The sequence below is a fragment of the Lissotriton helveticus genome, chromosome 5_1, assembly GCF_964261635.1.
Source record: "Lissotriton helveticus chromosome 5_1, aLisHel1.1, whole genome shotgun sequence".
Classification (NCBI taxonomy): Eukaryota; Metazoa; Chordata; class Amphibia; order Caudata; family Salamandridae; genus Lissotriton; species Lissotriton helveticus.
Window position 1 is genome coordinate 222,947,524 of NC_136065.1, and position 144,179 is coordinate 223,091,702.

A 144,179-nucleotide genomic window follows, 5' to 3' on the forward strand; every position below is an offset into this window, starting at 1 on the left:
CCACTTAAAGATCTTGCGGAGCATTCAGAGGGTGTTGAAGCAGGATGAGGAGACGGCGTTGACCTGATTAGTTGTGGAGAGGGTGGAGTCGAGGATGATCCCCAGGTTGCGTGCTTGGTCATTGGGTGTCGGGCTGTTCCTAGGGTTGTCAGCCACCAGGAGTCGTCCCAGGCTGAGGGGGTGGAGCCGAGGATGAGGACCTCCGTTTTGTCCGAGTTCAGCTTCAGCCGGCTGTTCCTCATCCATTCGGTAGCGGCCTTCATTCCTTCGTGGAGGTTGGTTTTGGCGGTGTGAGGGTCTTTGGTGAGGGAAATGATCAGCTGGGAGTCATCGACGTAGGAGATGATGTTGAGGTTGTGCTGTCGGGCGACGCGGGGGAGCGGTGCCATGTAGATGTTGAACAGCGTCGGACTGAGGGAGGAGCTCTGGGGTACGCGGCAGATGATTTCAGTGGAAGTGGAGTGGAAGGGGGGTAGGCGGACGCTCTGAGTTCTGCTGGAGAGGAAGGATGTGGTCCAGTCCAGGGCCTTCTCTTGGATCCTGACGTCGTGTAGGCGTGTTCGTAGTGTGCGGTGGCAGACTGTGTCGAAGGGGGCTGATAGGTCCAGGAGGATGAGGGCCGCTGTTTCTCTGTTGTCAAGCAGGGTCCTGATATCATCGGTGGTGGCGAGGAGAGCGGTTTTGGTGCTGTGGTTGCTGCGGAACCCAGACTGGGACTGGTCCAGGATGCTGTTCTTCTCAAGGAAGCGGGTCAGCTGTTTGTTGACGATTTTCTCGGTGACCTTCGCCGGGAAAGGGAGCAGGGAGATGGGTCGGACGTTCTTGAGGTCCTTGGGGTCCACGTTGGGTTTCTTGAGTAAGGCTTTGATCTCGGCGTGATTCCAGCTTTCTGGGAAGGTTGCTGTCTCTAAGGGGATGTTGATTACTTTCCGGAGATGGGGTGCGATGGCTGTGCTGGCTTTGTTGAAGATGGGGTGAGGGCATGGGTCTAGCGGTGATCCGGGGTGGATGGTGTTCTTGATCTCGCTGGTGTCCTCGTCGTTGACGCTGGTCCATGAGAGCAGGCAGTTGGTGCAGGTGGTGGTCGTGGGGGCGATGGTTGTTGGGGCGGTTGTGGCGTTGAAGCTGTCGTGGTTCTCGGCAATCTTTCGGTGGAAGAAGGTGGCCAGTGCATCATACAGGTCTTGCAAAGGCGGAATGTTGTTGGCACTGGAGAATTCCTTCACGATGTTGAAGAGCTCTTTGCTGTTGTGTGTGTTGTTTTCCAGGCGGTCTATAAAATGAGGCCCTCTTGGCGGTTCTGATGAGTTGGTGGTGTCTGCGGGTGGCGTTCTTGTGGGCTGTGTAGCTGTCCGGTATTCGTTCACGGAGCCAGTTCTTCTCCAGATTTCGGCATGTTCGTTTGGAGGCCTGGAGGTCTTCGGTGAACCAGGTGGCTTTCTTGTTGGTATGGCTGTTGGAGGGAGTCTTGAGCGGGGCGAGGGTGCTGGCGCAGTCGGTAATCCATTCTCTGAGGTTGTGGGCGGTGGTGTCGGGGTCGCAGGGGTCGGTGGGTGGGCCCTGGGCAAGGGTGGTGGTTAGCTGGTCTTCTGTGACCTTGTGCCAGCAGCGTCGAGGCATCTGATGGGTGCGTTGGTGCGTGTTGGGCTTCCTGAAGGTGAAGTGGATGCAGTGGTGTAGGGGCCAGTGGGGTTCGGTGGTGTGCTTGAAGAAGACGTGGGGGCTTGCGGTGAAGATGAGGTCCAGTGTGTGGCAGGCGGCGTGGATTGGTGTTGTCACGAGCTGTCTGAGTCCAAGGTTGGCGAGGTTGTCTATCAGGGTGGTGGAGTTGGTGTCCTTGTTGTTCTCGAGGTGTAAGTTCAGGTCTCCGAGGAGGATGTAGTCCGTGCAGGTGAGGGCGTGTGTGCTGATGAAGTCGACGATGGAGTCGCTGAACTGTGGTTGGGGTCCGGGGGGTCTGTAGATGAGGGTTCCTCTGAGGGTTGTTTTGGGGTCAGTGTGGATCTGGAAGTGCATGTGTTCGGCGGTGCTGAGGGTGTCGTCGGTGTTGGTCGAGACTCTGATGGTGTTCTTGTGGACGATGGCGATTCCTCCTCCTACGCCGTTGGTGTGGTCCCTGTGGGTGATCTTGTAGCCTTCAGGAATGGCTATGGCGATGTCGGGAGCTGAGGTGGGGTTCAGCCAGGTCTCCGTCAGGAAGGCAATGTTTGGGGAGGTAGAATCGAGGAGGTCCCATAGTTCGACGGCGTGTTTGCGGGCGGAGCGGGTGTTGAGGAGTATGCATCTGAGGTAGTTGGGTCCTTCGGTAGGTGGTTTTGCGGGCCGAGTGCTGGTGAAGCTGCAGTTCCGGCAGGTGAAGGGTCCTTGGGTGCGCTTCAGGATGGCCTGGTAGCAGGTGTGTTCTCGTCCGGGGTTGAGTGCGTGGAGGGTGCTGGCATCGTAGCGCAGTCAGTCGTTGTGGTGTTGGCAGGGGCCAGGTGTTCTGGCGCTGGGCGCAGTCCAGGCACGGACGGGCGCTGCCGGGCTTGCCTTAGGCTCACCCATTGTGCACGGCCGCGCAGCGGCCTCCATATAGGGTAGGAGGGAGGGAGGAGTAGCTGTGAGGTGGGAGCCGGGTGTCCTATGAGCGAGCGAGGGAGCGAGCCGCAGGAAAGCAGCCGTGGGAACAGGGGCAGAGCTGGGGTGCAAGCGGGAAAAAGGGGGGGTCAGGGACACACAGTAAACTAAGGCAGTGAGGAGAAAACAATTTACAGTAAGGAAAAAAGAATCAAATCACAATACCAGGGGGCACAGAAAAAAAAGTGGGCAGCATTGATGAGAAATCAAACAGGCACTGAACGAAGGGGAGGAGCGGTGAACTCACGGCAGCAGCTGGGTAGAGGCACTGACATAGCGGAGGTGCTGTGCGGCGTGTGGAGCGGCCTGACCTGCAAGCAGGGTCAAGGGTCGCTCTCACTGCCGCTCAGCGGCCTCCATATAAGGGTAGGTGGGAGGGAGGAGCAGCTGGGAGGCGGGATCGGGGTTTCCTATGGGTGAGAGAGGGGGCGGGCCGCAGGGAAGCAGCGGCGGGAACGAGGGCAGAGCGGGGGTGCTGGCGGCAAAAAAGAGGGGTCAGGGATACACAGTAAACGAAGGCAGTGAGGAGAAAACAATTTACAGTAAGGAAAAAAGAATAAAATCACAATAGCAGGGGGGCACAGAAGAAAAAATGGGCAGCAGTGATGAGAAATCAAACAGGCATTGAACGAAGGGGAGGAGCAGCAAACTCATGGCGGCAGCGGGGGAGAAGCACTGACACAGCGGAGGTGCTGTGCGGCGTGTGGAGCGGCCTGACCTGCAAGCAGGGTCTGGTTCGGTAGGGGAAATAATTTGCCAGTCTTTGAATCACCAGGCCTATTACTACTTGTGGTTCTCAATTTGCAGGCCATTTCCATAAGCATTTCCTACCTGCTATTAGGTTTTAGAGGGCGCATTTTCACACATGGTAAAACCCATACTTGTGGTAGGTGGTAATTCAATTAAAAAAAAACATGCAGCGTTACCAGTCCACATAACTCAGAATGAGGGACATAGAGTTTGGAGTCAGTCAGCCCCTTCCAGCCATTGGCATTGGTAGGAGTGCCAGCTTCCAGACCAGCCGTTCGATGTGTGGCGGGCCACTGATGTCGAGTGCCAGCAATCTGCCTGTGCATGGCAGCCTGGCATCGGGGTGGGCATGAATTGTGTTTGTTCTGGCAGTGCCAGACTATTTTACTTGTGCTCTGTTTTACCACCCTTTCAAAGGAGATATTCTTAATGCCGGTGGGTGCATGCCAGGAGTGTTGTCTAATTGTGTGCACTCTGCTCCATTGACAAGCAGTTGGTTGTCATTTCGGCTATGTTGGTTTGTGTTACTGGGCTGGCATCCCTTTAGTTTCCAGGTCCGGAATGTTCATGTTTCTCATCTTACTCCGAGCTCTGTGTGAAAGTATTTTAATGACCGAGAGCTAACAGGACTGCAGGAATGTACATTTTATAAGGATGACTTCAGTCTTGTCAGATAAACCTATTTACGATTTAAAGTCAAGGACTGTGCCTTCTGATTCCATTTGTATGAGTCTGAGTTTGTACGGAGTGTTCTCATTAGGGAGGCTGCCTTCTTTAGATTAGCATTGAACATGCCTTGTGTTCCAGGTTGGGGTTCACTGGTGAGTAGGTAATGCGGTTTGTACTTGTTTTCATGGCATCTGGAATTGTGGTTCAACTTGGAGATATTTGCATGTTTAAGGCCAATGCCTTCTTTTGATCTTTCTCTGCCTCTTTCTAGTTCTCTTATCTATCTTTAGTTATCCTTCTCTCTAGCCTCTCTATCTCTCGTTCTCTCTCTCTCGCTAGCTGATTGTTTCTTTGTAGTACTTTGTCTCAAGTTCTCTAGCTCTAGTTAGTTTGCTTTCTCTCCCAGTCTGTGAAGAAAGTCAACAGCCAAGACAGAGACTGAAGTGCAACCATTTTACATTAATGTCACGTTTGCACCAACCTGACAAGTCTGGATCAAGCAGGAACTATGCTATTTTCCTCACTTTCTTCTACTCACTGACAACCATACAAAGGATACTTTGAATGTCAGCCGGCGACGAGTGGAAAGAGGCGTGGGACAACAGGAAAAAAAATGAAACACTGGATATGTTCACTCTGTTGGTCTTAACATGCTATGGATCTATCTGATATCTAAAACAAGAGAGAACTAGTTTAGTGTGATATCATTGAAATTCCAAGTCACTATTCTTGATAGAACATTGGAAATACATTTTGACAATCTCTGCATTTCCGGCTTTCAATACCTGAAGTAAAATAATAATTTCTTCTTTAATAATTATCTTCAGTAATTCGTAAATTATGTATGTGCTTGGAATGATCCTTAATGTAACAATTTCATCAGCTGTAACATAATAAATGCGCTTCACTATTGAACTTTCCCCCTCGGCAATAATCACTTTCCCACCACTATCAGTATCTTACCATTGTACGAATTGAAAAAAAAGTATAGACAAGTCTGCACCAGTTTAAGAACTTGTTGTTCCTCTTGTAGCTTATAATAAGTGCAATTAGAGTTTATAATACTTAAACAGATGACTCCACTAGTAATATGATAATATAAAAAGCCTAAATTCTTGTTCTGAAATATCATCTAGAATACTTCTCTTTAACAAACAATCCTTTGAAAACGTCAGGCATAGTGCTAACTCTGGCAACAATGCTCGAGCTCCAGCAACTAGGTATCTTGATTGCCTAGCAAACAATGCTCTGAAACACAAGGAACTTATACTCATAAGTTCAAGATGGCCGCCACCATCGCAAGTCTTGCAAGAGTCATGTGGCGCCCGGGTTTTATAGTCTGTCTTGACTTCATCTGTGTGATTCGAATAGTGCACGCATTGTACATGTGAATCCTCACACGAAAGAGGCACACACACTCTGCACGTACTGCTGACCTTTTCTGCTGGAAAAGACCTCCATACCCAGAAAGTTCGGAGGAGAGCACCTCCTTGCGTGACCAATATATACAAATGAAGGGGGGTCCACAGATCATGACTGTGCCTCCCCAAAGGACCATCATCCCAGCCGTAGTGCTTCAGACTGATCCAGATGCCACTAGGGCCTACTGGGACCTAAAAAGGCCCTGGCAAACTCCTCGGCCGACCCCCCTGTGTGGCAGGCGGGATGCGCCCGAGTTGTTTGCTAGGGACGGTTTCATCTGCTTTTGTTACAGGGGGCGATGTTGCTGGCCTCCATAACAAAAACAGCCGCCCAAAGGCCCAAAACCGGCCCCCACCCTGGCGGCCCACCGGGAAAACGCCAGGTGCCTGCTATGGCCAGTCCTGCCCTGGATGCCTCCTATAGACTTCTTTAAGTAAGCGTTGTGAGAAGTTTGCCTGGTATATGCTGTCCACTATTCTAGTGGGCACCTTGCACCAGTCTAAACGACCCTTATTGATGGTAGGTTTAAAATACAACCTATATAAAAAGCTATCCTAGTGGTAGCTGTGGAGAGCAGCCTTCAGGCTAAGTCTTGAAGGGATGTAAATCAGCTTGTTTTACCAGTCTATAATCTCATGAATGACCAAATGAAAGGAGAACCACACCAGGTATATATATATATATATATATATATATATATATATATATATATATATATATATAACATATATGTATTTATTCTAAACACACTCATCTAGTCTCTTTATGAGGCTAGAGGCAAAAGTATATTCAGTAAACTTATTTAGCACACAGTAAATTAGCACAATATACGTTGAGCCCTAGGGGCGTACCAAACCATATATTAAGGAAGTGGTATAAGAACCGCAACTGACATAGATACAAGGCCTAGAGCCTTTAGAACTGCTGGGGCCACCAAAACCACATAAGGTAGTGACACAGGGGATCCACTGGGGATGTGTGCAGTGTCTAAACACAGCAGCGAATCACCATTAAATTCTATGGGGAAAGTTGCGGTTAGAATTTTAAAGACAAAGGACACTTAGAAGAATACTTGGAGCAAACCCCTTTAGAACTAGGAGGTTCTAGAGTCATCACCCAAGGGAGCACCGGAGTACTCGAATTACCTCACCTGTGGATGCCGGATGCATAGGTGTATTTTCGTGTCAGGTTTCGTTGTCGATTTCAATGGCGATCTGCTGCAAAGTGCTGCTGGCGTCCAAGTGGAAAGTGTCCGGGTGGATCCTAGGGTGGTTCGGAGATCTGAAGAACCTGAAAGCAGAGGGGACAGAGTCTGGGTCACTTGCCAGTGACCAGGAAGGCGATGAGCGGATGCCCACTGATGTCGGTTGATTTCAGTTGAAGAAGGTGAAGCTTGACTCTTCAGCCACGAGGACCAGGAGGCATCAACGACAACCAGGTGCTGGATTTGAGCTGTCCCACAAAGGATGTCGAGTGCTAAGGTGTCGGTTTCCAGATTGGACCCAACAAGCCTTGGCAACAGCAATCCACGCAGAAAGCAGAGATTGGCTTTGGTGCAGACCAGCAAGGTCTGAGGGACTCACCACTCAGTGGGGGGTCAGGGCAAGTCAGGAGCAACCAGGAACACCCAAGAAACAGAAGAGTTACCTTCGTGGGACCCACAAGTTGACGGAACAGGGATCGCAAAGGGGCCTCAAGCAGAAATGCTAGAAGCAGGCTCACGCAACACACGTGGAGTGTAGGCCCACAATTTTTGATGCAGATGGTGCTCCGGGCTTGGACTACAAGTAGCCTAATGCACAACTTCGGAAAAGTTCGGGAAGTTGATGCACTAGCAAATATGCATGGTGTCCAGGAGTTCCAGTTCCACATCACTCGTGAGGGCTGCGGGTCGCAGCTTTGCTGGGATCTCGTGTCAGCCTCTGCGAAGTCTGGAAGTCCATGTCCTGAGTCACAAATACTTCGGAGTCCAGTGGGAGCTTCGGAAATGCAGACTGGCAAGATGCTTCTTTGGTGCCTGTTTGAACAGGGGAGTCACTCCTTGACCCTAAGGGAGATTCTTCCGCCTTCTAGTCGAGTAGAATGTCAAAGTTCCAGGATATATGTTGCAGAATTTCGTCCAGGTGTAATCTGAAGTCCTAAGGACCGAGGTCCCAAACTTATACTAAGATAGAGGGTTGGATATACTCTGGGGACCCACCTATGGGAGGGTCTGGGGAGAGGGGTGGTTACACCCCTTTCCCTTTGTCCAGTTTCGCGCCAGAGCAGGGGCTGAGTGTCCCTGCAACCGGTTTGAACTGGGGTATGCACAGGGACACCAAGTGTGCCCCCAGCACTGTCTGAAAAGCATTCTCTGAATGCACCCACCCAGCCCCAATACACTAAAGCCTGTCTTGGAGATGGTTACACCTCCAGAAAACCTATTGTCCAGGCCTCCCCTGCCGGAGTTTTGTCCAGCATGCACCACCTTACCCAGGCTGCAGTAGCAGACCTGTGGTGCCATTTTGGAATACTTCCCAGGGGTGGCATAATACATGCTTCAGCCCCTGGTAGGCCTCTGGGGTACCTATGCCCTTAGTACCTAAGGTACCATATACTAGGGACTCACAAGGGTGACCCAGTAACCAATCTGGAGTGTACCTAAAGTACATGCAATCATTTTAGAGAAGAAGCAGCTAGGTTGGGGACCTGAATAGCAGGGCCCCAGCCAGACTAAAGTCGAGAAACAGTGAAACACCAGCAAAAAGTGGGGGTAACCGTAGTAAGCAGATCCTACTCTCCTACAAGCGTGGCGTATGAGGATTAGAGGTCGGTTCTGACATAGGCTCCTCAGAGATCCAAGTCCGGCGCCTGTTCAGGTGAACGCAGAAAATGAATTTGAAATACACAAGAATTTAGATGTATGTTTTGTTCAAAGACAATTACAATATTTGGTGGACTGGAAGTGGTACCACTTCCTTGTGCATTTCAAATTCATTTTCTGCAATCACCTGAACAGGCGCCGGACTTGAAGCAAGATCTGCATGTGCAGACACGGTTTTAACAAGAATGCATGAAACATAGGACATGAATATTCTGTCCCTTGGGGACACAAATAAAGTATCTTGTGAGTCCACCAAGAGCTAGTTTTAGCGCAGATACCTTCACTCTGGCACTCTGCACCTCTCAATGACACCTACAAGCTCACGTAGGGTCTCCACTCCTGACTATTCCATCAAGCGCTCTTTCCTCATATGGGGGAGTTGTAGCCCGCACCACTGACCTCAATGAGTGGTGTGAGGAAGAACCCTATGATGAAGCATGCCACCTTATGCATCATGAGGGCTCTCGTCCTTAACAAAAGAATGTGTTGCTACTAGGAAGAAGACACTGGGAACACGTATTCAATGTGGTGGTGAATGTTGGCTGTGAAGGAGACCCGCCCCCGAACTGCTGTATCCGCTGTGATCTGTGAGCGGTGAGGCAGGACGCTGCTGGTCGCAGGGGCGTAACACAAGCCCCCGCATCCCCCGCAGTGTGGAGGCCCACGAGCTGCAGAGGGCCCCCTCAGCACTGTACTCACGCTGGAAAGCTCCAGATTAAATCCAGAGAGGGGGCCGCTCTGTGTACCTTGCAGGGGGGCCCCTTCAACTTTCGTTATGCCACTGGCTGGTCGGCGTTCACGCTTGAAGTTTGACGCCATTTATCGACTGCTGCACCTACTGCCGCTGATGGTGTCGTAGGCCCTCAACCCCTGCCCCCCTCGCGGAAGAGGCTGGGTTGTTCTGAGACCAGGTGCACTACCAGTGCTACCTGTGCACTACCTGTGCTACCTGTGCACTGCCTGGGCACTGTTGGGCGAAATTTGGAGCTCAAGCAGCAGGAGGGCTGTCTCTTGCCATGGCACAGGGCGCACAACAGCAGGCCTAACGACACTATGGACCCGCGGGTTGCGGATTAGAGTGATGGTCCTTGTTATTCTAGAGAGCCCCAGAACTTCACAGCTGAGTGAGACAGGAGGTTTGGAGTCGAGTTGCCCCTTTTTCCTCCCCAAAGAGCATTTCCGGCTAACCCGGGGCCTGGGGTAGCCCAGCAGGGGTCCTCCATATTACACCCGGAGTCTGCTTCTTAAGAGGAAGCAGATGCCCTCCAGGAGCTTGCGTTCAGGGCGATCAGGGCAACCTACTGCTTTCTCCGGATCTCCTGTAGGATCCTTAAGGTCTCAACAAGGGCCAGCCAGTCGCCCCTCTGGTTACAGTAGTCCCCTAAAGTTACTTATGACCATCAGACGAAGGAAGACTCGCGGTCATCACTCACACCTGAAATCTTACCCTTCTGTGATGTCGATGTTTACAAAGGGTGTGAGGATTTCACTAAGGAGGGCAGCGGCAAATGAGAAGACCCTGGGAGCCCCTCCGTCCTTATGTATAGTTAGTGAAGACAAGGCAGGTGCTCCATTACTCCCGATGTTTTCTCATCAGAACACTGGTGCAACTATAATTTCCCCGTTAACCCACGTCAACGATGGAAGTGCTCTCCCACTAGTGGTGAAAGACATTGAGATGGGGATGGTCATGCCTGTGGACAACGGTGAGGTTCAACTCCCTGTGAGTGGTTTGTCCTTGCCGGCAGAGTTGGTGCCCTCTGATGGTAAACGTAACCTTTTGAGTAACACCGAGTGTTGCCTTGGTCATCTTTCCTCCAAAATGAAAATGACTCAGCAAATGCCACAGTCCGTAGACTGTAGCCTTAAATTTGGGGACTTGGAGGACTGTACCTTGCCTGATATTGCCATTGCATTAGAAAAAAACAACGTTTCGGCAACCAATTTGAAAACACCAGATTCCAGGGAGCAGGAGCTGAGACTCCATCAGTCATCCAATCTAGTTGTCCCCGTATGCCAATACTGTACAGTAGCACCCCCTCTAGCGTGTCTTGTGTGCATTCTCTATATTTCTCTAATCTGGAGGCACCAGATGCGCCGCAAGATAAAGAGGTTCATGAAGCTATACAAGAATTAAATGTTGCAGATAACGGACTGGTGGGGAGGGGGTATCTTGAGATATGTTATGGGTTAGAGAGGATTCTTTTGTTGATACTATCTTTGATGGAGAAAACCACTATGAACTCTGATCCTATACTGGATATCCTCTCACCAATCCTAATAGGGGTCCCAAAGCTTAATGCTGTTGAGTTTAGCTTAAGTAAGCTTGGAAAGGGCATGGAAGCAAAATCTCAGGCATGCCAGACACACTCAGAGGTATCTAGCGTGGGAGCTCAGAATGAGGTTCAGGGAGATTGGGGGGTTCCCAATGATCCTCCGATTAGAGGTAGTCCCCCGATATGGAAGGTTCCTGAAAAACTAAGCATAGGGGACCCGTTGTTTACTAGTCCTAGAGATAACACAAATGTAACTGTGCCTTTGATTCAATTACATGTGCATCCCATTTTCATAAAAGGGAAAAATAACATACCACGGACTCCTGAACCATTGTCCAATTTTCCTCTCATTAATCGGCCCATGGATAGCTCAGTTGCTGTTCCCACTGGGGAGGTCGCCCCTCCTAAAGAAGATAACGGACCAAAAGGTCGGAGGGGGAAAAAGACTAGGATTTGACGTATTACAAAATGGAAGCTAAAAAGATTGGGATTTCCCACGGCACTTGAGGAGCCAAGTACCTCAAACATTCCCTAAAGTGTCAAGGATACCAAGTTTCCATCTTTTAATGATGGCCAAAACCTGGGGTGTATATATATATAAATCCTCCCACCCCTTGCCCCATAGTAGTTGACCCCACTGGAAGGAATTGGGGATACAAGGTCAGGAAGATAGAGGGACTCTTAAATCTAAAGAGGGGGAAGTAGAAAATGTGTGGGAGAATTTTAAAATTCATACTGATTCGGTCACGGCATACCAAGGTACTGGGAAAGATTATAACCGAAGTAATTCAAAAGTACAAACTCATGCTGCGGTGCCAGACATAGAACAGCCCAAAGATTATGTCCCCTCCTTCTCTCCTGGCCTGGGTACTTTCCCGGTACATTTTGATGCCGGCCAAGGGATACTTTCGGGGGGGTTTCCAACCTTGCTCCTTGTACTAGGCTGGTTTCCGCAGCAAGTGCTAAGTCAAATGTTAGACATAGGATTGAGCAAGTAACCGAGATTTTGACCTTTTCCTCCCTGTTTGATACTGACTTAGCACCAGTCACCAGAAGCTCTTTGCTGCATCTGTTGGCAGAAATAGATGTCTTAAGATTAGTTATAAGTAAAGACATCTAGTTGGTCTATTTAGCTCTTAGCAGCAATAGCCCACATACTACAGTCACATTCAGTTCAGGGGTAATTGCAATGCTAGTATTGGCCAATGATGAGGAAACGAGGGATAGATTTGTTTCCTTTTGCAGACCCTCTGGTGTACCAACTTAAATCCAATAGGACAAAACATCAGGAACAAGGTAGTAGGTTTCACAACACAAAGGGTGCCAGAAATCCGAAAGACATCAAGATATTGGTGAAGGATGTATGACGTTACAACGCACACTTTTACAACGCATACCTTTTCAACGCATTTTTTACACCGCAACATCCATTACAACGCACACCATTACAACGCATACTATTACAACGAATTCTTAAAAAATACCTTTACAACGCATTCCACTACAACGCATACTACATTTACAACGCATACCATTACAACGCATTACATTACATTGCATATAAGGTAAGTGTTGGATAGTGTAGGGGTTAAAATTACTTTTCTAACTCCAGGGGGTGCAACAGTAGGGAAAGTTTTGGATAGTGTAGGGGTTAAAATTACTATTCTAACTCCAGGGGGTGCAACAGTAGGGTAAGTGTTGGATGGTAAGTTTTGCGTTGTAATAGTATGCGTTGTAATGACTGCGTTGTAATGGTATGCGTTGTAGTGGTGTGCGTTGTAGTGTCATGCGTTGTAATGACTGCGTTATAAATGTATGCGTTGTAATGGATGTTGCGTTGTAAAAGTTTTGTTGTAATGGTAGTGCGTTGTAAAAATTGCGTTGTAAACGTTGCATACCATTGGTGAATGGTACCTTAGGAAAACAGGAGATTAATATTAAAGGACCAGAGGTTATAAGTTCCATTAAACCCATAGGGGCCGATGATACGGTGCAGTGGAGTTGGGTTGCTGGCTCTCTGAATGGATCAAAGAAAAAGGCAGATTTTCCAATGCTGCGTAGGTAACCCACTCGGTACAATTCTGCCCTGGAACGTAGCGGGTGTAGGAAATTCTAGTCTTAAGCTAAAGTCTCTATTAGCACATGACTCTAAAATAATTTTTGTCCAGGAAACATGGAGCTGTGTGGACTTCCACTTTGAAAACTTCTTTGTATTTTGTGGCGCCGCAAAGCCTTCAGTTAAAGGTCACGCTAGTGGTGGCTTTGCCATCTTACTAAATTGCACTGTAAACTGGAACCCTGTGCTTTTTATCTATTCCTCTAAGCTCTGTATGGGTGTAAAACTCAGGTTAGGTAAAGGTATAAGAGGTCAGACCGTATCATTACTCTTGGCTAACGTATACATTCCTCCTTTCAAGGTCACTCATTGATCGATTAAAGGGCAGCCTCCTACCAAACTTTTGGGGCATGCACGCAATTTAATGTATTGTCTACAAATCTGGGTGATCATGGAGTTCTATTAGTAGATGTTAACGTGGAACTTGAGCTACTGGAACCCTGGAATCAAAGTGGGGATAGTGTACTAAATAATCAATCTAATGAGCGCACCTTTTGGTCTAATAAAAACCTCCCATGTTTTAGGAGAATTTTTGAAAGTGCGCATCCAGGCTTTGGCCACGAAGACCCCATCTCCAAATTCGAGAGGTTATTGGGCCAAATTAGATTGTGCAGAAGTAAAAAGCAGCCCTGCAGCATTAAACTTTTAGCGCAGATACCCTGGAAGATAAAAAAAACTGAACTGTGAGATTGATGCCCTGATATGGGAACAATTTAAGCAGTCGTTAATGGCTAGACAAAGGGAATCACTAGGCTAAAACAGGTAAAAAAAAGAAAACTGATATCCGAGCGTAGAGGGGTTGAAGATGCTAACTGGATAAAACTAAGGAAGGTTGCACAGACAGGAGATACACGCAAGTATTGGGCATTAGTAGCCAAGTTCTGTGATGGCAGAACTAAAGCAAACCCAATCTCGATTGCAGATGAAGAATGGACTACATATATCTCCCAGTTATATGCTAAAAAACCCTCGGTTGGGTGGAGTTTAGACTTGGTCATTGACTTCTCGGTGGGGAGTGAATATGGCGCCCCCTCATGGAAGAACTTGATGGTTACATTAAAGGGGCAAGGTACACAGGCACGATGGGTCCTGGCGATGTACCAATAGCCATAATTAAACAGGACAGTGCCACATGGGCACAATTTTTGTGTCTGTTTTTTTCTTATTGTTATACTTATGGGACCATTCCATTGACTTGCCTAGTGGTCTAGCCTAGTGGTCCCAATATAAAAAAATTGCCCAGCAAGTTTTAGGCAAATCGCATTGCTGGATGCGACTGGAAAATTGTTCGCTAAGAGCATACTCATCCATTTTTAAGATTGGGATTTTGGAAACGGCTTTGTCCCAGTAGAGCAAGCCGGGTTCCACAAGCACAGCGGTACCCTTGACAATATTACAGCTCTGCAAATGTTAATAGAAAAATATCCTATGAAGAAGGGTAAGTCCTTATTTGCAGCCTTCATAGATTTCTCCACTGCTTTCGACCGGGTTGACCGGGGGACACTATGTAGAAAATTGACCATTATGGGAATACCAGTGAATCTCCTTAGATTAATTATCGCATTATATTCCTCTACTTGTACCCAGGTCCTAATGGGTGGAACCCAGGGTTTGTCAAGAAAAATAGAGACCCAGAATGGGCTAAAGCAAGTGTGCTTATTGGCCCCTCTTCTATTTTCCCTGTACATCAATGATTCGCCGAACAGGGTAGGGTCTTGTAAAGGGGATCCCCCAAAGCAAGAACCATGAAGCTGAGTTGGCTGCTATATGCAGATGCCATTCTATTAGATCTAACTCCTATTGGACTCAAAAGACGTCTCACTGAGCTTGCACATTATTCAGAAGAACATTTTTTTTTAAATAAATATTTAAAAAAGTAAAATTATGGTTTTTTGATACCGGGGATGCCGAGTCAGGAATCAAATGCAGTGGTTTTTGGGGAAGGATAAACTAGCTGTGGTTAAGTTGTATCCATACTTAGGGAGAATTTTCTCAAGCACGTGTTCTAGTAGTGATCATGTTGATCAATGCAGAAGCAAGGCAATTTCACAGGCCTCAGCAATCAGTAGACTTTATAAGCATTGCGGGGAAAGACACTTTGTGCATTTTCTATCTGTTTACAAAATCAAAATACCTCCAGCGTTGACTTATGCCTGTGAAATAATAGACGAACAGTACTAGGGAAACTTGGAGAAAGATGAGGGGCGTATTTGGCACCAAATATGTAATTTAAATCATGCAGCACCTATAGCAGCAATTCGGCTTGATTTTGGGTTACTCTCCACTTACGTGTTCTCAATGGCTGCGTACCTAAGATGGGGGGGTAATACATTATAGAACAGTCTTGAGAACCATCTACGGGTAGCAATGTGTGAAGAAATGTTTAATAACTTGGAGGAAAAGAGCATCCTTTTTAGGAATTACCATAAAGCTGTAAAGTTATTTGAACTTGAAAGTATCTGTTCGGGTGCTCTCCCCAAACAAATCTTGAAAATCAGAATTAAGAAAACAGGCTATGGTGTATCCCAAAAAAGAGATTCAGCATTGTGTGCACAGCGTCCAAATAACGATCTCATAGTGGGGAGCAGTATTTATAAAAAACCACAACCCTACGTCTTATGGAATCCTTAACACAAAGTACGTCGAGTAATTTTGTAACTCCAATTGAATTTACTCCCTTTAAGAATTGTAACAGGCGCTTGGGAGGGTCTCCCAAGGCAGGAAAGACTTTGTCACTTATGTGGCACACGCGTACAGGACTTAAATCAGGTTTTATTTGTCTGTCCTGTATTACAACTAGTACGACGTAGATATATGAGTCCTTTTTTTCTAAAGTACAATATCGTCACAGCTGAGGAGGCCCGTAAGTGTCTTCTGGCCCCTCCCTCTGAAATTGTTTGTTTTAAAATCTTTAGCTTTTTAAACAATTCTTGAATATATTTTAGAGGAGTGCTCGGTTGCCTTGTTTATTTTCAATAGCCAGGATGGGCACCATTAGTATTGTACTTAATGAATTTTTAATAAATATTCTTGGGTAGCATTATTGGCAGGCTGTTACCACAAAAATGTTATGGTACTGTTTATGTTTGTTTCTATCTACGCTATGGTCGCATTCTAACAAGGACCTTTGATGTTGATGCTATAGCTCTGTATTTGAACTTTCGTCCCCTCACATGCTGCTACGAATGCTGTTTGCACAATCATTTAATATCCTAAGATTTTGATACTTGAGCATATATACTACGTTTTTTTAGAATTTGATAGCAATCTCTTTATAAACGTATTTTAGGGAATTGACAGTTGAAGTTGTCTAAAAACCTAAGTGCTCAATCTGATTTGTCTAGCCCTGAAATCTTTGTATTCGAGCGGATCTTGAAAGGAATTTTGTGTTCATACTGTTCCACTCTGTATAGTTTGTCGATCTGTCCTTTATATGAAATTAGAATTTTCCCCTTTTAAGTGATGGGTAAATTGATAAATTGGATACATGTTTTTTATGTGGAGCTCTTCAGAGTTCCAAATCATAATAAATAAATTGATTGATTGTATTCAATGTGAGTGGGTTTTAGCCAGGGCGACACTCATAACGCGATGATGCAAGGCAGGCAAGCTGGCTCTTGGGCCATAAACTTTTAATATAGAGTCAGGGAAGTGGCAGATGAGAGTGGAGCAAGGAGGGGTGTTTCTGGAGGGAAAACATTCATTCTGATGCACAGCAAAGCATGCTCTGACAGCAGTGAAAGGATACATGCCTTCCAGTCTAAACATAGCCAGTATGAAAAGGACCCGGGCATGACACACAGTAGAGCAGGGATGAAAGCCATTGAATAAGGAACATGTAAGTAAGATCGCCTAGGAAATGCTCTAACATCCCCCCAATCATGAGTAAGGGGCTCACCCAAAGCCCACTCCATGCAATGTATTGTTCACTATCAGGGCCGGACTGGGAACTGAAAGCAGCCCTGGCAAATTTTCCAAGACCAGCCCCCATTCGGCGCGATAGCGAGCGAGCCCAACCACCACTGCGTGACAAGCAGGTAATGTCCAACAGAAGGGGGCGCAAATAGTCACAGAATCTCGGGCCAGATGTACCACCATTGATGTTTGCGATTCACAAATTGAATTAAATTGCGAGTCGCAATTTGCGAGTCGCAAACATCAATGTACAACAGTGTATGAGACACTGTTTGCGATTCCCAATGGCGCCACAAATTGCATGCCTCATGCATATTATAGAGGCTGTTGCAATTTGCAATCCCATTGGGAATGGCTGGCACTCTCAGGGATGGTGGCCTGGTGAGGTCAGCAGACCTCCACGTCTAGCACTGCTTTTAAATAAAGCAGTTTTTCTTTTTGAAATGCAGCCCGTTTTCCTTAAAGGACAACAGGATGCATTTAAAAAATAAAAATGTAACATTTCGTTTTTTAAGAGCAGGCAGTGGCCAGCCCTTAAAAAATATTTGTGCATGCTTTCCCAAAGGGGAATGGGTCCCCTTGGGACCCGTTCCCGTTTGCGAGTGCTCTACCAACCTTCTGAGAAGGGTGGTAAACTGCAAATTTTTTGCGACCGCACAAAATGACCTAAACCCCCTTTATGGCCGCAAAAACTGGTCGTACATCTGGCCCGTCGGCAGTAAAACAAAACGTAAAACTAAACAAATACAAAAGAAGAAAGGTCACAATAATAAGATACAGACCTAAAAGAGACAAAGAGGTAGTTAAATAAAAACGTTGCTCAAAACTGGAAACAAAATACAATTGACGCTTTGTAAAAGGCATTTGATGTTTGTAAATAATACAGATATTTTCTGCATGAGGTCAGGTGGAACAAGAGTAAGCATACGTCCAATAAGTCGTTTAGAATCACTTGTTAAAGGTATTAATGATATTTGCATCCGTTTTATCGTTTAATAGATTTTCAATACAAATTGCGCCCCAGCTCCTGGGATTGAGGGTTCAGGTACCAATACATTCTTACTGGAGTGAATGAACAGTGGTAAACGGGCATAAATACCTCGGTGCTCGTGATTGACCATTTTTAGCTGCTAGTTGTAAATCAGGTTTTAAAAAGCCAAGAGCAGGCAGGGCAAATGCAGCTTGTGTTGTTCCCTCACACCACCGCAATTTTATGTCAGACAGTGGCAGAGGATGTCGGAAGTCACCTGAACGGTGCCTCAGAGAAAAGCTTGGTGAACACCATGTGAAACCACTCACGGTCACCGGAAGGAAGGCGCCATGGACACCTTGCTGGCAGGCTGATAGGAAGGTGATCTATCACGGAAAAGCGCTTCGACAATTGTCAGGGGTAGTAAGCGCTATATAAATGCAATTAGAATTACAATTGTAATCAGGGTGAATGTGACATAAGTGAAGTGGGGGCACCCTGGGAGGGCTTGCATTCAAGGCATTTGCAATCACGAGAGAAAATATGTTACCATGATCTGAGAAATGCAACGTTCAAAACGTCTCTAACACTGAAATGATCCTTCCCTGGCACTGCAACCAACCTGTGGAGCTCGTTTCTTCCTCGGCTAAGAGAATACAGTGGCACGAAAGACTGGCACATGACGGAGAGTGCAAGCGGGGTGGGGAGGGAGGGGGGAGTCACCAGTGCCGGGGGACTACAGACACATCAGGCTAAAGGTTGCAGATTCCAATTCAGGGCCAGTACGCAGCAATACACGTGTAGAAGCAATGTGGCAACCAAAGGGGGCCTCCCAGGATTTGTGAGACCAGCACTTACCTTACCAGTCGGCAGAAGGGTGCGAGGCCCGGCCAGGCACACAAAACACGAGGCCTATTCCGGCCCGGTCGTGACGCACCCGCACCCAGACAGATCAGGCAAGGTCATAGGATCAGGACTGCATGCAAATTAAACGACTGGATGGACAATAAGACTCACCTGCGGGCAGCACACATGGGGGCTAGAAATAAATACATTATGGGGTCAGGGTGCCTCTCTTTCTCAGTCACCTCTCTGGCCTCTAAGATGCCTGCCTCCTCTACCTTTGCCTCGCTCTCACCCTCAGTCACGCGCACATTTTATTGCGCGGCCGTGACCCACCCTGGCCCCAGCAAATAGCAATGTCCATGACATCACCAGGCAGACCCAGGCCTGGGCAGACCCCGCCCTAAGGTTTAACTGTAAAACTGCGCGCAGACGCGGCGGCGCCCCGGCGGAGATATCTGCGTGCCTGCTGCGCACAGCATGGAGGTACTGGTGCAGGTAGATTTAAAAAAAAAAAAACAATTATAATAATCATAGTAGCCTCACTAGCCTGCCTGCCTGAAGGGAATTGAAATCGGGTCACAAAATAAATCACGGACAATATTTGGACGATTATTATAGTATGATGCAGCACCAGCATTATGCACGGTCAGGGTCCAAACAGGCCCCCTGTCACAAAACCGGCCCCCGTCACAAAACCGGCCCCCATATGAATCAGCCGACCGGGGAATTGCCCGGTGCCCGGAATTGCCAGTCCGGGCCTGTTCACTATAGATCTATGGCAGCAGTTGCTTGCATTTTCTGTTGGCTGCACCCAGTGCTTTAAATGGAACTATAGAAGTGAAGGTACTCACTATTTAGAGTACCTGCTTTCTCCTGACAAGTGCTGATACTCCACCATTAAATGTATTGCAGCCCTGCTAAGAAGTGCTGGTCCTCTCCCTTTCAAATTAAAGAAGCGAGGGTACTCAGTACTGGACAGTACCTGCCCATTTAAAGCTCTAGCTAGACTAAAAAAAAAGTGCCACATGTGACGCTGCTTCCTGGCCATCTTTTGCAAATGTTAAATTACCATCTTCTAGTTGCTGATTGCTGTATTTCAGGCTGAAAGTGGTACTAATGCGACAAAAGTTGTGCGCAAAATTTACATACTTTGAGTTTTCTTGCCTCAAAATTTAGTTAGCCCAGTTGCAAAATGTGGTTGTCCACTGTGGCATAACAGCAGTGGTTATATATTTGCCTTAAATCATCCACTTCCACACAGACAGGGAGGCTCCTCTGCAACGGCCGAGGAGCGTCGCCCTACTGGTTCAGAACGGGCAGGTGAAAAGTAAAACAATATTTTACTATCATTTTATTTTTCATTTGCCGGCTCTGAGCCAACATGCTTAGGGAGGGTCGGGGCTGGGGCATGGGAGAGGGGAGGAGGAGTGCTATGTGCACTTCTAAGTGCGCATGTGTGTTTGGCCAGCCATCTCAGGCCGGCCAAACATAGATGCGCACTTAGGTTTCTCCAACCTGTCTGTACTGAACTTCCGGGCTAGAGAAATAGCACAGACTCCCTCTCCTGAGCAGAGCTTCTTTTCAACCCGCTCAGGCCAATCTCTGCGCTGCTCTCATAGCATGAGATCAGCGCGGGGATTGCACAGAGAGTCTGATACTGCCTTAGTGCCTGCTGGAACAAGGAAGACCGAGGTGTGACACGAAAATCAGCCAGTAGCTCCAGGTAAGTGTTTGTTTTTTGTTCAACCTCCCCTCCCCGCGCTCCCTTCACCCTTTCCACCACCTCTTCATTGTGCCGCCACTGCATTCAGAGTCCTCCTGCCTTGATATTTCATGTCTGTGGGTGAGGCCGATGGTAGAGCAGTTGTTCTCATTTGTGCAGTCCTAGCCTGGACACAGAGTGTGGAGTGGGGGACTCACTAATGCAGCAGTTATTAACCATTTGACTTCAGTGGACCACCACCGAATCACTTTAGGAAGCCAGAGGCCCCCGCAATAGCAATATCTACGAATCGAACATGAAAATAAGATACAAAAAAAACAGAGCCAAGAATACATCAGAAAAGGCACAAAATATAAAAATGTTATATTTAATTCACAAACCAAAATGGGCAAGACTCGAAATTTTAATTTTAATGAAAGGGTGGCGCTTTAAAAAAATGTAGTCTTATTTCTATTTTTTTACATTTTTATTGGGTTTTTTGACAGACATATATAACAATTAACATTTAGACATTTCGCTTTGTCCATCCAGGGTGATTTAATTAGGCTTGGGTGCTGGTAGCATGGGTTATACCTGTTTGAGCTCCCTGTTAAACCTATTCTCAAACATATAACATAAAACATATACCCAGTGGCGTTTTGTACTCGGGGTGTTCGAAGGGTCGGTCTGGTTGCAGTGGACCCTAGCTAAAGGAAGAAGTGATATGTAAGACACTAACATACCACTTTGTCTCTTTCAGACCTGCCAACCTTGAACAAAATCACACCGGGGCAGGGCAATGGACCAGGATTGAGCTCATTGCCTCTGTGGTCATAAAAACAGTGCTTCGGAGGGGGCGTGGCCATTTACAGGGGGCGGGGCTTTGTGCATGTCAGTGTCCCTGACCCACTCTTACACCTCCCTCAAAAAACATTGCATGTGCTTAGCCTTCCACACAATGCGAGTTGTCCACACTACATTCCATTTGCTGTATTAGTGATGCTCCTACAAGTTAAGATAAGAGACACTACTTAATTTTTAGCCTCCAAGTTCAAATTCGTTCACATTTACATAACATTTTTTATGATTTTCAGTTTTTCATGTATATATAATGTATTAATCTGCTAATATCATTTAATTTTCTAACAGTTATTAACCATCGGTTAAGAACCGCTGCACGAAAGCTGCACGAAAGCATTAAATGAATAGTCCCCCCCCCCCCTTTTAAGAAGCTGTACAGAGGTAAGAGAGATTTCCAGTCTTTAACGTGTGTCAAAGGCAAGTAAACAGTGCGTTGAACATAGAATATTGGTGAGCGTGGTGCCCTAATTTAGTTTCTGATCTGCAGGTATATTCTCGCTTCGGAATCGAAAATCAAATTGGTGAATGCAGGACTTTAAACCAATCACAGAGAACGGGGCTGGTGACTCGAACCAATCAGTGGAAGACGTGGCTCTAACCAGTGACGCAACAATCTTATAGGGTAATTCGAAGGATAAACAGAGTTTCATGTGCTGAGAAAGTTGCCCCGGGGTGCAGGTTCTTCATCTTCCTGCAGCGGCGCCTCCTCTCCCCTGCCTGCTCCAGGCTCAGGCGGCTTCTCCAGGGTCGGGAGGTCGGAAGGGGTCGAGTCCCCTGCCCGGGGCTCCATGGCCGCCGCTCTGAGCTCGGACCCGCGCCGGCCGCTGCACCTGGGGCCCCCGGAGGGCACGGAGGGGCTGCCCCGCGCCTTCCTGCAGAGCCTGCGGACGCTCTTCGATATCCTGGACGACGGGCGGCGGGGCGCGGTGCACATCGCCGAGATCGAGTCCCGCTGGCAGGGGGCGGACGCCCTGGAGCTGCCCCGCGGGGTGCTGGAGTGCCTGCGCCGGGCGGCGCCCCCCAGCGGCCTGCTCACCTTCGAGCGCTTCGTGCACGGGCTTCGAAGCTCGCTCTCCAGGGCCGAGCTGGGGCAAGTCCGCGCTTCCAACGCCGGGGGTGGCGATGAGAATAGAGGGCGGCCGGTCCTGCTGCGGGTCAAGCAGGGCAAGGAGAAGCACTGGGGGGTCATCCAGCAGCTGTCCGAGGAGCCCAAGGGGGGCGCGAAGAAGCCCCCGCCCCTGGGGGTGCGCTACATGAACGGCGGCTCTGACGGCCTGCACCGGGTGGTAGACAAGCCTCCAAGCCCGCAGGAGCTGGGGCCCCTGCAGCATCGACCCCTCCCGGACCGAAAGGGCCCGCAGTGGAGCCAGAACGGAGCCACAGGTAACCACAGAGACCCTTGCTTGAGCCTCAAGCACAGTGTGGCGTTCCCCACCACCGCCCCCTGCACACACTATTCTTATATTTATAACCCATGTAGTAACAATGTACATTTCGACCCCCGCACACAAATTCACACCGTTCTACTGTTTCATTCTTGTTTTAGGAGGATGTTACGGCTTTACAATGTGTCAGTATTCACTTTAAAACAAGTGAATGTTTCCTCTGCTTTATCGTGAAACGAGTGGTCCCTCTGTGCAGTGCATGTAAAAGACCACCCATACCGGGAGCTCTGGGCTGCCCCCCTGTGTCGAGTGGACAGTTCCATTCTCAAGAATTGGAATTCAACTTGGTGCTTCATGGACAGTTTCCCCCTGTTGGGTATACAACTGCATGTACTCTAGATCTTATAGTAGCGCCTAACTGTCAATAAGGGTTTCACAGCGCTCCATAGGACGAACGGCTACACTCCTTCATAACGATACACGGTGGGCCCAACAAAGCCAAATACACAGGACCAAGGAGTCAATTAAAGAGAAAAGTAAGGCTTAGAACTGGGCTAGCCACCTTACGAGGTTTTAGGGTAATTGTATTATAATATTTTCCTGTACTTCCAAGCGTATGACCGCCAATTTGGGCTATTCTTCTCAATCCAAATAACTGATTAATCCACCACTCAAATTACTTTCAGTGTAGCCTGCTACTCGCCGAAAAAGCTCTTCGACGCCTCGTCAGGGGTAGTAAGCGCTATATAAATGCAATTACAATACAATATCAGTCACTTTTACGGGCTTAGAATTGTGTATGGAACTAGAAAGATCTTGGAGTAAACTACGGAGCCCCTTGTTGAGACTCTGGATGATGCTGAAAACACAAAAGTTTATGGTGATTTTTGATTGATATAGTCACTGAGCAAGTGGTCACTCAGAGCGCCATTTAGTGACATAGGCTTGAAGCCTTTCCATTGTGGTCTGCTAAGGGTGTGCATAGGGCTGGTGGGAAGTTTACCGGATGAAGCCTGGGAAAGGTTGTAGGACTCCGAATTAAGAAGGGGTGGTGGCCTACTTTGGCAACTAGATGCTTCTGTTGACTCTAATACAGCCAGGCTGAGTGGGGCAGAAGTGGCAGCTCTGAGTGGGAGGATCCTAGGAGCACTTAGACCTCTCCTTGCTGGAAGTAGGGACATCCTTAAAGCACTGAGGCATCCCCTCCTCGGTCTGCTCTTTCGATGCATCAGTTTATCATCTGAGCTTTGAGTTTGAGACCTCTACAGCAAGGACCTAAGTGGATGTGGAAGGGTGCTCACACATCTAACACGCTTTCTTCCTTCCCTAGTTTCTCTGAGGGGCAGCATTCTAGTTTGGCTGTCAAGGGTGCCCTGTGTTTGACATGTCTCAGTTCTTACTTGGCCTGTGTGGGTTTGGGGTCGAAATGTTGCAGGCAGATCCAGCCTGCATCAGCTTTGCTTTATGGAGACCTTGATCAGGGATTGTTTACTGGGACATGGCCTTGTCTATCCGGAGGGGGAAGAAAGCCCCTGCCATTTGAGCAGTGCTTTCCGAAGTATGCTTAGTATGGGGTGAGCATGGAGGTAGCAGTAGAATTGCTGAGAGGTTCCACCTGAAAGGGCTGTTGAGACCAGGAGGCTTGTAGCACGCTGCTGTAATGGGTGTGGTGAGGCACCTCTATGCAGCGCCTGTGACTTGAATTCCTTGCTAGGGTGTGTGCGAGTTGTAGGTTGAAGACTATAAGCTTGCCTTTTGTATCTTGTAACCAAGGTTGGATTGGGATTAAAAATCAGCCCTGGCACGCATAAACAAATCGGCCCACATTAGCATAATGCCTTCTCTCAAATGCTTCAGCATAATTTTACATAAAAGGGGGGGGGGTGCATACATCAGTTTACACTAGTGAAACACACCTGAAAACAAGTGAGGCCACTTCTGCTCAGGCCCCCTGCCCCGTTCAGTATGCCTACATTATTGGGAGGCCCAGCGAGAGAAAAGTGGTGACACCTCTACCTGTTGCTGATATACGGGAGGTAATGAGCGCCCATCTCCCTCCAGAAAGGCCACTCAGACACCCACTGGGCCGCTGGCGGTATAGTCTAACAACAGAGACACTGCTCAAATCGGCCCCCAGGCTGCACAAAAGCAGCCCTCAGCTGGAATTTGCACCCCGGCCCCTCGGGCATTGCCCGAATGCCCCCGTTACCAATCCGACGCTGCTTGTAACACCCAGCCCCTATTCATTTCACCTGTCTGCACTGGTTATTCTGCATGTATGGGATACAGTATGTGTTAAACGCAGGTCTGTGGCTGCCTGCGGCTGCTCACTGTTTGATGTGCATTCCATAGTCCCTCGAAGTGCTCTCCTACCTTTGGTAAAGGAACGCTCTTAGTGATGGTGACCTGTCCTGCATTGCCTGGTCGGCGACAGGCGCTGCTCCAAGGGAGGCATGGTCCTTTTTCAACCTTCTAGGGCAGTGGTTCTTAACCAGGGTTGGATTGGGTTAAAAAATCGGCCCGGGCACGCTAAAAAAAAAGTGGCCCACATTTGGTATTGCCTTTCGGTCAAAACACTGCTTTGGCGAAATTTTATAATAAAAAAAAAAAGGGTATTGGGGTTTAAAAAAATGCACGGATTAGTTTACACTGGTGACTGAAAACAAGTGAGGGCATTTCTGCTCAGGCACCCTGCCCAGCTCTATATACATATGTTAATGGACCGGCCCTTCCAGAGAACGGGAGTGACACCTCTGCCCGTTGATAAAGGGGAGGTAATGGACGCCCAGAAAGGCCACTCAGACACCCGCATCGAACAAGGCAGCAACCGCCCAAATCGGCCGCCAGACTGCTAAAAAAAGCAGCCCACAGCTGGATTATGGATACCGGCCAATCGGGCATTGGAATTCTGCGGACCCCTACTTAATCATTACTGGAACCTGGGGACCATTCTGAATGGTTATCGGAATCAAGTTATTTCTGGGAAGCTTGTGAACCTGGCCTAAGCATTTTCAATGATTTAGAATACAAAACAATACAGAAACAAGCATTCATCAAACAAATACACAAATGATTAAATCGTTTTTTAACTTCACAAATATAACAAATCAAAATAGCAATTTTAATAGGCGAATTCGAGCGTTTCTGTAAATTCAATTGAGACTAGGTATCATCCATACTCTATTCTGTCTTTTTTTAAATTAATTTTTTTATTTGCAGAGTTTTATATAGCGCGAACTAGAACCGAACCGAATCAGTTATCAGAGCGCTTTACATAGCACCAGTTACGTTACATGAGGACACACTTTCATTTTAGGCACGGGGAGATTAAGTGATTTGCCCAGAATCACAGGGGTTTTTTGGCGTCGTTACTGAGACTCGAACCCAGATCCCCAGGTCCGAGGTCGAGCGCCTTAGCCGTTAGGCCAACCCCTCTCTGATGCACTTGCACTGCCCCCACAAGTCACTCTGAGGATACTGGCTTAATTTGTACCCTCCACTTTCAAGTTCCTTCACATTAGCAGAACGTTTTAAAATTTTAAATCGTATATTTAAGCTTCTTTATTTATACACACTTTATTAATCTGTTAATTTTGTCATCTGAGTTGGATTCACAGCCCCCAGCTAAGAACCACTGTTCTAGGGTGATGTTGACAACCATTTCTTTTTATTTAGGTTATCCAAACGATGTAAAAAGGACGCCTCCTTTGTATTATGAATATCAAACAATACGTTCACTCGGCAGTGACCCTATTGTTTGATATGTTTATACTACCTGGTTCCGAGAGTTATAGGGTTACCCCATTTGTTGTTACTCCTTTGTATTATTTACACAGGTGAATCTCACAATGTAAAGTTATCAGTGTGTTTATATATGTGTACTTCACATTTTAATGGCACTGGTGGTGTTGGTAGGTTTAGTGATAGGTTGACCCACTGAGTGGAATATTCTTCTGCTGATTGTGTCTATTAACACATTATCTCAGCATACGTGTGGGTGTACACTTAATTGTGTAGTGTGACTCGTGCTAGCTTCATTTCTTCTTGCTATTGTTTAGTCCTCATATCTTAGTGTTTTTGCTCTCCTTTCACACAGTCTTGCCCCCTGGATTGCTGACACCTGCAGGCCTCCAGCAATTGTAAAACTTTTACCAGACCTGCAAGTCTAGTGACTTGAATATTCCACTTGACTCAACTGTAACATGCTTGACCCATAAACCGGTCTCAAATTGTGTGATCCTAGACAAAAATGTTATTTCACCATGTATACATTTTCTTCATCAGCAATTATGAGAGAACCTTCAAACTTGTGTGTACAAAAAATTCTTTTGTTTGATGTGATACACTGAACTTATGCTTCCTGTGTACTAAAAACCTAGCCCATATATAGGGTACGCATACAACTGGACTTGCCTCTTAACCGCATGCGCGCTAGCGGTTTTCCTGCTGTGCGCGGCGGTTTTTTAAAACGCGCATTACATGACGAGCTGAGCTCGTCATGAGCGTACGAGAGGCGTAACCCATGACGAGCTCAGCTCGTCATCAGCGTCGAAGGGGTTAATTCACTAATAGTATTGTCATCAGGGCGGGGGGCAGGGATGTTTCTCTGGTCATGTTCAGAAACTCTCACTTTGAATAAATATACTACTAATACATGCTTTTGTGGCACACTGTCACAGACAGCCCATATCCATTTTAATGGCCACAAACTTTTCACTGACCTACAGTGTTACTAATAATATTAAATAGCGTACAAACAATATGTGGAAATCTGGTTTCAGCAAATATTTTTCATTTGCACATCACCAAGTATGGTTTACTGATTTGCTTTGATACTAATAACCTCTTGTTTGCCATCACACTTCAGCATTACATAAAAGTACTTTTCTAACTGCTGAAATATATTATGAATGACTTTTGCTGTTCATTTTCTAGCCATTTAAATGTTGTTAGAAAATAATCGACAGCTTTTCGTGTCACACTGTCTGTACCCTAGCACAGTTGTCTGACAGTGCGCTCTACTTTTTTTCCTCTGACAGCAAAGTTAAAGGAAATTGTAAGCATCAATCTCCAGGATAAAATATACAGCCATTTATTTGTAAGACATAAGTTGACATTTGGTGTCTGTCTATGTGACAAGATAAAAGCAAGATTTAAAGGGTTCTTTATTGCTCATTCGCTTCCTGAATGAACAGAACACCTGTTCTTTGCCAGCTCCAGCTCTCTCACCAGACTGGGCCAGTAGGCCCTAAAAGTAGCTCGCCCTGATAAAATCTGACTCGCCAATGAGAGTGAGTGAGTAGACTTCTGGAGGCTTGCTCTGGCATTAGGTTGCTGTGAAAAACGTTTGCGGTGTGGGTCTTTGTGGCTAGTCTTGTGACTTGCGACCAAGCTGCATACGTACAGTGTTCAGTGATGCACATGGTGCCAGTGGTCTTGTCATTGGGGGAGTAGGGTGTTCATGTGTTTGCATGCTTTAATGGCACTCTTGCTGTTGTTGAAGTTGGGTACATGTGCCTTCTTAGGTTGAGCCTGCAACAGCGCATGCACTTTCGCTTTCGAGATGTATTGTTTACAGTAAAGGGCTAACGGGCACATGCATCATTGTAAATTGCATTCGCAAACGGTGCGAATCGCAAAATTCGGCCGTTTGCGAATGCAATTTACAATTTTGGGATACATCATGTTTTTTTAATTTTTCGCAATTCATGAAATCGCAATTATGTTGCGATTTCTTAAATTGTGATTGCATTTAAGAAATCTCAATTTGCGATTTCTTGAATGCAATGCATGACACTTTAAAAATTGCGAATTCGCAAATAGGGAGAGGTAAATTATCATGAAGTTGACCTTCATGGTAATTTGCAAAAACTTTGAAAAATGCACAAAAGTGCATTTTTCAAAGTTTCATTTTACACACACACATGCCCTTGGGGCATGTGAGTGTGAAAAATGTACTTAAAGTCAAATTTCAGGGGTGCAGCAGGGTGTCCTTTGGACCCCCCCTGCACCCTTGAAATTGCATTCTCATTTTGCGAATCGCAAATTGCGATTCGCAAAATGAGAATGACTTCCCATTCATTCCTATGGGCCTCTAGGCCCATAGGAATGAATGTAAAGGGATTCCTTATTTGCGATTCGCAAATTGTGAATCGCAAATAAGGAATTTTAAGAAATCGCAAAAATATTTGCGATTTTTTTTTTTTTTTTTTATGCATTGCTTTTTGCGAATTCTTAATTGCGATTCTTTATTTTTTGCAAATAAGAATATGCAAAAAGCAATATTGATGCATGTGGCCGTTGGAGTCTGCCTATTGCATACCATTTGTTGCCGTCTGTGTCACTCTTTGCTGCTTCCTTATTGACCTGCACATTCCAAGCGTCACTCTAGTTTCTTTCTGTAAAGCATGGACCAATCACAGATTGATTTAACTTAATCAGTGCCCTTCCGCTGCCTGCACTATGATTGAGGTACTATTTCTTCTTTCCCCTCTCACCCATCCTTTCTCTGTGTTGCTGCCCTGGTCTGTTTTCTGTGGCAACTCCCCTTGTACAGCGCACAGACCCTGTACTAAGGTTGCAATACTACACTCTGTGTTTAAAAGGGCTATCCTAGGCATGGCACACAACACCCTAGGGCTGTTAATGTTTAAATGATGTTTACACTCAGAATCACAAGTTGTCTGCCCCGGATAGTGAGCACTATGTATAATGTTTTTCTCCCCAGCCTACATTCTCCGACTGCTTGCTGGCTCAGAAAGCCTCTTCCCACTGTACTCTTAAAACCCTGCATGAAAAATTGTCCTTGACGTACTTTCTTTAGTGACCCGCTTCCCGCCTTCTATCTTCTGCACACCGTCTTCTACTGTTGAGCATAGCTTCCTCTCAGTCTGATGCCTGCCTGCCTCAATCCTTCTTATTGTAATTCTGCATTGGCTGATACCTCATTTCAAAGATCACAATCTCTATTCTTTAAAACACTATCCCTGTAATCTAACATTGCCTTATCTCTGCCAGCCTATAAATCTGACCACCCATTCACCGGACATCACATAGCCCCACTACTGATCACACTTACGTGGTATTAATAAATAATAATGTAATTGAAATAAATGCATGCAATTTTTTGTCTTGAGAGCTCATGACTAACCACATAAACCATTAGATTAGTCACTAACTTTGAGTTTCGGATGTAGCATGCTACTCGCCGTAAAGCACTTCAACGGATAGTGAGTGCTATATAAATCCAGTTACAATCTAGTTCGGGTATTAGAAATGTCCATGCTTCAGTCCTGCCCCACCAGCTTATGTGTTTGGGCGACCACAGGTCCAGTCTTTCCTTTATCCTTTTCAGGGCTTGTTCTTCATTATGTTCTAGGGTCGACTTTAGATCTCTCCCAAACAGTAGGCCTAGGTATTTGACGGGTTTTGTTTGCCAAGCCAGACCGGAGTTCCCTAGTACTTCTTTTGTGGTGTGTATGTTCATTGGCTTGCACTCCGATTTGTCCTTGTTGAGTTTGTACCCTGAGGCTGCTGCATACTCTCCTATTGTGTCCATTAGGGCTGTGATTGATGTTGTTGGTGTGGTGGTTGTGATGAGGATGTCATCTGCATATGCTGCGAGTTTTACAGTTTTGTCTTTAATTTTGACGCCTGTTATTCCGTTGTTGTCTCTTATTCTGGCTAGTAGTGGTTCTAACGCAAGTAGAAAGAGTCCCGGAGAGAGGGGGCATCCTTGCCTCGTGCCCCTTTCCAGCATTAGTGTTTCCGATGTGCCCCCGTTTACAACCACTTTCGCTCTTCTTTTGTTGTACAGGGCCATCACCATTGTTCTATATTTGGCGCCTAGTCCAAACTTGTCCATGCAGTTGTTCAGGAATGGCCAGGAGACTCTGTCGAATGCTTTCTCTGCATCCAGTGCTATCATCACTGCCTGGTCTTCGCTGTGTGTTGTGTGGTTGATGAGGTGGCATAGTAGTCGTGTGTTATCTTGCGATAGCCTGTTCTTGATGTAGCCTACCTGTGAGTTGTGGATGAGGATTGGTAGGACCCTGTTTAGTCTGTTGGCTAGGATCTTCGCGTAGATCTTGCAGTCTACATTTTGATGGTCACGCCAGCCATCAACTATACACTCAGCATGCTACCCCTGGCAATGACAGAGACATTCCACAAGAGACTAGACAAACTCATAAACAGCTTCATCTGGAGAGACAAGAGGCCAAGAATCAATCTACAAAAGCTGAGACTAACAAAAAACCTGGGAGGCCTCAACATAATGAACTTCAAAAATTTTCAAACTGCGTGTTTAGCGAAGCAAGGTATCTTCTGGCTCTCCAATAACCAAGGCTACGAACCAGAATGGCTGGAAGTAGAAAGGAACATCCTGGGGGGAATAAACCCCATAGCGCTACTCACGGCAAACAAACACCCCCATAGACTAAACCCAATCCTCAGACACACCAAAGAGGCACTAATGAAAATAGACAAACAGATGGGACTGAGAGTGAGTGGAACAACCTGGGAATCAATTTGGTTTAACACAAGGATAACATACCAAGGGAAGACACTGAACAACGAAACATGGATGGAGAAAGGAATCACCCTACCAAACCAACTACAAACGAAACACTCACCAATAACATTCCAGACTCTGAAACAACTCCACGCGATCCCAGAAAGCGAGCTATACACATTCCTGAAGATCAAAACCGCCATAACGAAAGCAAACTTAAATAAGAACGAACCGATGATCATCAAATACATGCAAAGCCTTAACGCAACAGGCCATCAAACAGCAAAGATCTACAAGCTCCTCAACCCCACCACATCCACACTAAACGGGAAAGTCACGACCACATGGGAAACGCTCCTGGGGAGGCAGCTAAATGAAGACGAAAAGGGCAAACTGTGGAGGTCGGCGTCAACGAATAAGGTCACACCACAACTAGCACAGACAAAATTCTGGCTCCTCCACAGAGTATATTGGACCCCGGCAAGGCTCCACAAAGCAGGCATAAGAGACACCGAGAGTTGCTGGAACTGCGGGAAAGAAAAGGGCACCATAGAGCACCTTATTTTCGAATGCCCCAAGGTCAGGAAGTTCTGGTCAAAAGTGAACAACTTCATTAATGACATCATCAACAAGGACATAACGATCAGCTTCGTGAGTCTCGCCGCGGGCTTCATGATGGAAGACCTTAACCGCTTCCGCGCTAATGACAAAGCCAGCTCGTCATGGGCGTTACCTGCGCTACGCGGATGACGAGCTGACTTTGTCCTAAACAAGCCATTTTTGAAATTCCAGCGCACAGCGGGAATTCACGGAAGCGGTTAACAGCAAAGAGGAAAGAGACCTAGTGGACATACTACTAACGGCAGCCCTAAAAAGAATCCTGACAAACTGGAAAAATACTGCCAATGCGAACTTTAAGACTTTGATGAACTGGGTGACATTCCTCAGGGGACGGACAATATCACCAGCAAATTCTCAAAAGAGCACAATGCTAAGGATGGAATGTGGGAACTCCTCGACACACACCTGGAAGCCCCGGTCACAGATTAATCCCCCCCCCCACCACCCCCCTCTCTTTCTTCTTTCCTCTTCTCTTAAGTCAACGGCGCCGCATTACTATGTACTGTATATATAACCTCTGACTTGCACATTTTTATATTTTAATAAAAACACTTGGAAAAAAAAAAAAAAAGAAATGTCCATGCTTAACAGACCTGTTCAGACCAATCTTCGTTTCACTTGATGTTTCGTGTTTGCAAAGGGTTCTGAAAGATGCTTTCCTGGGGCTACTTTTGAGACAGACAGATCCTTTGCAGAGTACTTACCTGTAATATTTTGACATATTTTTGAGACCGTTTGACTGTTTTACTCATGGCTTTTATACTGAACATTTGCCTTTTGGTGGTAAAACTCCCATGTCTAAGAACCTTTACAGCGTGGGTGCAGATAGACAGCGTTTGAGGACTTGGGCTTTGCTGGCAGGTAGATACCTGGGGCTGTTTTGCTATTTCTGTGAAGACAAATACTCCATTGGGCCTCCGCGGTGTCACGCAGCCTGGGATCCCAGACAAGTGTTAGATCATCCACCATCTCCTTCCTGGTGTATTGTTTTCAGAATGTGTAAATGCGTTTGTGGCCTCAGGATAATACAAGAGCAGAGGGTGAGGTCCTCTATGATGTAAACTCATTTTACTAGAGTGTAATGGTGTTGGCATAGTCTTGTTTACTGTGAAAACATAGTACCGTGCCTACGCCTTGGAATGCGTGACTGTGCTGTGCTTCTGCACCTTTTATAAGGAAAGACCTATCTGTTATTGGGTTCTGTGATGGCTGCTTTTCCCTTCTGTGGATGTCCGCATGTCTCTGTCGGAACCGGTATCCTGGGGATGCATCACGCACAATAGATATGTGCTCTTTATTCCATAGAGTGGTATACATTGCCTTGCTGCTGCTACAGCGTAATAGCAACAAGGGGTTTGGCCCTAGGCGGCTGGACGGGGCCGTAATAAACTAAGAGAAAAGGTGTCCTAACCGTCACATTCAAATGCTGCTAAAGCAATTTAACAAACTAAAGGCCATCAATTCAGTTGATATAGGCTTGAAGCATTTATTTGCTACTTTGTTCTTTGCACTTTACTCCACATATAATCATAGTTCAGGTAAGTAGTAATGTTTTTTGAATGGTATCACTACTGGGTCTAATGTTTCTTTTCCCCGTGGGTAGCAGCTTCTTAAATTGGTTACACAATGTGGATGGTAAAGGATGTCCATGTAGCTGCTCCTTTTGTGAACTAAGACTGGTGATATAATGTTTAGCTAATTGTTGTTCTGTATCACTCTTCATGTATTGTTTGTTACATCACATTACCTCATCACACAATCTGTATTTTTTTGTTGTTTATTTGTTGCCTTAATATGCATAATTTGTTCTTGACTAAAACCTATCCGCACTTACCTGACCTATGATTATTTGTGGAGTAAAGTGCAAAGAACGAAGTAGCAAATAAATGCTTCAAGCCTATATCAATTGAATTGATGGCCTTTAGTCTGTTAAATTGGTTTAGCAGCATTTGAATGTGACGGTTAGGACACCTTTTCTCTTAGTTTGCTGCTGCTACAGAGCACTAAGGTTGCATCAGAAAAAGAACCCTTGGCAAAAGGTGATCAGAGGCCGGGTGTAATTCTGACATTCTTCATCACAACTCCCTTAGGGGGTCAAGTTCAAATATGGATGAGTTGGAAAGTTTGTGTTTGTAGATTATTCTTGATGTGCACTTGCTTTGGATCTGACCTCTGCTTTGGATTAAGGGGTTTCCACAGCCTTGGGCCCTGGAGGCTTGTCTTCCTGTTTCAGCCATTTGAAGACTCTTTGAGTGACTAGGTGTGCAGCAGTTAATTGAAAGGTCCTAGTTTCTGTAGGTAGACACTGTTGCCCCAGTGGGTTTGTGTCCAGTGTAGAAAACCTTTCTTAGGTCCTTGCCTTTTCTTGACGTCAATGGCACATTTTCAGCACAAAGACACACAAATGATGGATGGAATGTGGAACAAATCAAACATTCACCCCCAGTCTAGAGATCTGGGTTAAATCCATCGTTCCTTTGCTCACCATGCCACCCCACTTTAGACCCAGAAACTGGAGTGGCATGGTGAGCAAAAAAATAATGGGTTTAACCCAGACCTCTTGACTGGGGTGAATGTTCGATTTGTTCCACATTACGCCCATCATTTGAGTATCTTTTGCTTTCTCGCCCTTAGTGTGCCGGGTTTGCCCAGGCGAGGGCCTTGGGCTCACTGTGCCATTGGATTCAAGCTATTCTGGCTGATGAGGGGTGATCCCTCGAAACCGGTCCTAGGATGCTTGTTTCTGGTTCAGAGAGGATCTGGCTTGGCAGTTTGGGGTCTTGACCCTGCCCCATGAGGAGCAGGGTCTAGACTGATTTGCATTTGGCTGTGTCTCAACAGGGGTGGCATGGTGAGCAAAATTACAATGTATTTAACCCAGCTTTCTTAACTGGGGGTTATGTTTGATTAATTCCACATTCCGTCCGTCATTTGCGTCTTTTGCACATTCAGACCAGGCTTCTTGTGGTCAGCCGTCCAAAGATTCAACACATTCTGCAAGCTCATTTTTGGAACCGTCGCAGGCTATCAATAAGGTTACTTTGGGGCTCTGAGTAAATAATGCTGAAATATTCGAAGCGATCATAAAAATGACCCTCCTCTGCTGAACTCGGTCTGTGGTCCTTTGGGAGGAGGGGTAGAAGTTTCTGGAGCTGGTAAAGTTGAAGTTGGTGCACTTGGCCAGCACATTAATTTGTAGAACAAAAGAGAACTTGGAGTGACAAATGGATTTCCAGTTCCTCATGTCAATATGGTACAGGGAGACCAACCTCGTTTGAGGTAGGTGAAAGGTAATTGGCAAGCACTAAAATCTTGCAACAACTGAGTTCCAGTTGACTTATTCTTCGGGAACACAGGCCCGATGCTCTTGAGTCAATATGACTACCCTGCAGAGATGCTGGGTCATGTAGTGGCAACCTGAGGTCTTATGGAAACGAGCCTTTTTATGGTTTAAGGCTTTGGGGTATTATGGTGTGATTCAGTGCCACTCCCCTTCTACATTTCCCTTAACCCCTGGACAGCTACCACCCCTACAGAATATTCCTAGTAGTAAACTGTTTTCTTGCCAGAGCTTCTTGTGAAGCTTTCGTGATCCCTCAGTTTGGTAGGTGAAGTCTAGAGCATCAATGATCAATAAAAATGCTGCTTCCTTTGCTCCTGAGGTTTCGCAGGAAGCCCGCCGCATTCTTTGATCCCTGGACACCTTGGAGACGTGGACACAAAGTTCCCTGCCACACACAGATTCCATGATATTTTTACAATACAACAAATTGTATTGACTTTTTATCACATACATGTCAAACTGTGTTTTCTGTAACTAATAGAGTAGCTGGTGGTCTAGTCGTGAAACCCTGTGTTACTATTTTATCACCCTTGAGAAGAGGTTGTGTAGCACCGGCCATACTTCGAACAAGTGATCTGAAGGTCTTTGTCAAGGCTCTCAGTCCATTAATTCTTCTGACTTCACGCTCATCCTTTCGTTCTCCTGAAAGAAGAAGCCTTGATTCAGAGGCCCATCTTACTTTAGTAAAACAAAAATCGTACAAGTTTAATACTGGAATTATCTCGGCCAGTGGTAATTATAGCCAGTGGTAATTACTCTTGCTATATTCCAATCCATCATTTTTTTCCATATTATGCCATTTGGACTGAGATCCGTTCAATTCCAGTAGGAACAGTCCATCCCAAAATGCGGAATGCTTCCTCTCTGCTCTAGACAGGCACACAAGCAACTATTATTATTTTTTTTTGTTGAAAAATATGTTTATTGCGGAAAACATGGAAGACATGATCAGGTAGAACCTCTCGGAAGCACTGAGAGGTGAAATTAGCCACATGCAACATTCAGGATAGTACACAGCCACGTGGCCCACATCCCGGAGGCCGGGCGGCGTAAAGTCGGTAAATGCCACAAATATAATCATAGTCGTTTGCATACAGTACACGTGCATCTCCAGTATCCGCTGGTTTTCATGTATTTCCCCTCCTACGTCCTCCATGGAGCCCTACTCCCATCCTTCTGGATAGATACATTTTTCAATAGAAACACAGTCTAACACAGAACAATAAACGAACCCCCCCATACGTGGCATCAGTAATAGAGTACGTGCAAAAATCAGGTTATCTACTCAAGGCCCGATAAGGTGCGGACATCACATTTAGAAGCAATCCTCTGGGAATCAAGACAAATCACAGGGTTATATGATAGGGAACATTAGTGCGCGCCCAACAGGGCATTACTCCGAAACAGGGCCCTCCATCTCGCCTCTCACCACATCCTCCTCGGATCCAGACCCCTCGGGGGTGAACAATTCGGCACTAGTGGCATCCGAGTCATCATCGGGCAACCCCTCTGCACACATCATCCTCCAAGCTAGTAAGTCTTCCTGAAGCCTTTCATCGCGGTGCGTACGCTGCATATGAGTCTCCTCAGCCAGGGACCACTCTCTAACATCCCTAAGCCACAGGGATACCTCGGGGGCCCTCTGCCCCATCCAAGTAATGGCCACACGCCGCCTTGCCAACACCAGTAACAACTGTAGAAACTTGTAAGACAAATTCCTCTTTTTGGGCTTGGGTACCAGGGCCAAGAGACAATGAAGCGGAACCAGGGCAATCCGGAGGCTCCAAAAGCTACCGACCTGCGGGCACTCCCAAGCCAAATGGAAGAATCCAGCTCTCTCCGCCCCGCACCTAGGACAGTTGTCCCGCCTATCCACCGAGATGCGATTCAGGGAGACCGGGGTCATGTAGGTGCGATGCACAAAATTAAAGTGGATCAACTTGAACCGTGCATTACACAAGACTTTCCGGGTCAGGAGCCCAATACGTTTGCGCTGTCCCGGCTCCAGACCCATCCCCAGGTCCGCCGCCTAGGTCGGCGCGATCGGCGGGGCCGAATCCCGTCACATTGCTGAGTACAATAAAGAGATCAGCCGTTTTCCTCTACCACACGAAAGGAGGATGTTGAGGGTGTGAGTCAGTGGAGGCGCCTCTGGGAACTGAGGCCAGGTCGTCCTTGCCACCTCCCGGAGTCCCCTGTAGTGCAGGTATTGTCCCCTGCTCAGGTCAAAGGCTTCCGTGGCCCGCTCAAAAGACACGAAGGAGTCATCTGGATAGAGGTCTGCCGGAGTCTCACATCCGCCGTCCCGCCATTCCCGGAAGGACACATTCTCCTCCATCCGCAGCACCGGGGCCAAGATCCACACCGGCAGCTCACTATGAAAGGGGGCCCGCCGCAAAACTTTCTCCACAAATCGTTGCCAGACTCCGCTGCGTGACGCACCACATAGGGCAGGACCTCGTCTGCTCCCCTTCCCTGCATCAAAGCCACTCGTAAAGCCTTCTCGTCAGCTCTGCCCGCCAGTAGCTGCAGCTCCCAGTTATCTGTATCCGTGAACCACCTCGTGGCTGGCAGGAGCTGTGCCGCATAATAATAGAGGTTAAACCTCGGGGCCTCCAAGCCTCCCTCCTCCCAACTCCGGACCACAGTATGCAGGGCAACTCTACTACGCCCGCCCGCCCAGAGTAGAGATGTGAGCAGCGAGTTGAGCGTGCAGGACGTACAACATTCTAGGCCACATCATCATCTTAGCAACCGCTAACCGCCCCATAAGGGAGAGAGGAAGCGTATTCCAGAAGGACACAGACTGGTGCAGAGAGCGGAGCACACGTTCAGCGTTGCGGGCCAGCAGGTGTCCGTCCGACGAAGCCACTTGAATGCCCAGATAGCGGAATGCCTCCAGCTCCCATCTCGGCCCCAGGCACGGGAGGCTCACGCCCAGATCTGCAGCACATCCCGCCAGCGGGAAAATCAAGGACTTCCCAGGGTTAATGCGCAGCCCAGAGGCCGCGCCAAAGCGGTCCAGCAACCGCATGAAAGCGGGAAGCGAGTCGCTCGGGGAGGTCAAATAGAACAGAGCGTCATCCGCATAGAGGGAGATTACGTTCACGGTATCACCCACCCTAATGCCCCATTGCGCCATCTCAGCTCGAATGGAGACCGCCAAGGGTTCTATTGCCTGGGCAAATAGGAGCGGCGACAGGGGGCACCCCTGACGAGTGCCCCTCCCCAAGGACCACTCCTCGGAGCGGGCCGAACCAAGCCGAACTCTAGCCCGGGGCACCCCGTAGAGCACTCGGATCCAATTGCAGAACACTGGCCCTAGCCCTGCCATCTGGAGCACCTCCAAGAGATACCCCCAGCTGACCGTGTCAAAGGCCTTGGCCAGGTCAATTGACACCAGTATGTGGGGATGCCCCGTCCCATACAGCTCGTGGAGGATATGGGTCAGACGCCGCAAGTTCATCGCAGTGTTACGACCAGGGATAAACCCACACTGGTCCTGATGGACCAAGTGTGCCATGTGTGGGGCTAGGCGAGTGGCCAATAGTCTGGTGAGGATCTTAACGTCTGTATTGATCAGAGTGATAGGCCGGAACGCCGCGGGATCGCAACTATCTCCACCCGGTTTCAAGATCATACAGACCTCCCCCTGATTCATGGAGGGCGGAAGAACGCCAGACCCCAGGGCCTCATTATAAACCTGTAAGAGGAGGGGGGCCAGGACATCGCCAAACGAATGGTAGAATTCAAGCGGGAAACCGTCTCCGCCCGGCGCCTTAGCCCGCAGCAGGGCGGCCAACGCCACATTGACCTTCCGGAGCGTTAACGCCGCATCTATTTCCTCGGCCGCCTCCTCCGAGAGGGCCTGGAAAGACAATCCCTGGAGGAAAGGCCGATAGGAGGCCTCCGTGATCGAGGGGTCAGCCGCATACGCCGTCTGCAGGTGGGAGCGGAGGATCTCAAGAATATCAGACTCCGAGTGCACCATACCACCAGCTGGAGCCCTTAGGGCAACTATCTGCTCTGGTGCGAATTCACGCCGAAGAATCCAGGCCAGCAGTCGACCAGACTTGTCCCCCTTGCGGTGGAGACGCTGTCTATATTGGCCCAAAGTATATTTATCGAGACGGGTAAGTATGTCGTGAACAGACACCTGGGCCGCCCTTTCCGCCGCCTGGTCCGAGACGCCGGGATCCGGTAGAGTCTGACAGCGCCGAAGTATATCCTCTGCATCCCGTAAGTCACAGAGCAATTGCTTCCGGACCCCATATGTAAGGCCCATACAGGCACCGCGTACCACCGCTTTCAGGGCCTCCCAACAAGCAACAATTATTGATAACTTTCATAGAGATATTAGTGAAGAGGCACAGTGGTAGTAATGCATCTGTGATTTAAAGTTGGTGCAGAGAAACTATTCATGAAAAGTCATTGGCAAGATACTTGTCTAGCGGGGACCTAGTGAAAGTGCAATAACAAAGTTTCTTAATTTGTTTCCTTTGCTTACCTTACTCAAACTTTTTTTTTCTCAGGCTTGTTTTTCATTTTCTGTTTGAGGCGGGTAAGATCTACACTTTATACACCTCTACACATTAATTCGCTGTTCGTGTTCCATCTTACAGTTATACTGGCTTTTTTAAAATAATATGGCCTTTAGTTGCACTTTATACCCCCTTAAGAATGTCATTGTTCTTATTATGTGGCTTCCAAAGCATTTATCAGCATGGTGCCCTTCACAAGTCCTTACAAATGATGCATCCTGTTGACTATCTCTGCAATCAGAAACCTTATTGGCACAATCGCGGATATGTAATTTCCAGCTTAATGACCTGGATGAGCTAAACGCAACATCCTCTTAATCTTTTGGCGCATCTGGGAATTCTAGGTAACTTTCACCACAACACAAACCCCTCTCCTTTTTAACTTTTAATTTTTTCAATGGTGTAGTGCACCTTTTAGCATTGCAGAAGTCAGCCAAATTCATGCCCCCCCACCAGCATTTGAATGTGGCCCTAGATTTTGTAATCTGTTCACTTCAGGACTACATTGTCTGGGTTGGGTCATACCGGTCAGACTTAAAAGTGTCATAACGTGTTCTGTAAAAACTATCCATGCTAACACAACCACTTATTTATAACTCTAAAACATGGAAATATCAGGGTCCGGGTACTGTGGTGTAGTTCCTAAAAATACATACGATTTGTAGGTTTAGACAACATAAACTGAGGGATTGGTGTCTAGACGGATTTCAGATACCCCCAAAGGATATGTTAGCCTTTAGACCAGCTAACTCCTAGTGCCACCATAAGTCCCCTAACCTTACCAAGAACCAAATAGTTTTTGGCAACTATCTAACATGACCACCCATGATCCTTCATGGATTGTGTAAACCGTGCAGTACTTTTAGCTCAGTCAATCGTGTTCACTCAGTTTCACAGAGATGCATAGAATAAACAATGGGGATGTTTTTCAATAAGGAGTTATTGAACCAGCGTCATTCTAGAATAAAACACGTTTGCTGCGACAATCATTAGACCAAAACAAATGTATAAGATTCCAAGCACCAACAGAGTAAATAAAAGGTAGAATTCTATTATGGTGCTAAAACAGTGAATATATGCAGGCATACAGATACATGACTTTAATCAAGCATTCTCCTACGATGCAAATCCTACTTAAGTATACCTAGCATGAATGTGTGTGTAAAGCCAAGAATCCCCTAGGAAAGAGCCAACCCCATTACCTGATAGGAGAGAACAAAGGGCACCGTCTTGGTTTAGAGTTTGACACCTTGCAAGAGATGTCCGACCACTGCATGCGTGAGCTTCTGCATGCAGGGACCTATGCGTCTTGTGTCAGCGTGAAAGATTCTCCTCTGCCTATCTAGTGTTGGTATGGTCATTTTATACCATAAAGTTAGCCTTGGTGTTCCTTACACGATAAATATGTTGAGTACGATTATGTAAATGAGCCTAAATCCATACCTGCAATGATGCAAAGTAGTTCTTTCACCCTAGAATGAAGAGGTCAATGACGTATTTACAGAGTATGTTAGTCCTGTTATGTATGTCACATGCAGGGACTTTTCTAAAAATCCTCATGCATAATAAATGAGGCTAGTTTGGAGGAAACCGATCGACATTTATTCTGCACATAACTGGGTAAAAGGTCCGTGCTAGAACCATTATGCAGAGCAAGTTAGGCCAAATGTAGGTAAACGGTCATGTAGCTACCTAGACTTAGATTGGGGTCCATTAGGGTACATAACAGTACTTTTTCAATTTTTGTTTTCATCTTTTCCTTGGGAATGTTTCAATAAAACATAACGGTTCCACTTGGAATGTTTCATGTCACAGCTGAATAGGTGTTAGAATTGGGGGTCTCTGGTTGGCGCAGTGCAGCACTGGCGGCAAGCAGGGACCCTCTCCTCTAAGTCAGGGCAAAGGATTACTCCCAGAAATAACCCCTGCTCACCCTCTAGGTAGTGTGGCGCGAGCAGTCTAGGCTAAACTCTGGAGTACATAGGGTTAAACATTTGCAGTATCACAACAATCACCACTAACCCACCACACAATGACACCAAACTGTATTTTAGCAAAAATATATCTTTATATATATATTCAAAGTAGGCTTGTAAATACAGTCTTATGCACGAAAATGGTTCCACTTTTAATAGGCCACAGTTCTTATTCTGCTTCTTCTAGTTTTTCAAGGGTGTTCTTTGGGGCCTTTTGCCCAGTTCTTGCCAAGTATAGTGCCCCTTAGCGCTTCTGTGCGCTTCCCCACGCCTCCGTTCGCTTCTGGTGAGGAAATCGGGCCCGGCCTGCCAAAGCTCACGCTTCTCGCGTGAGCGGCGAAAGGCACGGCCGGGTCTGCTCTCAGAATGAGTCACCCTTCTGTGCGCGACTCGAGGCAGAGGGGGCGCCGGCCACAGGGAGTGTTAGGGGGGGGCCTCGGGGGGCCAGGAGCGGTGCGAGCCTCTGTGACAGGGGCGGCTCGTACCGCAGGGCAGGCTGCAACTGCGGGGCTCCCGGGGTGGCCGAAGATCACACGGAGCGGTGCGAGCTCGGATGGCAGGACGCTTGCACCGCGAGCGGGGGCAAAACACAGTACCTTAGCGTTGTTCTTTGGTAATTCTTGAAGCGGCCGGCTGGAAGGCTGTCCCACGTCGCGTTGCTTTCTTTAAGGGTGCGGCGAGCTGCGGCTCGAGGCGGCGCAGGTCACGGGTCACCCAGGGCGGCGGTGCTCGGTGGGGGCGAGGTCCTTCCTTCGGTATCCGCTTCAGCCCTGTAGGAGGCGGCTGTGTGGGGCGACGATGGCAGTACGGTCCCCAAGTGCGGGACGTACCCAGCCAAAGTGCCGATCGCAGGGGTGCCCTCTCAGCGGGGCTGTCTGGCAGGACGCCGATCAGAGGGGGGATGACACAGGGCGGTAGTCCGTCTTTGCTGGGGAATCTACGGCGCGGGGCTCAGTAGATTTCGGTGCTTGGACCGGACGGGTCCTCCTTCGCTTTGTTCTCTTGGGCTCAAATGCAGGTGCAGTCACGGTGCTCGGGCCAGCGGCGGCTGGGCTTCACGTTGTTAGTGCGATCTGCTTAGTCCCCGGTCACGGTGCTCGGGGGATACAGATGTCCTGGGTCACGAGGAGCGCGGCAGGGAGGCACGACGCTCTCGGTCTCCTTGATCAGCGCTGCAGCGATAAGCAGCACACACAGCAGTTCCTTGATCAGGGGGGTTAGCGCCCACTGTTCCTGGGGCGCAGTTCAGGGGGCAAGTTCCACAGCAAGCCCTTGGAGATCTTTGTAGGAGTTTGGCACAAATTAAAAAATAAAGCAAAGTCTTTTCAGTCTTTCTCTTCTGCTCTCCCTCAGCAGCAAGGCACCCACCACAGGCCAGTCTCTTGGGGTCAGAGGCAGTACTTCTCCATGCAGCTTCCAGGGTCCTTCTCTTCAGGCAGAGCTTCTTCTTTGTTGCGCAAACAGGATCTAATTTACAAGGAGCAGGGCTCCTACTTTTATACAGAGTTTCTTTTGTTCTTACAGGCCAGGGGGGCCTTTGCATAACTGCTTTCAGTCCCTGAGCACTTGTTGGGTGTACTCTGGCTGTTGCTTTCAGTGTGAGAGCAGGCACATCAGACGCTCCCCAGGAGGGCGGAGCCAGCATTGTGTGGACAGGGGCTGCCAGGAGTACCTTGTTGACAGTGCTTCGCCCTTCCTGGGCCAGGTGCAGGCTGAGTCATCAGTCGCTCCCCAGGGGGGCGGAGCCAGCATTGTGGTGGCAGAGCACAGCCTGATGAAGAGTCCAGGGCCACTCCTACCTCCCACTAAGGTGTAATCCTTGCATTCACCACCTGTCATCCCCCAGCCCTGTCACTCACACAACCCAGACAGTCAGATACACATCCAAGCAGAGGCGGGCTGAAATGGTTAGGCAAGCAAATGCTAACTTTCTAAAAGTAGCATTTGCAAACACAGGATATTAAAATAAACTTTACTAAAATAAGTATTTTATTATTCTGAGTTCAGGCATACTAAACATTATTTTCTACCATGTTCCCTGAGCCTGCTGGGATTATAGAGTGTAATAATTCCAGCAGCCCATCTGCCCTAAAGGGAACAGGTAGCCTTACAATAGTGAAAAACGAATTTGGCTGTAATTCACTATTAGGACATGCCACACACATCAGAGCATGTCCTACCTTACACTTACAATGCACCCTGCCCTTGGGCCTACCATAGGGGTGACTAATATGAAGTTAAGGGAAGGTTTAGGGGCTGGCAAGTGTGTGCACTTGCCCAGCCAGCATGACAGTACCAGACTGCACACAGGTTCTGCAATGGCAGACCCTAGACACATTTTAAGGCTGCTTCTGTGGGTGGCGCAACCAGCGCTGCAGGCCCACTAGCAGTATTGGCATTCACAAGCCCTGGCACTCCTGGTGCACTTTACTGGGGACTGACAGTAAATCCAATGAACCAATCAGGTATACCAATCACAGTTATACTTTTCATAGGGAGCACTTGCACTGCGGCACGGGTTGGCCGTGGCGCAGTGCCCTGAGCGGCGGACACCAGCAAAAACATCTGAGGCACATCAGCAAAAAGTGGAAGGGAAACTCACGCCAAGGTGCCAGGTCTAACAATAGGTCTGTATTGAATGAGTTCTTCGTTTCAGGTCAGTGATTCTGGAGACACCCCATTTCAACAAATCAAATCCTGGACAAGTTGGCAGCACAGAAGGACAGTGAAACGTGTTGATCTCCACTTAAATAAGGTCTCAAGTACCATATGTTTTTAATATGTCCTGAGAGCCTTAGTAGAATAAAGCTAAGGATTGCTCCTGCATCACATTTTAATCCAGTACCAATGCTATTGTTCTAAAATAAATGAAGATCCTCATACCCTAAGTGCGAGTCCTCTATCGGGTGGTTTGGAATTTAATAAAATATCTACTTGTCCATGGGCAGGTTGCTTCATAAATCTACTCTTCCTGTTACAAAATTGCGATTCTCCTATTAACATGACCAGAGAATCTGGATTTCATTAAAGACACGGAGGCTAACATTATGCATTAATCTTTTTAATGCAGCTCACAGCCGCTTACATCACAAAGGTTAAGAATAGAACTGAATGACATAACAGTGTCCATAAAAGGCGTGTGCCAAGACAAATCAGCCTCTTTTAGAATGCTTTGAACGAAGAACAGATCTTGAAACTTGAAGGAAGTATACTTGGAACTTGTAAAATCCATGCGAGTCATCAATTCGAATTGTCTGAAAGAAAATAAGGCAAGTCAAGAAAGGCACAGGGAAACCTTCAGAAGCAAAGAAGAGCAAGGTTAGAGGTATGAAACATTCAAAACATTGTAAACCAAAATAATCCTCAACATCCCTCAAGGGAGGGACGGGAGGGATAATGTTAGCCTCCGTGTCTTTAATGAAATCCAGATTCTCTGGTCATGTTAATAGGAGAATCGCAATTTCATTACAAGACAGGAGGCTACATTATGCATGTTGGTAGCCCTGAATCACAGCATCAGAAACATGTTCAATTGGTTTACAATAATGATGAGCAAAGGTAGAAGCATTAGACCAATCAGCAGCTTTAAGGATAGTATCCAACTTACCACCTGACCAGTATGATTTGCTGGCCATTGCACTTCTTAGTGAATGAGCTTGGAATTTTGAAAGGTCAATACCTGCGAAACTCATAGCCAATTTAACCCACCTAGCGATAGAGGAGGATGAGATGGGTTTAAAGGGTTTAACGTAGGAGACGAGGAGTTGATTTGCATCAGGGGGTCGAAGATTAGACATCCTGGAGTCGTATTCCTTCATGCAATCAACCACGCAGAGCTTTTTACAAAAATCAAAACGTGGGTAGAAGATAGAGTCAGACATGGTCTTAGTTCTCCTAAAAATTTCGAATTTAACACCGAACATCTCATAACATCTATTTGAGATGTCCAAAGCTTTAACATCTGAAACTCTGCGACAGGAGATTAAACAAAGGAGAGAGGCAAGTTTAATTGAAAGACATTTCCTGTTGAGAAGGGAATTATCAGGCCAGGAGCAAAAGAGATCAAGTAACAATTTAACATCCCAAACAGATTGATATTTAGGTCTGGGGGGTCTTTTAAGTCTGATACTTTTAAGGACCCTACAAACAATAGGGTTTTTACCTACCGTTTTACCGTTGACAATAGAGTGACCTGCAGAGATGGCAGACCTATAACAGTTAATGGATCTATAGGAAAGGCCACTGTCAAAAAGTTCCACGAGGAAATTGACTATATTAACGATAGGAGCTTCCACGGGATCCAAGTCCCTTTCCAGGCACCAACTAGACCATCTCTTCCAGATGTTATTGTATCTGTAGTGCGTTCCAGGTGCCCAGGATTCTCCGAGGAGTGTAAGAGCAGATGACGAAAGTCCAGACAATTGGTTAGATTGCCTGACACTTTCCAGGCAAGAAGGTTCAGGCTCCCTGAAAGAACCAGGTGGTGATCTTCTCCGTTTGCGTTCAGGAGGAGACCTTGAGAGGCCGGGATTAGGAGAGGGATGTCGTAAGAGAGTTCCAAGGCGGTGGGGAACCAAGCTTGAGACGGCCAGAAAGGGGTTATCAGGACCAGGGAGCACTGCTCTTGTCTCACTTTCTGAAGAACCCTCTGAATCATGGCAAAGGGGGGAAAGGCGTAGGGTCTGAGAGGGGCCCAAGGTTGGAGAAAGGCGTTGACAGCGAGAGCACCCGGGTCTGGCATCCAGCTGAAATACTGTGGGAGTTGGGAGGATAACCGACTCGCGAAGAGGTCCACATCGAAGGGGCCCCAAAGGTCGGATAGGGAATTGAAAATGGTTGGATTGAGTTTCCAATCGCTGAAGTCTACTAGGAACCTCGAGTTCCAGTCTGCGGAGAGGTTGGATTTCCCGGGGAGGTATTCGGCCCTCAGGGAGATCTTGTGCTCCAGACAGAACATCCAGAGTTTCTTGGCTAGGTCCGAGAGGTCGGCAGATCTGGTACCGCCAAGACGGTTGATGTACGAGACTGCGGAGATGTTGTCCATCTTCAGGAGGACGGATCTGCCTTGGAGAGATTGTCTGAAGCTCAAGAGAGCATAGAGTCCGGCTGTCATCTCTAGAAAGTTTATGTGGTGGGAGGATTCCGAAGGGGTCCATATACCACCAGTGTCCTGGTCGAGAAGGCGGGCACCCCAACCGTGGAGGCTGGCATCTGACTCTAGAACGAAGTCTGGAGATGAACCAAATATAGCTCTCCCATTCCAGGCGTCCAAATTGTCCAGCCACCAGGAAAGTTCCAGTTTGGCTTCTACGTCTAGAGAGACTTGGTCTCCGTACCAAAGTCCAGATCTGAGAGCTTTGGCTTTCACTCTCTGAAGAGCACGGTAGTTGAGGGGGCCAGGGAAGATAGCTTGTATCGAGGAAGAGAGTAGGCCAAGGAGTCTGGCTAGTTCTCTCAGGGATAAGGAGTGATGTTTGAGAACAAATCTGATTTCTTTCCGAATTTTGGCAATCTTCTTCTTGGGAAGTAAGAGAAGACAGGTCGAAGTGTCCACGGTGAAGCCGAGGAACTCCAAAGATTTGGAGGGTAGAAGGGTTGATTTTTCCCTGTTTATAATGAACCCAAGACTTTCTATGAGGTTCATAGAGGTCTGTAAGTCTTCTAGAATTTGGGAGTGAGATTGGGACATTATTAGTATGTCGTCTAGATAAATGATAAGACGAATGCCCCTGGCTGTTAGGATGGAGACTATCGTTCTCATGATTTTGGTGAAACACCAAGGGGCGGAAGACAGACCGAAAGGGAGGGCCTGGAATTGAAAAAGGCGATTGTCCCAGATGAATTGGAGAAAGGACTGATGTTCTATTGCCATGGGAATGGTAAAATAGGCGTCTTTTAAGTCCAGTTTGACTAGCCAATCTCCCTGGAGGAGAAGGTCTCTGAGCAGATGGATGCCCTCCATCTTGAAGTGACGGTAGACGAGGTACTTGTTTACCTCTCGAAGGTTTATTACTGGGCGCCAACCCTTGTCTTTCTTCTTGACTAGGAAGAGGGTACTCACGAAATTCTTTTGAGACCAAGGGACCTCTCTTATTGCGCCCTTTTTTAGCATAGAGGAAACCTCTTCTTTGACGATTTCTAGGTGCTCCGGGGAGAGAGTCATAGGATTGGGAGTGGTAGACTGGGAGGGAATCTCTGTGAAGTCTATCCTGAAGCCCCGGACTGTTTCTAGAACCCATGGATCTTGGGTCAGGGATTCCCAAACATGAAGGAAATGTTTTAGTCTGCCGCCGACCCTGGGAGGGGAAGAAGAAGGGGGTGCACTTACTTGAGGTGGTGTTGTTGGGAGCACCACGAGCGGGAAAGCCACTTCCGCGTGAGCCTCTTCCTCTTTGGGGGAAGTACTGTCTGGAGTTGGAGGGGTAGAAGCCTCTGCCTCTACCGAAGGAACCTCTACCTCTTCCGTAGGTGAAAGGCCGGAAATTGCCACGGCCGGAAGAACGGCCTCTTCCACCGGCCTGGCCAAAAACACGCTTCATGTTGTTTTGGGCTTTGTCTAGGGCTGTAAAGGTTGCCACGTACTTGCCGAGGGTCTTAATCATATCTTGTCCAAAGAGGAGGCCATTAGGTTTGGTTGTTGGCTCTTTCTCTGCAAGGTCCCCGAGTTTGGGGTTGATTCTGATGAGGACAGATTTTCTCCTCTCAGTATTGAGGGAGGAGTTGGCATTGCCCAGTAGTACAATGGCCCTCTGGCTCCAACCCTTAATCAGGTTAGTGTCTAGGGGTGTGTGGGAGATGTGTGATTCCTCGGCGAGGTCTAGGATTCTGGTGAGGGGGCCCAGAAGGTCAAGGAGGTAGTCTTGACATGTTTTAAGGGCTCTTTCTAGGCCTTTTCTTGGGTCCTTGCCCAGTTTGAATAGGAACTTGATTAGGTCGGGGTCCAGATTGGGGGTCTGGCAGACCTTCCCCTCAATGAATGGGCGGGGGCACTCCGATCTCATGGTGTTACGAGATTCCCTTTGAAGGGAGTTTCTCAGCCATCTAGTGACGAACTTAGCCACGTGGTCGTGGGGGTACCACCTTTTGCTGTTAGGGTGGGAGATGTTCTCCGGGGAGAACATTTCGGCACCGAGGGGATCGAGGATCGCGTCCTTTGACGAGGGGGAGGAGTGCGCCTCCGAGGGAGGGTTAAAGTCCCATTCGTCGGTATCCTGTTCGTCAAGGTCTAGGACAAACTCGTCCTCGGGATCCAGGAAGAATTCGTCTTCCTCTGAAGTAGAGTTGGGGCTTGTCAGAATCGTGCCGCTATGGGCGACGTTACCTTTTGGGGCGCTTAGGCCTCCCGTGCTCTTTGAGGTGCTTGGACCTCCCATGCCTTTTGAGGTGCTTGGACCTCCCATGTCCTTTGAGGTGCTTGGACCTCCTGTGCCTTTTGAGGTGCTTGGACCTCCCAACTCGGATGAGGTGGCGTGACCTCCACTGGTATTGGTACAGTGCTTAATTTTTTTGGTGGATTTGGAGTGATCAGCTTCGGGGTCTGAAGTGTCCTCGTCAGGTAAGAGGGACCTTTTATTGGACATAAGCTCACGGAATGTATTAAGCATGCAGGTCCTCATCTTCTGAAGGAAGGATTTAAAATTATCAGAGTTATGGTTGGGGGAGCTTGCCATGGCGTCTTCTGATTCCAGGTCAGACATGCCAGGTAGGTAGTGACTACAGGGTTTGGGGTTAGCTCCCTTGAGTAGGGTGATAGAGTTAGGTAGTAAATCACCTCTCCTTGTTTTTCTCTTTTTTTTTTTTTTTTTTAAATATTTTTTCCATGTCAGGGGCCAAAACTAAGTAAGGAGGGTGTGGTGTTATTAATATAGTGGAGGTAAGTAGGTTTAGTCGCAAACTGTAGTGTCCGGAGCGGGGAACAGCTGTTTGGTGATAGCGCAGTCGGGAAAGCCTTGAAACGGCAAACGCTCGAGCTGCGAATGGTTAAGGCGGAGGAATGGACCTTAGCAGGCACACAGCGTTGCGTTGCTGTTGCCGAGGGCCATTCCTCCGGTTTGGTTGAAGCCGATGGGGGTGTCGGGCTTGGTGAGCTTAAGCGTGGAGCAGAAGCATGGGTACTGGGTCCGCGGAGGGAGAGGATCCGAGGAGGTAGGGTTGCGCGCGAGGCGCGAGAAGGGAACGCGGGGGGGCGGTCTGTCGCGGAAGACCTCGTGCGAGGGGGAGTAGGTAGACAACCATAAATTGGAAGTCGAGGGGGGGGTGGGAGCGGGAGATCGCAGCGAGTGACAGCGATCGAGGGAGGGGTGGGGAGCAAGTCTCGCCACAGCTTTACATAGGGAGGTGTCGTAATGACATAAACAGAAAGCATGTTAGGCATAAACAGTAAGCATGTTAGACAGCAGTCACAGCATTAAGGGATATAGGCATCCTATCGAAATCTAGGCATCATAACAGAGTAAACTGGCATAAGTTAGTAGTAAGGATTGAAGAGAGTTACTTATCTGTTGTGAGCCGCATTCAAAAGAGGCTGATTTGTCTTGGCACACGCCTTTTATGGACACTGTTATGTCATTCAGTTCTATTCTTAACCTTTGTGATGTAAGCGGCTGTGAGCTGCATTAAAAAGATTAATGCATAATGTAGCCTCCTGTCTTGTAATGAAATCCTTTTATCCCTTTTGTGCCATGTAATGCCACAACAAATTATGGCAGCAATCTCATTATATAAGAGCTCTGAAATAGCCTCTCTGATTATGCTTCCATAGTAGGGTTTGAATACTAGCAATTCCCTTATTTTGCCACTTTTTCGCAGCTGTACATACTGGTGCTGAAGGTAATGGTAAGCAACAGTTCCAAGGTTGGAATACTCTTTAGAGTCTGTGCAAACCTACTAACTTGCATGTTTTAAGGGTTTTCACCAACTCTTCTCTACCCTTTTCCCATTCTGAGAAAGGTTGGAAATTTACTCCTAACAATGGCAGACATAAAACTTCTTTCAGGGTTGGGGAAAAAGTGGTTGGAGAGAAAGTGAACTTGCAAAGACTCAGAGTTTCGCATGAGCAAATCGAAACCTCCATATTTGCGTATGCTAAAATGCAGTTCACAAATATTTTCTAGGAGTTTGTATTTCTTGGACTACTTCTGTAAAGTCTTGTGAATTTACGTAAGCTGTATATCTGCACTTAGTGCAAGGACATGGGTGTACTTTTGAGACTTTATTTAATAATTGGACCCCTAATTAGGTCTGGCATTAACCATGACCTTTTATGTTCATTAAAATTCCTTCTCTCTCTCTATCGGCTAGCTTCACTGTGAGTGACAACATTCTGTTCTTTCACAAGTAGCACATTGACACAGTAATTTTGTGCAGTGCAAGGAACTACTATGGCAATGTGTGTTTTTTTTAGACCCATTTAAAAATAAATGTTGCCAATGTTTGGTATGATGGTGAGGGCCCGGCAGCTCCAGACCAATAAGGTGTTACAAAAACCATGCCAAACAAGTCACGCATTGACAAAACCAAAAGGCTGACCATTAATTTCAGACCTACTGGCTTTACCAGTGCTTGTTTATCTTTGTTTCCCATAATTCTATTAAAACTAGTTAGACTGATTTATCCATTATTAATATTTTTGGGACATACTAGCACAGATCAACACATTTTACTAAATGATGCTGCAAAGAAATGATACCTAAAATTTTACCGTAGTTTAGCAAAATATTTTTGCATTTTTTTGTGAACATTTTATTTTGAAAGCAAATAACCACCAATATTGCTTTCAAGCTTCTGCAAATATGTGCATCTAATCAGAGAGCATTCTGGGAACATTATACATAGCCTCATATTGCTAAACATTGAAAATGTGTGTACACATTTTTATACTGAAACGAACCACTGTCAGTAGTGCAGTCTGAGTTTAAAACATTTACTTATAGCGCTCACCCTAATAATAAAGGTTTTGCATTAACTGCATCGCTGCGGCGGCTATTCCGCCGCAGTGCTAAGGGGCGGGGCGGCCGCACGGCAGCTGCATGCTGGTGACGGAACCGCTCCGTCACCAGCCACGGTTGGGCTGTGCTGATGACGGAGCGGTTCTGTCATGGCCCCGCCCGCTCAATGGAATGCCCAGCGCAGGCGCGGAATCCGCGCCACGCAGGCGCGGCGGCCGGGCCATGACGGAACCGCTCCGTCATCAGCACAGTGCCACCGCAGCTGATGACGGAGCGGTTCCGTCATCAGCATAGAAAGTGTTAATGAACCATAAATACAAGTTAGAACAGCATCAACACATGGACAAAAAAGCTTGTTGCCCTTGACCCCAAACAATATGTCCCGGGCTATAGGAATTCCACATCCCTGTCAGAACACTGTTAGTGATCACATTTTCACAATTACATGAAGTAGAGCTTCCCTTCCTCTTTCACAAGAGTGAGCACTGATGATGAGAGAGCCAAGACACTAACTAATCTGTGTACCTTTTGGCTGCTCCTGTGAGATGTCTCCTTTTCCTTTATTTTAGGGGGAGTAAGTTTGCATCACCCTTTTAACACAAAAGTTGAATTCATACACACAGTTGTGGTACTTGGGTATAGCTTTCAGGTAACAAGCGGATCCATAAAAGGGAGAAGTTTTATTTTGAAAGTCCCAAAGAGGAGGGAGGGTGAAGTCCCAAAGAGGAGGGAGGGTGAGTTGAGACACTTAAGTGAGAGGGACGCAATAATCAGTATACAGGGGTGTGCCGGGCAATTTTGAGTTGTGCTTGGAACCTCAAGCTGAGGGTCACTGGTGGCTGGATTCCACAGCCAAAAGCTCAGTACATCTTGTATGATGATGATTTTTTTTTAACAAATAAAACTATGCTTTCAACATTTCAGGTGAGGAAACAATGCCTCTAGGTCACAGCTAGGTTTATTGTATCCACAGAAACAGGAAGGTGATTGGCGCTGTTGGATTCAAAATTATAGATTTTTTTTTATATCCTATACTTTTATTTTTAGATATAGACATTTTAAAGTGCTTCAAAATCGTGCCGACAATTATTTGCTATTGGATGTGCTGCAAGATATTTGAGGAGATTATATCTTGAAATGTCTAATTCCCCCCAAAAATAACGTAAGGCACTGCTATAGTTCTTGAAAAGAGCAATTCTTTGAACATTTTTCTAGCTTGCTTGTCATTCCTGTATCCAGATTATAGGAGTTCTCCTTGATAAAGGGTCAGAGGCTACTTTCAGACCCAGACCTAACAAGCTGGAGGAACCATGGCATTGTTAAGATAATTGATCTCACCGCTGACAAGGGATAGAAGTGATGGTTCAATTGAAGAATCATTTCCAAATCAGGGAAGAGGGCTTTGGTGCGTGTGAACAAAAATAAGCTCCTGTATCCAATATATTGACAATTCTATCCATGTGGCAGGAGACTTGGAATATTATCTAATTAGAAAGAAACAAGAGTTGGGCATGGGTAAATTGAGTTTTATTATACCATCACAAAATAAGCTTATTGACCATTTTCTTATGATAGCTTAGAAATGGGAAAATGAGTACAAGTTATTTAACTCCTGAAGCCTGGAAAAAGATCAATCAATTTGTTAATCTTTAATGCTTTTAGTGTGCAGATTTTAGACAAATGAAATGTTATGCCTATTGGCCCCTATCAACCCATGTATTTTTGCACATAGTCGATAACAGTATACAGCTGGATTGTTTCAGATACACCACAACGTATGAAGTGAATTGGCTGAATTTTGTCAGACTTTGTCCAAATGCTATTAGATTTTGGGAGGAATTTCCTCAAATAGAATCCAAATTACGAGTTTTAAATCTCACGTGATCCAATGTTGGAATCTCCCGGTAATTCATATAACACAGACCATTATCTCCAGAGCATCAGACGTTTAGTCTTTTCATGCTAGGTACAATATCGTTGATTACATTTCACTGAAAATAACCAGACACCTCCCAGTTTTTAGAATGGCTTACTATAATAACAAAGGTATAATAACAAAGGTATACAAAATATGTAATACAGAAACCGCTTTTGAAGTTGGAAAACGTGTAAGGTTGGAGCTTTGAATCACTATGAAGTGAATTTATAGATGCATTTGTCTTGTTTATTTGTTTTCTTTTTACTGTATTTGTAACGTGTTTATCTCATGAAGAGTTTGTGTTGGCTGGGGGGGGGAATGAGAGGCGTAACCCAGGCAGGGTACTCCTTTTAAGACCTGGGAACTGTTCCATACCATTAGTATAGGTGGAGCAGCCTTGGTAACGAGAGGTTTCCTGAAAGCACATCTGTCTTGGGCTGATGATACCCTGCGATGTTGAATGTGTATAGTGCTGTATGTAAAAAGAATAAAGAACAACTGGGGAAATGAAGACTTTATGTATAGCAGTAGCATGGGGTGTAAAGATTGAGATTACATTTTAATCATTGCCAATTTTACCCTCCAAATAAAAACAGTTCCAGTAGTAAACCTTCCTCCTGATGTCAGATAGTTAAAAAAAATGAGAGTGATCGAGTCAGAAACGCGTCTGTGTAAATATTGAGCTATAGAACGGCATCACCTCTCTAATGTGACTTAGTTATACAAAGGTAGAGATGGGCAGGGTTGAATCAGTCCTGAGCTTGACTTACCTATATGCCCTCTAATCCTTTTTGCAACATACACCGCCAAAAACTGAGCATAAGATGAGTTTAGTAGAGTCAGCCTTTTTAGAACATTTAAATGCAACCAACCAGAACGTATTCCATGAAGAGCCTTTGTTGGGTGGATCCGAGGTATATTTAATTTCGTACTCCGTCTATTCTGTTGAACATATATCTCATTGGCAGGATCTTATTAAAAATCTTAACTACTGACTTTGATAGCAAATACCCTTATGCGGACATAAGCGATCATCTTTGTTGCCTTACGGAAGGTACATAATAACCCCTGCTGCAGGTCTGCCTTCATGTGGGAGGGCAGGAGAAACTAATTGGGTGAACCTCCAACTTATCTTAAAACCAAATGTTTTTAGGGAGGTCTGCCGTGTATGCATGCCGTCTTTACTGAAACTTTGTAACTCTGTCCCAAATGCTCACTAGCCTTTTTTCCGAGATCTGTAATGCATGGTGAGTATTCCAGGTTGTTACTGGATTGCAAGACCTCACCACTTCTGTGGAGGTTGGATCTGAAACTAGTCTACCATAGCATGTCTGAGATCTTCCCTGTGGTAATTGTCACATCCCTGAAATACACTGTTTGTATTCTTGAACCTGTTCGAGGTTGACCGAATAACATGTCGGAATCACAATCTTTTACTACCCTCGGTTAAGCACTGCTGCTGGTCTTGTGACTTTAAAATCTCCCGTAGTAGCAGAGAGGTGGACTCTAATGATTATGAACTAATTTACAAATGGTTTCTGACATTGTCTGTTTCCAGCTATAGCGTTCTGTGTTTCTTCTTTCTTATAAGCACCATGTGTAGCTAGTTGATATTAGAGTTGGCATGTACAAATATAGCAATTGCTTAGCGTTCTCCTTGTTGAACATGGCTTACACCCCTGTGTAATTTGTTCAGTTACATAAACCCAATTGGCGGGGGTATCCCAGTATGCCAGTGCTTCTTGATCACTTATAAAAACCATTTCCAAAAATATGCCACTGCAATCTTGAGCTTTGTAAGATGGAGGATGACCACAAACGTTCTGGGTATCAATAATGAAAACCTGGTTCAGCTTGGAAACAACCCGAGAATTCAGTAAACAAAAATGAGTTGAATCTGGGTATTCTGCAAACAAAAATAGATAGTGAAATTACAAATCAAAGGTCAGTTCGGTTGAAAGTGGTCTTAAAGATGTCTTTGAAAAATTGATAAAAAAAAAAAATGAAGAGCACATTTTTGACAATGTCATCTGTAAAGTAAGACTGAGTAAGACTGAGTAAGGTAGAAACATAGGTACTCTGTTGCCTCTTTCAATTGTTTATAGTTCGTGTAGATATTGCTTGCAAGTACCTATTGTGTTGGTTTGTTAATACTTTGTTACCTTTTTCTTCGCTCCTTATGCAGGTGTGGATGCTAATGCCATGGTGCGCTCTCAGAGTGATAGCACAGGTGCCGGGTTGAGGGAATCTCAGCGGCATCCAAGGGATCGTGCAGATCACCGACGCCACACGATCACCAACGGGGTCGATTATGGCATGGTAAGCAGACCCTTAAACTGAAATAGCGGATTTGTGCTGTCAAATGCTAGTCACAAGGTCTGCACTAGTTTTGTGTGCTCTGGGTGCTCATCCACATGTCTACACGAGGGTGTCCATGATCTGCTGTCTAGTATGTTGTACTATGACTCTTGATTGTGTCTGCCTTTCACTTAGTATTAAGGTGGCCATAAACTATATATCTTCACCACTAAATATATCTCTCTTCCTTTTTCCATTCTTGGCAGAGGATGTCATGTGCTCCAGCATCCTGTTATTTCCACTTACTCCTAGCTCCTTGCGTTGCCACGTAGATTCCTTTACAAGAGACGTGCTTAATTTGTCCAAAGATTCATTTGGGATTAATCTTTGTGGACACAACTGTGCCAATTTAATTCTTTCAAGATGGCTGGTTTTATTTTATTTTTAAACTACTGCTCTTGTAGTCACTACATGTAGTCTCTGTGTTTACCTATCAATTTTTCCTCATTATTGTAAAGGTCTATCTGGGTTTAAGCTGTCCATATATTTCTGGGTCAGACTGGAGGGGGGTTATGCTGTGAAGCAGGTGGCAGGGAGCAAAAAACACAATTGCATTTGATTTCATTATTTATAACCACTTTGGTGTACGATATCCACTGCAAATGCAGGGAATTGAAGCACAGGTCTAGGAGGGCCAGATCATACCAGATTTTCAGGACATTTTGGTTAAAAACTTGCTAACATTGAATATCACTGGAATCAATTTATGTAGTCTGTGCTTAACCTGAGAACCAGGAATGGATGAAAAAAGTGAAGTAAATGTTCTGCAGGGGCTCACTTTTCTCTGTATTCGTATTGTACGTGAAATGCCATGAGATTTTGAAAAGTTAAATGCACTTGATGTACCTTTTTGTCTTAAGATGAAGTGAACTAGGTTCAAGGTATATCATTTTCAGGTCTAGGCTGTTGCATCAATGGGAAAATCAGTGGAAACGTGAAATAGAAACAACATGGCGGGATACAGCTGCCCATTCAGCCAGTTTTCAATGTCCATATGAACAGTGATGTTCATGTATCCGCTGCATTTGGTCCAGCTGTGCAGCTCTATGTAAAAGAGAAAAGGGGTAAGTGAGCCCCGAGAAAAAATGAGTTGATGTTTTGAAGGAGCTTGAGCCGATCCACCCACCACCTAGTATAAAGCAGAATTCTGTATCTCACAGCCAACTCGCTGGCTTTGAATGGTCTTATTGACCCAGAGCATCCCAGTGAGGGAAGAGCCTTCTACCTTCCTTCATTGTACTCCCTCTTTAAGACTCTGGAGTTGAGCCAGAAACCCACCCTCTTCTGTGACATTGCAGGGTTCTGTGTGAGTGCTGTGGTAGTGCAAGGCCAACCGTGCATGACTTCTCAGTCTGGTTTACATTGCTGGTCTCCCCATAGTACTCTGGTGTCTTGTCAGAGATCAGTTCTACACTTCTTGGATACCCCAAACCCAACATTTCCAAAGTCTCTTATCCTGTTTTCTCTTGTGGGTAGGACTGAGATGGTGGCTAGCATGGTAGATATTCCAGCTGGCCTGACAGAGGTTCTGGCACTGAGAGTACTAACAAAAGGGTCAGGCCAATCTTGTTCTTTCTGCTTAATGTACCCTTTATAATGTCTGCTCTTTGTTCGTCAAGAGTGGTGTCATAGGCTTTGGTGGCCTCTAGCCATTCCTGGAGCTTCTATGTCTTTTGCACTTCATATAGGAAGACCTAGGTTTGTCATGGGTATAGTATGGTGTAGCAAAATGTTACTTTTTGTACAGAGATCTGATGCTATCAGGTTATACACACCCTACTATCCAAGAGTTGACTTGCACACTGGATCCTAAGAAACAGAATGTATACAAATGTTATTGCAAAAAAAAAAAAAAAAACAAGCATTCCCAACATTGTCATAAATTAGTATGCGGTCCAAACGTTAAGGACTTGTTTTTCCCAAAACAAAGTTATAAATAAATAAATAAATAAATAAATATAATTGATTGTCTGCATGGGAACTTCTGGTCTTTAGTACGTTCACAAGTTAATAAATGTATTTTCTTTAAAAACAGCCATCATGTGTTTCGTCACACATTGACTTAAGAATGTGAAATGTTACAAAAAGAAATTACAAATGAAAATAATATACTTTTTGGAAAAAGTATAAAAAAGGAGAAGAGTATAAAGTAAAAAAATGGAATGAAGAAAAAGGAACAAGCAAGATGATGAAAGAATCACGTAATCAGATTCACAGTTCAATATAATGTTAGCGACTGGATCCGCTACCCGTGTAGTGTAAAAAGGAAGGGAAGGAGGGAATGTGTTGTAGTGTAATCCTCAACTTGACATCTGATAGTGTAAGTAAAAAAGAGAATTTGAAGTGGTCTTTAGGAAAATCAAAAGCTATCTAAGGTGTAGAACCAGTGATATAACGCCGTGAACCAGACACTATTATTATGGCATAGAACCAGTGAAGTTACACCATGAACAAGTATTGTGAACCGCTGTGAAAATGAGGTCTTAAAATAATTTAAAGCTATTCAACAAGACAAACCTCAAAAGTATAGAAACGAAGGTCATTAATCCAAGTTGTAGGCCCAGTTGGTGAGTATCTGAAGCATCGCCTTTAAATTGGTATATTCACACCTTGTAATGACGCAACACATGGCACTGGTAAAAGAATGCAGATTGGAAAATAAAGTTTTCAAATAAGTAAAGGAAATGAAAAAGAATATTGTTGGACTGTTGCTAAGAGTACAAACTTACATGAAAGCATCCGTGGCGGCTACTCAAATATTTAAAAGAAGTCAGTCACTAGGCTGTTCAAACATTATCAGTGAGTAGTGATTAATCACTAGTCTTAAATAGTTGTAGGAGAAACTACCTGTTATGAGAGAAATGTGTACATAGTTATGAGATAAGAAGGCGGCATGCTGCTGTAATGTAGAAAAGCTTCCCAACAACGTGATAACAGGTTTTCAAAAATTCCAAAAATGCTGACGCTGAAACGTATAAAAGAAAGAAAAAGAGCTTCTCAATAGGGTGATGAAGTTTAAAGACCCAAAAATGCTGTCACTGCAGCGTAATAAAATGAAGATAGGTCAACTAGAAAATAAAACATAAATAAAAATAAGTGTGAATGGAAATATCCTTGTTGAATGTTATAGAAGTTTAAGGAATCAGCCAATTAGAAAAAAAGTATTTTCACACGGGTCTTACCTAAATCTAGAGATATCAAAAAGTGAGAGATCTTTTTAACTCATTTGACGGTCTTTGTATGAAAAACCTCATAAATGTAAGACGGTACATGGGTAGCATATGAATAAATATTAGTGTACCAGCACACATTTACACAATATTGCCTGTGGTTAGTGGGGAAAAAATGATATATATATACTCCAGTATCATGTCCCACATCTGAAGGCACATCCCCCGTTGAGACAAAGGATATATTAAAACTGCATATGCCCACCATTCGTGGTTTAAAAACAGGAAACTCATGTTTTGCAGTGCCCCCTAGAGAACACGGGTTCCCAAACAAAGATGAGGTTGAGTAGCATCTGTTTTCTAAAGAACATAGGACTCAGGAGATGCCCATAAATGTGCAGTGACCTGTTACGATAAGAAAGTTTCCATTGCAAATCAATTACCTACGTGTGATTCTGTTCCCCTCTATTGTGAGAGCAGAGCAGCTATTTGCAATCCTTCTATTTGGTGGACCAAGACGAATGTAGACTTATTTTAAAAGGAAAGGAACTACATGAAGCAGAGTCCCTAAGAACGTAGTTAGGTTGGCAGCCATATTAGAGTGTGAAGAGAAGCGTCTTTATGTTATGTCATATTGTAATGTATTAAAAAAGAACGTATATAAATCATTTGTGATTGTATCTGAGATGCCAGGAGTGGCTCCATTCGGCATATTCCATAATAGCAAAATGAGAATCGCCACTTAAAAATTGGAGGTGTATCCAAGTGTAGAGTCACTCTGGTGAACATAGTGCAAGAAAACATTGAGTTGCAGCCTTAATGTGGTAGAAAAAATGCTCCTAGGTTGGACTAAAGTTGTCTATATATTACAAGAGAGGGGGATTGCGATGCAATGTCAGTGTTTAATGATAAGTCAAACATCTATATAGAAGATGCAAGAGAAAAGCGAAGGAAATCCCAAGGTATAATTGAAAGTATTCAGTTGTTTGGAAGTGGGAGAGTAGAGAATGGAAAGAGAAGACCAGATATGTTCAGGTTCACATCTGTACATCTTCATGCTTGATAAGGCTGATTGTTATTGTGTCTTAAGTAAAAACATTAGTATATCACATTTGATGTAGCAACATAAAATAACTACATATAGGGTTGTAGGTCCCGTCATAAGTTTACAAAGTAAATGTATTCATAAAAGATAAACAAAGATAGTTAATATACAAAATAAAGAAAGATGCTGACTGCAAGTTGGGAAGTCCATATCTGTGAAAGTCTGTTCATCGCAAAAAGATCTAAATATGCAAAAAAAATTATACATGCGTATCTAGAAGAACAAAGCATATAGTTCTCAGAATTCCCAGAACATTGTTAATTGGTGAGGAACACATGCAGTTCCTGTCCACATTCAGGCCCTGATTGACTGCCCGTAGGTTGGTTATCCACTTGGTCTCCAATCTTCTAAGTATAAGTGTCCTATCACCGCCTTTTGGATTGCATTTAGCATGAGCTATTCCATTGAACTTGATGTTAATAAGTTCTGGAGTAGAGTGAGCTAGGTTGTAGTGTGTAGTACTGCCCACATAAATGAGGCTGCATTGGCATACAATACAGTAAACCACTAATTTGCTGTGGCAATTTATGAACTGTTGTATATAATGTTTGCTAGATGTATTATATTGGAAACACCTGGTTTTGTCAGCAGCAAGTTGGCAGACATTGCATTGCATGCACATATGAAATGAAAATGCGTTTTATAAAGCGCGGATAGCTGCCTGGAGGCGTCCAAGCGCAAGTTACATATAGTAACCTTTAGGTTTTTCGGGTAGGCATGTTCTCCCATGTGGTTGTGTAATGGGCGGGATGAAACTGGGACATAGAATATTGTGCAGAGTGATGCCCCTACTAAGTATAATGGGTTTTTGTGCAATGAATTTGAACAGTACAGGATCTAGTGTTAAAAGATGTCGGTGTCGGTTAAGCACCGTGATAATGTCATGCTCTAGTTGGTGATTAGTGTCAGTTTGTTTTGTTTATTTATTTATTCTTTTGTCTCTCAAGAGAGAATGTTGTGGTTTGGTCATAATTTTGCTCCTAGCTTGGAACACGGATTTGTCCGAATATCCCCTCTGCATAAAGCGATCTACAAGTAATTTAAATTCCTGCAGAAAGATCTCGTCATCACCACAGTTACATCTCAATCGTGATATTTTCCCCAGAGGAATCGCATTAATCTGTGTATTAGGGTGTGAATTTGTAGCATGTAAGATAGTTAAAAGCTGTGGGTTTCCTAACATAGGTGAACAGATTCTCTTGCCATCCGTGTACAGTACCACATCTAAGATTTCAATCTTTTGTTGTTCACCTGATTTGTAAACCATAAATTGTGTGTTGTCATTCAAGTGTTGAATAAATGTGCATTATTGCCGGTCCATTTAATAAATATATCATCCCCAGTACATAAATTGCAGTGAAAAGAGCCTTTGTGTCTAGCCTTGAGTCTCGAATGGCAGACTGAGTGAAGCCATAGACTGCTTCGGTAGGGCAGAAGGCAAGATTCTATATTTTCATCTTACAAGCGTGATTTGCAGGGTAGGGAGTGGGATTCAGTGGTTTGGGGTATAACTTGGATTGCTGCTAATTTGGAATGGCTCGTGGTATGGAAACCAGTAGGGTGTTTTCTGAAACTGCCCTTAGTTTGACTTTGAAGCTAGGTGGTCAGCTTGCATGCTTTACTGGCACTGCACCAGTGGAAAATGCAGTGTTTTGTAGCAGTCTTCCTGTGACACATCAGAGCTGTGGTGATTGTGCCAGTTCAGAAATTCAATCCAAACCTGTCCATTGCCGCAAAGAAACCCTAGTGCACGGTCATTGTCCACCCCTGGGCTCTACCGTTGTACCTCCATAGTGGAAAGTATGGTGTTTCAATGTAGCAACTTGCACTACCAATGTCTTTAATGTAAACTATCAGCGATTTAGGACTTCCTTTGGCTTCAACACCTCCCCCGACTTCTGAAAAGGTGCTGCTGTGGTGCTCCGGGACCTTTGTTCATCGCAGGTATCCTCCTTCTATTATGATAAAAAGCTCCACAGAACTCCAAGATTTAGTTCTGTTTGTTCCATGTTTGTTTTGCTTGTGCCTAAACTGTTGGGATTTCGCCTGCTACTGCAGTTGCAGCTCTGGTGGTGTGGGAAGGATGTGTTCAGCAGTCCCGCTCTGAACTTGGCAGCTGGATGGAGTCCGAGCTTCAGGCTAAAACAGCTCATTCTTCTTTGGCAGTAGTGTCCTTCCAGGCTGGATGCAAATGGGACGCTTCACTGAGCAGATGTAGCCTCTGGGCCAGTTGTCCAGGGATGGGTGTCTGACACTAGCAGTATCTGGCCGATCAGGGCCTCTGCAGCGGCTGTGCTGAAGAATCGCACATCCTGACATCAACGGCACCAGTTTTATGGGCACACGGCAGGACTCTGAAAACACTGCAATGGTTTGCAGTTAAGGGTCTTGGTGCAATTCTTAGCAATATCCACTTGTAGACCTGGAGGCCCCTTCACACATGGGTTGCACCTGACTTTACTCCCTTACAGTTTCTCCTGGTTGTTTCTCACACAAGGAATATGCTGGACTTTTCTCCTGGACCGTTCCTCCTAGAGAGCCAGTCACACTTATGCATTGTCTCCACCGGAAGGCATCTGAGGTCTAGCCATCAGCAGCTCCTGCAGAAAGTGCAAATTTTATGTCATGTCCCCTTACCTCTGGGTAATTGGCTGTTAGGCATGCACCCGCCCTAGCAACACAGCAGTCCTTAGAGTACTCTGCAAAGCATTCCCTTCCTTGGTAATGAAGATCTTGGAACTGGCACAGATTGAGTTGGGTTGAATCCCATTTTTCTACACCTTTTCCAGCCAGGGGATGTGGATCCACTGTCTAAGGTTTCAGGATCAGTTTGTTGTGGTTCTCTTTTAAATGCCATTCTGGGTGTTCCTCAGATATACCCAGTTTGACTATTCCAACTATTGAACAACAGAAACTGCAGTCGCCTTTCCGAGTTTGCCTCCCACCCACTAAATCTACCATTTACCAAATGGCTGTGTCTGGAAGAAATCATCAGCAGCTGTTTGCTAGCAAGGCTTTCATTGAATTTCTAAGGGCAGCTCTCACTTATGTGTCTGGATCTCCTCCGTCCAACCACAGGCACTCAGTCAAAACAATCCAACTGCCTGGGGAAGCTGTATCCAACCTTCATCTTCTGCTACGTTAAACCGAGGGGACATCCAAAATAGATCCACTGGTGACCGTTCTTGCTGTTGTGACACAGTCCTACAACTGTTCATGTGCTACACACTCACTACAGATACGTGCTCGAAATGCAAACAGTATGTCAGGGGAAGGTCTGAGGCTCACAGAACAGTGGAACTTGCATTTAGAGTAGTTAGTGACTCCTTGACGCGGGTAAAAAGATCTGACCACACTTATGATTCACAGAATCCTGTATTGTGTCCTGACTACTTTGTGACTTACCTGGTGCCCTTTGTGTACCCCTCCTGGTCACCAAACAGTTTCTGGGCCTCACATTAAGAGGGACAGGCCTAAAAGCACACAATAATTTAGCGTGGTAACGGAGCTAAACAAAATTGGGGTACCAGTTGCTCATGCACTCACGCAGGTGTACTCACCTTTTTACCATGCCGGGGATATTTCCATCTGAGCAGCGTTCCTTGCACGACATGATGTCCCCAATTACCCTTCAAGTTGGAGAGCGTTTCCCGCTAAAGCCAGCCTACCCTACCACAGAAACCTAGAGCTATTGTTCATCTGAAGATAATACAAAACTTAATTGTAGAAACAAACATTTGGCATTGGCCCATCCTGCAGCACTGAGACAAATACTTTCCGAATTATGCAGCGAACTCCCCACCTAACCTTGTGTTTCCATCCACTTTCCTTGCTCTGGTCTCCTGGCATTTTGTGACCTTTTGGCTGCTTTTGACATGCATTGCCAAGCCCTGAATAGCATCCAGTTGAAACGCTTAAAATTCATTAATGCTTCATTTCCCCTCGTTCTGCACCATATCATTCTACACGGGCACTTCTAGATTCCAATGGCTACTACTATTTTGTGATGGTCAGTAAATGTTCCCTGTATATTCAGCCTGCACATGGATGGCCTTGGAGTCTTCTTTACTTGTCATGGATAATAGATTCACCAGTATGGTGACCTGAAAGTGTTCTCAATCAAGTCCATGTTCATCTAAAAAAAAAATTAAAAAAAAATGACCTCAGCAAACATGAATATTAAGTGCTATCTCAAGGTTAGTACAACCAAAACGGAGTTCAGTCCTCTTGCCCACAGCACCAGACAGGCTAAGCCCCATGTCTGTTCAAACCTAAAGCTGGACCACTTAACTCAGCAGCTCAACCACATGACAAAATCACAGAGGTTCAGCATGAACCACGATTTCGCCTTCAAAGCCCGTTTTGATAAGAAGACACCAAGTCAAGTTACCAGCTAACACTCTTATGCAGAATCAAAAACGGCTTTTCCCTGGCGCATTCTTCAGACTAAGTTAAAAGCCTGACCCTTTCCAACATGAATGATAGAAGCACCCTGCTTACTAAAATGTTCAATGCCACCTTTACTGTGCAACTAGCATTCTCCCTGCTGATTCAGAGGACTGAGATCTGAACACATCACTCATACCAAGTCCAGAATTCTCTTTGTGACTTGGCCTGTCACCTACAAAGTAATGAAGAACATTGCCCTTTGGACCTGGTTGAAAATCTGAACATCTATGGTTAACCCATGCACCAACAATTGCATCAATCCATGTAAACTTACTGTAATAATGTAATAATCTTCATGGAGTCAAGGTGTAGTTCCAAGTTATCATTTATTGTAGCTGAAGTTACAGGTGATATAGATGAACCAAGATGGTAGTTAAATGGTTAAATAAGTAATATAGTTAGCCCCACCAGGAGCTGTCCTCCTGGATGCTCAGCCTTCCATCATCAAGTGAAGGCTCATCTCTAGTAAGCATTCTATGACATCTATAACATTCTAAATACAGGCAAGCTGTAATGCATGAGAAGATAGATGACAGATAGGGAGATTAGAATACACTATACAACACTTACCCACCTGTCTTCTTAGATTTCAAGTCATTAAAACTCCGATTGGGTTAACCTTGTGTGACCTTCACTTTGGTAAAAGATGTCCTTTTGGGTGTAATGATGCTCTGTACGTACCAGGCTAATTCCCCTTTCAGATGCAGAGGTGTTGTGGAGGATGCCACTTGACTTTGGTAGTGTTGAGCTACTTGTATCACGGTGTTGTCGGAATTCACCTCTTCCCATCTATCCTGCCCCTCCCTCCCACTTTTTTCTAGTTTCCTTTATCTTCCCTCTTTCTTCATCTTAACCGCTGTCTCCTTCCTCACTCTTCACTTTCACCTATCCTTTATTCTGTTTTTCTCAAGACACTACAATCCAATTACAATACAACAACAAAATAACCAACCTACGTCTACGTAAGGATTGCTTTTCTTATGGAACTCCCGTTGAAACTTTGTATTGCACTCTCCAATACTTACTGTCGTCTACTTTTTACCATAAATGAAAAAACTTATGAAACGAAAAAATAGATAGTCTAGTGTGTAGGTCCTAGTGATTTTTGGAAAAGCATTTTCCGATTAATAATTTAAAACGTGTGCAAAGGATAAGAGTTTAGGATAGTGTGTTTGTGATAAACCTTTTAATTTAGCTTCTGTGATTTGTGAAGATCAGGATCCGCTCTCCAAAAATTCTCAAATTACCAGCATACTGTTTGTGGCTTTCAAGTAGAAGTACCACCACTGTAATGGTGGTGGTGTTGTATCACGGTTCAAGTTCTCAAACATGAAGTATGACTGTTGTTGTAACGTCGTGGAGACGTGGGCTGTCTCCAATCCTCAGTCAGGAAAGGAATGTAGGCCATTATAAGTGTAATAGATTTTGCTGAATGTCTGTTCTTCAGTGTAGACAATGTAGTGCCCCCTCCCCACATTGCCCCCTTTAGAAGCCATTCCCCAGCCATTGAATCCCTCCAGCCGCCCAGTCTCTTCTTATGAGCACGGTTGAGGAGGTCTGGCGCATTCATTGGGGTGCTGGGCTTGTCCATTCATTGCATATATTGAGGGTTTCCATGGGAACCATCTGAGCCCGGCTGGTAGAGTTGAGACTACCCTCTGCCTGTTATCCAGCAGCCTCCATGGGTGTGCGTGCTGTCTATAGCATCCTCTTCGTCCCCCTGCATGCTGGCGTGTGCAGTCTTTCAGCCCTGCAGTTCTTCGTATGGGTATGTTGCCTGTCTTCATTCGTAGGGTAGGGGGGTGAAACAGGTGTTTTAGTGGGGAATGACGTAAATGGATAAGTTAAATCCATACTGATGTAGCAGGATTCTTTAAATCCCTTGTTGGTTACAGGGTATGAAACTCCTGATGGAAATTTTAATCAAAATACTGATTTGAGTAAGTAAATCACCAAAACAACAAAATCTCAATTTTCGACTTCCAGACAAGTTTATAAAGTTGTATCACTTTCTTGGTTAATGCGTTACTTTTACCGCAGTAGTCAATTAGTTCTCTTAGTTGTCTTGTCACAAGTGTCTGCACAGTGCTCACCTGTCATTGGCACGGACGGTTAGCTTTACTTCATTTGTTTGGTTTGTTGTGTAAGATGCTAACATAAGAGTAAAACTTGTCCTACAGTAATCAGTTTTAAAATGCTCCTACTTGGTTATTGTTGCATATGTTTATGTTTAGCTGTGGGAAAGCCATAATTGCTGCTGCTTACACTGCTCTAAAGCTTTTTAAAAAAAAAAATTTTAAGTGCTTAGTTTTGACCTCAAAGTTTCCTGCACAATGCTATTGCATTGGAAAACGCTGAAACTGCCAGCGAGCCTGTTCTTTATAGTCGCGTGTCCTAAGAAATACATTGGTCATTTATATAGCCTACGTCGCAAGCGAAATTGTTTGGCGGGTAAATGTGGGTTTTCTTACTCTATTTAGTCCCGCAAAATTGGAACTCTCAGCCTGCCTTGAATATTTAGTAGTTAAATTGGTAAAATATTTTGCCTGGCTGCTTCAGTCAGCGAAAAAAGGAGAGTAGGGTAAGAGACGGACTAGTCTCCTTTCCTTCTGCCCCTTTTTCGGAGGGGGAAATGGTCTTCACCTTACTTCAGTCCAGTGATACTCAAAGTACAGCCCCCCTGGTTATTACATGCGTACCCTCCTGGTTATTACATGCGTACCCTCCTGGTTATTACATGCGTCCCCCCCTGGTTATTACATGCTCCCCCCCCCCCACTGGTTATTACATACGGCCCCCCCCCTGGTCATTACATGGGGCCCACCCTGGTCATTACATGGGGCCCACCCTGGTCATTACATGGGGCCTCCCCCTGGTCATTACATGCGGCCCCCCCCTGGTCATTACATGCGGCCCCCCCCTGGTCATTACATGCGGCCCCCCCCTGGTCATTACATGCGGCCCCCCCCCTGGTCATTACATGCGGCCCCCCCCCTGGTCATTACATGCGGCCCCCCCCCTGGTCATTACATGCGCCCCCCCCCTGGTCATTACATGCGCCCCCCCCCCCCCCTGGTCATCACATGCGGCCCCCCCTGGTCATTACATGCGGCCCCCCCTGGTCATTACATGCGGCCCCCCCCTGGTCATTACATGCGGCCCCCCCTGGTCATTACATGCGGCCCCCCCCTGGTCATTACATGCGGCCCCCCCCTGGTCATTACATGCGGCCCCCCCCTGGTCATTACATGCGGCCCCCCCCTGGTCATTACATGCGGCCCCCCCTGGTCATTACATGCGGCCCCCCCTGGTCATTACATGCGGCCCCCCCTGGTCATTACATGCGGCCCCCCCTGGTCATTACATGCGCCCCCCCCATGTCATTACATGTGCCCCCCCCCTGGTCATTACATGTGCCCCCCCCCCCCTCTGGTCATTACATGCGGCCTCCCCTGGTCATTACATGCGGCCTCCCCTGGTCATCACCAGCACTGGGCTGCTATTTCTCGACTCTGCACTAGCGTTGAAGAATATGTTGAATTAAAGGGGCCACATTTATGTACAGCTTAGCTGAAGTTTCAAGGTGTCAAGGTGTCGTGTGCCACTTAAAGTTAGGGACACATTCATTTTTGAAGACATGTTGAAATTGGGAAAATATGATGGTCTCTTCAAAATTCAAAAAGTGTATTTCATTAACATGCAGAAGCGTTTAGTCTTAAAACATTAATTATATTGGTGCATTGAGAATTGTATTCCTTTATAGTGATAGTTTGCAAAGATGAATTTAGACACATTCATGCTCCACCTGGCAACACTGCAAATAGTGAACTAACAGGCAAGTCAGTTGTTATGTTTACCATCTGAGTGGCCAGGGTTCCAATTATACATAGATAAAATTATAGTTTAGCAAGTAAAACGTAAGGGAAGGTTTCGTACAGTGCTCATCCTGAAGTCGCGTATTTCGACTTCTCTTATATGTGATGAAGAAAAGGAAGGTAGAGTGAAATAAAAGAATTGTCTAGGATCACACAAAGTGGGAAAGCATCCATTGATCCCATGTTTTCTTGCTTTATAATATACAATTCAGTCTTTATTTATGTACATGCTTTGCTACACCTATGCCCACCTTACGCCTCCCAGCTGCCATCAATGTGGCCCTCGATACCACAACAGGCAATAATTTTGGTTCCCTGGAAATGTTTGCGAGTACCCATGCTTTAGACCGCGTACCATCATAATCTGTAGGCAGGTCCTTTCAAAGAGAGACAGAAAGTGCCTAGAGTCTGTTCAGTCCTTAACATGTACATTGCAAACCTTTTTGCATATTTTTGTATATTTTTATTTTTATTATACAGAAGGTCATTTTTGTTTTTGTTAAATTTTTAAAAAATAATTATTTGTCCACTGGTATTGCTGTTCATGCCAGTTGCCTTTTTGGGAAGGTTTAATTTGCTAGTCTCATCAGTAAGTTGATGCTTCTACGTCTGATCAGACCAGTTGATTCCTGTGCTATGTGAATGCCATTTACAGAGAGGCATTTTGAGGTCTGACTTGAGAATGCTGCAGTCCGTTACACATTGTTTAAAATGTGCATAGTGGGATTTTGCTCCACCCAGGGGAGTATTACTTTCACTTGATGCTGTTGGCTGTGTGGTGTATCATTCCCCCTTCATGGAGGCACTTCAGTTGGAACGCATGAGGGATTATTTTCTTATCTGAAAAGTTTACAATCTGCCATCTCACTGTGGAGAAGCGTGGCTCAGTGGTTAGAGGCGGCAGACCCGGAAGCTGAGATCAGCCGTGGACCAGGGTTCGATTCCCCGCCTCGGCGGGTCTCAGGCAAAAAAATTCCACGGACTCGACAATTCTTGCTCCGGTGCCTACTCGACTCACGGGGTCACACTCTGCGACTCTGGGCAATAGCTTGCTTAATCTCCACTACGGCCCCTCGCGGCGGGATGCCTGGCTTTCACCTTGTGAATACCCTGCCGGGGTATCTCACAGGGGAATACCAGGACGGGTTCCCTAAGCAAGCGCCTTGAGACCCCTGGGTGATTAGTGCGCTATATAAATCGAAATACATTTACATTTACATTACATTTACATGTAATCTGTCCCTTTGCATACATTCCATACAGCTCTCGGTCCATTTTCATACATTTTTCCACGCTTTGGTGAAGCCCAAAAATTGAAGTTTTTATCTGCTAATTGGTATTTATGCATGCAAGCAGCCTTTGTCAATATGTATAGGTGTTAGCACGAGGGTCAGATCTATTTGTCAGTGCTTGTTTAGTCAGTGTGTGCTCAGTTTTCCTGCAGCACGGTCTTCACCTCACAAGCAGATTCGTTGTTTGTACCTTTGGTGGGAGTGAACTCTGATTCTTGCAAGACTGATCAATAATCATGTAATTGCACAATACCATCTCCTCGCTCATCATTTTTCATACATACTGCCTTGCCTGTATGTTGGCACCACCAACAGCCGTCTCTGCAACCTTGATATTTCATTTAGCAGACTCTGCCCCCTACTCAGTGAGTTAGACAACCCCTTAGTAGGCGAGGCAACTGTCGTTGAATATACCTCTAGAATTACTGTTGCCACTCGGAGCTCAAAGCACCAGTGCCCTCTGGATGTCTTAAGCCTGAACATCTATGCCCTGTCAAACTGTAATGTTAAGTTTCTCATCTGAAAGCTTGTTCGCTCTATTGAGCTCTGAAATTAAATAGTTGCTAATCTCTTGAGGCCATCTCCCATCCAGTACAGAATCTGCCCTGTGCACAAAAGAGCATAATCTTCTTGCTAGCCAGTGGTATTTGCTAGACATATGCCTGCAACGAGCAACACTTTAAATTTAGTTTACCAGAGTTTTTGGAAGAACTGGAGCTCGCCCCTTAGAAGTGTACGTGTTGACATAGATTTAGCTATCTCATGAAAGTGATGTCTCAACCTCTTCTTATTTTCCATCACAGTTGGCATTGGCCTGTGTTTTCAAGCTAAATCGGGAATAATACAATTTGGGCCTGATATATCATGGGTTTACCCACTCTCTCGCTCGCACGAGTAATGCATTGGCACATCACAGCCTTGATTTCTCCATGGCCTGTGTAGGTGAAGATTCTAGGTCCTTCTGGCGAGTGGCTCAAATTTTTAAATTTACATTTTTTACGTTTTGTTAAGCAACGACACTTGTCCTGACTCACACGTGAGCCACTTATCCGTCTTCATTGAAAGTCTTAGGAAGACCAGACGGTCTTAATGGGTGGCGAGGCCAGGTGTTCTGCAAGGGAATAGATATGACATTAACAACTGGCAGAGGTTTGTTGCTTCTGTCACCATGACGAGGTAGAGCCTGTTGTAGACTGTGGGACAGGAAGCACAATGTCAGTACCAGTTCTCCCATTGCCTTGTGGTAGATGCAGTTCACTGTGTTTTTGTATTGCAAGTAGAAAAGGATTTGCCCTCTGTGTTGGCTCAGCCAGTGTTTGCATTTCTAGATACTTGTTCTTTGATTTTTTTTTTTTTCTTCACATCTACTGCAGAAAGTAGTAGGAAGCTTTGGGAATGCTTGAACTTTTTGAGTGCAGTCTTTATAAAAAGGTTATACATATTGGTGACAGACGATGGTCACCTGACTGAATTCCGAATGGCCCTCAAGACCTGTCTGTTCGTATAAGCCTCCAGGACCTGCAAGCACCTCGATACCCTGCCGGGAGATTAGCTGTACTTTGTAAATCCTGATTGATTTATTAAGTGCTTCGCATGACTCTGCCATTGGCTTCACTCCCACTCTGCCCACCAGCCTTCAGTTTTGGGGTAATGGAGTTCATATTTTCAGTTTACATTCCTGATGGAAATACCAACCGCTGTTAGCAAAAAACGGGGGGTCTGCTGCGGAACCGTACCTCTTCCTTGGTGAACTCTGTTGGAAGTGTGATTGAAGTAATGCCAGAAACCGGTCCCCAGAAGCTTGTTTCCTTTCCAGTAAAGAATTGGCTTGGTAGTTTGGTCTGCCCTGTTCCCATGATGCACTGGGCCAGGGACAGACTAATTTGCATGTAGCCAGGTTCTGAACTGGGATGGTGCAGTGAGCTAAAAAACGGTGATGGATCAAGCCCTGATCTGTTGACTGGGTAGGAGTGTTCTGATTAACTCAGATACTCTGTCCATCACCACCCCCTTTTTGAATCAATTTGCCGCACAGCACATCAAAGGGCTTCGCCCAGCGTGCGCTCTGCGGCTTCTCGGCTTCTCCTCCCCTAACTTCCTTGCATTTCTCCTCCCCCCCTCCCCAGCCAGCTTCCCCCAGGCCGTGTTCCGTCATCCCTTGCACCCCCTCCAATGATCGCACGTCACGACCAGAAGATTTGTTTTTTTAGAACAACCTCGTACAGCTCCTGCCTTGACTTTTCTTGCTCCGTCTCTTCTCCAGTGTCTTCCTTCTCGTCCATGTCTCCCTGGTCTTGTTATCTGCCTTTTTTTTTACCTCTACTTGTAATTGCACACATGTCACTTTTTCCTCTTGTAACGTATCGCTTGCTACCTCTTGTATTTTGTTTGCTTTTGGCACATGCACAATTGTCATCTTTGCCTCATGCAATGTAACGTTTGCTTTTGTAACACGTCCACTTGTAATTTTCTCCTCATGTAACGCTACTGTTCCCATTGTGAAGCGCTTTGACACCTTCGGGTAAAGTCCGCGCTATATAAAAACGCATAAAGTAAATAAAAAAATAAATCAAATCTATTCTCCCTTTCAACAGCTGTCAACGTCTAGCCTCCTTTCACTGCTCTTTTGTGTCCATGTCTCCTCCGTTCACCCTCTCTCTACTCTGGTTTCTCCAGCGCCGTCGCATCTTTCTTAACCTCCCCCTCTCGCTTGAACTCTTTCTTCCGTGGTCTACTGTTCGGGATCTTCAGGATCTCAGCGTTCCCAAATCCCAAGTCTCTGTCTCCCACCCTGAATAACAACTCCACGCTTGCCCCTGTTGGTGGGTCTCCCTCTTCGGGACTCCAGCATCTGTCTCCTCACCTCTTCCCGCCCTTCAACGCTCCTCCCTTTATCTGGCCTCACACTGTGTCGCTCCGAACTCCGCACTTCCCTGCCTTTGCATCTCTATCTCTGCCCCCCCCTCACCCCCCACCCCTTGTGCTCTTCGCCTCTCCTTCCCAATTCCGTCCTGCCCTCCAGGTACACCTGGTTCTCACTCCACAGAGTCCACACACCCCTCTGCCACCTCCACTCACCTCACCCACTCCCGCCGCCAGGGCTACAGATGCCTACAGGCCGAGCAGAGCCGGCCTCACGTACACACTCATTATCTGAGCCCAACATGGCCACTCCACTAAAGCAAATATCTCCCCATCTATAAATATTCAACATTTTGGTATCTAACTACCAGTGCAGGTTTGACAACAGCCAAACAATTCCTACTCTGAGTGTGCATCAATCTTAGCACACTTTTCATGAAGAAGTTTATTAAGAAATGATAAAGCCTTGAAAAAGCGACTATTGAACATTGCGTGTTGGCTTTTTTTTATTTTTTAACACTAAACGGACCCTGAAAAATATCTGATGAATATAGATAGGATGCTTTGAACTGTTATTTATCAGAGGAATAAAGAAGCTCAAAAGAACAAGCATTGCAAATGCAATAGGTCTCGCAATAACGCGAGTCTGAACTATTAGCATTGTAAATGATAATGCTCTTTATTTTTGAGTTCTGGTTTTTGGAACATAAATAAAAGGCTTTGTCATTTACACGGCCTATAGCTTAAATTTGCATTAAAACGAGACCTATTGCATTGCAAATGCTTGTTTTATCTGGTGAGTAATCGCATTGTCAGATCCGTGTTAAGGGACCTTCATTGATTGATTGATTCAATTAACTTTGTTTAGATCCCATCAAAGACACGCCGGCCTGCTGTCTCTCCGCCTTCCATAGGAATCCCACGAAAGGGCCACTTGCATGCAACTCAAGGGGAGTTTGTGCATGAAACCCAAGCGGCTCCATGAAGACACACCAGCTAAAGTAAATGTAATCACTCCGTGTCCTTACTACACAAGTTCCCCATCCCCGCTGTCCTAATGAAAACCCTTTCATATGGGTTCAAGCTGCCACTTATCCCTGGGTTGAAACGTTGACGATATCTACTGTCTGCACTAAAACCATAATCCCCTCGGACTTTAAAAATATTTCTAGAAGCCCCTTCGTGTTGAGGATTCTGTCATTCTTTTTTGGGCAGACAACTTGCAGGCTGCTCTAGCACTACATTTTATTGTACTTTATCTATACAGTCACTTCATACTTTTATTTATTTTATTTTATTTAGGTTTTATATAGTTGGTGGAGAACACATCTTTCTAGGATTTTGGAAAGAAGAGGAAGGTTAGAGACTTGCCTGAAGTTATTTAAGTCATTTCTGTCCAGGCCTGTTTTTTTTAGCAGTGGAGTGACTTGTCCAACTTTCAGACAGTCTGGGACAACTCCAGTTTTTAGGGAGCTGTTGATAATCCTGCACCACAGTGGGGCTAGGGAGAGTTTCAGTTTTTTGGTGAGTTGAGCCGGAAGGGGGTCACGGGTATGAGATGAAGGTTTAGAGGTGGAGATAAGTTTGACTATCTCTTCTTCTGGAATGGGCTGAAAGAGTGACCAAGGTTTAGTAGTGGGTGGAGGGGGGGGGGGGGTTCTACCAAGCACCCGACCGTGTCTGCTATGGGAAGGGGAAGAGCAGTTGGTGATCAGAGATCGTTCGATCTTGGAGATCTTGTCATTAAAGAAGTTGGCGAAGTTGTTGCATCGTTCTTTGGAGACCAGCCCCAGGGAAGTGTCGGGTTTGGAGGTTTGCTGTCTAATAATCCTGAAGAGTTCCTTAGGTCTGTTTCCAGAGTAGAGCGGAAGAACATAGATTTTTTGTTCTTGATGTGATTGTGTTTCTTCCGGATAGTTCTGAGTTTGTCACACTCGCAGGTAGTGGGCAAGCTCCTCCAGCGTCTTTCTGTGGCTCTTAGTTGTCTCCTTTCTTCATTAGTCGAACCAGGATCTGGACGGAATGGTTCAATATTTCTCTTAGTTTCAAGGGTGCTAGTTGGTCAAGGAGGAGTCCCATGTTCGTGTTATAGAGCGCGGTGAGGTGATTTGTGGAGAAATCTTTGTCACTGGGTAGGAGCAACTTTAGTCTATCATCCATGGCGTCCAGGGGGATCTGGGTGAGATTTCTTGACCGTTTGGGTGGGGTCATGAGCAGGAGGCAGGGATAGGGCTCTTTGGTTGATGTGGAATAAGATCATGTGGTGATCTGATCAGTCCACTGGGAGGATCTTGTCGATCGTGATTGCATCTTGGTGGGCAATGATGGCATCCAGGGTCGCTCCTTTGTTGTGGGTTTCTTCAGAGCAGTGTTGGGGAGAGGTTATTGTCACAAAGGAGAGTATTGAGAGATTGAATTAGTGTGTTATTGGCTTCGTTCCAGCGTAAGTTGAGATCACCCAGGATTTTGAAGTTAGTGTTTTTGAGAGCACCGTGGGCGATCAGGTCAGAAAGGTGTTCACCAAAAGTGGGGGAGTTGCGAGGTGGATGATAGATAAGGTGAACAACTAAAGGGCGGTTGTCCTTAGTCTTGATGGTGACAGATAGACATTCAAAAGAGCTGTAATTGCATGGGTCCATTACAGCAATGTCAATGTCATCTTTATGGATGATGGCTACACCCCCCCCGCGTTGATCTTTTCTATCTTTGTTGATGATGGTGAAACCTGGGGGCACCAGCATGTCTAGACAGGGTGGGGAGATCTCATTTAGCCATGTCTCTGTGATGAACGCAATGTCTAGGTCCTGAGAGGCTGGCTTCAGCTAATTCCGTTGCATGCTTGGGGGCTGATCTGCAGTTAATGAGCATGCAGTTAGTCGCTAGATTACTTTTATTCCCATGCTTTCCTAATGGGGCCCTCGGTATGGAGGTGAGGGAGGACGGGGGTCTTGGGGTTTTCACGAGAGGAAGGTCTCTTCCAAAGCCCGTGATCACTTGAATATTGGAGTTAGTTGAAAATGGGAAAGGGGAGTCGTAAGTGGAGGCTAGGTCCATAGCTTCTTCAGCGGACATTGCTGCTTTCCTTCTGGATGGTCTTTGTTGTTGGGTCTCCGCATCTTTATCAGTGTGTCTCTGAGCTCCAGGCGCGGAGGCTTTGATTCCTGTGAGAAATTGCATCATAGCGTCGGTTTTAGAGGACCTTAGCAGTCCCGAAGTGGGGTTTTCGGGGCGTAGAGTCAGTCGGATAGGAGGCCATTAGTTGGGAATGTTGGGGCTTTCGCTCCCTATCTAGGTTGGAAAGGATTTCATCCAGGCCTCTGAATATAATTTCTAGCTGGTTTTCTAGTCGATCCAGCCGGTGACCCATATCTTCTGGGGCTGTAGACTTGCAGTTCTGGGTAGGGACATCTCGAGGGTTGGGGGTCAGGGTCGCCTTGTGTGGTCTAATGTTGAGTGGGTCCGCCTGGCTGACTCTGTTAGTGACCCTCGGTAGGGTGTTTAGTCGTGGGCTCTTCCTCAATGATTCTGCAGGAGTGCTGTGGGGGTCCATAGACCGAGCCCGAGGGATGATGTTGTGCTGTTGAGGAAGAGGAGAATGTGGGGGCGATGAGGATTGCTCTTCTTCGGGAGATAAAGAGGGGTCAGTATACCGATCCCATGAGATGATGAGGTGATGTTGAGGAGGATAGGATTGGGGGGGCAGTGAGGACTGATCTTCCTTGTCATGTTTCGTTGGGATGGGGGAGTAGGAGGAGATTCTGGGGGGGTGGCTAGGGGGTCTCATCAGGGGAGTGGAAGTAGATAATTGCTTCTCCTGATGGGGCCCCTGATGGGGCCGGTTGATCGGGGAGGGGGGCTGGGGTGGAGCGTGACGAAGAGAGTGCAGATGAGTGGAGCGAAGAGTAGGGAAGAGGGAGTCCAAGGCCTCCAAGTTCTCGTTGTTGGCCTGTATCAAAACTGTGCCAGTTGCGTAAATGGTCACTGATGTATTACCTTTTCTAGTTGCCTGGTTGGGAAGAGAGGTCACCAGTTTCCAGCTATGTGAGGTGGTCGTTATTTTAAATATGTGAAGGTGTGTTCTTAGAGTGGTGTTACAGCTCTCTGGTCTATCTGTGTGGAAGATGAGATCCATCTTTACCTGCCCTTTGGAGGAGCAGTGGTACATGTCTACAAATATCGTTTCTGGGTGTTGTCTAATTAGATTATGTTTGTGATTCCTTCTCGCTTTAGGAGAGAGGTTAGGGGGGAAGCTAATGGCGAAGGCATTCGCGCTGTGCGGTTTCATGTGGATCGACATGGGTGGTTCGACGGAGACTGGCGTGTCTGGTGACATGATTGCGTATGGTGTGAGCGGGACGGGATGAGCTATAGATGTTCCCACTACTTGGAGCAACCTTAATTCTACTCTACATAGATATTGTCATGTATTTCTACTAAAAAACAATACATGCTTTTCATTGCTTGGATTTTCTTTTCTTTTGTCTTGTTGATTTGGTCTTAATTTGACCTTTAAATCATTCTGGTCTTAAATGGTAATTGTACATCTGTCAGCCTGCACCCATCTCAGCTCTTCTTCTCCGTGTCCTTCCCTGGCCGCACCTCACTATGAGCATACATCTCCCTGCCTACCTGCAACCCCCACCCCTATTTCTGCCCCCACCCCATGGTGTTATGTCTCCATGCCTCTGTTGCTCCGAGGCTTCAGCTTCCTCAGCCCGTACTGTACTTGCGCCTCTTCTTGAACCAGCCATAATTTGAAAGTGTAAACCATATTCCATTCAAAACCTGGATCTCCAAAGTCCTCACAGGTGTGAACTTCTACAGCTTTGGGCCCATATTCTTCTGTCACTTATGAGTCGTGTACAGTTGTTAACTCTTGGTTATGGTAAAAAGCTTACGCATGAGTCCAGAATATCAACGTTATTCTCTAGGCTAGCATTACAGGTTTGTTTACTTCGTTGATCATATGCACATGGTCCCTGCTCAGTCGAACACAGAACTTTGTGGGACTCGTATGGACTTCTACCACCTTTAATGGTCTTTTCTCTTGTTTTTGTGCTGGTTTACTTCTTTGTTTAGCTGAAGCGCATGAAGGAGCTGGAGCAAGAAAAGGACTTTCTGATCCAAGGACTCGATGCCCTGGAGCGCGCCCGGGAGTGGTACCACCAACAGATCCAGCTTGTGCAGGACCGCCAAAAACAGTTGGGAAAAACCAAACCTCCACAGGTGAGTCTGGCAGTCCCCTGATACTCCCCGCCCTTCTCTGGAATCTGTCTTTTCTTAGCCTCTCTACTCCCTCTTTGCGAAACCGCCTGCCTTCATTCAATTCAGTTGGTTTATTGAGCAATTAAAAATGTAACCATGATAGCAGCCGTTCATCTTTACATCATAACATTTTAAAGAGCACTATAAATCATGATACAGCTGCAGATATTCTTTTAAGACATAAGTGCATATAGTTGACTTATGCTTGGAGCAAAAACGTAACTACATGTGTGGTTAATACGTCCTAAAGCTGGATGAATGCTGTGTTGCCATGGGTCACGGCTCCTCCATAGCAACTTGCCTTATTTAGTACACAGTCAAGAATATTTTTTGCACAAGAATACAATGTACTGCTGTCTTGAAGCTCATGTTGTCAAATGTGTGTAAGCAAGCGGCATCTGAAGCGTTACTTCCCGTTGGACGACACCCTGCTAGGGCATCGAGACCCAAACAAAGGTGTCGCTGAGCACCACGATCAGCAGTTCGGTGTCCCAAATTACATTGGGAATGGCAAATGGGAGTGCATGGTAGACATATTTAATAAACATTAGTTAATTAAATCACAATAGCAGCCTGCTAAGAATCCAATTTTCCTCAAGCTGAATAGTGTGGGTGAACACTGTCAATTACCCCCCTCCCACCCCCCACATCCCATGAACATTAAATAACATTTGTTGATAATTTGTGGTCAGTCATTGTTCAGCCATATAGGCAGCAAGCACTCTGGCAACCTCTGGCCATTTGAGTACAAGGCTATGGCAATATTGAGAAGTGCCAGTTCCATGCCCATGTGCTTCAATGTGAGGCGCAGCTCTGGCCGTGTGGCAGTCAAAGGCCGAACTCCGATCCATGAATGACGAAGGAGCCCCTCACAGCCATGCATATTTGGCCAAACACACATTTAAAATAAGGCACCGCAGATCAGTGCATTGAGTTCACAGTGGGATCCATTCCTTTGCGCTGGCCACCAAGAGTTTTCGAGAATTTAGAAGTTGGATTTTGAGTACATAAGGCAATAACCGGAATCTGCCCTGTATGCCTTTTTATGCATTGGCATGACTGCTGCACTGGATCAGGTGCTCTCTAAAAGTGGCACATTTTACAAACGCAATAATAGTGTTTGTTAACAGTGGAACCTATTATTAAGAAAAATATTTGAAGAATTCTGTATGGAAGCCATTTGAAACTGGTGACCCCTGGCTGCATTGCTACTGATGCTCAGAATAGACCTCCTGGTAAGAATTTGATTGTTGGGGTCTCAAGTATGTAATGGGGGTACACTGAGTTTGGAGCATGTATAAATTACCGATATGGTTTTGCAGCCCCTTAGAGGAGACATTAGCTACCAAGGCATTCGGGATTTTGCAGAAGTTATTGAATCCTAGTGACAGTTTTGAATCACAGTGGAGAAAGCCTCCTATTTCACAGAAGCTTTCTGACTGCTCGATCAGGTGCCATTGAAGTAGTCCGGCTCTGATAGAAACAGAGACAGCATCCAGCATTTAATAAAGTGCGTGAATTTAATATTGTAACTAGGGGATTGTGGCCACAATCTAGGTTACCGTAAATACTTGAGGATAGTGGGAGCTTCTCTTATGTGGAAAGAGACATGTGCCACGAGGAAAACCGAGGAAAATATGAACTGAAAACTTCGGCTTGCATAGGACCTTATGGGAATTGGGCCGGAGTGCTGTACCAAGAAGGAAAATGAATGGTTTGATCTGGGACAGGCGCATCTATGATGCATAGTTCAGAGTGAGCTGATATGTGCAGCTTTCATCCATACAAGTGGCACTGGCTGCGGGAGGCAACCACTAACTGCGGAAGGCAACCTCCGGCCGCGAAACGCAACCACTGGCCAAATATTATATTTGTATCCTTCTTTGGCCTACACGCTTTGAAGTGAGTGCACAGGCTTTAAAGTGTGACTACGGAGTTGCGCACAGGTTCAGGACTGGGTGGTCCGCCTACTGGCTCAAAAAAGGTTGGAGAATGATTTTCAGGCTCAGGAAGGGTCAGGATTTAGTATTCAGGCTCTGGGATGGTCAACCTAGCTCAGCTTGTCCAGGTAACCTGGTGTTCTGTTTCAAGACCACAATTCCATCCTCCGATCAATTGCATATGACCAATTAAAATCAAGCAATAAGGAAAATGTGCCTCCATACTAAATCTCCCAGAAATTAGAATATATTATGAAAAGCATTCACACACACGCTGTTCATTTAGTTCCTCCAAACTAACACTGTCGAATTCCTAATTACAAAATCATTGTTTTTTTTTTTGTTTTTAGCCAAGGTTTATCCCTGTTTTTCTCCACTTCAGCATCTTGCTGTTCATTCACACAACCTGAAATTAATGGAGCATCCCTCGATGTGTATTTTCCTTTCTATTTTTTCAACATGTTTCTCCTATCTACACTTTAACATGTGGGCATTTCAACAACTTGATTACTTGTAAGCTATTTTTATCTCTTATTGCACCTGTTAATGAATCACCTTTTCATCATATTGCTACAGTGACTGTCATTTAAGATCGGGAATGTCCTCTTTTTTTTTTGGCCTTTAGAGCTTGTGAATATTATGTGCCAGCTTCTTATAAAAGACCGACAGCAACTATATTTCACACATCTATTGTGTCCGAAAAATTGTTTTGGATAAAAATGTTATGCTCACTATCATTCTTTGCGATATTTTTTTTTCTTCAATAAAACATTTCTCTCACTTTGACGTGGTGCGCTTCTGCTGCCCCGCTCCGCGTGATCTCTCAACATCAAGACGGCTGACTGGTGCTTTAAGCTTCAGGATGCTAGCCGCCCTGGTCTAGAGCTAGTCCCTTATCGAGCCTTTCCCTTTTACAAAAAAAAAACCTAACAAGAGTTGGACTCTCACTCTCTGGCCTGCGTTTGAGTTTCCAGTAACTAACTGTAAAAAGAACATATGCATTATAAGGACTAGCAACAGACTAATGACTTCATAGTTTTTCAGTTCTGAAAAAAGTATAGAGGTAGATCATTATCACCCCGCTTTTGTAATGTGCGAATAACAAAGGCCCTTTCTTTCATTCAAAATGTGGTACAATCCAAATGATGGGATCCCCATTGCCCGTGTGCATGCCTGAAATACCAAATCATGTGCACTGCAAATGAAAATTGCATGAGATGCACTAAAAGTGTGACACCTTGTAGGCGGCACACATTCATTCCTTCTTCCCCCTAGGTGTCCTTTTAGAGGGACAGGGAAGATTCTTGGCATCCTCCAGGATCCCCCTTAAGTACAAACTTTCCCTTGAGTAGAGGGCATGGGGCGTAGTTCTCCCCTTTGAAAGGTGATACTGGTCTACCTGTGTGCAGATTCTGATGACACTTCAGTGGCTGGGCTGTTAGGCCGCCTCAAGATTTCTGCATGGGCGTATGCAATTTGGGTAGGAGACTACCCTCGTCTGTACCTCTTGTGCCACCACCATCCACAATTAGTGTGACATGATCTTTCTTTTGAATTCACTAACTTTGAAGTCTTCTGCACATTCTTATCAAAGATGATCTTAATACGCCATTTGATTCTTGTCTGTGCGACCGGGACCATGAGCCTCTTTACTAATACAGTTGTATGTATCCAGTACTCCATCTTAACTGCGCTTTCTGAAGCACTGTACAGAACACAATTATAAAGTATGACTCTTCCCCTTTGCCTGTGCTGCCCTCTTGTACCCTCTCTGATCTAGAAGCAGTCTTTCTTTTCGCCTGATACTTCAGTTTAGGTTTCTTTCTTTTTCTTTGCAGGATTCTTTAGATGAAAATCAGAGTTATCTGAACAATCTCCTCCTTCCCAAGTTACAGGAAGTGAATCGCTGCCTGAGGGATCTGGTTTCCACTACTGGCAAGGTGAGTGTGGATTTGGTGTAGAAAAATCTTGTTTCAGACATGTTTATAGTTGAAAGGGGACATTTTCAGGAGTGAATTTAAGATAAACTTCAGCAGGTGTGCTCTGGTGAGCTACTAAATAACTGTGTTCTCCAGCATTGATTTACTCCTATACTGCTAGCTTTCTCCAGAGGTGCAGGCACCTACTACTGCTACTCCTCCTCCTCTTCCTACTCCTACTCCTACTCCTACTCCTACTACTACTACTCCTACTACTACTCCTTCTACTACTCCTTCTACTACTCCTTCTACTACTCCCACCACTACTACTACTGCTCCTCCTCCTCCTACTCCTACTCTGCCTCGCTTTGGGGAATACTGCCTATGTCTGGCTCCAAATGAGAAAGGCTGGCATCAGTATTTCTCCACTTCTCTGTGATGCCGTTAACACAGGTAGTTCTGAGCAAAGCATAATTTTTTTGTGTTATTTCTTTGTCGGTGTGTAGCATCTAATACAGTTTTTTTTCGATTTGATGGAAATTTTCCAATGGTGAGCTCCTTCCTCTTCCAAAACAAAGGGTTTTTCAGACAGACATTCAGCGTTTTCCATAATTCAAAAACAGTCTTCAAAGATTTGCATCAATTTTCCCAGGAAGATGACGATTGCTAAATGTGTGGCTAGTCTACTGTTTGAGCACCAAATACACAACTTAACTGCTTTCATGCAAAAAAATTTGCAACCACCGCTAATGGGGAATAAAGCAGTTTGAAGGACTGGATTCTTTCCTCCATAGTTTCATCTTTTCCCTTTCCGCCTCGGACTACTCTTGGTGAAAAAAAAATGTCTTAGTCTGGTTTTCCTTCTGAGGGAAAGGCCTTCCAGTCTATGCATAGCATATTCAAGGCTACCAGGCCACAGCCATCCGCTACCAAAGCTCCCACTTCTAAATATTCCCTTCCATTGGCTTCTGAAGCATGTAGTTCTTAGTCCCCCCTCCCCCCCCCCCCCCCCCCCCACCCCCCAAACCTTCTGACTTCAACCGTACACTGATCCCAACAACCAGGGGTCAATTAACCCCCTGATCTGACCGCACCCTCCTAATTAGGGTAGCCACCTACCTCTTTGTCTTTACAGACAACAGTTGCCAGTCCTATACTTTGGTGCAATAGGCTAATGTTGTGTGTGTTGTAATTTTGTCTTACTTCCACTAAGCTAATTAGACTCCCACATCTGAAATTGGTGATTTGTAGATGAAAAGTTCAGGGCTGAAGATCGTGTATATCGTGATCATAACTGCATATTAACCTGAAGGAGGTGCCCAAACAAGGCGTGTGATTGCTAAATAGCACACATCTTTACAAGAGGAGTTGTCCTCGCCCTTTAAATTATTGCCTTGTCTGGCGTAGCTCGTGGAGACCTGGCCAGCCATCTAGTTTTGCATTACTCTAGAACTGAAACAGCCTCTAGAGGAAGCTTCCTACTGACCTCTGTAGGAGCCTAGATTTTAGCTTCTTGGCCGGATATAAATAATGCTTCTCCTAATTGGTTCTATTTGATCAAAGACCACCCTGTCCCAAAGTTTGTAAACACTACCAAATGCAGACCACCCTGTCCTTCCCTCCCTTAACTGATCTCTATTTAGATGTGTTCTTGTAGATCAGTAATGCCAAAAACTGTAACTGCTCCTACGCTCGTTGCCACTTGCAGCACAGTGCTCTGATGCCAGACTGCCGGGCCACTTGAGGTTGTAGCAACACAAAAAGGTGATAGATGTAATGCTGAACATTGCCAAAATCTCACCCCTAGTCACAGATCTGAGTTTAATCGATCGTTCACTCGTCACTCACACATGCTTTGGAAATCCAGTTACTAAATCTTTGTACATAACATTGACCACACGGTAGTAGTGAATCAATGTTGCTGTCAGCTTTCCATCAGTTTCACTCTTCGAACATAGGATGGGTCTCTCTGGTACTGTCTTAAAATGATTCTGCTCATTACTACAAAACCGATCTCAGCGAGTCCTAATCAATCATGACTTATCTGATCAGATGCCGGTCACAATCCGCATTCTCCAAGCTCTCTACTACTAAAACACCAAACATTCAACAGGGAGAGCCCGTTGGAGCGAATCATAGCTCAGTGGATTGCGGATGGGTTAGAATTAGATGACCAGGATTGGGTGGAGGCGGTTTCCTCCCCGAAAGTAGTCCCCATCCAGATGAGACTCCGTTTTGTCCGGCTAAATATCCTACATCACCGGGCACCGTTTGGTATGAATGGGACGGGGAGGGACTGGAGAATGTAGGAGAGAATGTGGAGACACTGGTACCCTAATACATACAATTTGGCATTGTGCGGTGATACAGGTATTCTGGGCAAAGATTTATGATGAATTAGGAGAAGTCTTGGGTGCCGTGATAAGACCAGAGGCTCGTAGAAGTTTGTTGAATGTTTGGGAACCCACCGATCTAAATGTGTATCAGAAGCAATGGGTGACGCTGGCATACATGGTGGCTAAACGCAACATAGCACAGCTCTGGGGAGCCAACCAGCCACCCCGAGTCACAAAGTGGGCGGAAGACCTAGACTGGTGTATGTTTAGAGAGAGATCGGTCTATGTAGCTAGGGGGTGCCCGAGGAAGTGGGGGAAGATTTGGGGGGCGTGGAATGATCACCGTAGGGGGGAATCTGTGCTCCACTCGCACCGACAATGGATCAGGAAGCGCTGGATTACCCTTGACCTGAGCGTATAAAATGCTACGTATAATTCTGAATCTTGCCACAATAACTCGTGTTATGAAAATGGATGTGATCACCTGCGATTTTTATTTTTCTGTAATGTGTCCCTTTTTTTTTTGTTTCCCTAATAAAAAGAGTTTAAAAAAAACACATTTCACAAAAAGAAATCTTTTCATTCCATTCCACAAAAAGAAATCTATAAGAGAACTTTCTCGGGAATTGCCCCCAAAAATTTGGAACTTTCTTCCTGCAGAGACCAGGCCAATCTCTTCAGTCACTCTTTTAAAAGGAAGTAAAAATTAGACTACTGAATAATGTCCTTCCTCTCTGATGCGACTGTCTGCACTAATTAATTGTTGCCATTTTTACTATGACTCTTTGAATCATCTATGCACTCTATATGTTTTTCCCTTTGTTTAGCGATCGGGCTCCTCCCTGTGACTCTATATCTTACTCCTTGTACATTCGAGGCTATTGTTATTTTGTACAGCGCTCCAACACCAAATGTTGGTCTTGTTCACCCTTTATAAAACTTCATAAATAAAATAGTAGGCTCTGCTGTCTGATACTGGCATGGTGAGTGGCTACCTTGTAAAACGTGGTGTAAAACTTGTATTTCCAAATCCCACCAATAGAATGGATATTGCAAAATGGATGGTAAGTTTAGAAACGTGTTTTTTTTTGCTCGCTTATTAACCCCTTGGCTGCGGTGGTAATTCCGCCGCAGCGCTAGGGGGGAGGGGGGGCTGCGCGGCACCCCCATGCTCGTGACGGAACCACTCCGCCACGAGCCTCGGGCACGCTGTGCTTGTGACGGAGTGGTTCCGTCATGGCCCCGCCCACTCAATAGAACGTGCCGCGCAGGTGCAAAATCAGCGCCGCGCAGGCTCGGCGGCCGGGCCGTGACGGAATCACTCCGTCACCAGCACAGCGCGTCTGTGGCTGGTGACGGAGTGGTTCCGTCACCAGCATCGAGGAGGTTAAACTCTTTTATGTAGCTCTTGTCCTTGTTCTCTAACACTTTTTTGCTCTTTGGTCTTGTTCAAGCTCTGTGCCATTAATTGATCTGCAAGTCCTGGGATAGCACAGGACTTGCTTCACAAACCACACAGCTGCATCTTATTTTGCTAAAATGTGCACTACAGCAAGATTGGATCAGTACTTTTTTATTAGGAAGTGGTCTGCTTTGCTTTGAAAAGCTGTACATATGTGGCAAAGAAGTATTATCAATATTTGACTATGAACTAATTTTTATGACTGGCCTAGGGACAACTTTAGCTGGAATGCCCGCCTCATGTTTTCCCCAAAAATCATAATTAAAATACATATGTATATACATACAAGGGCTTTGTCTCCACACTCTTCATCAATTGGTCAGTTCAGGTGTCATTCACATTTTGCATCCACCCACGTTTTGGCATTTTGCTACACCACATGTACACATACCCCTAAAAAGAAGTTCAGAAACCTTTTAAAAGGCAGCATTTCTTCTTCTCATTAGTTTTAATGCTTGATAAACGTTTGTGTTTTTTTTATTATTAAAAAAACCAACTCATTTTGATGTTGGTGGGACTGCCACCGATAGGCTGTCGGTAGTGGCCCCACCGACATCCAGGCCTTCAGTCAAACCGCCACTTTACAATGCAGACGGTTGGACTGCAGCCTCTTACAGGCTCAAGGAGCCTGTTGGGGAGGTGGTAGAACAGTAATCCCTACAATGAAAGCGGGGCCTGTGCAGGCACTGCCGTAGAGATTAGCATGTCCATTTCCCAGAGCCTTTTCATGGTGGTTCCACTGCCATGAAAAGGCTGTCGACAGGGACTTTGGGGAGACCCAAACAGGACCCCCGTCCCCCATGAGCGACTGCTAAGTGACGAGGGGGGTGCATGTGGTGCCCACCCCAAACATCTGTGCACCATGTGCCAATCACCACATAGTGCTTGGCACATGGTACATGGATGTTTGAAAACATGCTGTTGCGGGGTATAAAAACACACAGGGACTTTAGGTGAGGTCAACGCTGGCTTTATTGATTTTAATAGCCGTCGCCGGCGAATAGTGTTCCTGTAATAAGGCAAAGGTGGATCTGTATCCATTCTAGCCGGTGAGATTTTCTCCTTCCTGGAGTCCGCTCCGGGTTTTCTCCTTTCTCCGGTTCCTCGGGGAGGGGTAGACTCCCTGGACTCCGTTGTGATTGTTAGGGATAGCCCAAAATGTAAAAAGAAAAGATAGACTTGATTCAGTCAGGGTTCTTCTATGTGGCGGATAGGGGAAAGGGAGTGAGGGCTCGCACACGTGCACAAAGTCTTAACTCAAAGCAAAAACGTGAGCAAAACAGGTGCCGGTTGCGTGAGGGTTGGGGTTGTGCAGGGATAACGCCGAGTGGGTTACGGTGGTTTAAAACCCTTTCGACCCGCCCAGCCCACGATACGGGAACGTACCTGGCTGAGCCACACTTCCCTTGAATTGCGGCTGGGCGAAACGCCTTGTCGTTGGCCTCCTGGCTCTTCTCGTCGCCTCAGCTCTCGGGTCTCCTGCTCTCGCCTCTCTCCTGTCTCCATCCTCTTCCTCTCCGCTCTCCTTATCGTCACCTCCACTACACACGTCCTCTCCTCCTCTGGGTGCAAAACACACTGGTTTGTCTCCGCCGTCGGCTTTTACTTCCGTGTCCCCGTCAAGGCAGGGGGAGTGTCCATGCTCGGGCTCGCCCAGTTAAAGAATCAGTGTTCTTCATCGCCTTGACTGACCGAAGGAAACGGGATGTCGTGGTCTTCGGTCCAGCGCTCAGCTTGCTGCATAGATAAGGGAGACAAGGGGTTGTTGGCACACACAGGGGACATACCAGTACCATAGGTTTCCTCCTCTGCCGCCCTGTCACACATGCCTATTTCTACGGTGGCTTGTGCTGCGGCCCTTTTCCGGACCGCAGCAAAAGCCGCAGTAGAAAAATTCAGTTCCCGACCGCCTACACTGCGGTCTTATCAAAATATGGCAGGTAGGACTACCGACTACTTTTCGGGTGGTCTCAATCCTGCTGCGATATCCGACCACCATAGTAATGAGTCGCTGTGTAAGTTCCCAAGGCCAGACCTGTTGGTTTTGCCATTGCTTCTTTGTTTGTTGTTTCAAAGATGACATAAAAAGATTTGAAGAGCTGTACAAGAGCGTAAATAAAAATCTACAATACTGCTTAATGTGACCATTTTGACGAAACTAAACGGAAAAGAGAGATTAACCACGTTTAAAGGTTGCAGTAAGTATTTATTGAATTGGACCCCAATACTTTCAAGACCTCAGTTTGTTTTGCTTACAAAATTAGATATTTTATCTGTAACTGTCTCCTCTTCTGCCGTTATCAGCACAAAAGTGGGTCATCCTCTGCTATCAATGGAACTGCAGTCGCATCGCCAACTTTCACCACCGTAGGACAGCAACAGTCCATCAACATGCTGAAGGAACAAAACCGACTCCTGACGAAGGTAATGCCATACACTGAATAGCCTACTTGGTTCGGCGAGGTTTAATTCTACTGAGAGGGCAGGGGTATGGATGATCATAGGAGTAAATGTTTGAAAGTAATGTGTGCTTTCTGATTGTGGATGGTGGGGAGTGTGTACTGAGCCTGTAGATCATAAAATCTCAAGGGGTATAGACTAGTTTTGAATTGTATGAACCTATGAGACACCGAATACAACCAATTTGACAAACAGATCAATAAAGCGGAAGGTGCACAGTGCTGCATTTTACGCAGTTTTGCGGTGTGTGTTTGTGGCAACATAATGAACCAGAAACAGTTAAAAAATGTGACTAGCTGTAAATAATCATGGCTGTCTGACCAGCAGACGATCCTTGCGCTAATGGACGTGATGTGACCTGTATTTTAGTTTTAAAACCTAATGTTCGAGGCATGTGGGCTGCTAAATTCATATCTTAGCATTAGATCGCCGCCTAGTGTTGGGCTCGGATGATTGCACATTGTTGTCCTGGAAGAGTCTTCGAAGTATCCTGAGATAGGTGGCTCCTCCCCTGGACTACAGTGCGCATGGGCATCGGCTCCATCCCCAGATTGTTTTTTTCCGCCATTGGGTTCGGATGTGGTCTCGACGTCTTACTGTCGGAACCAAGTAAAACTAACTTTTAGCGGCCAAAAGGCCTCGATTTTATTGCGTCGGTATTGTCTGCGCACGGTCTCGAGTCTTCCGTCTCTTGGAGCCGGAATAAGCGGAGTTTTCTTCGCTCTCTGAACTTTGAGGCCTTCTCATCGCGACACGACTGCAAGCCTTTTCGGACATGGAGCGGAGCCCGTTTAAGTACTGCCCGCTCTGTGGGTCCAAGTACCCACACATCGATCTACACCCCGTCTGTAACAAGTGCCTTTCGCCTGACCACGACGACGGAAAGTGCAAATTGTGTGCGCAGTTCCGCTCAAAGAAAACTCTCAAGCTTCGGCGCGAGGTGCGCTTGGAAGCTAAGCAAGCGGCCCCGGATCCGGAGAACATCTTCGGCGACCAGGACGAAGAGGTCCAGGGTCACCATCTACAAATCTCCCCACCAGAGACGGAGGTCGAGGCGGATCCGGGAGACGACGACGGAGTCGCGGGTCAAGGCCTTGAATACGTCGAAGAGGTAGGAGACGACGATGAGATTTATGGGGCCGCGGCAGACAGCTCGGGGGACGAGCTCTGCCCCGAAGGTTACGAAGATACCGACCGGGACACGGGATCGCCTGTCGGCCTTACCCAAGACCCGTTGCCGCAAGCCACAGCCCCACCTTCGGGCCCGGCTACGGACTCACTTGCTGAGCAGACTGTTTCGAAAACGAAACTGAAACCATCGGGATCGACGACACCTAAAATGGCCGACCCGAAAACGAAACCGAAACTTAAGGACTCGAGTGTCCCTAAGATGGCTGCCGTGCCGGTGAAAAAGACGGTGCCCGCTACCCCATCGGCTCCGTCGACCTCCGGTCCGCAGAAGCCGAAGAAGTCCGTCGATTCCGATGCTGCAAAATCGAAACCGACGCCTGAGGAGGGGTCCTCCAAGAAAGATGGTCGGCACGGGTCAGCGGCTACGACGCCGTCCAAGCCCGCCAAAGTCGGCTCCAAGGAGGCTACGCACAAGAAGTCTGCGCCCCGGACTCAGAAATCGGAGGCGGTGAAGACGGGTTCCGCGCCCAAAGCGCACAAGGCCCACAACGGATCCGAGGGACCGATCAGACCATCCTCGTCAGCGACGAAACCCACTGTGAGTGAGACGTCCCTCATCGCAGACTCACTGCAAAGAATCAGGGAGAAAGCCTTTGCCCCGTCGGCTCCGATACCATCGCCGCAGCCGCAAAAGGACACTCCAGCAAAGCCTTCTGGGAAACTTCTCTTTCTTTTGCCACCTAAGGAGGCGCCGAAAGCGTTTTCAACCAAATCGGCTCCGAAACAAGTTTCTTCGCCGGCTGGCCCGCTTCCACGTCGGGTACTCGAATCAGAAGACGATTCAGAGCATTTCATCGACGCTGACACAGGCAAGCTGACCCTCTATAAGAGGAAAATCACTTCGGAGCCAGTGGACTCCTATGTCATCCCACTGAAAAAGAAGAGGGTGCCCCTTGACGCCTCAGGCCTCACGGAGCCAATCCAGCCTCCTCCAAGACGGAGCCCTACTCCCTCCCCAGAACACTCTGCGGGTGAGGGGTATGATGAGGACGAGCAGTACAATTTCCCTATCGATGAACCTGATGCACAACCGGATTCATACGATGACACTGGTGACCAGAACACCCAGGGTGTGGGGCAGGACCCGCAGCTCTTTAATGCACGTGCATCCCCGACTGAGGACTCAGCAGGCTTTCATGCACTACTTGAAAGGGCGGCAGCCAATCATGATGTGGACATGCATGCCGACCCGGTTGAGGAAGACTTCCTTTTCGACACCTTTTCAGTCTCTGAAAGGACAGTAAAGACACTTCCTATGCTAAAAGGAGTCCTCAAACATGCTGGGGACATTTTTAAGGAGCCTACAAGAGCGAGAGTGGTCAACCCTCGCATTGAAAAGAAGTACAGGCCTGCACCTGCGGACCCCGCCTACATCCGGGGACAATTGCCACTGGACTCTCTTGTGGTCGCCAATGCCAGGAAACGTGCCAACACCCAGACAACGGGTGAAGCTCCTCCCCCGGATAAGGAGTCCAAAGTGCTAGAGGCAGGGGGCAAAAGAGTAGCTGCACAGGCATCAAACTTTTGGCGCATCGCCAATACACAGGCGCTCTTGGCGCGTTACGATAGGGCACACTACGACACCCTAGAACAGGTTGTACAACACCTGCCTCCACAGTTCCAAGAAGCTACACAACTGCTCATTAACGAAGGGAAGCTAATCTCAAACGCAGCCATCAAGTGTGCGCTTGACGCTGCAGATACAGCTGCTAGGGCTGTCAACACTAGCGTTATGCTGAGACGACAGGCGTGGCTACGCATCTCAGGCTTTAAACCGGATATTCAGACAACAATTCTTAATCAACCGGTCAATCCTGATAGTCTGTTTGGTCCAGATGTTGACACCACCCTAGAGAAAATAAAAAAGGACACGGAAACTGCTAAATCCATGGGGGCCCTGCAGTCTCAACAGTTTCGTGGCAGCAATTTTCGTCGCTCAGGTGCACGTGGGGTCACCAGAGGACAAATGGGTCAACAATCCCAGTTCTCAAAAGGTGGGGCACAATCCTCGTTCACGAAACAGAACAAGGGAGGTTACAGGAATAACAGCAACAGAGGTCGCGGCAGAGGAAACAACAACCCCCGCTCCTCTACTCCAAGCAAACAGTGACTCTCTGTCACTGCCCCCCGACCACCTAACACCTGTCGGGGGGAGACTGCAGCAGTTCCTGCCCGTCTGGAAAAACATCACCACAGACAGGTGGGTGCGACAACTAGTCCAGTATGGTTATTGCCTAGAATTGAAGTCCACTCCACCCAACATCCCGCCAAGGCAAAGGCCTATGTCCGCAGAGCACTTGCTCTTATTGCAGCAGGAAGTAGTGGTGATGCTGCAAAAGGGAGCAATCGAGCAAGTGCCGGTGGGAGAGGAAGGCACAGGGGTATATTCCCTGTACTTCCTTATTCCAAAGAAGGACGGATCTCTCAGACCCATTCTAGATCTACGCCCCCTCAACCTGTACATACTATCGGAACATTTCCACATGCTTACACTGCAACAGATTCTTCCCTTGCTAAACCAAGGAGACTTCTTAGCAACCTTAGATCTCAAGGATGCGTATTTCCACATTCCACTACACCCGTCACACAGGAAATACCTCAGGTTCACTATTCAAGGCAGGCACTACCAGTTCAAGGTCCTACCCTTCGGAGTCACAACAGCCCCGAGGGTGTTCACCAAGTGTCTGGCGACAGTAGCGGCGCACCTCAGGAGGCAGAACATCCATGTCTACCCCTACCTAGACGACTGGCTCGTACAAGCCAAGTCAGAGCAGCAGTGCGCCGCGGACATGTCAACTACAATTCACCTTCTTCACGATCTGGGTTTCTCCCTAAACTACCCAAAATCGCATCTTCAGCCGGCACATGTCCGGCAGTTCCTAGGTGCAACGATCAACACCCTGACGGCCGAGGCTCAGCCAAACCAAGTCAGGATAGACAGCATGCAGGCCCTGATCCAAAGGTTCAGGCCACAACACTCGCTTCCAGCGAGAGTGTTCATGCAGTTGATAGGCATGATGGCCTCCTGCATCTTCATAGTCCCTCACGCACGGCTACACATGCGCCCGCTCCAGGAGTCACGAATCAGTGGACACAGGCTCGTGGACAATTGACAGACCTAGTGTTGGTTACCAGTCGGGCATACGACTCTCTGCATTGGTGGACTCCACACAATCTTTGCAAGGGCCGACTGTTCCAAGAGCCTGTGCCGCAGATTGTCCTGACAACGGACGCATCTCTCCAGGGATGGGGAGCTCATGTGCTCACTTACACAGTGCAGGGACTATGGTCAACGCAGCAACAGAAGATGCACATCAACTATCTGGAACTGATGGCAATCTTCATGGCGCTCAAGTCCTTCATTGTACATCTGTGCAACAAGGTCGTGCTAGTCCGGACGGACAACATGACCGTGATGTACTACATTCAAAAGCAGGGAGGCACCCACTCGCCACAGCTGTCTCATCTGGCTCAAAGCATGTGGAAGTGGGCCATTCAGAGGAACATTTTCCTCATGGCAGAACACCTCCCAGGAAAGGACAATCAGATGGCGGATCTGCTCAGCAGGTACAGCCATCAAATGCACGAGTGGGAGTTACACCCATCTGTCCTCCACCCGTACTTCCAGCAGTGGGGTCATCCGGAGATAGACCTGTTTGCCACAAAAGAGAACGCAAAATGCCAACACTTTGCCGCCAGGTTCCCTCACCCACAGTCGCAGGGGAATGCGATATGGATGAACTGGTCAGGCAAATTTGCGTACGCTTTTCCGCCAGCCCCTCTAATACCGCTGGTCGCAAGAAAGCTAAGGCAGCACGAGATGACTCTCATCCTAGTTGCTCCAACGTGGGCGCGCCAAGCATGGTACACCACGTTCCTCGAACTCTCAGTGGTGCCGCATCAAAGACTGCGTCTCACGCCCAGTCTTTTGACGCAGAACCATGGAGAAATTCAGCATCCAGATCCGCAACAGCTCAACCTGGCGATCTGGCTCCTGAGGTCCTAGAGTTTGGGTACCTTAACCTGCCTCCAGAATGCATGAGCATCATCAAGGAGGCGAGGAAACCAACTACTAGAGCATGCTATGCTGCAAAGTGGAAGCGTTTTGTCATCTACTGTACAGCCAATGACATCAACCCGCTTGATGCATCTATCCCCAACATCATCTGCTATCTGTTGCATCTTTACAAGTGCAATCTGGCGTACACTTCCATTCGGATACATCTATCCGCCATAGCGGCTTATCTTCAGAACAGGCAGCACCTCTCTGTCTTCAGAGTGCCCGCCATTAAAGCCTTCCTTGAAGGTCTGAAAAGAGTCATTCCCCCAAGGACACCGCCAGCTCCAGTGTGGAACCTCAATGTCGTCCTCACCAGACTGATGGGACCACCATTTGAGCCACTGCACTCGTGTGAACTCCAGTTCCTTACGTGGAAAGTAGCTTTCCTTATAGCTATTACGTCTCTGAGGCGTGTCAGTGAGCTGCAGGCGCTCACAATCCAAGAGCCATTCATTCAAATTCATCCAAATAGGGTAGTGCTACGCACTAACCCCAAATTCCTTCCGAAGGTGGTGTCACAGTTTCATCTAAACCAAACTATTGACTTACCAGCATTCTTTCAAAACCCGCAAACGGTGGCGGAAAGAATGCTCCATACCTTAGATGTACGGAGGGCGTTGATGTACTACATAGACAGAACACAACCCTTTAGAAAGACAAAACAACTCTTTGTTGCCTTCGCACCACAACACAAAGGCAACCCAATTTCCAAAGCAGGGATAGCCAGGTGGATTGTTAAGTGCATCCAGATATGTTATCAAAAAGCCAAGCGCACTTTACCAATACCCCCCAGAGCGCACTCCACACGCAAACTGGGGGCATCCATGGCTTTCCTAGGGAACATTCCTTTAGAGGATATTTGCAGAGCAGCCACGTGGGTCACACCACATACCTTCACAAAACACTACTGTGTTGATGTGCATTCCAAGCAGCAAGCAGCTGTAGGACAGGCTGTTCTCAAGACACTTTTTCAGGTTTCTGCAGCTGGCACGGGCAACTGCCGCTGATGGAGGGACTGCTATGTATTCTATGCTAAGATATGAATTTAGCAGCCCACATGCCTCGAACTGAATATGCTACTTACCAGTATGCATCTGTTCTTGGCATGTAGGGCTGCTAACATTCATATCGCCCGCCCTCCTCCCCGGTGCCTGTCGCAGCTGCAGATATACTATTGTATTTATTCATTAGCATGGACATCCTTTACACTTTTCACTCCATCTTCTGCCACAATGGCGAAAAACAATCTGGGGATGGAGCCGATGCCCATGCGCACTGTAGTCCAGGGGAGGAGCCACCTATCTCAGGATACTTCGAAGACTCTTCCAGGACAACAATGTGCAATCATCCGAGCCCAACACTAGGCGGCGATCTAATGCTAAGATATGAATGTTAGCAGCCCTACATGCCAAGAACAGATGCATACTGGTAAGTAGCATATTCATTCCAGCATCCTGGATTCATGTTTGTTATGAGGTCTTGTACAGTTTTACATTCCTCCCACAGGGCATCCAACAGAACACGTTAGGAAGCACATTTAGCATCCGTCCAGTGCACAACAAATATGCCGATCGATAACTGTCATTCGGCTCTGAACAGCACTAAACCATAATGCACGACACAAACATTGCCCCGAGCACAGTTTGTTGCCCCCAACGCAATACGAACAGCCTCTTTCCGCATGGCTTCCAACACCACTTTTCACAAATTTTTGCTGTGCGAGAAACATCCAATAAAACAGCCAACAAATTACAGGTATGCCATATAGTTGGATATCTGTGTGCTCCCAACGCCATCATTCACCACATGCCAATATACGATAGAAAAACAGCCACCTCCAACATAAACACACACACACACACACACACACATAGGGTCCCATTAGAATGGCGGGCGGATCGCCCCCGCCAGGCCGGCGGTAGCCACCACCGGAATGGCGGGGGCGATCCGCCCGTCATCCGTGCCGGAATGACCCCCGCCATATTATGGCTGGGGGGGTCCGCGGCGGAAGGAAAGACCGTCCGCCGCTTTCCCACCCGGTCGACATGTCGACTGGGTGGAAAACGGTTCTATTTGGTGGGGGTGTCTATCAGACACCGCCAGCCATATTAGAATGGGCATTTTACAATGCCTTTCTGTGGCGGCAATGCCGCCACGGAAAGGCATGCGGTCTGCTTTGGGGGCCAGTTGCGGGCCCCCAGGGACTCCAGGAGGGTGGGCGGTGCACATGGGGGGTACCTATGGTACCCTCCAGCAGTTTGGTGCTTGTCATGTTGTGCATGGAAGTGCACAGCATGCCTTCCTGGCATTGTGGTGGGTGGTGCTGAGTGCACCACCCGCCACAATGTCAGGAATGCTGGATGCGCCTGCCACTGTGACGAGTGCATCCTAATTGCAGGCACGGGACCCCCGCCCTTATGGCGGGTGGTCACTTTCTACGATGGGATGGCGGGCGGACAAAGTCCGCCCGTCATCCTAATGGGCCCCATAATGCCATAGAAAAAGGGCAATAACAGTTTATTAACACTTGTTCTTCACTGGTCTAGAGGCTGTAGACATCAATATAATACACAAACCAAGCAATTCACTGTTAATTGTTCCCCTCTCAACTTGTCCATACTCCACCTCCACAGCCTTGGGCACACCTAACTTCTGGATCGGTGGAGTTCACCGGATTTATTTTCTGCGAGTGGTGCATTGGAGCTGGACATACTTTTTCCAGCGTAGTGGGGAATAGAGTGAGGTTTGCTACATAGTTTCTGATTACTTTGAGGTTCTACTAATTCAATGAAAAGAAGCCACGGCCTTAAAAATAAATGCCAAATCATTGCTGAAAGGGGGGTTACAAATCCGGTCGAGGTGAGATCGTGAAATAGGTTTAGCAGAGAAATATTTCTACTTAAGTTTCTCAAACCAAGTTTCCTCCTTTATGCTTTCCTTAATTCCATAACCAAGTAAAAAAAAATAGTGATTCATCCAAGGTTTGGCCATCTCTAGCTAAATAAACGATTTTAAGGTACAAAAGTCAGATTTTTGTTGGATTTTTTTAACTGCAGATTCCTTGCCTTTAGAATATGAAAGGCACCAAATTGGATCCAGAAACTTCTAACCGCTATGCTCCTGCATACCAGCAGATGGTTTATGCGGATCTATGTAGGCTTTGTACCTCCCTTGACATGACTGAATGGAAATGCATGTGCCATCCCTCCTCGCTGACGTTTCCTTTCTGCACTTTCTGACATGGATCAAGAGCTCCACTCCCAACTTTTGTCATTCTTATGACCACTACAGACAATGGAAAAGTCCTCAATTATAAAATAATACACTCTTCCCAACATAGGCAAAAGTCTGTCAGTTCCTGCCTGCACCTGGAAGTGCACATCAGTGAAAGACAGAGTCACTGTTTGAAGCTGCAGCACCATATTTGACAGTCAGAAACTCAAACACATTCAAATGCCATCGTTCAATTCCCACACATGGAGGTGCAAATTGCGGAGATTCGTATTGCGAGATTCTGCTTTGTAGTTGAGACAGGAGGTCCTCTCAAAGCAGAAGCGTTATTGGAGGGCAAGCGATCTGACTCAGAAGCTCTGCATACTATACTCGCCTGGGCCATAGTGGTACAATCCATATTGTATTGTATTGCAATTGCATTTATATAGCGCTTACTACCCTTGACGAGGTGTCAAAGCGCTTTTTCGGCGGGTAGCACGCTACTCCGGGACCCATAGAGGATTAGTGTTGAATTAGTACAGTCAAACATGCAAGTACATTTTATGTGGTGGATAGGTTAGTCAGTTATTTGGATATGAAATGATAGCAGAAGTACAAAGGTTTGTATTTATTTAAAAGAGGGGACTTTTTTTTTTTTTAGGTCTTAGCAGTAGGAAGAGAAATGAGAAAAAGGGCAGCATTTCTGGCCCTAGTCCCAAACAGGCTCTAACAGGCAACTACCCTTGTCCACTCCGCCCTTAGCCTGAATGCCCGGGCTGAGACGCACTAACCCTGGCCTCGTGTAGCCCTAGTAATCAGGTGACCCCTTCAGCCAATGGGAACCCTAGCCCTAACACTATCCAATCACAACACTAGCACAGAGCAAAGGAGAAATTTGGAGGGAAAACAGATTTGTCACCAAGGAATGAGAGGGACAAACTACAGAGGTTGGACTGCAAATCCCACAATTCAACACGTTAAATGCAAGCAATCGTGGGCAGGGAAAACCACAAGTATAAAACACAAAACAGGTGATAAAATATGCAATCACAGGCAGGTCAAAATTGCTAACACTGCACATCCTCTACAGTGTCAAAGAGCTATATACGGGACTCCCTCCAGTGTTCAGAGATGACCAGCATCACCTCGGGATGAAGACTACACTCATGATATGCCAGATGGCACTGGCTTAGTTTGCCCACTCTTGCCTTTAGAGACCCTTTAAGGTCGTTGGTGACCAGGAAGTGGTTTCTGTTATTCCAGCTACCCACACCAGCACAGAGCCTCCTGGCACAGGGCTCAGGACCAAACTCTACGCTGCCTATTGCAATACTACATGGCAGTAGTGTTGTCCATGAAATCATGCAGCGGCCTCCTTTTGATGGATGGAAGGTTTTGAGCTAAACCAATCTCTCTAAATTACAGCAGGGTGGTGTGGGAGCAGGCTCCATGCTGCCAGAGACCAGTGGCCTCTGCTCTCCACCTCTCCAATGTGATTCCCTCCCCTCCCCCAACACCCGTTCTAATTAGGGAAGAGGAACCAGTGAAATGACATCCTTTGCCTTTCTCAGAGTCTAGTACTCAACTGAAGGCACCTTTGGAGAGTAAAAGGTATAACTACTGCAGCAGGATGGTCGAGTGCTCATCAAGGTGCATTACGGTGCCAGAGGAAGATGGGATAAGGAGGAAATATGGTAGGGTGTAGCCTCTTTGGATTATTGGTAAGACACACCTGTCCAATGTGATTGATCTCCAGGTAGGAATTCACTGTTGTATCCAGTTCTCCAAATGAATTGTGGATGACCAACTAAAGTAGGTTTACAGCCGCTAGTGGAGGCGGCATCGAAGGATTACAAGCCGCTGCCATATGCAGGGTCTGCCAGTGCCACATTCACAGCCACAAACACACTGGGCAGTCTCCTGCACCACTGGTTGGAAAGGCTGAAGCAGCCTAAATACCAGACGCCTGGTATAACCTCTGAATGTCCTAAACTGATGGGGAAAGGGTTTCGCTGGTGTCAATGGCCCCAAAGAACGTGCTTTGGTTCGGATGCCTTCACATTCCTCTAGTACCAAGCACGCCTTTTCCCAAAGAGTCAAGACCCACTGAAGGGCATGTCCATTAAGGATGCCGGCACATCACCTGAAAATCTGGTCCACCTCAACCACATGTGCCTCCTAAGCGTTTCAGTGGTGTCAAGGCCGATGGCAGTGTGGAGACCCAAATGGATTAGGCCCTTTGATGTATCCTGTCCAGGTATATTCTGAGCCAAAGAAGCTCGGAGGTCCTCCAGGACTGCCGGCAAGATCTCCCTGGTCATGTCCCACAGGGCATGCATGTATTAACCCAGTAAACAAAGCACATTTATGACCCTAAAGGTCAGGCTTATGGATGAACATATCCTCTTACCAAAAGCATCAATACTTTGTATTCCAGATCTGGAGGAGTTGTCAGCAAGGAATTTTGATTCATTTTACTAGTGGACTCCTACAAGTTAGAATCACCAGTGGAGGGTATTAGTTAGGAAGTCCAGATCACTGTGGGCAGGCCTATGCTGCCGAGCACAGGCGAGCCAGTAGAAACAAGACTAACATTATGTAGCCATCAAGGTAATAGTAAGGGCATTTGTAAATGGTCGCAAGAGCTCAGACGGCGACAGCCCTGGTTGGAGGATTTCTGTCAAAGCATTTGGTTTTGACTCAGTGGATGACAAAAACAGATCAAGCAGCTCAGTGTCCCTCTGGACCACCGCTGCAAACTAGACACTTTCCTCCATTGGTGGCCCATGCGGAGAGACCATCTCCATTTCTATGGGAGATGTCTAGGCCACTGACATTTTGTAAATTTAAGTATAAGAAATCTTCAGTAGAGCGAGGGAGAAGTAACCTACCACAATCATCGGTACTGTGTCCTGGGGATACTATGTGCCTCTTCTGTAGGGTCAGAGTCAAAAAGAGAATGTAGCCTCTGCTGACTTTTGCGTTGCAGCAGAGGCACTGGGGTAAAGTCAGGCTGCATAATGACCAGTTATATTTTGTGTTCTAGTTGTTCTAGTATGTCGACACTGTCTCAGGGTCTCACATGGGCAATGGCACCAAATCATCCATCTGCGCCAGTACTGCAACAAGCTCGGCAGATCTTCTGGTTGGCATCAAAGTCTGTATCAGAGACAGTAGGAGCCCGGTAAAGTGTGGGGCATAAGAAAACCCATGGGTCTATTGGATAAGGAACAGTACTTTCAGAGTAGCCCTGAATGCCTTCCGCTATGCAATCCATGCCGAAGCTGTATTTTACCACAAGGACGTAATGCCACTTTGAGTTTGCACCAAAGTAAAGTTGAGCCATGTTACCTCATGATTGCGGGTAAAACCAACCAGTGGATCCCTGATCAAGTGGCGTTCCACTTCAACCACTGGTTTGGTATATGGAAACCTGCCTTTTTTGTTTCTATCATTTGTTATTTACACACATTTTGCTTATGCTTCCATAGGGTCCTGAAGAAGGGTGCCACACCTCTGTTGAGGGTATTAGGCTAAGAAACATGTCAACCTACTTTTTCACTCAAAGGCAGGTTGAATCCCCTTCTGTTATAGCCGAGTCTTAATCCTGGTCCAGGGGCACCTCAATAAAGTATATTGCGTACACTGGAGCTGGTTTTAACTCACATTTTCTTTGCTCTGCACCCCTCACCACATCCAGTTCATATACGGTATTTAGTATACCTCTTTCTCTCGAAACATCCCTGAGCAACTCCCTCTAAGAGAGGGGGTTATAGCCCGTATTGTGGCTAGGTTCACAATGCGAGGAGATAACCCTATGATGAAGCATGCCATCTTCGGGTGGGTGAGGGAAACAGTCCTTTAAAAAAGGACTAATCTAATATTAGTCTTACTTATCCAATAGACCCAGGGGTTTCATTTGTGCTACTGTTCATTGAGGAGTGGAGTCAACTAATATCGGGTTTAAAACCTTCTATAGCCCTTCTAGTGTTTTGGTCCACTAAGGTGTCATAAGAGGACAGATGGTATCAGGGGAGAGTATACCAACAGTAATCCAACTCGAGACACCTGAAGGTTAGTGGGGCTGGACAGCTCGCCAAAGAGGGCCAGAATCACACAAAGATATGCAGCAAGGCTTCCTTGATGAAATCTATCTGCAGCACAGTAGAAGGCGGCATCGTGAACTCTTTGTATGTATGGACCACTAAGGCTCTAATGTAAAACCAGGGTCTTTAAGTTCGAGCGATACTAATCTGAGCAGCGTGAGAGTATTCTCACGCTTTCTCTTTCGAGAGAGATGGGATCAAGTCTCACTTCCTCTTATGGTTTCAATTGAGCTTTGACTTACCCAAAAACTTTGAGCTAGAAGAGGTTTGTTCAGGGGAACAGCCTCATTACTGGGATCAATCCCTCAACTTTGAATAAGAGCAATGCCTGAGCTTCCACCTTTTCTTGAGTACTGCAAAGTAAAGTTTCCCCTTCAGGCCGAGAACACCTCCAGTTGTGACCGGACTTTTGTCATTCTTATGACCACTACAAAATTTGATGACAGTGGAGTAGGAAATCCTGTCCCTTCTGAAAACAACAGGTCTCAAACCATGCAGAGAGTGCCAGAAGTGGATGTTGTTCACTTACTCGCATGGGTTGTGTCTTTGATACCTGGGCTCCGGTCACAACTGGAGGTGTTCTCGGCCTGATGGGGAAACTTTACTTTGCAGTACTCAATAAAAGGTGGAAGCTCAGGCATTGCTCTTATTCAAAGTTGAGGGATTGATCCCAGTAATGAGGCTGTTCCCCTGAACAAACCTCTTCTAGCTCAAAGTTTTTGGGTAAGTCAAAGCTCAATTGAAACCATAAGAGGAAGTGAGACTTGATCCCATCTCTCTCGAAAGAGAAAGCGTGAGAATACTCTCACGCTGCTCAGATTAGTATCGCTCGAACTTAAAGACCCTGGTTTTACATTAGAGCCTTAGTGGTCCATACATACAAAGAGTTCACGATGCCGCCTTCTACTGTGCTGCAGATAGATTTCATCAAGGAAGCCTTGCTGCATATCTTTGTGTGATTCTGGCCCTCTTTGGCGAGCTGTCCAGCCCCACTAACCTTCAGGTGTCTCGAGTTGGATTACTGTTGGTATACTCTCCCCTGATACCATCTGTCCTCTTATGACACCTTAGTGGACCAAAACACTAGAAGGGCTATAGAAGGTTTTAAACCCGATATTAGTTGACTCCACTCCTCCATGAACAGTAGCACAAATGAAACCCCTGGGTCTATTGGATAAGTAAGACTAATATTAGATTAGTCCTTTTTTAAAGGACTGTTTCCCTCACCCACCCGAAGATGGCATGCTTCATCATAGGGTTATCTCCTCGCATTGTGAACCTAGCCACAATACGGGCTATAACCCCCTCTCTTAGAGGGAGTTGCTCAGGGATGTTTCGAGAGAAAGAGGTATACTAAATACCGTATATGAACTGGATGTGGTGAGGGGTGCAGAGCAAAGAAAATGTGAGTTAAAACCAGCTCCAGTGTACGCAATATACTTTATTGAGGTGCCCCTGGACCAGGATTAAGACTCGGCTATAACAGAAGGGGATTCAACCTGCCTTTGAGTGAAAAAGTAGGTTGACATGTTTCTTAATACCCTCAACAGAGGTGTGGCGCCCTTCTTCAGGACCCTATGGAAGCATAAGCAAAATGTGTGTAAATAACAAATGATAGAAACAAAAAAGGCAGGTTTCCATATACCAAACCAGTGGTTGAAGTGGAACGCCACTTGATCAGGGATCCACTGGTTGGTTTTACCCGCAATCATGAGGTAACATGGCTCAACTTTACTTTGGTGCAAACTCAAAGTGGCATTACGTCCTTGTGGTAAAATACAGCTTCGGCGTGGATTGCATAGCGGAAGGCATTCAGGGCTACTCTGAAAGTACTGTTCCTTATCCAATAGACCCAGGGGTTTTCTTATGCCCCACACTTTACCGGGCTCCTACTGTCTCTGATACAGACTTTGATGCCAACCAGAAGATCTGCCGAGCTTGTTGCAGTACTGGCGCAGATGGATGATTTGGTGCCATTGCCCATGTGAGACCCTGAGACACTGTCGACATACTAGAACAACTAGAACACAAAATATAACTGGTCATTATGCAGCCTGACTTTACCCCAGTGCCTCTGCTGCAACGCAAAAGTCAGCAGAGGCTACATTCTCTTTTTGACTCTGACCCTACAGAAGAGGCACATAGTATCCCCAGGACACAGTACCGATGATTGTGGTAGGTTACTTCTCCCTCGCTCTACTGAAGATTTCTTATACTTAAATTTACAAAATGTCAGTGGCCTAGACATCTCCCATAGAAATGGAGATGGTCTCTCCGCATGGGCCACCAATGGAGGAAAGTGTCTAGTTTGCAGCGGTGGTCCAGAGGGACACTGAGCTGCTTGATCTGTTTTTGTCATCCACTGAGTCAAAACCAAATGCTTTGACAGAAATCCTCCAACCAGGGCTGTCGCCGTCTGAGCTCTTGCGACCATTTACAAATGCCCTTACTATTACCTTGATGGCTACATAATGTTAGTCTTGTTTCTACTGGCTCGCCTGTGCTCGGCAGCATAGGCCTGCCCACAGTGATCTGGACTTCCTAACTAATACCCTCCACTGGTGATTCTAACTTGTAGGAGTCCACTAGTAAAATGAATCAAAATTCCTTGCTGACAACTCCTCCAGATCTGGAATACAAAGTATTGATGCTTTTGGTAAGAGGATATGTTCATCCATAAGCCTGACCTTTAGGGTCATAAATGTGCTTTGTTTACTGGGTTAATACATGCATGCCCTGTGGGACATGACCAGGGAGATCTTGCCGGCAGTCCTGGAGGACCTCCGAGCTTCTTTGGCTCAGAATATACCTGGACAGGATACATCAAAGGGCCTAATCCATTTGGGTCTCCACACTGCCATCGGCCTTGACACCACTGAAACGCTTAGGAGGCACATGTGGTTGAGGTGGACCAGATTTTCAGGTGATGTGCCGGCATCCTTAATGGACATGCCCTTCAGTGGGTCTTGACTCTTTGGGAAAAGGCGTGCTTGGTACTAGAGGAATGTGAAGGCATCCGAACCAAAGCACGTTCTTTGGGGCCATTGACACCAGCGAAACCCTTTCCCCATCAGTTTAGGACATTCAGAGGTTATACCAGGCATCTGGTATTTAGGCTGCTTCAGCCTTTCCAACCAGTGGTGCAGGAGACTGCCCAGTGTGTTTGTGGCTGTGAATGTGGCACTGGCAGACCCTGCATATGGCAGCGGCTTGTAATCCTTCGATGCCGCCTCCACTAGCGGCTGTAAACCTACTTTAGTTGGTCATCCACAATTCATTTGGAGAACTGGATACAACAGTGAATTCCTACCTGGAGATCAATCACATTGGACAGGTGTGTCTTACCAATAATCCAAAGAGGCTACACCCTACCATGTTTCCTCCTTATCCCATCTTCCTCTGGCACCGTAATGCACCTTGATGAGCACTCGACCATCCTGCTGCAGTAGTTATACCTTTTACTCTCCAAAGGTGCCTTCAGTTGAGTACTAGACTCTGAGAAAGGCAAAGGATGTCATTTCACTGGTTCCTCTTCCCTAATTAGAACGGGTGTTGGGGGAGGGGAGGGAATCACATTGGAGAGGTGGAGAGCAGAGGCCACTGGTCTCTGGCAGCATGGAGCCTGCTCCCACACCACCCTGCTGTAATTTAGAGAGATTGGTTTAGCTCAAAACCTTCCATCCATCAAAAGGAGGCCGCTGCATGATTTCATGGACAACACTACTGCCATGTAGTATTGCAATAGGCAGCGTAGAGTTTGGTCCTGAGCCCTGTGCCAGGAGGCTCTGTGCTGGTGTGGGTAGCTGGAATAACAGAAACCACTTCCTGGTCACCAACGACCTTAAAGGGTCTCTAAAGGCAAGAGTGGGCAAACTAAGCCAGTGCCATCTGGCATATCATGAGTGTAGTCTTCATCCCGAGGTGATGCTGGTCATCTCTGAACACTGGAGGGAGTCCCGTATATAGCTCTTTGACACTGTAGAGGATGTGCAGTGTTAGCAATTTTGACCTGCCTGTGATTGCATATTTTATCACCTGTTTTGTGTTTTATACTTGTGGTTTTCCCTGCCCACGATTGCTTGCATTTAACGTGTTGAATTGTGGGATTTGCAGTCCAACCTCTGTAGTTTGTCCCTCTCATTCCTTGGTGACAAATCTGTTTTCCCTCCAAATTTCTCCTTTGCTCTGTGCTAGTGTTGTGATTGGATAGTGTTAGGGCTAGGGTTCCCATTGGCTGAAGGGGTCACCTGATTACTAGGGCTACACGAGGCCAGGGTTAGTGCGTCTCAGCCCGGGCATCGAGGCTAAGGGCGGAGTGGACAAGGGTAGTTGCCTGTTAGAGCCTGTTTGGGACTAGGGCCAGAAATGCGCCCTTTTTGGGTCTCGCTGGCAATGCATCCTGCAAGGATGCATTTGTCCAGCTGGAGACCAATAGCGATCAGTATGGGGGGAAGGAGGACAAGAGGGTGTACGAGCTTTTTGTCTCCTGGATTCGTGTGCGCGAACGCGCATGTCGCGTCCCGCGCCGTACACATGCGCGCGCAGACAGACACTCGCTCACACACACACCCCCTCCCCCACAGTCACACACACGCACTCCAAGACACATACACATACGCACACACGCACACACACACACACATACACAGCCCGCGCCCCCCCCAACGCGCGCGCGCGCGCGCACTCACATGCTCCCCCCCCCCGCCCCCCCCCGCAGCTCAGCAACCCACTCACCGGCTTCCTTCTTGCGGCGGCTCTCCTCAGCTGCAGGGCCCGGCAGCAGGACTCTTCTTCCCTCTTTCGGCACCGGGGCGCAGGGTAGGCTCCTGCCTGCTCCGGTGCTCCAAACACGGCTCCAATCGCGGCTCTTCCGTGGGAGGCGGGGTAGGCTCCCGCCCTCCTACTTCCTGTTTCCGGTTGTCGCGCCGGCCTGCCTGACTTCCTGGTCGCAGGCCGGCAGAGTGACGGCGGTGATTTGCGGTATTTATTTATTTATTTATTTATGCATTTTTATATAGCGCGGACTTTACCCGAAGGCGGTATTTATGTATTTATGCATTTTTATATAGCGCGGACTTTACCCGAAGGCGGTATTCATGTATTTATGCATTTTTATATAGCGCGGACTTTACCCGAAGGCGTCAGAGCGCTTCACATTAGGAACAGAAATGAAACATAATGAGAAACATTACAAAGGAACAGGTTGCAAAAACATACGTTACTTACATAAGGTAATAGTGACAATTGTGAGCAAACAAAATACATGAGGTAGTAGAAACTATGAGCAACCAAAAATACATGAGGTAGTAAAGGTAATAGTGACAATGGTGAGCAAACAAAATACTTGAGTAAAAATTGTGAGCAACCAAAATACATGAGGTAGTGAAGGTAATAGTGACAATCGTGAGCAAACAAAATACTTGAGTAAAAATTGTGAGCAACCAAAATACATGAGGTAGTCAAAAGTGCACAAGAGGAAAAATTGTGAGCAACCAAAATACATGAGGTAGTAAAGGTAATAGTGACAATCGTGAGCAAACAAAATACTTGAGTAAAAATTGTGAGCAACCAAAATACATGAGGTAGTCAAAAGTGCACAAGAGGAAATGAAAGTGACAAGTGTGCAGTTATAAGAGAAAACAGAGTATAATTAGAGGTATAGTCCTGCAATAAGTGCTAGACACTCAGGCTCAGGAACAAGCGTTACATGGGCAAGGTGGCACTTGTGCAAGTATCAAAGGTAAAGACATGTGAGAGGTAGCAGCCGTGTGTTGCAAGGGCAGAGTGGTGTGTGCATGTTACAAAAGGGCACCGAACACCAGTACATGGAAAATACTGCAAAAAGGCAGACCCTCCAATCACAGGCATACACTGGGAAGGCACTTCCATGGTCATGGAAAGTAGAAATTATCAGTAGTGGGAAGTCTTCCTCACAAATAGCAAGAGGACGTGAATTACTTTTGGAGGTGTCTCTGGAGGAGGAGAACTTTGAGGTCCCTTTTGAAGGCCTGGGAGGAGGCGGTGGTCCGGAGCTTATTTTTGTCCTCTCGCGGTTTGTAAATACAAAACATATTGCATTACAAATGCTATAGGTATCACATTTGCGAAAGTTATAACGATTGGCATTGTAAATGACGAAGCTATTAATTTAGCTATTTAAAAAAAAAAGAAACATAAATAAAAACTTTGCCATTTACAATACCAATAGCTCAAACTTTCCTAATGCGAGACCTATTGCATTGCAAATGCTTGTTCTCATTTCTCTTCCTACTGCTAAGACCTGAAAAAAAAAAAAGTCCCCTCTTTTAAATAAATACAAACCTTTGTACTTCTGCTATCATTTCATATCCAAATAACTGACTAACCTATCCACCACATAAAATGTACTTGCATGTTTGACTGTACTAATTCAACACTAATCCTCTATGGGTCCCGGAGTAGCGTGCTACCCGCCGAAAAAGCGCTTTGACGCCTCGTCAAGGGTAGTAAGCGCTATATAAATGCAATTGCAATACAATACAATATGGATTGTACCACTATGGCCCAGGCGAGTATAGTATGCAGAGCTTCTGAGTCAGATTGCTTGCCCTCCAATAACGCTTCTGCTTTGAGAGGACCTCCTGTCTCAACTACAAAGCAGAATCTCGCAATACGAATCTCCGCAATTTGCACCTCCATGTGTGGGAATTGAACGATGGCATTTGAATGTGTTTGAGTTTCTGACTGTCAAATATGGTGCTGCAGCTTCAAACAGTGACTGTCTTTCACTGATGTGCACTTTCAGGTGCAGGCAGGAACTGACAGACTTTTGCCTATGTTGGGAAGAGTGTATTATTTTATAATTGAGGACATTTCCATTGTCTGAGCTGGACGCACACAAACCTGCACTATGGTGCAGATAGTGACAAAGTGATGCATATCTACTATGGCCCGCATGTCTTTACACTGCGACTCTTTTGAAAGCTGTCAATGAAATATTTAAAAATATCTCATGGTATTTCTACAATCAAGAATTGTCTACTGCAGTAAAGATTACAGACCTTGTAGCAGGGTCACCCGAATATGGTCCAGTTTTGACTAACATATGGTGTAGCCTTGCTTGTGTAAATCACAACAATAACATCTGAGCTTATTACATTTTATCTATTTTGAGCCCTGTGGCAAACACTGCAAAGTAATTTTGGCCCTTTATTTTGGATGAAATGGAATGGTCAGTATTTGAAGTGCCTAAAAAGCAGGATGTGAACTAATCCGGGTTGAAGGGGGGCCGAGGTCAAACTGTAATTACTTAGTTGCTTTGTCGTCTCCAGGTTACTGTATGTAAAATATTGCAAACACCTTCAAAAACAATAAATACATCTGTAAGACATTACTTAAGGGCACTTAAAGGGGGCTAAAAATAAACATTTCCATAAGTAACACCCATTTCCATTACAACAGCAATAGCTCTAACTCTAAAAAAAAAAAATGTGAGACCTATTGCATTGCAAATGCTTGTTTTAGAACTTGTGCTCTGCTCCTAACTGAATGTATGCATCCTGTTCATCCCACGACAAGTCTTCTTTCAACGTGATTCTCTGGATTTCTGGCCAGCTCTGTTACCCTGACCTCATCCGGTCTCCCCTTCTTTCCCTGCAGGAGGTGACGGACAAGAGTGACCGCATCACGCAGCTGGAGCAAGAGAAGTCCGCGCTGATCAAGCAGCTGTTCGAGGCGCGTGCCCGGAGCGCGCAGGATTCCAGTCAGCTGGATTCCACCTTCATCTGACGGAGGCGGGCCCGCGGCACCCTGCTGTGGATCGTGGGGCGGCGGGGCTGGGTTTATCATAAAGCCTGGAGTCGTCGTCACACAGACTCACGGAAGTGACTTGACTTCGCATCTCTATTGGACCTGACGCGGCCTCGCGCTTTTAGTGTGGTGAGGCACGCGCCACTCCTTCGCGAGCTCCAGGCCTTACATGGATGACTCTGAGGGGCTCATTTAATGTAAATGATAGCAATCCGAGTGATTCCACCAAATGTGGGTCTAAAAAGGCCATTTGTATCCGTTGTGGGATACGCACACTCCAGAATCGTCCGGTAAAACCTGTTTCATTTTCCAGATGGCACTGGTTAGTGGAAAGCACACTCCAGTTTTTGCTGCCTGCACTGCGGTACACTCCTGTCATAAATGATGTTTATTTTTATATGTGGCGTTACAGGGTTAGGGGGCTAACTTTCCCCTTTAGTTTACGCTGACTTGTTTTTACACGAAGGTTTGCAAAAGATATGCTTGTGTTTTACTTCCTCTTTTACTCCTTTTAAATGTATGCACATTCCTGCAGGATGGTTGTGTATGTGGCAGAATGCAGTCTTTGGGCGGGAGAGAAGAGCTGGGGAAAGGATTGAAATTTCTGGTGACTACTTTCATGGCTGTTTTTTCAGCTTGCATTTGATTTGTATGACATTCCGCCTGAAAATGTTTGTATCCCAAATATTTCTACGTGTTGCAAACATCAGTGCGCTGGAAACTATCTTTGATCCAGAGTATTTCCAAGAGCATCAGGCAGAGGGTGCTATGCTTCTATTTGTAAAACACTAATAAGTAGGACTTCTGCGACTTACTTGCAAACATCAGTGTGCTGGAAACTACATCTGACCCAGAGTATTTCCAAGAGCATCCGGCAGAGGGCGCTATACTTCTATTTGTAAAATACTAGTAAGTAGGACTTCTGCTGAAGAAATGAACATTTCTGTTATTTTGCTATCCGCTTGACGCGTTGCTTTTCTCTGGGAGGAGGCACGCGGTATGCGGGACCGTGATAAAGGAATGTTCGCCCGGCAGGAAGTGGTCACGCCCTTCTGCTACCTTCACCTGGAAGAGTTATGAGACGGAGCGCATGGATTCCATGGTTCATGGAGTGATTTGCTGGTTCAGGCAAATCACTCCATGAACGTGCCTGCAGCTTGTTTCGGTTGTTTAAAGTCTTGAAACGCAGTCGAGCAGTTGTTAAGAATTTTCAACATTACACCACAGCCAATAACCCTTGCTTAATTCAAATATTTGTAAACTTTGCACTGGTCTGGAAAGACGTGATCGCCGCGTGGTTCTCGCATGCGTGGGTGGGGTAAAGTAGTTTATTTGTCGTCCCTGAAGTCTGATGAGAGTGTTCCAAGAAAAAGGTGGCTTGTGGGACCTTCTCTCCGATTCAACTTGCCAGTCAGCTGCCCTTCTGTTTTTCATATTAGGGGTATTTGTGAACGTTGTATTAGTTATATTTGAAAACCAACGACGTCACTGAAGAACATGGACATTACTAGTCCACAGGGATGGAAAGTGGAATAATGCTTTTTAAGTTTTCGCGCCTAGCTGTGGAGTAGGGGGTGTTATTATATACCGGCGCTACTGTTAACTCTCCAACCGGGAAGGCTGTTGAGAGCGAGTTATGGACGAGAGGTCTCCAGCACAAAAGAGGTGCCCCTTCGAAAGGTAGCCATATGCAGAAAGCCTGGCCCACTGAGGAAGGGAAACCTGACCTCAAGATAGGTTTCCAGCGCGAAGAGATGGCTTTGAGCGACCGGTAGATGGGAACGGAAGCACGGTGTCCAGCACAGGGATGATGCTCCATGAGAGGCAAGTATGGAAGAGGTGGCTGTAAGGGAATGTAGATGGTATGGAAGACTGGATGCCACCAAGGAACAATGTGCACAAGTGAAGAGTGGTTTGCAGCACAATAGAGAAGGCCACAAGAGAAAAGTAAACACCTGCGGAAAATAGTTTTTTTGCTTAAGGGAGAGGGAATCCTAGGGAAAATTGCGAAATTATTAAAAAGCTGTTTCAAGCGTAGGTTTAGAGTTTGCTCAAGGGACTGCTGCCGGGGACTAGTCGTGGCAGAGATTTATCACATAGGAGAATTAGGCTATAAGAGAACGCTGTTGAGGTAGTGTCTACAAGGGTTTCTACTGTAGGGGGATTGTGTTTGTTCTGGCCAAGGTGCACAAGGGTCAACAAGACATCGTTCTGTTTGATAACCTATTTAGTTTCCGGGTTCATTGAATTCCTCTTCTACTTGAACTTATGGAGAGTCCCGTTACTTGAGTACTGTTGAGTTGGCCAGTGGTAGCATTGGTCATTACTGCACTTAAAATGGGACCAGAATCCTATAAGACATGCCAAATATCTTTAATAGAAGCAATAAATGAAACCAGAGTCGACGTTTTCTGGGCCAAATTTTTTGAGGACCTGAAGACTGCTGTTTGCCCCAAATCACACCTTCTCTTCATTACCAAAAGGGAATCGGCCCGGGTGAGCTGATAAAACTTCATCTCCTCTGCTCTGTATTTGACTTGCCAGGTCTGGCTTTAGTGTTCTGCACCATGTACTTCAGATGCACCTTTGATGACCTGGCAACCTTCAGGCAGCGTTACTGTCACATACTCCACTTCACCAATCCAAAACCTATACGTTGTTGCACAATTCGATCTATCGTCTACTTCTTTTGGAGCATTTAGAGGAGCTACAAAACTTGAGGGCTGGCATCGTGATGAGCAACGGGATTTATAGAGTAAATTACGCATTTTCATTGCGTTTATATGCAGCGTCAACCAACGCTGTTGGCTGTTGGGCAGAAGCGCAATGTGGTCATCAGTTTTTCCCATTATGATTTTTAATTTGTTCAGATAACAGATGGAGTTTCAGCTTGCTTTCATCTTCATTTTGGGCCTCATAATAATTAAATGTGGAGGTAAAACATGAATTTGTTGCAGTGTACCTTGTTTCAATTCTACACCATAGCTGTGCACGTTCAGCCATTTAGTTTTAATAGCCTATCACATTTTTTCAATACCCCTTTAATACAATTAGGTTTATTGGCTTAAGTGCAGTTTCAGGCAGCTGGAGGAGTTATTTCAGTTTGTGTTCCTGGGAGAATGAATATACATATATATGTGTTTCAAGGTCTTTTTTTCAGGTTTAACAACTTCATGCTGGTTTACAACACTTTTTTGACTTCTCCAACTTGGACTCTTTTTTTCCAAAGCCTGTCATAAAGAAGCAAAGTTGGATTTGGTACAAATGACGAGCAAATTAGATGAAGACCTACAACCGGGGATAAACCTGTCCCCAAAAATGCAGACTGCATTTTACTGTCTCTTTAAGCTGATGACCACATTCTAGCCCACACGGATATTGCACTGATGCACTACCGTTACCCCATGCCATGCCTTCCTCGGCCGTCCTTTTTGCCGTAACGCGGCATTGTCAACACCCTGAGAAAAAGTGTCCCTTGGTTGGCAGTTAATGGTTAACTTTGGGTGCCATGTTTATATGCCTCAGTACATTTCTAAATTGCCCCTGCTGGTAACAGTCGTGAAGTCAATTGCTAGGCTGGCTTGAACTCCACCAAGACAGGTTCCAGTGGGAGGTAATCAGGTAGCTGACCTGCAAATCGAAAAGCTGAAAAAACTTTGCCCATTATGCTGGCAGGACCGAGGCATGGAGAGTAAAAGGCCTTGTTATTTGATATTCTAGTTCTTGTTGAGGTGGTACAACAGCTTGTCATTTGGGTAGGAAAGGGTCAGTTTACGCATACATTTATACACCTAACAGAGTCACTTCGATGTGGCACTCCGCTGTGGGCCAACGAGGGCCTGACCAGTGACGCATGGTTCCCCACCACTCCCTGCCTCCCACCCCATGGAGACACAATGTTAGCCACACACAACTGTTTTATAGTTCATGGTTTGGTTATGATGCCATCGTAAGAAGTGACTCCAGAAATAGCAACGAGGTGCAACTGAAAATAAGTTTTGTTTTAGCTCATCATGAGATGTGTAGGTTTCCTTAACACAAGTACTTTATTTCTCAAATCTGATGTATCGGTTTGTGTGTCTTCCCTGCATTCATTGGTTGTGCCTGTTCTGATGCTCTACTCAGTGCTGCTATAAATGTTGGGGCATTTGCTCCAGAATTGTTTACAACTTCTTGTTCTCTCTTGTGCTGGGTCTTTTCCTTCCAGCTTTTTTCGGTACTTTTGATTTTTGCTACTTTCTGTTTACTACTTTTGGTTCCGTACTTGTTTCACTGGCACAGTGAATGTTTTTCTTTTACAGGACTTTGTAAATAAAACTTGATTAAGTAACAAAGTTGTGTGTATTTGTGATTTGTTTTTAACTTTTTTTTCTATATTTAAGTTTCACAATGTTACTTTGCATATATGTGCGACCTGCTATCAGACGAATTCTTTTTATGTCGGAAAATAATTTTTAAAACAATTTTAACTGTCATGGTAATTGGCTGTGCGCATCAGCTGTATATTTCTGTATGATTCGGTTACTGGAAAACACCTATTCTTAATGCACGCCTCATTGGCTGGGGTGTAGTAAAGTCTGGCAATGCAATTGAGACTGGTTAATATGTTCTGCAGCAACTTTGTGCGAACTTAACTTACAGCAGAAGATGGCATAACACTAATATTTCACAAACTTACACAATAAAAAAGTTCCACCTGACTGTAGGTGTAGTTTACAGACAATTGAGTTGCCTCTTGTTACTCAGTGCTCTGAAACAAGTTGGTGTAAAGCAGACGGCAACCTCTTAGTCGCCAGGATGCCATTCAGAGGTAAGCCTTGCCTTTTGTGGCAGGTTGTGTTCTAGAAATCTAACTGCTTTTTTAAGTCACCCACTTTTTAATCTAGTTTACTTAAATATGAAGCGACTTGCTCACAACGAGTCAGTTTTTGGGAAGGTGCTGTCGCACTCTTACCCAAGTGGTTGACTGTTCTGGTGCCCGAAAGGGGCTGCTCTGCGCTTTACTGTTGCCCTGCTGACTTGGACCGTCCCCACTGCGTTCTGTGCTACAATCTCATTTTAGTGGATGTACTCTAACCTCCTTGCCATGAATTTATTGATTTGGTTTTCAATGCCCTTTCAATTGCTATCACCAAACTGACACATGCCCATCTGGTTGTGCTCTGGGGAGCTACAGCTCATTATCCCACCTTTTGTCCTGATGACGACACCAGCTAATCACGAATAAGGGATCAAAACATACATCAGCTACTAATATGGTGTCCCTTATTATTATACTCCTAATTAGCCCTTCAAACGTCAATAAAATTGTTTGTTTATGATGCGGTCGGGTTACCTGATGTCTAAAACCGGAGACCGAATCATGAATTGACTTGTGATACATTTTGTTTTGTTTGCCTGTTTTTTTTCTTCCACAGTATTTGGTTATTTACACTTTTCACAATCACTGTGCTGTCATGCCTGCTCACTGTTGCACCTCGTGGTTCACAAAAATGATCATCTGTTTATTATGTCAGATAAATGTACTATTTGTTACATATTTACCGGTAGTTGCTGGTGTATCTCTGATCTATGCTTGGTGCTAGACATATTTTGAATACACATTGATGGTCCCATAATTGAGTTTTGCAGCATGAATCCTTTTCTGGGTTCACATGCTTTGCATTATGCCCCATCTAGTGGTTAGGTCCGGAATTGTCTTAGTTTTGTTTCTTGTTTTGTTCGCTGTTGACCACCATTTGGTGCCAGGTACGTCCCCTATGCGACGTCAGACGGTGTCCTGGAGGCTGCTGTGCATGGAGGGTATCTTCAGATTCTTTTTTCCTCCATTGGGTCTGGAAGCAAGACTGGAAGCTCTGAAGTTTTTTCAGTTTTCCCAAAAAATCTCAAGAAAACTGAGAAAAAGACTACCTCAAATCTCATAGTTCATCGATTCCGTAACCAGGGACAATATTTAAGCTCCGGTTCCAACACCACAGAGGACCTCGTTGGCCCACAAATAGCGAGGTAGGGGACATGGAGCATACCCCCTTCAAGTTTTGTCCCAAGTGCCACCACAAGTTATCTCAACGTGACCCACACAATGTCTGCAACCTCTGCCTGCCCAAAGCCCATCAGGACAAGGACAGTGAGGCCTGTGCAGCGTTCCTGTCAAACACTCAGAAGCCGCAGAAAACGAAGAGAGGCCCACTACACCACAATGTCGCAGAACACGAAGAAAAATTACCTCCGAGACCTGGGTTTCTCCAGCGACGAGGAAGAATGTGGGGTACCAGCAGAATCGACGCACAAGGGATCGGACGTCAAAATTCTAGAAGGGAACTCCGAAATCCACGCCTACAAGAAGGCGATCAAACCAATGAAGAAAACGTATAAGGTAAGACATACACATCTGTCGGAACAGAAGGGCCATGAACATGAGGCACATCGAGGGTCAGCTGTGATTAAAAGAACCCCACGTACGCCAACGGAAGGCTAAGAGGAGGGAAAATCGCAGAAGACGCCAAAGCCAAGGGTTGAACACAAACCCGTGTAGAAATGCACTACGCATCGAAATCTGACGTAGATGCTAGTAAGAAGAGTAAATCTGCCTCTGATGCAGAGCGGACTTTCGAGGTTGAAAAGTAAAGAAAAAGACTCGAGGACAAAATGGCGACACTCCTACAAAAGAAGGAGTTTGATACGTGTCTGAAGGATTTTGGAATCCCCAAAGCCACGGTTGCCGAGTCAGAAAACGTCGACGCAGAGGGAAAAGAAGGTATCGCCAACCCCTCCCCCAACCCCAGAACCTCGCAACGAACATCCCGAGGGATATGGGGACTTACCTGAAGAGGACAAAATCTCCGAAAATGTTGATGATTCCTGGGACGATCTCAACGCCGAAAGCCCTGAGGAGGAGGTATGCAGTTATCCATCCACAGCAGCGCCACCAGATGACATAGCGTTCTACAATGGCCTAGTCAAGAGGGCAGCAGACCAATTTGGAGTCACCATCGAGGAAGAAAAAGGGACGCATGTTTCCTCCTGTAAACCCTAGCTCATGCCACCAAGGGGACTTAATACCTACCAATGCTTCCTAGCATTCTGGCTCAAGGTAAAGAAGCCTTCAAAGAACCAGCTTCAAGCAAAGGTATAACACCCAGGGTAGAGAAGAAATACAAGGCCTCCTCAAAGGATCCTAAATATATTCAGGGAAACACATTGCCTGATTCAAATATTGTCTCCACAGCCAGAAGGAGAGCTAATGCAGTCTCAAATACCGGACCTCCATCAGAGAAGGAGAGTAAGAGAATGGACATGGTGGGTAGAAGAATGGAAAAGGAAGCGGCAACACAGTGGTGCATCGCAAATTCCAATGCCCTACTAAATAGATACAGCTACCAACAATGGGACGACATACAGGAGATTCTTAACAAACTCCCCGAAGAGGACAAGAAAAGAGCAAGGTCTATTGTCCAGGATGGCAAAAACATGGCAATTACATGCCTTAAGTCAGGTCTTGATGCAGCAGACACTGCTAGTAGACAAACATGCACAGACACCATCCTGAGAAGACATGCCTGGCTTAGGATATCCGGTTTCAAACAGGAGGTTCAAACCTCCATCATCAATAGACCATTCACTGGGGATGCCCACTTTAGAAAGGAAGTGGATGAATCCCTTCAGCAGATTAAAAAGGACAACAAGACTGCAAAGAGGTTCCTTTAAAAGAGGTGGTTTCCGCAACAGAAAGCCTACAGGAAGAGATACATTTGGCCAGGGACTGCAAATGTCACAGCAACCAAAGGGTCAAAACCCTGGGCAACAAACAAGTCAGCAGGCAAGCAACCAAGGTTTGCAACAACAGCAGAAGCAACCCTTTCGGGGGAGAGGCAGAGGCCAAACCTCTCGCACTCAACACCGGCCACATCCCAGGATGTCACCGAGCCGCCCCGAAGCACACCCACGGACCCTTCAGCTGCCTCGCCTGCAAGTTCACCTGCATCCGGACCTTCCCTGCACCCGCCAAGCCGAACCCCAGCAGCACCCACCTCAAGTGTATCCTGCTCAACACCCGCTCCGTCCACAGACACGCCGTAGAACTCTGGAACCTGCTCGACACCACCGCCCCCGACGTTGCCTTCATCACCGAGACCTGGATGAACGCCTCCTCAGCCCCAGACATCGCCATCGCCATCCCAGAGGGCTACAAGATCACCCGGAGGGACCGCGACAACCAGACCGGAGGAGGCATCGCCATCATCCACAGAGACACCATCCGCATCACGACCAACACCGACGACACCCTCACCACCGCTGAACACCTGCACTTCCAGATCCACACCAACCCGAAGACCACCCTCAGAGGCACCCTGATCTACCGACCCCCGGGACCACGCACACGATTCAGCGAGGACATCGCCGACTTCGTCAGCCCGCACGCTCTCCCCTCCGCCGACTACATCCTCCTGGGGGACCTCAACTTCCACCTGGAGAACAACAACGACCGCAACACCACCACCCTGCTCGACAACCTCGACAACCTCGGACTCAAGCAACTGGTGACCACCCCCACCCACCTCGCCGGACACACACTCGACGCCGTCTTCTCTTCCAGCAAAGACGTCACCTTCAGCCACGCAACAGGACTCCACTGGACGGACCACAGCTGCGTCCACTTCACCTTCAGAAGAACGACGATCCACCACCTCCAGCAACAGGTTGCTCGAAGAAGCTGGAACAAGATCACAGCCGACCAGCTCACCGCCTCCCTGAGCCAGCACCCTCCCGCCAACTCAGCGAACCCCAGCCAGGCCGCCGACAACCTCACGAAGTGGATCAGCAACTGCGCGGACGAACTCGCCCCTCTGAGGACCCCGCCCAGCAGATCCTGCAGCAGAAAAACACCATGGTTCACCGACGAACTCAAGTGCTCCAAGAAGAACTGTCGAGCCCTCGAGAAAGCCTGGAGAAGGGAACCAACGACGGACAACATGGCCACCCTCAAGCTCGCCACCCGGAAACACCACCAACTGATCCGCGCCACCAAGAAAAATGCATACAAGGACCGGCTGGACAACAACGCACACAACTGCAAGGAACTCTTCAACATCGTGAAAGAGCTCTCCAACCCCAACGCCGGAAACAACGACATCACCCCGTCGCAAGACCTCTGCAACTCCCTCGCGTCCTACTTCCACAACAAGATCGCGGACATACACAACAGCTTCAACAACCAACCAACGCAAGCCACAACCGCAACGACGCCACCATCCACCACCCTCCGCACCTGGACCCCGATCAGCACCGAAGACACCATCCGCACCATGAACTCCATCCATTCCGGATCTCCGACTGACCCCTGCCCTCACCACGTCTTCAACAAGGCCGACGCTGTCCTCGCACCCCACCTGCGGGACATCATCAACACCTCCTTCGACTCCGCCACCTTCCCGGAGAGCTGGAAGCACGCCGAAATCAGCGCTCTCCTCAAGAAACCCACAGCAGACCCCACCGACCTCAAGAACTACCGTCCCATCTCGCTCCTCCCGTTCCCGGCCAAAGTCATCGAGAAGACCGTCAACAAACAGCTGGCCGCCTTCCTCGAGACGAATGGATCCCTCGACCCCTCACAGTCCGGCTTCCGAGCGAACCACAGCACGGAGACCGCCCTCATCGCCGCCACCGACGACCTTCGAACTCTGATGGACAACGGAGAAACAGCGGCCCTCATCCTCCTGGACCTCTCCGCGGCTTTCGACACTGTCTGCCACCGCACCCTAGTACAGCGCCTCAGCAACATCGGAATCCAGGAGAAGGCACTGGAATGGATCACCTCCTTCCTCGACGGAAGAACACAAAGAGTCCGCCTACCACCGTACAAGTCAGAGGCCACCAAAGTCATCTGCGGCGTACCCCAAGGATCCTCGCTGAGCCCAACCCTCTTCAACGTCTACATGAGCCCCCTCGCGGCCATCGCACGCCAACACAACCTGAACATCATCTCCTACGCCGACGACACCCAGCTGATCCTCTCCCTGACCAACGACCCCGCCACCGCCAGAGCCAACCTGCACGAAGGGATGAGAGACGTAGCCGAATGGATGACGACCAGCCGCCTGAAACTGAACTCAGACAAGACGGAGGTCCTCATCCTGGGCTCCACGCCCTCCGCCTGGGACGACTCCTGGTGGCCCCCCGCCCTGGGCACCGCACCCAAACCGACGGACCACGCACGCAACCTGGGCTTCATCCTGGACTCCTCCCTCTCCATGACCAGACAAGTCAACGCCGTCTCCTCGTCATGCTTCAACATCCTGCGCATGCTACGTAAGATCTTCCGGTGGATCCCCACCGAGACGAGGAAGACGGTCACCCAAGCCCTCGTCACCAGCCGACTGGACTACGGCAACGCCCTCTACGCCGGAACCACGGCCAAACTCCAGAAGAGACTCCAGCGGATCCAGAACGCCTCGGCGAGACTCATCCTCGACATCCCCCGACGCAGCCACATCACCGGACACCTGAGAGATCTGCACTGGCTCCCGGTCAGCAAGAGAATCACCTTCCGGCTCCTCACCCACGCGCACAAAGCCCTACACGACCAAGGCCCGAGCTACCTCAACAACCGGATCAGCTTCTACACTCCCAAGCGCCTCCTCAGATCAACCAACCACGCCCTCGCCGCCGTCCCCCGCATCCGAAGAGCGACAACAGGAGGAAGATCCTTCTCCTACCTGGCCGCCAAGACCTGGAACTCACTTCCGACCAATCTGCGCCTGACCCAAGACCACCTCTCCTTCAGGAAGAAGCTCAAGACCTGGCTGTTCGAGCAGTAGCGGCACCCCCCCCCCCCCCTCCCAGCGCCTTGAGACCCTACGGGTGAGTAGTGCGCTCTACAAATGACCTGATTGATTGATTGATTGAGGAAGAGGAAATCACTTTAACTGACTCGCTCCCAAAAAAGACCCACACAAAACACCAGTGGGGGGAAGAATATCCTTTTTCCTCAAAAAGTGGCAAAATATCACAACAGACAATTGGATATTAAATCTGGTAACGTACTGGTATTGCATCGAGCTGAAAAAAACACCACCTGTAAACCCACCAAGAACAAGACAATTCCTGAAACCAGAGCAAACACAGCTAAACTCCGAGATCAAGGAACTAATCCAAAAACATGCAATAGAAGTAGTACCAAACCAGGAGTGATTCAAAGAAAACTACTCACCATACTCTCTAGTACCCAAACAGGACCTGTCTCTAAGACCAATCCTGGACCTTTGGTTCATAAACTGGTTCATACTAACAAAACGCTTCAAAATGTGTACTCTTCAAGAAATAATTTCACAAATTAAAAGGGGAGACTACATGGCAACAATCTACCTCAAGGACGCCTACTTGCATATCCCTATTAACAAAGGACACAAAATACCTGCAGTTCCTACACAACGGAACACATTACTAATTCAATGTGCTTCCCTTCGGGATAAAATCAGCTCCACGTGTCTTCACAATATACCTAGCCGCAGTGGTGGCACACCGTAAGAAGGGAAGGAATTCATGTCTATCCTTTTCTGGACAACTGGCTCATAAGGGCACACTCAAAGCAAACATGCCACAATCCTGTTCAAACAGCTATCCAAACGTTACAGGAACTGGGTTTCTTAATAAAGCACAAAAAGTCTTCCACACAACCAGAAAGCGGAAAAAACCTTCCTAGGAGCAAGATTAAACTCTGAGTGCGAAGGCGTACCCCACGCTAAACAAGATACAAGCTATCCATTAAGAAACAACCCTCTACCAAAGAGGACCATCTCTGACAGTGAGGAAGGTCATGAAACGGATGGGCATGATGGCATCATGCATCCCACTTATCCCTCACACAAGCCTACACTTGCGCCCATTCTAGTAATGGATTACCAACAGCTGGTCTCAGGCACAGGAAGTTGGGAGGATCTAGAGGTTGTTACACAAAAGATGCTAGCACAGACACAATGGTGGGCATCCAACAGCATAGCGCAGGGGAGACCATTCAGGAATGCAACTCCATCTGTGACAATCACCACGGACGCATCTCTCAATGGTTGGGGAGCACACTTCAACCAGCTGAAAGTACTGGGTCAATGAAACGAACAGGATTCCATAAAACACATCAACTTCCTGGAGATCAATTCTTTCTTGTACTGAAAGCATTCCAGAAGCACATTCCGGGGAAGACTGTCTTAATCCAAACAGACAATACAACAATGTTTTATCTGAACAATTAGGGAGGTACAAAGTCCTTTCCCCTGAGCAAACTTGCGCAAGAAATCTCCCGATGGGCAGTAGCTCAAGGAATTAACCTACAAACCGTACATCTACCCAGAGTAGACAACATTACAGTTGACCAGCTAAGCAGACAAAACAACTGCTCCCGCAAATGGGAGTTGAAACAGGAAACAGTACAATATTTTTTCAATCTCTGGTGAACACCAGTTATAGACCTGTTTGCAACAGTACAGAACTAGAATTGTCAGTTCTTTGCCTCGAGGTTTCCACACCACCTGTCACAGGGGAATGCACTTTCACTCAACTGGTCACAGACCTTTGCTTACGCCTTTCCACCAATACCCCTGATGCAAAGAGTGTTACAAAAAGCAAAGCATCCAGGAACAAACATGATTCTCATTGCCCCTCAATGGCCAAGGCAAACATGGTACTCAACCCTACTGGAACTATCCAATGGGAAAATTATCAAAATCAAAGCAGACAAGGACCTGCTAACAATGCAACAAGGCCAAATCTTTCACCCTGAACCAGCAGCGCTGCATCTGGCAGCTTGGCACCGGAGTACATACAATTTGGCTACCTCAAGCTGCCTCAACGAACAATGGAAATTCTAAAAGAGACAAGGAAACAGTCAACAAGAAAATGCTATGCAGCAAAATGGAAGTGATACACCATCTGGTGCACTGCTAACTATAAAATCAGTCCAATCAACACACAAGAGACAGTAATCACATACCTAACTTACCTCTTGGACAACAACATCAACTACTCCAGCATAAAGGTGCACCTTGCTGCCATAGCAGCATAAACAAGAGGGGTAGCATGCAAAAGCTTTTTCACAAGACCTGTAATTAAAAGGTTTTTAGAGGACCAAAAAGAATTGCCCCACCTAGAGCAGCTCCAGTACCCACATGGAGCCGGAACACAGTACTGTCTCAACAAATGGCAAAACCCTTTGAGCCCATGCATGCAGCAGACGTCAAACACATTACTCTAAAAACAGCCTTTCTCGTGGCCATTTCTTCACTACGTAAAGTAAGCGAGGTACAAGCTTTAACAATACAAAAATCCTTACAGATACACTAGGATAAAGTAATCTTAATGACAAACCCACACTTCTTCCCAAAGGTGGTATCAAAATTTCACTTCGATCAGAATATCTCCGTACCGGTTTTCTTCAAAAACGAAAGGAGAGAGAAGCCTCCATGCCTTGGATGTAAGGAGAGCGTTGCTGTGTTATTTCTAAAAACGGAACAGATCCGCAAAACAAAACAATTGTTTGTCGCCTACACACATTCCAACACAGGATCACTGGTCACAAAGGCAACAATTGCACGGTGAATAGTACAAACCATCCAATCATGTTATGCCAATGCCAAAAAAGAACTAACAATGCGACCAACAGCTCACTCCACTAGAAAAAAGGGAGCAACCCTAGCTTTCATGGCCAGCGTACCCATTGACACTATTTGTGCAGCAGCAACATGGGCATCACCCCCCACTTTTACAAAGCATTACTGTGTGGACATATAAATGAGTAAGGAAGCTCAAATAGGACAAAAGATACTTCAACACCTGGTTGCAAAGTCTTCCTCTCACCACAACCATCCAAACATGGGAGAAAACGCTACGTAATCTAATGCACAGCATGTAAATCCAGAAAAGGATTCAGGCTGCAAAACGAAATGGTTACTTACCAGTAGGCGCAGTTTTGCAGCTTGAAGAATTTTCTGGATTCACATGCAACCAACCCGGCCTCCCCTACAAGGAAAACATACAGGCGGGGAAGCAAATGATCACATCAGTTATGTAATAACCATCTCAAAGACTACAAATAGAAATAAGAACAGGAAACAAAAAAAACAAAGATTGCCACCATGCACGTTGACCTCCAGGACACCATCTGACATCACACAGGGGATGTACCTGGCACCAAATGGTGATAGACAGTGACCAAAACAAGAAAAAAACAAAGACAATTCTGGACCCAACCACTAGATGGCGGAAATATGCACAGTATGTGAGTCCAGAAAATTCTTAAAGCTGCTAAACTACTTCTACTTGTAAGTAACCATTTAGTTTTCCCACGTGAATTCAAAGGAACCCCTGATGTCAATGCTGCACCTAGTATGTCCGCACAGTTCTTGAGTATCAGTTTTCTGTTAGTCGCTCTTCCATTCCGGCCTTTTTCTTTGAAATGTGTTTTTATATTTGCATCATTACAAACCAAGTACTAAAGGTATAAGAAGGGAGGAAAGCATACGTTAATGCAACCTAACTCTTCCATACAAAAGGGTGCGGGATCTTTCAATATCTTCCACATCAGAGGCACAAAGACTGAATGTAATTGCCCCACCACCTTCAAAACCTTGTCGCACACAGGCTGCTCAAATAAAATTAATTGACTGCCTTGGTATGGATACTAGTAAATATGGGGCTTAGCTGCTGCCTTAGATACTTATGTGAAAGTGCCTTGCTGCCATAAGTGAGTTTGGTTACAACGGGAAGAGTATTAGATCCTGCTCAAGAAATTCACTGCAGTGTTCCCATGTCTGGTAAAACTTGTAATCCTGCAGGGGATAGTGCTCCGGTTGGGCAACAGTGAAGTGTTCCTGGAGTAGAATCTGGGGTCCAAAATCAGCAACCTAATCAGGTGGGTCTTCTCCAGTGCTCGCACCACACGTGCTTGCCTGCAGTCCCTTCTTCTATCTAGTGATGGATTAAAAAGACCATACGTCATTATTGGTAATGAGCATCTGTATAGTGCACAGTCTCCCACTAGTATGGTGCCTCAGTCCCTGGCAGAGAGCCCCTGGATGGGGTAGGCTGTGACACAGGATACACATATATTTAGGAAGTAGAAACGTTAACGTCGGACGGCCGTCTGACGTCACGGTGGGTGTGTGCGGAGGATGACTGGGAAAGCCTGGAATTCTCCCGCACAGGGGGGAATTCCAGCCGCTGCGAAGCCGTTAACATGGATCTAACCGTGAATCAAACCTGTGGCCAGCATTTACACACACATGCACGTCTGCAGTAGATCTATAAACCCACCGAGTCCTTAATGTGATGGGCACCTTTGACCCCTGTTTTGCACAGAAGTATCCGCAGTAGGTGCATTATCCTGTTGCACTCTTTTCACGAGGATCTGAATGCGTGGGCTGCTGCTGCAGGTGTTTATCCACATGTTGTGTCACTGAGATCAGCACCTACGCCGAAAGTAGATTGTTGTCAGTATATTAACCCACCGCACTATGGGCCATATGTATGAAGGTACCGATTTGCGATTCTGAAATAGCGAATTTTAAGAAATCGCTATTTCAGAATCGCAAATTGGTATGTATGTACAAATTCGCATTTATTTATCGAATTCTTAGTATTCCTTAATTGCGATTTGCAAATTGCAAATCGCAATTAAGGAATACTTTCCCATTCATTTCTATGGGCCAGGAGGCCCATAGGAATGAATGGGAAGGTATTCTCAATTTTGCGATTCGTAATTTGAAAATCACAAATTGAGAATAATTTCAAGCGTGCAGGGGTGTCCAAAGGACAACCTGTTGCACCCCTGAAATATGCATGGGTGCACATGTGGCGCACATACATGCCCTAAGGGCATGTATGTGCGTCACATGGCACTTTGAAAAATGCCGAAATGTGCATTTTTCAAGGAATTCGCAACTTACCACCAACTAGAAGTTGGTGGTAATTTGCGATTCCTTAAGGGCATTTTGCAATTTTTTTTTTTGCATCATCAATTGCATTTAAGGAATCTCAAAATTGGCGATTCCTTAAATGCAATTGCAAAATAAGGAATCGCAAATTTTGTGATTCCTTATTTTGCACCTGATTTTACTTTATACATACCATTTTGCAAATTCGCATTCGGAAAGGCCGAGATTCGGCCTTTGCGAACGCGAATTTGCTTCATACATATGGCCCTATCTCTTGTATTGTAATCAGCACTCTGCTCATTTCATATAGAACCGGACGGCAGGCAGTGAACCCATGTGGAATCTCACTCTTATTGTAATCTCTAATGTGTCAAATAAGGCCATTTTTATGCTGCTTCCTTTTTATTTTTCATTTTCTCAGCCTGCCCCTCTTTTAAAGCTCCAGTTCCTTTCCTGTCTGCCGTCTCTTGTTTCAGGTATTCTGTTGTCACTGCTTTCTTTTACTTTGGTGTTTTCTGTTGCATGTGTGTGGCTGTTTTTCATTCTCCTTCCCTTCGTTATCTTACCCTAAGCAAGTTTTCGGATGTTTTCTTTCTTTCCATGTTGCTTTCCTCTTCTGCCTATCATACCTGAACAGCATTAAGGCCTCATTACTTGCATTATGTCATTTATCCTTGCACTGATCCACCCTCTGACATATTCTTGTATTCACCCATGTACACAACCACAATGAAACACAAATTCACAACATATGTAAGATAATGGGAAATAATTGAAATAGAACAAGGAATCCACACTGTTGTCTAAACATTTGAGCTTATCCTTGTAAATGTAAATGTTTTTGTACTTGTATAGCGCACAGCTACCCGCAGTGGGTTTCCCGGCGCTTGTACGAATACCGCAAGGGAACCCTTCCTGGCTTTCCCTGTGAAGTGTCCACTCCTGGGCACCCCCCATGGTGCAGACTAGGCATCCCTCGCGTTGTGGGGGCCGTTGTGGAGACTAAGCAAGCTATTGCCCAGAGTTGCAGCGCGGGACCCATGATCAGAATAGGCACTGAGGCGAGAATATCCGGTCGGGGGAATTAATGAGCCCGAGATGGGAATCGAACCCTGGTCCCTGGCCAGAGCGCTGCATCGAAGTCTGCCTGCTCTAACCATTGAGCCACACTCCTCCTTGCAATAACAAACACACTTAATTATAACAGCAGGTGGCCATCTTTCAAAGGCTTTGTGCATAAGGGGTTGTTTTAAAGTTCAGCATGCCCCACGTGTAGAAGCAACGTGGCGGCCCTCTTGGAACGGTAAAACGATGATACAGTATGGACTGTACCATTCATTAATAGATCGGGGGCTTTGGATACTGGAACTGCATGGGATGAGGCACACTGCAGATGAAATGAGTGGCCAGCAAGCAACCCTTTGGTGCTGTCTGGGGAGCTGTAGTATGTCCAGTAACAATAAGAGAAGGGGAGCAATGAAAGGGGGCCTGTAAAGGAGAAAAACAAAAAGCTGACCCAGCAGCCCTGGCACTCGGGCACACTCCTTTCCAGGCGAATGTGCATACGTGATCGGACAAACGTCATCCCTCTCAAGGCAGTAAGAGCATATAGGTGAAGTGGGCTGACCTATTGTCCCAAGCTGTGGGCGGTCATGATTGGATGCAGAGCAATGACGTAAGGCCCCCTGCTCTCTGCTGTAGCAGCTTAAGCAGGAGCTGCCAGTGGGCCTGATAGGTTGCTGAGGTTAATCCCACTTAATTTGTTGTTTATGGGCCTCTTCTGCCTGCAGCCAAAATACTCCTGAACAGTACTGTTGGGGAATACTAGGTAAAAGAACCTGTAAACTGAGGCTAGTATGCACGGTGAAATAAACAGAATGAGAAATCGTTGAAATGAGAGGTGAACACAGGGAAGGATACACAGAGAAAATGGGCATGATGGATAGAAATGTAAGCAATAAATAGTAAGGATGAGAGAACAATGATGGGTAGAGAGAGCAATCTGAGTGGGCGCAGGGAGGAAGCCTACCAGTAAGAAATGAAAAATTAAAGCAAAGAAGGAAAAAAGCTAAGTAGGGATGGAAGGGTGAAAGGATGATTGGATGGAAGTGTGAAAGTTGAAGGGAAGAGTAAAAGGATCAACGGGTGAAAGGGTGTGTGGAAGGAGCCACGAATGGGTGGGTGAAAGGATGGATAGATGTAACTGGATGGTTGGACTGGAGATGGACGAGTGAATGCAAAGGTGAAGGGATGGACAGGATAGATGAATAAATGGAAGAGTGAATGGATAGATGGATGGAAGGAACATGAAAGGGTGGAAGGAAGTCTTAGCAGCATCTGGTGTATTTGCTTTGCATTGTAGGTTCGTTGAGGCATGAGGTATTTCCACTATTGGCTACTCCTTTGAAGCAGAGCTTAAAGGACACCTTTTGAGGCCAATTACAGAAATGGGCTGACAATGTATGTACGATGAAGATGAATTACAAAGTGGTAGTTGCCACTGTGTATTGTATTGTATTGTATTGCAACATTTCTATAGCGGTTACTAAGCATTTACCTACATGGGTAGCACGCAACACTATGTAGGGTGTGGGGTTGGAAGTGTGTCGTCTTTGTTTTAACCCTGTCTGTGCATTGTTTCCTTGCAGGATAACCATGAGGTGAGTGCAACGCATTATAGGGCTCAGCGATTAGCTTTCTGATGAATGAAGAGGTGTGCTTATGATTTTCAATAAGTTGGCCACTTTTAGCAGCTTTACAGGTCCCTATATGGTGTTTCTAATGATCATAGTAACACTTAGCTGATGAATTCACTAATTTGTCCATTCTGAGATATTTTGTTTAAAGTTGTAGTTAGTAATTTGTTTATTTCAGTTGACTAAAACCATTACATATTCAATAAAATATATAAAAGTTTAAAACATTTAAAAAAATCTGAAATATTTCGTTCTCAGACAAAGTGCTCTGTGCAGAAGGAACATTTTCATGCAAACACAAAATAACTTGGTGGGCTATATAAAGTGAAATGATTTAGCGGTGAGGCCTGTATAGCTTTGGATTCCATTTAAAATATAGTCCCTCAGGGAAGCCATATGTAGCAACACATTTCCCCATAGACACAGAATGGGCAAAACCATTTGATACATCTGGCCCTAAGACTCTTTCAAAGCTTACCCTGAGGGGTTGGCGCTAGCAGCCAGACCGCGATTGTTACATAATTAAAATACCTCTTCTCGTCTCTAAATAATAAGCAAAAGAGATGTCAGAAGGAGTGGTGAAAATATGCAGGGTCGTCTGCTGTTACGTGATCTTAGAAAATGTGTAATTAAGTTTCCCTTATGTGGGCCAATCCTCCAGTTCCTACCGCAGCTCTTCATCCGTCTGTTAAGGGGGTAGAAGGGATTCCAGCAGCGCGTGCAAAGGGCGCCTCCTAGATACTAAATTGAGAGGCATAGCACCCATCTAATCTTAGCAAAAATAGTACGTTTACAGGCAGCAGACCAAGGGTGTTAAGATAACTTATTTTAACTATGGCAAAATGTAAGTAGGAGGGGTGCCTTTCCTCCCGGGTGACAAAGATAAGGGTGCACCGGGGCTAGTTGAAGATGTCCATGGCTCAGATGCGCCTCAGAATAATCTCTGAGCCAACCCACATAAGCTAAAGGAGGGTATGTACTAAAAGGTACAAGCAGCAAACCCCGCTATTACATAAAACTACGGTCTAGAACCTTGAAAGGTTTAAATAAATAAATAACGAATCTAGTGGTAGAGACTTGGTCAAACCACCAATTGTATGCTCTTTTTTGACCCCACCAGAACATATCCAGTTCCGGCGAGGCCCCTAATATATGCCCGTTTGAAGCGAGTTTTAATAGCGTTGCAGGTAAGAACGAATGCAAACTAACCACACAAAGTTGTTAAAAATACTTGCAATAGAAAGGAATAGAAACATACAACTTCTTTCCAATTAGATATCGTGTTTTAAAATAAACTGAACGTAAGAAAAAGACCAGACTAATCGGAAGACTAAGGAATATCACCACTAGAAGCCTTAAAGAAAACATAGAGGTAATGAGTGAGCATAAACTTATAACCTAAAGGGTAGAACAACCATTAAGCCCACGTTTAAATATCTGCCATGCATATATCTTTCTTCAGGCGAAAACAGCCAGTGACCTCATAGTGATTGTCCAGGAATGACGCAATTGGCGCCCAATACCCACCTTTTAAGAAACTGAGTGAAATCCTTTCGCCTATGTTTAGGTGAGATTGTTGGTACTGTTTATTATATGTATACATCTGTTACTCCCAACTCTCTATTCCAGAGTCCCTTCAAATAATGATTTCCACATATGAACAATGTTTGAAGGACACGAAATGTTACATAGATTTTCTAGAGGCAAAATAAGATTAATGGAATTGTCAATTGTACATCACTGTTATACTAATGAATTGACGAGCTCCCAACTTCAAGGGCAACTGCAGATAGCACTCGTATCTAGAGTAAAATTGGAGATGCTCAGAGAACCGGTTATCGGGGTTAGTAACTATGAAAATATCATGAGTGTCAGTAAGACATAAGAGATAATGACTATAGAACACATGAATATGTACCCAAGGAAAAAAGGTTCTGATACGATATTATTTTGCCCCTTATACAGGGAAAGTGAAGTCTTTCCTGTACGGAAAACCCCTACTAAGAAGTCCTGAGGAAGGTGCCACATTACCAAGTGCAAAGCACCGAAACGCGTCGACGCATTTCTATATAGAAGAATCCATTTCTAGCTCAAACACACTGGATGTACATGTATTACTGTTGCATGTGTGTTAGAATGTACATGTCATTTTTAGCTAGTGGATCTAGAAATCAATAGTGGTAAAAACATCAAAGTGCCACCGTTTTAAAGGGGTCCTTTTTCTTTTTTCTTCTTTTTTCTTTTTTCTGTATTTACATGTGTTGTCTTGAGTAACAAAATCTTTGTGTCTATGATGTGCAATATAATATGAATGTACTTATATACTGTATAGTTTTACATTGTCCACTGATATTTTGCTGATTAACTTTTATTTTTCAGGGAAAGTTCCTTTGAAATTTTAAATGTGTGTATTTTTTATTGAAAACTATTGCTTTATTTTAATAAAAATCTAGATTGTTAACAAATATTTTTCTTTGTGGGAATCATTATATAAACCTTTTCCCTTCTAACGGTGATCTATAGCAACCGGTAACCCAGGTGCTGTGGAGGAACCGTACGGGTATAGATACCACGGGCTAACTAACACACCCCAGGGATTTCTCTTTGACTTTTTGAACTTAACTACAACGTATTGGTTTTCATCCCACATACAAAAAACTACAGCATGACGTACAAATTCTATCTTGATTGAAAGCACAGAGGAGCCCGAGTGCCTTCATGTGTTAATGTTTTACAATTGTAAAACACATGAGCCAATGTTTCTTTATATTGCGTACAAAGTCGGTAGGTTTTGTTTGTCCATGATGAAAGAACTCCTTTTTACTAGTTTGTTCAATGATTTAAAGGCTCTTTACGACGGCTCCTGTTCCCAAGAAAATTCAGCGCCTAATATGGAAAGAGCTGTATTAAATTTTTTTGACCATGAGTAATTCTTCGCTATCAGGCCTGATTGGATTTCTTCCTAGAGGTAGAATTCTAAGGTGGTCTTCTGTGCTTGCCTTTGTGTAAACATGTATTTCATAAAGGTTGCTTTTTGTGCCTGTTGCTGCTCTGCCTAGCCATACTCCAGTCTTATCTGAGCTAGCGAGGGGAAATGGCCTTTACAACGCGGGCTGAGCCACGCATGCAGTTTACCGGCAAGCGTAACAGCGCTTGTATGCACCACACATCTGCCTTAGCCATGCATATACGTGGTTAAGGCAGGTAGTGATCTTGTGTCCGGATGGGCGGGGAGAGGAACAGGAAGCTTTGGATACGGGCAAGTTGGTGGGTCTGGGGTCGGGTTTGTGGGAATGTCATTTTTAGGTCTCGTCTGAGACAGCGCATGCTGTCTCTTCGAGACATTTAGTAAGTGGCTTTTAAAAGTGGGGAAACCTTTCGAGAACGGACTTCGGAGGAGGCGACTCTCCATTATCACTGCCAGCACCAGGCTTGGGACCCATCTTTGCAACCCACGACTTGCCGGACCCGCTGCGCGGGTCCCGCTGCGGAAAAGGACACTCTGCAGGGAGCACAAGGGGAGCCTAAAAACCTTTTTTGTCATCTTGGTCACCGGCAGGGCTGCGAGCAGGCGAGCAGGGACTCCATTGCCCAGGAGTCCCTGCGTGCAACACCTGTGGCCGCTCTCCCTGCCGGCAACGCCCCCTGACAGCGGGGTAAAAACTCAGCGTTTCCCGTGTTGAAGTGGGAAACCTTTCGAGAACGGACTTCGGAGGAGGCGACTCTCCATTATCACTGCCAGCACCAGGCTTGGGACCCATCTTTGCAACCCACGACTTGCCGGACCCGCTGCGCGGGTCCCGCTGCGGAAAAGGACACTCTGCAGGGAGCACAAGGGGAGCCTAAAAACCTTTTTTGTCATCTTGGTCACCGGCAGGGCTGCGAGCAGGCGAGCAGGGACTCCATTGCCCAGGAGTCCCTGCGTGCAACACCTGTGGCCGCTCTCCCTGCCGGCAACGCCCCCTGACAGCGGGGTAAAAACTCAGCGTTTCCCGTGTTGAAGTGGGAAACCTTTCGAGAACGGACTTCGGAGGAGGCGACTCTCCATTATCACTGCCAGCACCAGGCTTGGGACCCATCAACATGTGTTGTCTTGAGTAACAAAATCTTTGTGTCTATGATGTGCAATATAATATGAATGTACTTATATACTGTATAGTTTTACATTGTCCACTGATATTTTGCTGATTAACTTTTATTTTTCAGGGAAAGTTCCTTTGAAATTTTAAATGTGTGTATTTTTTATTGAAAACTATTGCTTTATTTTAATAAAAATCTAGATTGTTAACAAATATTTTTCTTTGTGGGAATCATTATATAAACCTTTTCCCTTCTAACGGTGATCTATAGCAACCGGTAACCCAGGTGCTGTGGAGGAACCGTACGGGTATAGATACCACGGGCTAACTAACACACCCCAGGGATTTCTCTTTGACTTTTTGAACTTAACTACAACGTATTGGTTTTCATCCCACATACAAAAAACTACAGCATGACGTACAAATTCTATCTTGATTGAAAGCACAGAGGAGCCCGAGTGCCTTCATGTGTTAATGTTTTACAATTGTAAAACACATGAGCCAATGTTTCTTTATATTGCGTACAAAGTCGGTAGGTTTTGTTTGTCCATGATGAAAGAACTCCTTTTTACTAGTTTGTTCAATGATTTAAAGGCTCTTTACGACGGCTCCTGTTCCCAAGAAAATTCAGCGCCTAATATGGAAAGAGCTGTATTAAATTTTTTTGACCATGAGTAATTCTTCGCTATCAGGCCTGATTGGATTTCTTCCTAGAGGTAGAATTCTAAGGTGGTCTTCTGTGCTTGCCTTTGTGTAAACATGTATTTTACACAAAGGCAAGCACAGAAGACCACCTTAGAATTCTACCTCTAGGAAGAAATCCAATCAGGCCTGATAGCGAAGAATTACTCATGGTCAAAAAAATTTAATAAGCTTTGGATACGGGCAAGTTGGTGGGTCTGGGGTCGGGTTTGTGGGAATGTCATTTTTAGGTCTCGTCTGAGACAGCGCATGCTGTCTCTTCGAGACATTTAGTAAGTGGCTTTTAAAAGTGGGGAAACCTTTCGAGAACGGACTTCGGAGGAGGCGACTCTCCATTATCACTGCCAGCACCAGGCTTGGGACCCATCTTTGCAACCCACGACTTGCCGGACCCGCTGCGCGGGTCCCGCTGCGGAAAAGGACACTCTGCAGGGAGCACAAGGGGAGCCTAAAAACCTTTTTTGTCATCTTGGTCACCGGCAGGGCTGCGAGCAGGCGAGCAGGGACTCCATTGCCCAGGAGTCCCTGCGTGCAACACCTGTGGCCGCTCTCCCTGCCGGCAACGCCCCCTGACAGCGGGGTAAAAACTCAGCGTTTCCCGTGTTGAAGTGGGAAACCTTTCGAGAACGGACTTCGGAGGAGGCGACTCTCCATTATCACTGCCAGCACCAGGCTTGGGACCCATCTTTGCAACCCACGACTTGCCGGACCCGCTGCGCGGGTCCCGCTGCGGAAAAGGACACTCTGCAGGGAGCACAAGGGGAGCCTAAAAACCTTTTTTGTCATCTTGGTCACCGGCAGGGCTGCGAGCAGGCGAGCAGGGACTCCATTGCCCAGGAGTCCCTGCGTGCAACACCTGTGGCCGCTCTCCCTGCCGGCAACGCCCCCTGACAGCGGGGTAAAAACTCAGCGTTTCCCGTGTTGAAGTGGGAAACCTTTCGAGAACGGACTTCGGAGGAGGCGACTCTCCATTATCACTGCCAGCACCAGGCTTGGGACCCATCTTTGCAACCCACGACTTGCCGGACCCGCTGCGCGGGTCCCGCTGCGGAAAAGGACACTCTGCAGGGAGCACAAGGGGAGCCTAAAAACCTTTTTTGTCATCTTGGTCACCGGCAGGGCTGCAAGCAGGCGAGCAGGGACTCCATTGCCCAGGAGTCCCTGCGTGCAACACCTGTGGCCGCTCTCCCTGCCGGCAACGCCCCCTGACAGCGGGGTAAAAACTCAGCGTTTCCCGTGTTGAAGTGGGAAACCTTTCGAGAACGGACTTCGGAGGAGGCGACTCTCCATTATCACTGCCAGCACCAGGCTTGGGACCCATCTTTGCAACCCACGACTTGCCGGACCCGCTGCGCGGGTCCCGCTGCGGAAAAGGACACTCTGCAGGGAGCACAAGGGGAGCCTAAAAACCTTTTTTGTCATCTTGGTCACCGGCAGGGCTGCGAGCAGGCGAGCAGGGACTCCATTGCCCAGGAGTCCCTGCGTGCAACACCTGTGGCCGCTCTCCCTGCCGGCAACGCCCCCTGACAGCGGGGTAAAAACTCAGCGTTTCCCGTGTTGAAGTGGGAAACCTTTCGAGAACGGACTTCGGAGGAGGCGACTCTCCATTATCACTGCCAGCACCAGGCTTGGGACCCATCTTTGCAACCCACGACTTGCCGGACCCGCTGCGCGGGTCCCGCTGCGGAAAAGGACACTCTGCAGGGAGCACAAGGGGAGCCTAAAAACCTTTTTTGTCATCTTGGTCACCGGCAGGGCTGCGAGCAGGCGAGCAGGGACTCCATTGCCCAGGAGTCCCTGCGTGCAACACCTGTGGCCGCTCTCCCTGCCGGCAACGCCCCCCTGACAGCGGGGTAAAAACTCAGCGTTTCCCGTGTTGAAGTGGGAAACCTTTCGAGAACGGACTTTGGAGGAGGCGACTCTCCATTATCACTGCCAGCACCAGGCTTGGGACCCATCTTTGCAACCCACGACTTGCCGGACCCGCTGCGCGGGTCCCGCTGCGGAAAAGGACACTCTGCAGGGAGCACAAGGGGAGCCTAAAAACCTTTTTTGTCATCTTGGTCACCGGCAGGGCTGCGAGCAGGCGAGCAGGGACTCCATTGCCCAGGAGTCCCTGCGTGCAACACCTGTGGCCGCTCTCCCTGCCGGCAACGCCCCCTGACAGCGGGGTAAAAACTCAGCGTTTCCCGTGTTGAAGTGGGAAACCTTTCGAGAACGGACTTCGGAGGAGGCGACTCTCCATTATCACTGCCAGCACCAGGCTTGGGACCCATCTTTGCAACCCACGACTTGCCGGACCCGCTGCGCGGGTCCCGCTGCGGAAAAGGACACTCTGCAGGGAGCACAAGGGGAGCCTAAAAACCTTTTTTGTCATCTTGGTCACCGGCAGGGCTGCGAGCAGGCGAGCAGGGACTCCATTGCCCAGGAGTCCCTGCGTGCAACAACTGTGGCCGCTCTCCCTGCCGGCAACGCCCCCTGACAGCGGGGTAAAAACTCAGCGTTTCCCGTGTTGAAGTGGGAAACCTTTCGAGAACGGACTTCGGAGGAGGCGACTCTCCATTATCACTGCCAGCACCAGGCTTGGGACCCATCTTTGCAACCCACGACTTGCCGGACCCGCTGCGCGGGTCCCGCTGCGGAAAAGGACACTCTGCAGGGAGCACAAGGGGAGCCTAAAAACCTTTTTTGTCATCTTGGTCACCGGCAGGGCTGCGAGCAGGCGAGCAGGGACTCCATTGCCCAGGAGTCCCTGCGTGCAACACCTGTGGCCGCTCTCCCTGCCGGCAACGCCCACTGCTCTACCCTATTTATTAGAGCAGTACTTCCGCTGCGCGGGAGCGCGCGGGAGCGACCGGGGTGAAGACCGGGCAAAGAGCGGGCCGTTTGAGGCTGTTCGAGTACGGCGAAGTCCGGCCTAGGCCCACTCCCCCTGGACATTTCGTATACTACCCATAATGCCTTTGAGATCAGGTAAGGAGCGCAATGTTCAAATAAATACTTCCAACGGCGTTGTCTCAGGACCCTTGGACGCTTTTATTACACGGGCCACTGGCATCTTAGAGAAAGAAATTGCCATGGTCGAGAAAAGGCTCTCAATAGACTTGATTAGTGGTAAACGATCCTCACTGGGGGCCTTAGCTACATCTATTTCCCCTGCACCATCTGTACCTCATGCTGCCTTCAATTGCATTCATACCACCTTTACGGACGCAATAGTCCATATAGAAAATACTGGAGGTAGCCCTACTACAGGGGACAAAACAATGGAAGGAAGGCTTAGTATTAACGACTCTATAGATACGCAGGAGACTGGGATGGAGGATAACGACTGTGCGATTAGTGAGGAGCAGGACTTTAGCCAGCTATCCGGAACTCCTCTCTTTAATCAATCCATTATCTCTAATCCTGCTGAAAATGCTAATCCACCTATTTCCAATTCTGCCCCCAATACCAAGAAGAGAAAATGGGACCTTACAATGTCAAGGGAAAGCAATATGAAACCCAAAAAAGTTAATAGAGCCCAGGGAGAACGGCGACAGGGGTCTGAGCCCCAACCAAATTTGTCAAAACCCCCGGTGCCTAATAATTTGCTATGCCCCTCACTTTTGACTTTGGGTTCCTCCACTACTTGTCCCATGTGCCTGAATAGTGATGAGGCTTTGCTGGTAAAAATGGAGGCAATGTTCAAAACACTACTTTTGCCAGTCCTGGAGCGGACAAGGCTCATGACCTCAAAGATCGATAGCATGGAGGGCATGATTCAATCAAACCACGCAATGTTACAAGCATTGTGTGGCTTGAGTGATAAGGGCACTGCCAATGCACCAGCACCAAGCGAGGCACCCAGTAAGGTTACTTATAAGAACATGGAAAACGGTAAAAATCCCCTAAATAAAACGACAGGAATAAATAACATCTTAGCCAAAGGGGGTCAAAAAACTAATACTTCTTTTACCACCTCTTCTAAATCAGGAGCTAGTTCTCAGACCCAGGTACCAAAGCCCCAAACGAAAATAGAGGCTAAACAAAATATGGTTGGGCGCCAACACAGGGGTCCTTTACTGCAATCTAACTTAAACCGTCCCTCACCAAGTACTTTAAGAACTCAAAATACTGCCACTACTAGTCGCAGGGAGGGAGGGCGTAAAAGGCCAAACATTCCCAGTGTTGATCTTCCACCCGAAGTGGCTTTACATACTATCGTTTTGACAGGCGTAGCACCATTAAAACCAGGGTCTAGAGAATCGTATGGTGACCTTCGTAATAAAGTCACCTTTTGGCTGAACAAAAATCGTCCACTGCCCCCCTCCACTCCTACGGAGATATTGTATGTGAGGAGAGTAGATTGGGTGGGGCCTGAGGCAAAAGATTTGGAAGGAGATTGTATCCTTATATCGTTTAAAGACTCATGGGTAGTAGACACTATTAAACGAGTGCCCAGATTTGCAAGGCAGGGGGATGTTCAAACCCTAGATTTATCCTACTTCTATCCGCGCAGGCATATATCGCTTCAATCTTATCCTTTGTTTCGTAAAGGTCCTGCTGCGAGACATCCCATGGTATTGACCCCGATTGACAGCCAGCGCCCCTTTCTCTTTAATCATTTTGGCCCCCTTTCTGGCTTGGAAGCTATAGATTGACTTAGTGATCCCATTGGTGAGACTCCGATTGGTAGCGTGATAACTCAAGCCCCTAGTGACTATAATGTGGTATGCCCAATTCAATTGAACAATCTAGTTGTCGGGGAAGGAAGCCGAAGATATTTGCCAAATAGTCCTAGACTAGAGGTAGTCCCCGAGGGGTTTCGGATTGAGGAGAAAATCATTGCCCCGGTAGATTGTGTCAAGCACCCAGTGGATAATGACGATATAGGGGCTGCACCTGGATACGTACAGCCCCTAAACCATTTGTTGCCAGGCAATTTGAATGACCATCTGAAAATTTTGTCCTGGAACATAGCGGGTATCAAGGCACGCCTCGTGTCTGCGGATTGGTCAAGTTTTATGGACATCTACGATATTATCCTGTTGCAGGAAACATGGGCAACGGAGCCTGTCCATAAGCTTGGCTATGTTAATTTTTTTAAACCCGCAATCAAAGGAGGTAAAGGGCGGGCCGCAGGTGGCTTGTTAATTTGGGTGAAACAATCCTTGGGCTTCTATCCAATGGAGTCCCCGGTGGAGAATCAGGATCTGCTGTCCATTATATTAAACAAAGGGAACAAGCAAGTTATGAATATTATTAACATTTATGCTAGAGGCCTTCCTGGTGGTCGATGCCCACCTTTGTTGAACCTTGTTGATCACATGATAATGAAAATGGACGGAGGTGTCACTACCATCATTGCTGGGGACCTAAATTGCACTATAGAACCTGTGCTAGATATGGGTGACACATGGACCATGGCAAATGATTCTGCATGGGGCATACCAGACCTGCAAGTGGAGAAGATGGCTAAAGCAACAGAGGCCGCAGTATCCTGGACGGCCTTCTGTTTACAAAATGGGTTCCGGGCATGTAATGGCCGCTCTGCCTCTGACGTAAAGGGAAAATGTACTTTTGATAATGGCCAGAGACAAAGTCGCATTGATTACATTTTATTGGATATGGAGCATTGGGCTCTCTTAATTGACATGGTAGTTTTAGAGCGCCCGGAAAGCGACCATAACCCACTGTCGTTATCTATGAAGATACCGGATTTAAATAGAAGGGAAGAACCATCTGCAACTTATACAGGGGATGCTATACTTACCAATGACAGGAGGAGACTGAAGTGGTCACGGGTTATGGAAAATGAGTACTTACTAAATAATGTTAATGTTGTAGTGGGAAATGCACTTAACGAAATGTTGCAAATAGATATGTCGGGGGCGGCGGCTGGAGCTGTAAATAGTGTGATGGGTGTTCATGTTAAGTGCTTTGACAGCTTAAAAACAATGCTATCTAAACCATGTGGGAAGGCTGTTACTAAAACTAACCTTCTACCCCAAAAATGGTATAACAAGGACTGTAGAGAGGCACATGCAGCCCTTATCTCTGCCATCAAATCTCGGGACATGGTTATAGTGAGAGCTGCTAGACTCCATTACAAAAAAATCATCAGTAAAGCCAAACGGGAGTGGGAGGATGAGTTCTGGTTAGATCTTTTAGAAGCATCATCCTCTAACAACCAGAAAAGGTTTTGGGATCTGGTCAAATGGGGTAAAAGCATTGACTCTTCTACACCCGGAAATAATGTGCCACTTGAGGATTGGGTTTCTTTTTACTCGGCACAATTTAGAGCTGGGGACGATGAGACCCCAAATCCGTTAAGCAATCCACTCATGCAGACCCCAGGTAGCGGAAAACTTACCTTTACGGAGTCTGAGGTCGAGCTGGCATTGGCACTTACCATGCGAGGCAAAGCCCCTGGCATGGACCTAATCCCGGCGGATCTTTTTAAATCTAATCCCACTTTGTGGCTCCCGTATATCACTAGAATAGCTAATACTTTGGCACTTGGAGCTACAGTCCCGAAATCCTGGAAAGGGGCTGAAGTAGTTCCAGTATATAAAAAGGGTGATAAATCTATTCCAGCAAACTACCGCCCTATCAGTTTAATCGATTCGATTCAAAAGATAGTGGCGCGTATGGTCTTGGGAAGGGTCCAGGGTTGGATAGAAATGGAGAATATTCTGTCCCCCATGCAGGTGGGCTTCAGATCGGGAATGAGCACCATAGATCAGGTTTTTAGATTCTGCCTGATCTATTGGAAGGAGGTTTGGTTAGGTGGTGGTAACATCTATGCTGCATTCATCGATCTGAAGTCCGCCTTCGATCTGGTTCCCAGGAACAGGTTGTGGGGTGTCTTGGTAACCCTGGGATGCCCACCGGAATTATTGGACCTCATTATAAGACTCCATGAGGACAATTTTGCGAGGGTAAGGTGGGGGGGGGCAGGGTCAAGTTACAGAAACATTCCCCGTAACCCGAGGTGTTCGCCAGGGGTGTGTTCTGGCCCCTACCCTGTTCCTCCTTTTTATTAACCAAGTTGTTAAATTTTTCCTGGATACTCCTACTGATGCCCCAATGTTGGCAGGGATGAGGTTTCCGTTACTCATCTTTGCAGATGACACTCTAATCCTCTCCAAAACACGTAGCGGACTACAGCGGGCATTGGACCGCTTTGAGGAGTTCTGTGCCATCAACAACCTGGTAGTCAACGTGGGGAAAACAAAATTTATGGTGTTCACAAAAAACCATCCAGTCCGAAGTTCAGTGAAGATGAATGGAGTAAATCTAGAACAGGTTGATACCATGACCTACTTAGGGGTCACACTTGATAGCCGCCTGAGATGGAAGGACCAGATTATTATGCAACAACTTAAACTTGCCAGGTTGACTGGTTGTCTTGTTAAAAAGCAGAAGGAATCAATCACTAGATGGGTCCTGCCGGCCCTTAAGATCTATGATGTTAAAATATCTACAGCCATTTTATATGGCGCTGATCTGTGGGGTCATACGGACCTGTCTAATTTGTACAAAACTCAATGTAGATTCCTTCGAAATCTTGTGGGCCTTCCACAGTCTACACCCTCGCTCCCTCTCTGCCTGGACCTTGGTTCCCCCCCCATTAATGAAATGGCAAGATTCAGGTTAGTGGCATTGTGGAGACGAATATGGACATCCCCAGACTTATTCCTTTTTGCAAAGGAATTGACGGAAGTTAGGTCTATCAGGGGCTCAGGGAAAATACCATGGCTCATTGCGGTAAAAACAATTCTGATAGATATGGGTTTGGAACATCTTTGGTCTTCCCCACAATCAAATTCGTTTCCACCTAAAGATGAATTTAAATCTTTATATCTGACCACCACCCGCCTAAATAGAGTGATGCGGTCCAATAAAAATGACCTCACGGGCAGGTTCCTAACATTTAAAATTGACCCATTGAGAGAGCAATACTGGGATGTTATTTCCCGACCGCTAGATAAGAAACTGTACCATCAGTTTAGAGTGGGCGTGTTGCCATTAAACACTTTTCTGAATAAGTGGTCGACAGGGATATCACCCTATTGTATGTCCTGCTCAGGTCATATTGAGTCAGAAGGTCATTTCTTCTTTGCCTGTCCTAGGTATGGAGCACCTCGGAAAAAATGGCTAAAACCTCTGTTTAAAAATTTGCCGTATAAAACAGCGATAGAAGCCATACAGGCGGTCAGGACCAACACCTCAGAGGTTTATGTGGTAGCCTTGGCAAAGTATTTGGGCTGGGCTTGGCTCCTTAGGTTAAAAAAGTGTTCACCTTAGTGCCAAGTACAAAAGTTGTTCTGTTATTTGCTATAGTCTGTTTAGTTCAAGCATCCAACTGTAAAATTGTCAGATGACCACGTATTATTAACTATATTCATTGTTCGTATTCTAGATCGGTAATCCTAACCTCTTAATGTAATACTTTTGATTGTTCTTATTTCCTTCCCAAATTTTTACATAAAATATTCAGGTCTTCTTTTATTAATTGAAATTTAATCCTGTTTTATTCACTTGATAAGAAATGTTTTTTTTGTTTCTTTGTTTGAGCACTCATATATCTTTGGAATTGTTGAAATAATATTTACGTGTATTGATTCTTTTTGGTTATTTTAAATGAACTAGTTAAATTTTTTTGTATTTTAGTATGTCTTTTATGATTGTTAATAATCGAAATAAAGACTTAAAACCTGAACCTGGCTTTTAAAAGTGCAACCAGAGGCTTTCGCTGGCCTACAGCTTGTGTTCACAAGCTCATGTACGTGCACAGCTGTGATCTATGTTTTTATTGCTGTAATCCGGCTCCTCTGCTCGCACACCCCCTCCCTTCTCCCTCTCCCTCTTCGTCAGTTTCATTTGTATCTTCTATTGCTGTGAATGCACCTGCTTCCACCAGGCACACACACCATCAGTCGTCAGTGCACGCTTTCATCAGGCACACTTCCACCAGACATACATACCACCAGCCGTCAGTGCATGCTTCCACCAGGCACACACACCACCAGCTGGCAGTGCACACTTCCACCAGGCACACACACCACCAGCTGTCAGTGCACGCTTTTCCACCAGGCACACATAACACCAGCTGTCAGTGCATGCTTTTCCACCAGGCACACACACCACCAGCCGTCAGTGCATGCTTTTCCACCAGGCACACACACCACCAGCCGTCAGTGCATGCTTTTCCACCAGGCACATACACCACCAGCCGTCAGTGCACGCTTCCACCAGGCACACACACCAACAGCCGTCAGTGCACGCTTCCACCAGGCACATACACCACCAGCCGTCAGTGTACGCTTCCACCAGGCGCACACACCACCAGCCGTAAGTGCACGCTTCCACCAGGGGCGCACACCACCAGCCGTCAGTGCACGCTTCCACCAGGCACACACACCACCAGCCGTCAGTGCATGCTTCCACCAGGCACGCACAACATCAGCCTTCGGTGCACGCTTCCACCTGGCACACACACACTACCAGCCGTCCGTGCACTCTTCCACCAAGCACACACCAGCAGCCATCAGTGCACGCTTTCACCAGGCACACACACCACCAGCGATCAGTGCACGCTTCCATCGGGCCAATACACCTCCAGCTGTCAGTGCAAACTTTCACTGGGCACACACACCACCAGCCATCGGTGCACGCTTTCACCAGGCACACACACCATCAGCTGGCAGTGCACACTTTCCCCAGGCACACACACTACCAGCTGGCAGTACAGGCTTCACCAGGCACGCACACCACCAGCTGTCAGTGCAGCAGGCAGGCTCTTCTCAGAGTTTCTTGGTAAATATGTGTTCAATGCCAGGGATGGAGTGGGTTGAGTTTCCTTAAACCATGCTGAGTATGCAAGTGCATTGCATGAACTCCTGTGTGAGTGAGTCATGCTGCCTGGGGCTCACTCCACACTTGTAAATTGCGCCTGCACCAGGCTTTTTCTCATTTGCAAAGTTCGGCGCATGGGCAGCCCCACCTCCTGACTGCTTCCTACAACCAGAATGTAAACAACATTCAGAGCAATGAAAACAAGTTCATTTTATGCAAAGAACTGTTAGCAAAAACCATGTCCAGCTATTGTAGATATGGCAACTTAAACAAAATAGCAAAAAACAAACAAGCTTTGGCATAGCCAATAGGTCTCGCTTTTTGGACCCTATAAGTATTTAATTATGCAGCAGAATATCCTTGGTGCAACAACACCAACTGCTGCATGGCTAAACACTTATAAGATCCTAAATGCGAGACCTCTTGGCTATGCCAATGCTTGTTAGGGGTAGGGTTTGATTATAGGGCTCAAGGCAGCGGGTATCTGGGTAGTTTTATGAATGGGCTGGGTTCTAGGGCTCATTGGGGTAATTTTAATGGCTGGACCCAGGTTTGAGGGAGGGTACTTTTTAGGGGTGAGGGGGTCAGTTTTAGGGTTCAGGGTTGAGGGGTTGGGGTAGTCTTTTTAAAGGGGGCAGGGTTTTACGGCTCAGGGTCGGGAGGTAGGGATAGTTTTAAAGGCAGGGGTAGGTTTTAGGACTGAGCGTGGAAGGGTTGGCTTTGTTTTTAGTAGGGAGCAGGGTTTTAGGCCTCAGGGGTGAGGGAAACTGATAGTTTTAAGGGGAGAGCAGGGTAGGTTTTAGGTCTTAGGGTGGGGGCCAAGGTAGGGGTATAGGATTTTAGGGCTTACGGCAGGGAGGAAGGTCGGGGTACTGGTAATTTACCATGCGTATCCCTTTAGCAAACATGCCTTTGTAAAGAGAGAGGGGAGAGGGGTTGGCCTAACGGCTAAGGCGCTCGACCTCGGACCTGGGAATCTGGGTTCGAGTCTCGGTAACGACGCCAAAAAACCCCCTGTGATTCTGGGCAAATCACTTAATCTCCCCGTGCCTAAAAAAAAAATGAAAGTGTGTCCTCATGTAACGTAACTGGTGCTATGTAAAGCGCTCTGATAACTGATTCGGTTCGGTTCTAGTTCGCGCTATATAAAACTCTGAGAAAAAAAAAAAGAAAAAAAAAAAAAAAGGCATTTGTGGTAAATATATGTGTGGTTAGGATGCATTCGTTCTTGGGACCGCATTGTACAGGCACGGGTGGTTCAGCCATGCGTGCTTCTGTCATACAACCGCTAGCGAGGCATTCTATGGCACCCTGAAAAGCAAGCGATATACTTTACATTGAGTGGTGCTGAGAAAGGATTCAAATTTATCCGGGAAGGCTTATGTCCTGTATGTCAGTGTAGGGATACGTTTTACTTTAACTGTTTTTAGTATCTGGGACAACGACTGATTGAGAGTTTTGTGTAACAGGGCCTCAGAGGCAAAAATAAAGAGAAAATCTTCAATTTCCAAGAATTGCGGTTTTGCCGATCATCTCCCTTGTCATGGAGCCAAAGCCTACATATTTATTCTTTCTATTTTAGTAATGAGACTACAATCCAAATACCAAGCCCGTTTTTTTTTTTAGTTTTCAAAGATGACTGCATTTTTTTAAAGTTTATTGCCATTTGATTTTGTTTGCGTTCGGTGTGCAGAACGTTTAATACTTTATGAAGACCTACTCCTGTTAAATTCAGGAGGGCCATGTCCTCAGCATATTGTACGGAAGTAATACACTGAGACCCAAAACTTGATAAATGCAAGGCTGCTGCATTCTGTTAAGACACAAAAATGCAGAACTAACCAACGATTCGCCCCCAGTCGAGATCTGGGTTATATCCATTGTTCTTTTTGTTCAGCATGCCTTCCCTGTTTTGAAAAGTTTCTGCACTCAGTCCATCATCATGTTATGTTTGCTGCATCCAGTTAAGCTTTCAAGTCAGAGAAAAAAAGATTTTATAATAATGGCATGAGCATGCAGCCTTGCTTTATTCAGAAGATTTTGGTAGAGAGTGCATAGTTTGAGCCGAGTTTAACTTGCGCCCAGGTGTTTGTATATAAATATTTTATGGCTCAAATCAGGTTAGGAATGTGCCACTGCACCAATTCTTTCCAAACTAAGAGCCTGATTGTGATGGCGGTCTGACCTCCGCCACCCCTTTGTTCCAACTGCAGATTACAATTCTGGCAACCGGACCCTCAGCCATTGGAGGGAAGACCACCGCCTCCGCCAGTGGAGGGAAGACCACCGCCTCCGCCAGAATCCGAGATCCTGATGTGGTGGCGGTCGGAGTCCTATCCATGAAAGGCAGCAGTGCCAAGGCTGGCACCCCCATTGGGATTAGGATATCCCATTCGACCCCATTGTAAAGTCTTTCAGAAAGGGATATGGAGGCCCCCACACAGGGCCCCTGTCCATCGTGGACCACTGTAAAGTGACCCTGGGGGCACATGTAGTGCCCCCACTCACCTCCATGCACAACATGGTGCATGGTAAACGGTTCATGGTTGTGCAGGAGGCAGGGCCGGACTGGGAACCAATACTGGCCCTGGCAAAGTGCTCGGCCTGCCCCCCTCCCCCGGGGGGTTGTGGGTGCCGCGGAGCTCTTTGCGGGGCCGGTTTTCGGCCGATTTTGTTAAAGGTCCGATTTTGCAGATATGCTGCAAAAACGGACCTGTAACAAAAACGGCCCCCAGGGGCCCCAAACCAGCCCCCACCCATGCGGCGCACTGGGGGATTGCCCGGTACCCGCTATGGCCAGTCCGGCCCTGGCAGGAGGTGATCCGTACCACAGCGG

At 46.5% G+C, this 144,179-nt stretch overlaps 1 protein-coding gene across 1 annotated transcript; it reads left to right on the plus strand.

Annotated features, from left to right (window-relative positions):
• Nucleotides 1-21,612: 21,612 nt before the first annotated feature.
• SAPCD2 (suppressor APC domain containing 2) lies at nt 21,613-112,434 on the plus strand. Its single transcript, XM_078642047.1, has 6 exons — nt 21,613-22,389; nt 55,435-55,568; nt 77,440-77,586; nt 81,404-81,505; nt 87,587-87,706; nt 107,951-112,434. The coding sequence occupies exons 1-6, from the start codon at nt 21,795-21,797 to the stop codon at nt 108,077-108,079; spliced, it is 1,227 nt and encodes a 408-aa protein (XP_078498173.1). The 5' UTR covers nt 21,613-21,794; the 3' UTR covers nt 108,080-112,434.
• The last annotated feature ends 31,745 nt before the right edge of the window (nt 112,435-144,179 follow it).

Excerpts from the sequence above, each read along its gene's own strand:
- SAPCD2 (XM_078642047.1), top strand. The coding sequence starts at position 21,795 with ATGGCCGCCGCTCTGAGCTCGGACCCGCGCCGGCCGCTGCACCTGGGG. Across the intron at positions 55,569-77,439 it reads ACGGGGTCGATTATGGCATG|CTGAAGCGCATGAAGGAGCT; the intron begins GTAAGCAGACCC and ends TTCTTTGTTTAG. Across the intron at positions 77,587-81,403 it reads GAAAAACCAAACCTCCACAG|GATTCTTTAGATGAAAATCA; the intron begins GTGAGTCTGGCA and ends TTTTCTTTGCAG.